The sequence below is a fragment of the Amborella trichopoda genome, chromosome 4 (assembly GCF_054954075.1).
Source record: "Amborella trichopoda isolate Santa Cruz 75 chromosome 4, AtrichopodaSantaCruz75HAP2 v2.0, whole genome shotgun sequence".
NCBI lineage: Eukaryota > Viridiplantae > Streptophyta > Magnoliopsida > Amborellales > Amborellaceae > Amborella > Amborella trichopoda.
In genome coordinates, this window is record NC_142339.1 from 56,455,192 (window position 1) to 56,595,165 (window position 139,974).

General features: G+C 35.6%; 10 protein-coding genes across 12 annotated transcripts; 6 read left to right on the forward strand and 4 right to left on the reverse strand.

The window, feature by feature from the left end:
- Window positions 1–379: 379 nt before the first annotated feature.
- Window positions 380–19,653, reverse strand: LOC18422368 (uncharacterized). The gene is made up of 7 exons (XM_006827039.4): window positions 19,255–19,653; window positions 16,386–18,014; window positions 12,054–12,238; window positions 11,791–11,961; window positions 1,846–2,046; window positions 1,463–1,714; window positions 380–1,352 (listed from the first exon to the last, which is right to left on the reverse strand). Exons 2-7 carry the CDS (start codon window positions 17,908–17,910, stop codon window positions 897–899), a joined length of 2,790 nt encoding a protein of 929 aa, XP_006827102.1. The 5' UTR covers window positions 17,911–18,014; window positions 19,255–19,653; the 3' UTR covers window positions 380–896.
- Window positions 19,654–30,160: 10,507 nt separating this feature from the next.
- LOC18422369 (polyol transporter 5) lies at window positions 30,161–35,232 on the forward strand. Its single transcript, XM_006827040.4, has 4 exons — window positions 30,161–30,467; window positions 30,937–31,238; window positions 31,599–31,838; window positions 33,986–35,232. The coding sequence occupies exons 1-4, from the start codon at window positions 30,338–30,340 to the stop codon at window positions 34,871–34,873; spliced, it is 1,560 nt and encodes a 519-aa protein (XP_006827103.3). The 5' UTR covers window positions 30,161–30,337; the 3' UTR covers window positions 34,874–35,232.
- An 8,518-nt stretch (window positions 35,233–43,750) lies between these two features.
- Window positions 43,751–50,454, forward strand: LOC18422370 (polyol transporter 5). Its single transcript, XM_020663562.2, has 4 exons — window positions 43,751–43,900; window positions 47,778–48,079; window positions 48,430–48,669; window positions 49,193–50,454. The coding sequence occupies exons 1-4, from the start codon at window positions 43,762–43,764 to the stop codon at window positions 50,075–50,077; spliced, it is 1,566 nt and encodes a 521-aa protein (XP_020519221.1). The 5' UTR covers window positions 43,751–43,761; the 3' UTR covers window positions 50,078–50,454.
- Window positions 50,455–54,601: 4,147 nt separating this feature from the next.
- LOC18422363 (diphthamide synthesis DPH2 family protein) lies at window positions 54,602–78,685 on the reverse strand. 2 transcript variants are annotated; one of them, XM_006827042.4, is made up of 3 exons: window positions 78,366–78,685; window positions 56,520–56,771; window positions 54,602–56,236 (listed from the first exon to the last, which is right to left on the reverse strand). In XM_006827042.4, the coding sequence occupies exon 3, from the start codon at window positions 56,200–56,202 to the stop codon at window positions 54,808–54,810; it is 1,395 nt and encodes a 464-aa protein (XP_006827105.1). In that variant the 5' UTR covers window positions 56,203–56,236; window positions 56,520–56,771; window positions 78,366–78,685; the 3' UTR covers window positions 54,602–54,807. The 2 variants fall into 2 exon arrangements, with proteins under 2 accessions (XP_006827105.1, XP_088722019.1); XM_088865893.1 differs by lacking the exon at window positions 56,520–56,771 and having other exon boundaries at window positions 78,366–78,584.
- Window positions 61,054–64,507, forward strand: LOC148782620 (uncharacterized). Its single transcript, XM_088864669.1, has 4 exons — window positions 61,054–61,630; window positions 61,723–61,850; window positions 61,937–62,012; window positions 64,440–64,507. The coding sequence occupies exons 1-4, from the start codon at window positions 61,054–61,056 to the stop codon at window positions 64,505–64,507; spliced, it is 849 nt and encodes a 282-aa protein (XP_088720795.1).
- On the reverse strand, window positions 65,278–70,086 carry LOC148782621 (uncharacterized). The gene is made up of 4 exons (XM_088865892.1): window positions 66,594–70,086; window positions 66,374–66,501; window positions 66,212–66,287; window positions 65,278–66,122 (listed from the first exon to the last, which is right to left on the reverse strand). Exons 1-4 carry the CDS (start codon window positions 68,323–68,325, stop codon window positions 65,836–65,838), a joined length of 2,223 nt encoding a protein of 740 aa, XP_088722018.1. The 5' UTR covers window positions 68,326–70,086; the 3' UTR covers window positions 65,278–65,835.
- Window positions 78,686–88,328: 9,643 nt separating the features above from the next.
- On the reverse strand, window positions 88,329–89,210 carry LOC18422371 (NAD(P)-linked oxidoreductase superfamily protein). The gene has a single exon (XM_006827043.4). It carries the CDS (start codon window positions 89,150–89,152, stop codon window positions 88,547–88,549), a length of 606 nt encoding a protein of 201 aa, XP_006827106.1. The 5' UTR covers window positions 89,153–89,210; the 3' UTR covers window positions 88,329–88,546.
- Window positions 89,211–90,415: 1,205 nt separating this feature from the next.
- On the forward strand, window positions 90,416–98,179 carry LOC18422372 (Transducin/WD40 repeat-like superfamily protein). Of its 2 annotated transcripts, none has more exons than XM_006827044.4 (3): window positions 90,416–90,455; window positions 90,586–90,740; window positions 96,294–98,179. In XM_006827044.4, exon 3 carries the CDS (start codon window positions 96,324–96,326, stop codon window positions 98,007–98,009), a length of 1,686 nt encoding a protein of 561 aa, XP_006827107.1. In that variant the 5' UTR covers window positions 90,416–90,455; window positions 90,586–90,740; window positions 96,294–96,323; the 3' UTR covers window positions 98,010–98,179. The 2 variants fall into 2 exon arrangements, with proteins under 2 accessions (XP_006827107.1, XP_088722020.1); XM_088865894.1 differs by having other exon boundaries at window positions 90,421–90,455; window positions 90,594–90,740.
- Window positions 98,180–117,126: 18,947 nt separating this feature from the next.
- Window positions 117,127–118,227, forward strand: SKIP6 (SKP1 interacting partner 6). The gene has a single exon (XM_006827045.1). The coding sequence runs from the start codon at window positions 117,127–117,129 to the stop codon at window positions 118,225–118,227; it is 1,101 nt and encodes a 366-aa protein (XP_006827108.1).
- Window positions 118,228–130,864: 12,637 nt separating this feature from the next.
- LOC18422375 (small ribosomal subunit protein uS2y) lies at window positions 130,865–137,581 on the forward strand. Its single transcript, XM_006827046.4, has 5 exons — window positions 130,865–131,059; window positions 133,099–133,361; window positions 134,018–134,215; window positions 136,312–136,528; window positions 137,240–137,581. The coding sequence occupies exons 1-5, from the start codon at window positions 130,939–130,941 to the stop codon at window positions 137,335–137,337; spliced, it is 897 nt and encodes a 298-aa protein (XP_006827109.1). The 5' UTR covers window positions 130,865–130,938; the 3' UTR covers window positions 137,338–137,581.
- The last annotated feature ends 2,393 nt before the right edge of the window (window positions 137,582–139,974 follow it).

The following is a 139,974-nucleotide window of genomic DNA, read 5'->3' on the forward strand; positions in this document are numbered from 1 at the left end:
TTAGAAGCCCCGAGCAAGCACGGGTTTCATCAGAAAATAATAAGTGGTTGATGGGTGAGGATCCAACCAGATTTAACATTGGCTTAAACCTAAAGATGAGCGATTCCGGGGTAAATTTTCAAAGCATAAATGCATGTGGACCAACTATTGAGTCATGAGTGCAGTCATGCTAACAGCAAGTACGGAAATGCCCAAGGTATCAAGTATTCTTAATTTATTACTTTTGATGAGGGCATCATCGCCTTTCCATCCAAAGCATGGTTTTTACAAACAAATGTCAAAACTCACCCGTCATTTAGTCAAAAAGAAATGGAATGCGAAAAGCAGCTGACCATTACTCAATGTGCTGAATGATATCCTATAAAAATGATGCCAAGAATAACAAAAAGTATGATCCACATTAATACTCCCGTAAGTTATTTTTCACATGTTACAATAATAGAACATAAGAAAAAGAATGCATAGTGCATCAGAAAATTTTTGTTTGTTTTTTTATAATATGTATCAAAAGAGATATTACCCTATCTGTACATAACTGACCTCTCAGCTTTGGGGAAGTATCTCACCGATCCTGAAATATGGCATTCCAAGTTAGTTTTCATTTCCCTGGTTTACAGCATCACTACAGACTATTGTCTTCTTTGTCTCTTTATTCTCTCAAGAGCACCCAAAGGCCCACTACCCTCACTATCTTTGGATTCAGAATCTCTCCCTTTTTCCATCTTTTTTGCAAGGTCACCAAAATTTTTGCTTGTTTTTTTATAATATGTATCAAAAGAGATATTACTCAATCTGTACATAACTGACCTCTCAGCTTTGGGGAAGCATCTCACCGATCCTAAAATATGGCATTCCAAGTTAGTTTTCATGTCCCTGGTTTACAGCATCACTACAGACTATTGTCTTCTTTGTCTCTTTATTCTCTCAAGAGCACCCAAAGGCCCATTACCCTCACTATCTTTGGATTCAGAATCTCTCCCTTTTTCCATCTTTTTCGCAAGCTCACCAAAAACAGCAGCAGGGACATCTTTTTGGGCCACTTCAACTTTGTCATTGTCTTCCTCTGTATCGCTCTCATCTTGTAACTCGATATCCTCAGGATTCGCAGTTACCTTTCTTCCACCATCAGCAGTTTGGGTAACCCCTGGTTGTGATTCCACTCCAGCACTAACAAAACCCACTGCTCTCATTCCATCCTTTGTAGTCGTTCCACTGGCTGGTGGGGCTAATTGTCTCTCTAAGACAGCCATTTCATCCTCAGGAACACCTGCTCGCTTTAGTGTGTCTACTGTTTCCTCGAGAACGAGCTTCTGATCCTTTTGCATCAAATACTCGGGGAGGATAAAATGCGTCTGAAAGTTCACAAATTAGGATCATAAGAACAAATGCCTTCAAAGGTAAAAAATAAAGGAACCCAGATAAATCAGGGTAGAGAATAATTTGACAGGGAAGTAAAACAAACCTGGCTGTAGCTTGCTGAGACACTGCGTTTGATACGAAGCATTTCTCTGAAGGTGTCTTCATTGCCATGTTGCACCTCAAACTCATGCCATTTATTCCAGAAGGCGACATCAGAGCGAGGATCAGCAAATTGTGATGCGAATATGTAAATGCCTCGAGCACGATCGATCTCTCCCAAATTTTTCTCGAGATCAGCATACTTCATGCACATGGTTTTCACATCTTTGTCTGGAAGACCACTCTCAATAGCTTGCTGTAGACATGAAACAAAGAATATTTCAGAAATGCATACATGAATCCTAATAATGCTTCAAAATAACACAGGATGCCATATTTGTCGGTCCAAAATGATGGCACATTATAAAGAAAAGAAATTCAGCTAACCTCATATATCTCTCTCGTTCTTGGAACACCAAAAATTTCAACAGCACGTGCTATGTAAATCTCATATATGTTCATTTTTTCGTTGTCTGGGACAGCCTTAGCAGCTTGATCATAAACTTTCATTGCACGCTTTGCAAGCCCATGGTCCTCTTCCAGTTTTGCATATTGTAGATATATGGGCTTCACGTGCTCTACAGGTGCCTGATGATTAATATAAAAAACCAACAAAAATGATGAGTTTAAATCCACATATTTTTAATGGAGAAAAGTAAAAGGTAAACAAAAACAACCATGGAAAGGCTCCTGATTAGCAATGATAATTATGCTTTCTAAACAGGTACTGAAAACCCACGTTTTAATCAGCAAATATGAAATTAACAGTCTGAGAACATTCCACAAGCAGATTACGTTATTTTAAATAAATTCTTAAAGGCTGAGTCACCTGGTTTGAATAGACTCAGCCGATTCTCTACACAATTTAAGCAAGGAATTCTACAATAAGGTAAGACTTGGGGCGAATCTGTAGGTTTTGCATCTGGGCATGCCAGAATCCTGATCCAAGCCAACTCAGGCGATTACTGATCGGCTCTGCAGTTTTTTAAACATTGTTTATTGTTAACATGCAAAAGTTAAAAAAGTCAAGAACTCAAGAAGCCATAGCGGCTTCCTAAGATGTTCAAGGGGATTTATTTTACACCAAAGGGTAAAAAGATGGTCTTACATCTAGACTAGGTTGATATTGTTCCTAAGGGCATAAAATTGGATTTATTGCATATTCTTAAGGATTGTTCCCCGATGAATAAGGGGATGAAACTCAGAGTGGTCATTCATCATGACTGACCCTACACACACCAAAAGCATTCACCAATTAAGGAATGCCATTAGAAGACTGCCCAGATGCCATTCCTGTCTGAACATCCTCATATCCACTACAGTCATTCTATGGATATATTGTCTTTTGTCCGCCCAACATTTCACCACATAGAGCAAAGTTGAACTTGCCCTTCAACCTCATTAGTATGCGGCAATCCTATAAAGTTCCAGTTGCACATCTCCACTTTCCCCACCTAGCTATAATTCTGTGTACAACACCTTCCTCGATCTCTCCATTCTCCTGAATTATCGACCCAAGATATAGAAAGTGCAGTCTTTTTTGTATTTCCTAACTGTCAATCTTGACCACTTCCTCGTCTCTACTCCTATTATTACTAAACCTGCACTTCATATACTCTGTCTTAGTTCAACTAATTTTAAAACCTTTAGATTCTAGAACACCCCTCCAAAGTTCTTTGTGTTGACGTCATTTCAGGTCTCATCAATCAAACTATATCATTTGCGAAAAACATGTACCACTATATCTCATCCTATAGGTGTCTAGTTAAGTCGTCCACAATCAAGACAAAGAGGTACGGGCTCAATGCTAACCCTTGATGACCTATTATCACTGAAAACTCACTCGTCGCTCCACTAGTTGTTAGTACACTAGTTAGCGCTCCATCGTATATATCTCTCATCAAGTCGATGCAATGTCTAAAGACACTTTTCTTTTCTAACACCCACCAAATCAAATCTCAAAGTACTCTATCATAAGCTTTCTCTAGATCAATAAAGACCATGTGGTCTTTCCCTTCGCCCTAAACTTCTCAATCAATTGTCTAAGTAGGAAAATTGCCTCAATTGTTGACCTTCTTGGCATAAAACCAAATTAGTTTTCAAATACAATTGTTTCATGCTTTAGTCGTTGCTTAATGACTCGCTCCCAAAGCTTCATAGTATGGCTCATAAACTTGATCCCTCGATAGTTTGTACAATTTTGTATGTCTCATTAATTCTTGTAAATAGGTACCACAATACTTTTCCTCCATTCGTCTGCCATTTTCTTTGTTCTCAACACCTTGTTGAACAACTTCGTCAGTTAGTCAATACCAATTTCCCCATGCACTTTCAAACCTCTATCGGGATATCATCTAGTCCTAAAGTCTTGCCCATCTTCATCCTTTTCAAAGCTTCTTTCATTTCCGACATCTTAATCCTACGAATGTATCTATGACCTCCGTCATCACCTGTACCAACAATCCCTGCTACCACTATATTACCATTGTATTCATCATTTAATAATTTTTGAAAATAGACTCTCCATCTTTTGTTGACCTCGTCATCCTTCACCAAGACCCTTTGATCCTCACTCCAAGGTATCAAAAAACGGTAGGCGGCCAGCCTGGCGCCCAGCACCTAGGCGAGCGCCCAGCCTGGCGCCCAACACCTAGATCCTCGGGCGCCCTGCAGTGGAAAATCATCCATTTTTAGCCTTGTAGTGGAAAATCATAGCATTTTTAAAAATATTTGCTATCCTAATGTATATATATGTATATATTTGTGTCAAATTTTGTAATTTATTCCATTTTGCAACATATGTTTTACTTTGGGGGTTAAAAAATAAACCCCATAACTTTTTTATAGAAACTTGGGGTCAAAATGACCCATTCTGCCCTTTTGGGCGAATTTAAAAAGCAATTTACTCTTGACTTCACTGGGCACCCGCCCAGGTAAAAACGCCCGTTTCAGGCGCCTTTTCATGAGGCGTGCGGTTTTTTGTTAAAAAACGCCTAGGCGGATCGTTTTTTTAAACAATGCCTCACTCTTAATGTATTTAATATGGTTTAAATCTCTACACTTTTCTTCTTGTTTTTGCTAATTTGAATATGTCTTTTTCACCTTCACTTGTTCCCAGTTAATTGTATAGATTATCATATGCCTTAAGCTTAGCTTTATTTACTATTTGTTTAGCAGTTTTCTTAGCATTTTTATATTCTTCTAAGTTTTTATCGTTTCTATTACATTGCCAAGTTTTATAACATGATCATTTTTCGCTAATGGCATTCTAAACCTCCTCATTCCACCATCACATTTCCTAATCAAAGTTTCTTTTCCCTTTAGATTCTCCTAAAACGTCTTTTGCCCACGTTCTTGATACATTCAGCCATCTCATTCCAATTGATGGAATGATACTTTTTATAATTAGAAGCATATGTACACTATTCTCAATGACTATGGGTGACAGGTAAAAAGAAAGCCAATGACAATCAATCAAAAAGCTGAAAGATAGTTGAATCCAAATATAATCTTTTAAGGGCATGTTTGGATGTACTCATTATCACTGATAGTTCACTGTTTCAATAAAATTAATCCTAATAATAAATTATTTGTTGTTTGGCAATGTCTATCATGAAATTATCTGAGATAAATTTATACGCAGTTTTACATATAAGTTTATCTATTTCAGAAAATTGTTTTTACTTTATTCCAAGTAATTTGCTAAAAATCACATGTTGTTTGCTCGAAAGGGCTAAAAATAGTCGAACATTGCAAAACAAGAAACTTAATAAAATAATATTACAAATAGTACAAGATACATACCAAACAAGTAATAAAATAATATTATTTAGAGTTAATTAATTTTAGGTAAGTCTATTGCTGATAAAATTAATTGTCATCCAAATAGGTCATAAAGATATTAAAAAAAGCCCCTTACAAAGAAATAAATATTCACAAAGCCTCATGAATTAGGTCCAGAAATCTATTCTCCGTTTCATGAACTAATAAGCATGAAATTAAAGTGAACAAGGCACATGGCAAGAGCAATTATGTAGCGACCCTGAATTAGTCCTAAGCACTTTATTAATTCTGAATCCAGTGTCAAGTTTGCCTCTTCTACACAAATCTCATGCATATCATGCATTTAGGTAAGATAAGTCTACTGCTGATAACATTAATTTTCATCCAAATAGGCCATAAAGATTTAAAAAAAGCCCCTTAGCAGAGAAATAAAATATTCACAAAGCCTCATGAATTAGATCCAGTAATCCATTCTCAGTTTCATGAACTAATAAGCATGCAGTTGAAGTGAAAAAGGCACATGGCAAGAGCAATTAGCTAACAAACCTGAATTAGTCCTAAGCACTTAGTTAATTCTGAATCCAGTTTCAAGTTTGCCTCTTCTACACATATCTTATTCATGTTCCAACCTCGAGAGATTTCATCTCTAAATATGGGACAATAATGTAGGTCATGATTGTAGAAAATAAGAATACCTGTAGAGGGTGCATACATTTTTTGGTGTATACTTATATAGTTTGAAGGAAACTTGCGATTTTCTCTTTCTTTAGTATTGTTAGTTTTCATTCTTTTGGACCGACTAGTCCTTTTGTAATTTTTGTATGACAAAGTTGTCATTTGTAACTTATTATATGCATAAATATATAAACTACGGGTGGCAATCTGGTCCACTTGACCCAATCCAAGTCCAGATCCGGTCCAAATTTTGGATTGGGTGGGCTGGTACGGGTCCAAAACCCTAGACCTAAGTCGGATCCAGCTTGGGTTTGGGTCCAAGTCGGGTGGGTCCAGGTCGACCCGACCTAAACATATGTTGCATACATACAAATTTAACCATATATGTATCATGTATGTATGTGTGTGTGTGCATCTGTGTGAGTGAAATATATTTATTTGAATATTTTCCAAAAACGTTTTTGTTAGGTTCTAAACCCGGACCTGAAGCGGGTTGGGTCTGGGTCCAAAACCCTAGGCCCGAGTTGGGTCCAGGTCGGCTCAGACGACTTGACCCATTGCTACCCCTAACATAACACCAATCCTAGGCCATCTTTTGGCCCCGAACATGGTCTTCTTTCCCTCTCTCTCTCTCTCACGCACACAAACACATGCCTTCTCTCCCTTTTTCGCTCTCGTGCTTTTCCTCCTCTCACTTGCAATCATTGTTTCCCTTCACTCCTAGAGAATAGGCCCACAAAATTTCCATGGTACCAGAGCGGTGACCAACACCTGCAAGAATCTTTTTAGATCTCAAGTTTTAAGTTTGAATGGATACCTAGCTTTTTTTTTCTTTTTTTTTTGGCAGTAATCAAATACCTGCACCTTTTTGCCCGAAGTAATCAGGACTAATTCCAAGTATACAATGCTGCAAATTTATCTTTGGGTAAGCTTCCATTTATAATATTCTCTTCTAAGAACTTGCTTTCATCCACTAAATTGCAAATCAACGAGATCTACCCTCAGGAGATGCAATGGCCATCCAAATTATTTACTGTCAAGTTAAATGGCAACAACTATTTTGCATGTGCCAAGTCCTTCGCAACGATACTTACGAGAAAATACAAGGTTAGACACATAGATGGCACATCCAAGTGCCCGAATCCTTCTGACTCTAAGTATGAACAGTGGAAGGTATCGGATTCACTTATGATGGCATGAATCCTCAAATTCTAAAAATAAAACTATTAGAAGAGGATTTTGACCCTTGATTTGGCCAAAGAAATCTACGACACCTTAAAAAAAGCAATTTTTACAAAAAGATAATATTGCCCAAGTGTACTAGCTATACAGAGAAAGCAACGTTCAAAATGGAGTAGGCGCCCGCCTAAGAGTTTTGGGGGCCTAGCCACCTAGGCGGACGGTGCCCACCTAGGATAGGTGGACTATTTATTAAGATGAAAGTTATACTATAATTATCATTTATTAATTAATATCTATAAGATTTGGTTTAGGATATCAAATATCCACAAAATATCAATGTTATCCAAAGTTTAAGACTATTCACAAAAGCCCAATTTCATCGTCCAAATGAGGAAAATTTCAATAAATCACAAAAAAAAAATCAATCTTTCAACTACAAACATGTAAATATATCGTCAAAGAAAAAAAAGTAAAAGAAAAAACAAATGATTCACAATGTGTTAAAGTTGGACTATTAATTAAGATGAAAGTTATATTATAATTATTATTTATTAATTAATATCCATAAGATTTGATTTTGGATATCAAATATTCACAAAATATCAATTTCATCCAAAGTTTAGAATTATTCACAAAAGCTCAATTTCATCGTCCAAATGAGGAAAACTTCAAAAAATCCCAAAAAAAAAATTCAATCTTTCAACTACAAACATATAAATATATCATAACAAAAGAAAAAAAAAAGTACAAAAAAAAACAACTGATTCACAACATAACGCGTTAAAGCAAAATCAAATTAAAACCCTTATTCAAATATGATAACACTTTAAAAATATCAAAATCAAATCGATGTAGGTGCAAACCTCGTCTATTGGTCGCCAAAAGTCCTCAAAAGCGACTACTAGAAGCTCCAAAAACACCCACGAACTATTGCCTTTATTTTGGGAAGAAATCGAAAAAACTGAAAATTTATCGATCTTTCGATAAATCACAAAAGAGAGGTATTTGGGTAGTTTTTCTCTCAAGAAAGCATGGTTTTGTGTTTGGGGGTTTAGAATATCCCCCAAAACCCTTTTCCCCACATTTTAGGGGGGGGGAAATAACAAATTTTGACCCTCGCGGAAGGTTTTTCCGCCATTTGACAAACTGTCACTAGGCGGCTGCCTAGACTGTATCACCTAGACGGCACCTTGACCGCTTAGGTGGGCACCTAGACGCAAGATGCCTAATAGTCTCGCCTAAGTAGGGCCTAGGCGTTTTTGAAATTTTTTTGTCTAGGTGAGCACCTATAAGCAGGACGCCGAATAATCTTGCCAAAGTAGAGCCTAGGCATTTTTGAAATTTTTCCGCCTGGGCATATGCCTAGACGCAAGATTCCTAATTGTCCGGCCTAAGTAGCGCCCAGGCGTTTTTGAAATTTTTCCACCTAGGCGAGAGAATTTTTTTAACATTGATAGAGAGATAGCCTTATGCCCTCAAGGAGAGCAATATCGGTTAGAATATAACAGAGCACTCAGAATAGGCTCAAAAATATTTTACTATTATGAAAACAAGTGGGGTTACAAGGGAACAATATGGTTTTAAAGACCACAAGTATATTTTGAACTCTGTTTTTCTTTTACTACTCTTACACAGGCTTGGGAGACTTTTTCTATTTTAAATAGAATGGATGGGGACAGCTTCTTGGGAAGCTCTCTCTTTCACACGAATAGATTGATACAACACACCTTCAAGACCCCTTTTTATCGGCTTGTTTATGACAGTGGAGAGAATACTAGATTGGCGGTGATAGAAAGATCTAAAGAGAGAAGGAATGACGGTGGAAAGATGGAGAGGAGTGTAGAGTTTTCTAGAGAGAGAGACAAATTATACAATTTAATATCCCCCCTTAATTTCTCACTCTCATTTTTTCTCAAAAACTCTACACTCCTCTCCATCTCTCCACCGTCATTCCTTCTGTCTCTAGATCTTTCTATCACCGCCAATCTAATATTCTCTCCACCGTCATAAACAAACCAATAAAAAGGGGGCTTGAAGGTGTGTTGTATCCATCTATTCGTGTGAAAGACAGAGTTTCCCAAGAAGTTGTCCCCATCCATTCGTGTAAAATAGAAAAAGTCTCCCAAGCCCCATACATGCGAGAGAGTAATAAAAGAAAAAGAAGGTTCAAAATATATTTGTGGTCTTTAAAAACCATTTTGCTCCCTTGTAACCCCACTTGTTTTCATAATAATAAAATATTTTTGAGCCCATTCTACTTCCATATTTCTAACATGACGGAGGAACTCAAACTTTATGAGCCCCCCCAATGTAAGTGCCCAATTGCCATCTTGGATGGCAAAGGAAGTTAAAAAGAGGCTATTCTCAAGCTCCTTGTTGGCCTTAATGATTGTTATGAGATGGTTCGCAAAACCGTATGCCGAGATATTACCATTCATAAATGTTGTTTATGCTCTTCTTCAAATAGGAGAAAAGCTCGAGGACGTAATGAGGGTGGAGTCAAAGGTCCTTAATCGAGCCTTTGTTGCTATTTTCAAATAGCAGATAATAAAGGACATGAATGTAGTTAGGTACATCCACTGGATCTAAATGAGAGCATTGCAAGATTGAGGCATATGAAGGAGAGGTGCTAGGCCTTACATGGGTGGCCAACAGCACCACCAACTAGCCAAACCAGGCTTGTAACTCACCAAGTGGCAGACTCCTTGAGCCACTCCTTTAGATTATAAGAGTAGTCAACTCATTGCGCTCCATCAGAGAAAGGAATCAACTAATCCCTCTACTAGAGCAGTTATATCTCAAAAGACACGTAATCATCAGTCCTTCCTTAGAGCATCTCCAAATTGGGTTACCTACTCCAAAGCTATAGAGCATATGATAGACAAGCTCCCTTAGCCTCAGTCAATAAAAACATGCTGATTCCAAGACATTTTCCTTTCTGAGGACTCTTTTGCATTCGTTGAGGGTGTAGGATTTGCTAATCTCACTACTACACTGAGCCTTTCACGAATCATCCATGCTCCTTTCCCATGTAACTCACTATCTGTGGGCAGCATTACTGAAAATCTTAATAGTAGTCTTTTCTCCATCTCCTCGTGTTTTTCACATTTTGAGGCTCAGAAAACGATTGTGAGGGGTATGAGGAGAATGCCTATTTGGCACGGCAACAATGGCTTTAGTATCAAACAATAAAGAGGAAGAACTTTGGCATGCTTGTTTGAGGCATCCTTCAAGCTAAGTCCTTAGGATTCTCTTGCCTTTGGTTTCTTTTTTAGATCATGTTATTTCCTTATTTGAACCCCGTCAATTTTCAAAATATTGTCATTTACCCTTCATTGGTAATAAAGTGCCTTGTTAAGACTTGTTCTCCCTTATTCACACTGAAGCGTGGGGTCATGCACCTGCGAAATCCATCACTAGTGCACAATATTTTGTTTCCTTCATTGATGATTGTTCTTGTACTACTTGGGTCCATTGCAGGAAAACCAAAGCAGAAGTGTTTGAAATTTTTAAGGTTTTTCATAAAATGATCATTACTTAGTTTGGTGTCAAAGTCAAAATCTCTAGAAGCGGAAATGAAATAGAGTATGAAGACAGAAACATGACCCAATGTTTGCAAGAAAATGGCATCCGAACTAAGCTGCAAGACCCCAATATTCATCTTCGTAATTGTATGTTGGCAATACTCTATGTACTCTAGACGGATGGCTGCTATAGACAAAATTCTCAGTGGACAACAACCAAAATTGTGGACATGTGTTTAATATGCAAAGGTGTTGAATGGTAGGCTATGTCAATATCACGGTTTCCATCGGCTACACATGTTTTATAAGCAAAGTTGATGACGAGACTATCATGAATGGGAATTTGGAACTCAATATATGCCACTTACTTTATAACCCTATTATTTTTTAACAAAGCTAATCAGCAAAAAAGCTAACAGATGCTAGGGACTCGTCAAAGTTTCCAGGAAAGCCCAAAGTTCATTGGAAAAACTACTATAGATTGTAGACTCTCAAATCCTCGCATTGTAACACAAACTTTTAATTTGAAGAGTCAAGTTTATGGATTCCATGAAATTGACATGATGAAAGAGGATACAGGATGACACCATCATCTGACAATCAAAAGAATTGAGAGTAAACATAATCCTTACCTACACATAATCCAAGTTCTTATACAGCGAGGAAAAAGTAATGCAAAAGATTGCATCCATAGCACATGAAGAAGGTGAAAGAAGCAGCATCGGACTACCTATAGGTACATCCCTTACGATTCTGTGCTTAATTAAGCAAGCACAAGACATCCAAACCAATAATGGATCTCTAAGATTTTAGAATCACTTTCGCAGAAAACAGAAGAAAGGTAGTTCCCTTTTCTCAAATAAAAGTTACGAATCATTGGGAAAAAGAAAATTCTCCATAAGAAAGGTCAAGAAAATATGCGGAAAGTAGCAGATGTTGTCCCCAAAGGCATATTCTGTATTTAGTGTTGCAGTTGTTGCCCATGGCTAATCATATCCTATATTCCTATGTATAGACAAACTCTATATTCCAATTCAAAAGAACACATTAGGCTACAAAATAACTAATAATCACAGACATCGCGAGGTATTCCATAATAGTAACAAATTTAAGAAATATACTAACTATATTCAATAAGTAAATTAAAAGACAAAATGTTGTCACTAACCTGCTCAACTGCTTGCTCAAATAACTCTCTTGCACGTTCTAATTTTGCCTTCCCATATCTTTTCACGAACTTCGAAAGATATGTGACCCAGATATCCTTGACATGTGGATATTTAAAAATCTTAACTCCTCTTTCATAAACCTTAAATGCATCTTCAAAGTATTTATTCTCCTGCCATCAAAAGAGACGTAGATGAGCATAGCACCAATGGGAATTAGGTGATAAGGTCTTTAAAGTAATCTTAACAATAATTGCATCCCTACCTCTAGAAGCAATGCATAGTTCATTATAATTTGGGGAGTAGCTATTTTCAGATCAAGTATACGCTCGTACACGGCTCTAGTTGATTCCAAATTTCCGAGGCTCTCTTCCAAATCAACATAAAAGGCCCAGAGCTTCAATGATTTGTGAAGCTTCATCTGCACTGGCTCATTTCCATCAGCAGCAACTGCACAAAAAGAGTGAGTCATGTTAATAATCTTGTTGTAGGCATGTAAGCGTCATCCCAGCAGCCATATGGCAGCAGATTAAGTACGTGCGTAACATACACGCAACAAAACCCACCGTTAACAAAGTTAAAATCGAAGTCACTTAATTGAAGGAAATCATCTTCTTCTTTGACATTAATATAAATATGCTTATAATATTTACAAAAACTCATAAGGATTAACTAAAGGCGCCTCCATGTCGGGTGCTCATACATAAACTGAAAAGAAAAAAGATTGAGAACAGCAAAAAAGCAAACATAGAGAGAGAAGAGTGGTCAAGAGCTGCAAAAAATATTAGCTCAGAGAAGAAAAAAGAAAAAAGGAAGGGGGGGGGATTGGTAAGACTGAGAATTAGGTGAGAAGGTAAGAGATTAAAGAAGATCATGAAATAAAAAAAATAGAAAAGCACAGGATCGTAGAGAGAGACTTAAAAAAAGAAAAAAAGAAGGAAAGAGACAAAACAAAACATAGAGAAAAAAAGATATTCATCTTAGGCCATCAAGTATATTGTTGAAGGTTAAGCCGTGGTTGGAGTGCTCTAGGCTCTCCATTTGGCCAGTTGGTCAACTTCTTGATTTCTCTCCCGCCAGCTATGCAGGAAGACAATTTGAAGGGCCTTGCAAAGGAAAGGAACATAAATCAAATATATGAAGAATACGGCAAGGGGTTCAAAGGATTTGGATGTCCAAGCAATGACATTACGAGAATCGGCCTCGACGATTAAACTACTGCCCTAGCTGGGATGGAACCTCTTCAGAGCTTCGAGCAAGGCAGTAGCCTCCGCCCACTTTGAGACTCATGGGCCAATGTAGATGGAGAAGGAATGAAGGCGATTACCATTATAGTCTCTGAAAATACCTCCAATTCCGCATGGACCTGGCTTACCCAAAGATCAACCATCGATATTGGCCTTATTGGTGCCTTGCGGTGGGGGGATCCAAGTGCATGAGCAAGAGGGATTTCGAATTCTTGACTTCGAGATTTGGAGCCAGTTATTTTAGAAGTCACAGCTAGTAAAACCCTTGGGTTTTGCAATTAGAAGCCCAGAAGATGGTGAGCGTGTTTGCCCTTTCGGCTCTTGTTGTTGCCATGCTCTTAGTTTCACAAAAGATATGAGTTTCACAAAAGATACAAGAATTGTGCTCCTTCAAAATAGACCATAAGTTTGCTTGGATGGAAGCCCTCCACAGGAAAGTCCCTGCCCTGGTAAAAGGGGGGAGAAGCAGCGAAAAGGCCTTTAATATCAGGGAAGTTACCCACCTGTAACTGAAATCCCTTAAGTGCTTGCTCCAAACCAATCATGCAAAGTGGCAGTGGATGAAAAGGTGGGAGCAAGACCACTCGCACATATAGCACCTTTGGCCAAGTTAAAACCTTGCTTTGGAGTTTATGTATGGTTAGCTTTCTGTGAGAAATAGAAAACCAAGAAAAAGCTTGAATTCTGGGTGAGATAATAGTTAGCCAAGCTTTGTGATGGATTGTGTGGAGAAAAGGGTGTTCAGGGTCCAAAGATTTATAGTAGGGGGCCACAAACATATTTTCAAAGTGGTGTTTGGTCCAAATGGGTCTGCCCGCCCTAACTCCTTTGATGAAGATGGTGGACAAGTGGCTGAGGAGGCTAAGGAAGAAGTCAAATTCATGGTCCTAGAAGGCCCGTCTAAATGTAGGAGCCCAGATTTGGAGGATGTTGTTAGGTCGAAAGTAGGTCGCAATTGTGGCATCATGGTCAGTTGCTAGCGAAAAAAGGTTAGGTCATAGGGTTCTGAAAGGTAGCGTCCCCAATCCACAGATGTTGCCAAAATAGGACTTTAGTTCCTGGGTTCACTTTCGTCTCAAAGGCATGGCATGGAGCAGTCCTTGCAAGAGCATATACATTTAAAGAACGTAGAGGAGGGAGCGAATTTGGAATTGTCAGCTAGACAGAGCCACATTTTTGGCTGACACACCGTCAAAGGGAATTATGGTTGGTGCCAAATCACCACCACTTACGCAATACAGCCTTGTTGGTGAGTCTGAGATCCCGAATCACAAGCCTACCAGAGTTTTTAGGTTGGCAAAGCATGTCCCAAGCAATGAGGGGAATCTTTTTCTTAGAGATGTTAGAGGATCAAAGAAAGTTCCCCATGACGGTGGAAGCAGGCATGACGAAAAGAGACATAGCATAGATGGGTATGCCAGAGAGAACAGGCTTGATAATGGTGAATTGGTGATCCTACCTCCTAGGGTGAGGAATCTACCTTTCCAAGAGGTTAGTTTCATTTGGAAATTCTCCACTATGGGGTCCCACAAAGCTTTCCAAGGATTCCCTTCATAAAGCAGGAGACCGAAGTATTTGATCGGAAGCGTATCAATATCACATCCAAGCCTACTAACAAGAAGTTGAAGGTCATCTACCTGAACAATGATGCGTAGCAGTTTAAATTTGGACATGTTAATTTCAAACCCGTGGCCAAGTCAAAACCCTTGAGGAAGGTCCAAAGGCTGTCAATCTAATCAAAGGTTGCATCCAGGAAGATGAGGGTGTCATTCACATATTCTAGATGTAAGCCATATTCCCATTGAGAAGAGGTTCTAGAACCTTCAAGGGTACCTGTGTGAAAAATTTAAGAAATGGACCTCTTGATGATCTCAGTCATAGTAGCAACAAAGAAAGGGGACCGTGGGTCTCCTTGACTCAGGCCACAGCTGGGTAAGAAGCATCCTTTAGGTGATCCATTAATAAGCACCAAGGAGGTCTAGGAGATACAAACTTGGATCCATTGTATCCATTTGTGATGGAAACCTATTTTGGAAAGGATTTGGAGAAGGATTGACCACTCTACGTGGTCATAAGACTTTTCCCAATCGAGCTTGAGAATGAAACCGGGTTTCCTAGATTGATGACAGTAATGGATTGCTTCGTGAGCTATGACCGCACTATCTAGAATCTGTCTATTGTGAAGAAAACCACTCTGATTCTACGAGACTCCTTGATCTAGGACCAGTTTGAGTCTGGAGGGTAACATCTTAGATGAAATCTTGTAAGAGGACTTAAGGAGGCCTAGAGGTCTGAAGTCTTTGAGGTCCTCAGCTCTCTCCAACTTGGGAATAATGGCAATGAACGTGATGTCCATGCCCTGGTTAATAATACTTCTATGATGGAATTCATGGACAAAGGCAGAGATGTCAAGGACAAAAGCTCAAGAAAGTGTTAAAAAGAAACCATAGAGAAACCATCCAAGAGGGGGCTTTATCTTTCCCGAGAGATGAAATGGCAGCCCTAATTTCATTTGACTGAAAAGGAAAATTAGGGAGGTTGAAGACTTGTTGCTAGGAGTCAAAAAATTAAGGTCTACCATACGAGGCGAGGGCCAAAAAAAGCCAAAAGAGGCTTCGGAAAAAGGAGATGGTGATAGACTAAATAGCTGAAGGCTCTAAGAAGATCTGGTTAATGGAATTTAAACAATGCCTGCAGCGGGCCTTGCGATCAAAGAAAGCAGTATTATTGTCCCTAGCTGCAAGCCATTTAAATGTAGACCTCTGATACCAAAAAATCTCTTCCTTCTTGAGAATGTGGAGATAATCATATTTAGCCTTACTATGATTAGCAGTTTTAGAGGAAGTAAATGGGTCATGTGGCTGCATGTATGAGGGTGCGTATGTAGGTAGATGTGCTAGATCATCTTGTGCCAAATAAAGCGGGGTGTGCATATATGGAGGTGTGCACATCTTAAGATACATGCTTCAGGGTCTGTGAAATATTACTGGATGCCTGCTTTGAGTTTTCAAATGGTCGATATCTATAGTTCACCTAATTAATCTTGGTAACCATTTCAGATTAACCATGACATATTTGTCCATTGCCTCCATTCATTAATGAATGAATATATTCAAAAGACAACTTTTTTGAGAGTTCAACACTAGTTCTACTAACAAATCTCCAACTTCAAGAACCTGGAGAATGCTAAATGACAATGCTTTTCTCACTAGAACACTATTGTGGGGAACAATACCAAGAAAGAAACATGTATATGCATTATGTATAACAAATGGACACTTTTTTTTTTTAAGCAACAATGGATGAACATAAATTCTTTTTAGGAAGAAAAAATGGACTTTTATATATACCTCTACGTTTGATCTCAACTGATGGCTTTGCTGTTGCCCGTCTCATGAGCTCCAATGCCCCTCTAAAATTCTTGTGCCTCAACTCCATCTCTGCCCACTCACACCAAACACTAGCCAAATCATCCAGAGCTTTGTAGCTGACCTGAACAGCCTTCTCAAATATCACCCGTGCATTCGCAAGGTCATTGTGTTTCTCATAAAGACGAGCAAAGGAAACCCACAAAGTGTGAGGTTTCCCCACTGCTTTCATAGGATCCACTGTCCTCACTGCCTCGGTGAATGTAAGTATTTGTCTAGTGGGGTTGTCTTTGAAGAGCTTTGCTCTGTTATGCCATTCAGGCACATTATGAGGATTTTGTCGCAGTAAAACACTGCTAACAAGCTCAGGCCTTCTATCCATGAGGTTCTCTAGCCTCGCCAATCGGAGGTCGATATCATTTTCATCATTAAGCCAGAAGCCATCAAAGTTCTTCCTACTAAGCCCATCAACCAATAATCTAGGGTCTTGGCCATTGTCATCTTCTTGTTTTGAGCCTACCCCACTTTTTTCACTACCTTCATTTTCATCTTTTTTCCGATCATTACCCCCCTCATTTTCATCATCATCCAAGTTCAAGCTTTCCATTCTGGCAGCCACCATGCTCTCTTCAAATTGGGTATAAGAATCGAAGATCATCCCAAAATCCCTCACAGTCACGACAGTGGTCATCCCCTCTTCATAAATGTCTCTTGCCTTCTCATACAATCCCCTCCTTATGTAATAATCAGCAAGCGAAGTCCAAAGCCGCCCAACTTCATCAGTGTATTTCCTGATCCCCCCTCTTATAATGGCATCAACCTTAAGACCTGAAACCTCTTCAGCATGCCTGGTGAGCAGGTCACATAGCTCGAGCCATAGCTTATGCCTTGATTTCCCTTTGATAGAATAGAATTTATCGTCGTTCAGCACCTCGGCTAATCTCTCGGCTGCTTCTTGCCAAAGCTCAGAATTCTGAAGGAATTCGATGAAATCCTCAATGTGGGTCGGGTCAAATTTCAAGTATCGCCTATAAACCCTAAGAGAGGTCTCTACAGGGACCCCCTTTTGGCTCACGAAAACCAAATAGGGCTCCCAAATTCTATCATGCTGGGTAACAGGCAATGCACAAAGAGCTCGATCGAAGGTTCTTCGAGTCCTTGTTAAGAACTTCTGATCAGTGAGGATCTGAAGATACAAAATCCATATCCTAGGCATCTTGTGCATAGTGACCAGAGCTCTCTCGAACGTGTTGTTCAGGGTTTCGTATTGCGAATGAACAACAGGGAGGCCCCTTACCAGTTCCAACCTCTCTCTAAGGTAAGCATGCCATAGTTTGTAACTTCCAGGTAGCGCTTTCAGTGCCCTTTCGTAAATCACAGCTCGTTTCTTGAATGGGGCATCTTTCAGAGCAATGAGATAGCGCCACCAATGCTTCAGGCTCAGAGGATTTCTAAGGATCTCTTCTTCATAGGGTAAATCATCCTTGCTAGGGTAGAGTAGATCCATGTTAGAAGTACTTTAATGGAGAAACCGAAAACAAAACCAAAACCTTAGAAATGCGGATTTCTAAGGGAAATCTTCTTCATAGGGTAAATCATCCTTGCTCCTTGCTAGGGTAGAGGACATACATGTTAGAAGTAATTTAATGGCAACTTGAAACCAAAACCTTAGAAATGCAGTGAAGAGAAGGAAAAAAGGTAGAGAATGATTCAACTCAATATAGAATTTGCTCAAAGAAGAAAAAAACAAAAACCCTAAAAATTGCATAGATTGAAAAAAACCCTAAAAATTGCATAGATTGAAGTTGAAGAGGATGACACAACCTTGTAAAATAAAATTTTCCCGAGATTCGTAACGTCCCCCAACCCCAAGCCATCGGATTCTACATTCAATAGTTAAAATAACTTCTTGTGTTGTAGTTATAAATATATAAAGGAATGTTGTATACTTATATTGTAGTTATAAATATATAAGGAATGTTGTATACTTATATTGTAGTTATAAATATATAAAGGAATGTTGTATACTTATATTGTAGTTATAAATATATAAAGGAATGTTCTATGCGTAAGTGGCCTTGTTCCTACATTTCCGTTCCCCCAGCATAAAACATCTTAACAAAAGATCTCTATGTTGCCACCATAGTTAGCAATCGCAGTTTAATCGCGAGTTTTTCAAAAAATTGCCGTTTTTATGAAAACAGTTTTAAACGGTGACCTTTTGAAAAGGTCGTGAAAAAATCACGTACTTTTCATAAAAACCTTTAAAACGCGATATTTTCATAATACGATTTAAATCAGGACAAAAGATCGTATCTTTTTTTACCTATATTTTTTTTTTCCCTGTTTTGTGTATTGCAGCCATTGCTACTTTCATGCTTTTGAAAAGAATTTATTATTTCGAAAAAAAAATACTAAAATATAAATTTTTATCCCCACTGTGCTCTTCAAAGCCACAGTTGCAGATTGAAAGTATGAATTGTTTTCCTTTTTTAAAAAATTTAAACAAAGTTATTATTATGGGAAATCATTGTGTAAATGAAATAATACTGTTTATAGCAAATCATTTCGTAAAGTAAATCATTGTGCAAAAAAAATCATATAGATGCAGATATCTGTTATCATTTGTGATAATTGTTTTTATGAAAATAATGTTTATGGCACAAATTCGAGTTCAAAATATATTCTTTTACTGATGAATGAGAAGCAGAGAGTGTGAGTACTGGACCAAGTAATCAATATTTTGTTTTTGATTATGAGATAACAAAGATAAACAATATAGTGTATACATATTTTGTTTTTGATTATGTGATAACAAAGATAAACAATATAATGTAAACTGTAAACTTACAGGAGCAAGCAATCCCCCAAACCTAATCCTTCAGCTCTGCTTCCTGTTTCCCCAAGGAAATGAAAAACCCTATTCCTTTTCTCTCTCTAAAAATCAGGGCCTCTTCACAAACCAAAAAATCCGTTAGGGCCTCTTCACAAAGCAGTATAATTAGGGTTTCTCTCAAACAACAACTCAAATGAGAGAGAAATATCCTCTTCAAACTAATCCCAAATCAGCATCCCATCTTCCTTTTCTCTCTCTAAAAATCAGTGAGGGCCCTTCCATTAGGGCATTAGGGTTTGTGAAGCCGATGAACTCTTCCTTCTTCTCTCCCTAAACCAAAGCCGATGAACTTTTCCTACTTCCCTATTGGCTATGAGCCCAGGGCCTATTTTCTTTTCTTCCTTCGTCCTCCTTATCTCTCTAAACCGTAAACGCAGAGATGCGAACCCAAATTTCTAGGAGCGAATTTTCAATTAAAGAAATTTATAAAACTTTAAATTATGTAGTGGCCATAGTCACCATAGTTAACTCATTGTAACGAGAAAATAAAAATCGTATATATATATATATATATATATATATATATATATATATATATATATATATATATATATTACATGCTAAGTAGGTGTGATGTTTTATGTAGGAGTGTGGTTTCTATAAGGTTGCAACCTTAAACAATCCAATTAAGATGCATCTCTAATTTTTATCATAACATATAATTTTGTTGCAAAACATTTCTAAGATGATCTTAAAACTTATGTTCATGTCTAATTAGAAAATTTTAAATTTCAAAAATGGTTAAAATCAACTAGATCTATAAACATATAAAAATCATGAAAATGGACGGTCTAGATAATGTGCTGTAAGATGCACTATTTTTGGGACTCAAAAACCTTTTTTTGTATCATACATCTCAATATCTAGATGATCAATTAGAGGGTTTTTTACCATTAAAACAACCTTGTAGATTTTTGAGGTGCATATGTGATTCTACATTTTAAGGTTGCAACCTTATATAAACTTTTTCCTTTAAGTATTTAATGAATTTATGTAGTATATTTGTCGCCATAACATTTATATTTAAGGGTGCAGTTGGCATACAGATGCCTCCGTAGGTGTAGAGGTCAAGTGCGCTTCAAATTTTATCATGGTATATAATTTTGATGCGAAATATTATTAGGATTATCTCAAAATCTATTTTTATATCTAATTATAAAATTTTAAATTTCAAAAAAGGTTAAAATCAAGTAGATCTATAAACATATGAAAATCTCGAAAATGGACGGTGTAGATTATATGTTGTAAAATGCACTATTTCTAATACTTAAAATCTTTTTATTTTTATAGTCATGCATCTTGAAGTCGAGATGATCAATCAAAGGGTTTTCAACATTAAAACTACCTTTTTCGATAGATTTTTTTGGAGCATTTGTAGTTCTGCATTATAAGGTAGCATCCTTATATAAACGTTTTCCTATATTTAATGAAAAAATTTATATAGCATATTTGTTTTTGGTATTAATAAGTAGGTGTGATGTTTCAAAGTATTTAATGGGTAGATTTATATGGCACTTCTTTTTTGGTATATACTAGTTAATTATGTATTTAATATTAGATGATTGGATGAGATTCACAAGGCATCTAAATTAATTAACTTAATTATATTAATCTAATAAATTTTTTATGGATGAATTAGTTATTGATAGCTTTAACATAATTTGTATTTTTTAAAATTTTAAAATTTCTAATATTATAAATTTATCCGATTTTGTGATTCTGATTTTTTTAGCCTAATCCGATATATTAGTGATATCTTTATATGAAGTATTTTTTCTGATCTGTATTTTTTACCCGATTTTTTCATCCACCTTTTTAAAATAAAAACGATTTGTGTCCAATTTTATGGTGAGCTTATTTATTGATAGTCCCTGACTTGCTAACTATGGTTGCCACTCTTACAAAAATCGTGTTAATTTATTCTCGCAAAAATCCTACTATGAAAAGTGAGGTACAAATAGAAAATTAGCCAAGAGAGAAAGTAGGCCATGACAAAGAAGGGTATAAATGTGAAATCTATCAAAATACCTATTAGCAGTGATTTAAAAATTGGTGACTCGATCCAGAATCAGGCAATTCGGTTCGGGAATAGCCATAACCAACCCAGATCAGGTAAAAAACCGATATTCGATCGATTCAAAATAGTAGAGTCACCGAATTTTTCGCGAAACCAACGATTTCGACGATTTTTCACTGAGTCCAACAGATTCTTCACAGATTCCGATCGATTCTTTACCGAGTCAAGCGAGAAAATGAGGGTGAACATTTTTTTTTTTGAATTATTTTTTTTAAAAAGTGGGACAAAAATTACATATTCTGCCGATTTTTCTAATCTGATCCACCGATTCTCGCAATCCGACATGGGTATAGGTGTGATCGATTCAAGTCACCAATCTGCTTTTTTTACAACTGGCCTATTAGAGTTGAACTATTTAATATTTTACCCAATGGCAGCTATTCTAACACATTATGTTTATTTTAACAAGTGTTTTGAATCATCTTCATTTTAGTTCTTTTCCAATTAATTGGAGTTGACTACATGAATCCAAATGATCTATTATTCTCTATTAAAGGTAATATTCTCAGTGTGGCTATAAATCCACATATCTTTTCAGACTACTTCCAACCATGTCCTTTCGGCCCTACCCATTGCCCTTTTCGGTCCTTCCACTTGAACTATATTATACTTCTTAACCGATGATGTACTTGGTCGGTGCCACATATGGCTAAGTCTATCCTCTTTTATTTTATCACCTATTGATGCCACGCCTAAATTCTATCGGATAGATTCATTTTGAATTCTATCCCTTATTTTTTTGCCACTCATCCACCCCAACAGCTTCATCTCTGTTACACTCATAATATGAGTATATTATTTTTTGTCCATCCAACATTCTGCTCCATAAAAGTAAAATTGGTCTCACCGTTGTCTCAAAGAACTTGTCATTCAGCTTTATTGGTATGCGGTGATCACATAAGATTCAAGTTGCACATCTCCACTTCGCCCACACAGCTCTAATTCTGTATACAATATCTTTCTCGATCTCTCTATTTTCCTAGATTATTGACCCAAGAAATAAAAAATGCGATCTTTTTTGTACTTCATGGATATCAATCTTGACTACTTCCTTGTCACCACTCCTATTATTACTAAACTTACACTCTATATATTATGTTTAAGTCTGACTAATTTTAAAACCTTTGGATTCTAGAGCATTCCTCCAAAGTTATAACTTTGTGTTGATGCCGTTTTGGGTTTCATAAATCCAAGTTATGTCATCTTGTCTAAGAAGGGTGATGACCTTAAACTTTACTTTAACCAATCCCATGCCCGGGTAAAAGGGCATGGTTGCGTTAGATACGCAGCAAACGTAAAATTTTGCCAAAATTTATTATGAATCCTAACTGGTGTTTTGAAATTAAATAAAAAGTTATATGTAGAAAGTTAAATAATTCATCACTTACATATATTTGAATAAATTGCTTGTACAAAAATAAGAGAGAGAGTGAGAGCTTTAGGAGTAGAATTATCAAATTTCCTTATATAAACCCGGAGTGAGAGAGTTTGAAGGGTAGAAATCTTAATTTCCCTCCTATAAAGGTAGAATTATTTTCCCTTATGGGAGTTGGATATCAATGTATAATACGTTGGCCACAATCAGTTGAAACCTCTAATTGTTTGTGGTTTATTACTATTTAGTAATAGAGATTGTATATAATGTGATCATTTATTTATTTTTGTACATGGAGGTCACAATTACTTACAAGTATCTGATGTGAAATCTGATAGCTTAGGTGTGTCGTAAAGTTCAAGAAAATTTCTTTTGAACTTTGAGCTTGATCAATAAAATAAATGTAGTCACCTGATTTGACATCTAATGGTCAAGATTAATTGCGACAACCTTATGCAAAAAGTAAATGGTCTCATTATATATTTTTTATTAGTAATAACTTTTTAATCTACTTACATGTTTGATCAAAGATATTTAGATTTGCATTCTATAAATAAAAAAAATAAAATAATAGGTTAGATATTTTTAAGACATTGAATATTTAAGATTGTTATTTCACTTTGGATATCATTGAAGTCATATTTGCTAGAGGTGCAATGTGATGAAGTACGTCATCACATAGCAATCTCTCTCTCTCTTAAGAGTCCAAGTCAACCAGTGCTATCTCTATATATTTCATCTACTTTTCTATTTCAATCTCGTATCAAATCTCTATAATCTTATTTCACTACCTTCTCTAAGTCACAAGTTTCCTGTGTCTTTGATTCTCTTATCATTTAGTCTTGGTTACATTCATAGTTCTAAAACTCGCCCAAGTATAATGCGTAAAATTACAGCCATCTGTGTTAGGATGCCCTCTGCAGTAGCATGGACAAATAAGTCTAACAAAGATTGGGATTCAAATCCCCCGTTGCTATTACTCTTTGAAATCCATACATTTTTATTGGACTTGGGCGAGTTACTCGGATTCGCATGAATAACTCGCCTCAGTCAGAGCCCAAATACTTTGGCCGAGTCAATTTGTTCAACACTGGTTACATTGAACTTCCACACAATTGGAAAGCCCAAGTTCTTAAATTTCTTAACTATATTAAGAAGGTCATATGATGACCATAGTTCCCACCAAATGAATTTATCTAATTGGTGTGGTTTGTATATAATTGCAATTTTATTTGTAGAAATAAAGTTGCGATACTCTCTTATTATATTAGGACTGAGAGAATTTTTGCACATCTTTCAAGACAATATCAATATATGCACGTCTCTTAATATAGTGTACGGTCTATATTGTATATAAAAAAGGCCAAACTTTCTAAGCTTCCTCTATAACATGAAACTTATATAATTCCCCTTATCGAACCGTCCATTCTGAATGGAGGGATCAGAGTGCTCCAATTACAATGTTATGTCTCTACACTATTTTATTTTTAATGGTTTTTCTGTAAACTATTTTGATACCAAATTTGTACATCTAATTTTCTATTAAACTCGCACTAGCAAAAAATATAAAAACTATATTTTCAATAAAATAAAATGATCGAAATACCCCCAAAAGTTTCAAGAGGTATTTTGGTTATTATATTTTATCAAAACTTTACTTTTTATAGGTGCGCCCCAATGAGAAGATGACACGTACCAAATTTCATATTCATAAAATTTGCATAAAAAAGACTAAAAATAAAATACTTTGAGACGTCGGATCTAAGATCAAACAGTGAGTGGCTCTCTTAATCAAAATTGGATGGCTGGATGGTAGGGGAAGCATAGATCGTCTATGCTCTAGAGGAAGTACAAAAAGCTTTCCCTAAAACAAATAGGAGGTATAGTTTACAACTTTTTTGGTTATGCTTCTTAATGAAATCGGGACCCTCCTGAGCTAATTTTGTGATAACCAAAGTGCAAAGCTAATAGTTGTCAATCCTATCTTTCATGTTTACACAAATTATTTCGAAATTAACTATCACATCATCAGAGAAAAACTAATACGAGAAAACCAAATACCTGGATATATCCATACAGTCTTTATTATTTTGGGTGTGGTTTCTATAAGGTTGCAACCTTAAACAATCCAATTAAGGTGAACCTCCAAATTTTATCAAAACACGTAATTTTGTTGTAAAAAATAATTAGTATATCTTAAAATCTATTTTCATATCTAATTAGAAAGTTTTAAACTCCAAAAACAGTTAAACAAATGAAAAATCTTTAAAATGGATGGTCTAGATAATATGTTGCAAGATGCACTATTTCTGAGACTCAAAAACTTTTTTTTTTTTTATATTCATACATCTTGATGTCGAGATGATCAAATGGAGGAATTTTTATCATTAAAACAACCTTTTTGATAGATTTTTGAGGTGCATATGTAATTCTACATTTTAAGGTTGCAACCTTATATATAAACTTTTCTCTATTCTTTTATCCCATCAAATTGTAGACATGTTATGTGAAACATTGACAAAATATAGACATCTTGAATTCAAGCTCTCAAAGTTGCTTGATAGGAGGAAAGGGAATTTAGTTTTTCTTTTTGTGTGTGTTACATGGAAACTGACATGGGCATCAATGTTTATTAGTGTCGTAAGTTTTTAGTACATTGGTCAAAAAGTCAACACGATTCGACACGTCTGTAATTTGTTATTCATTAATAAAAAATATTATGAGTAGGACCTCAAATAATCAATCTAGAGAAGAATAGGTTAAGCTTTCATGATTTTCTCATATATATATATATATATATATATATATATATATATATATATATAGGTAGTGATTTCATGCAACAGTTGTATCATAGTATAATGCAATAACATTCAAAAACCATGTTAGAACCATTTGTTTGATCCAAATTTTAGAATATGCACTCTTTTCATTCTAATGAACAACCACAAAGAAAAAAAAAATTAACAACACAACCTAGAAAGCATTTTTTTAGCCCAATTAACAATTAACATAGGTCGTTCATTTTGATAAGATACTTAAATCTAAGTCTTAGAAGGATTTTTTCTTTGCCAAATTTTTTAGATGGCTTTATTATCATTAGATAGACAATGTTAAAGAAGAAGAAAATGATTTTGAGTTCGTAAAGGCTAAGATCTAGAAATTCACCAAATGAATGGTCTGGATTTGTTGTTAGAGGGGGACTAATTTTGACCATATCTAGGGTTCAAATCAAAGTTTTTCTTTTTTGAGATTGATTATTGAGATGAAGAGAGTGTGTGTGCAAATTTTGGGTCATACAAATACCACAAATATGTTTTCTAGAAGTGTGGTTGCATTGTACTATGATACAACCGTTGCAACAGTCGTGTTATAGTATAATGAAACGACACTTCTAGAAAACCATGTTTGTACTATTTGTATGACCCCAAATTTTGCACACACACTCCTTTCATCTCAATAATCAATCCCCCCAAAAAAAATTTCAATTTGAACACTAGATTTAGTCAAAATGAGTCCCCCCCAAAAACGAATCTAGACCATTCATTTTGTGAATTTCAAGATCTTAGCCTTTATGAAATCAAAATCATTTTTTCCTTTTTAACATTGTTCATCTAATGATAATAAAGTCATTCAAAAAAATTGGAAATGCAAAAAATCATTCTAAGACCTAGATCTAATCATCTTACCAAAATGGACGGCTTATATTAATTGGGCTAAAAAAATACTTTCTAGGTTGTGTTTTAAATTTTTTATTTTTTTGTGATTGTTCATTAGAAAGAAAAGAGTACATATTTCAAATTTTGAATCAAAAAAATAGCCATAAGATAGTTTTTTAAGATTGTTGCATCATATTACTATACAACGGTTGCATAAAATCATTGCTATATATATATATATATATATCCTCACAATCCATCAATATGCTAGGTATATTATACGGGAAGGTGGCGATTGTATTCCAACTAACGGTAGTATTATTATTATTGGCTATTAGCCTCCTGTAACCTAATTAACTTATAAATTATGAACAGCTGACAATAGTATAACTATAAAGATGATACTTCTTAAGTAAAACAACTTTGTAATAGTGAACACTATGCTTAATAAGTTGTTTACATTCTTCTGTCAAAAGGCGCATTTGATATGAAAGATAAACAAATCATACGAATGATAAAAAAGCTTATAATTATACTAACTAAAGAGATGATGAGAGAAGAGTGATCCAAAGAGACTACAATATTATATTTGTGGGCATGAATAAGAAACTACTTCTATAACATCGTAAATTACTTAAAGCTGAGCTCAATTTTTATGGCTTACAACTCTCGAAAAAGGAAAATGTGTAAACCAAAGTTTAAAGCAATAAAAATAAAAAAGTCACAAATATGAGTTTGTACTTTTGTAATAGATAAAACAAAAAAAACTTTGTACTTTAAATTTCTAAATTATTCAAAAATACAAGAAAATAGAATTTGGTCTCCTTTTGTTTTTTGTTTTTGTAGAATGTATTTAGTTTCAAACATTTATGAATTTATAATAAAATTTAAAAGTTATTGTAATTTTAGAAAGCACAGCAACACAAAAAACTCATTTTTTTTAAAAATTAAAATTACTAAATTACAAAAATAAAGCTATTATTTAAAAGTGTTGATAAAACATTATTTCTTGTGAAAAAAAAAAATAATGTTGGTAACATAAAAAAGTCTTTAAAAGATTGGTCATGAATGACATTAATGAGCACATAAATTTATAATTTATTTTCAAAATAATTTTTATTTTTAGTGATTAGTCTTATACCAAAGACCATGTTATTTATATAAGGAAAATGCTGGGATTAGCCCACTAGTGCATATGAACATATGCGTTCATATGAGTCAAATGGCCCAAATTGAATCTGAGCCGATCTGACGGTCACGACGTTATTTTGTATTTTAATTTTAATTTTTTTTATATGATTCCGAATAATTTTAAATTTTAGATGTATATTCTTCTAAAATAAGAGAATCTAATAAAAATATCAAAAAAATAATTTGCAAGAAATAAATTGACCATAATACCCCTATAATGTTTTAAGGGTATTTTGGTCAATTTATTTTTTATGAATTATTTTTAAAAATATTTTTATTAGGTGCGCCTTGATGAGAAGAATGGGCGCTTAAAATTTCAACTTATTTAGATTTATATTAAAAATATTAAAATTTAAATACGAAATACGATCGTGACCGTCAGATCGACCCAGATTATATCTGAGCTGTTGGGCTCATATATTCATATGAGCTAGTGGGCTAATGTCGACATTTTTTTTTATGTAAAACTTTCAAAAATCTATGTTAAAAAGCTTAAAATGTATAATTAAACCCTAATATAGGATGCAAATAACAAATTATTATGATAATAATCCTACAATCACACTTTTAATTATTAATGATAATCAATATTATTAAAATCTCAATTTAGATAACATTAATTAAAATAGATGAACAACAACGTATGCTAAGCAGGAGTTGGAATATACCTTGTCTGAAGGGCTTAAAGGAAGGAAATACACCTTCATTCTAAAATTTGTAGATATTTTTACCTCCTAGAATATCTCTCATTCATTCTTTTCAAAGCCAATTTAATTCTCTAATGTATTAATCTCTCTCTCTTAAATATAGAAACCTATTTTTTCCCTTGATTTTCTCTCTATATTTTCTCTCCTTCTCATTCTCTCACGTAGTTAACTCTATCTCTCCCTTAAATATGGAAACTATTTTCCCCATTGATTTCTATCTTTTTTTACAATTTCTTATCCACGTATTCTCCCTTAAAGATAGGGATTATGCACCAAGGATATCTTTAATTTAGAAGTTAGATACCTTATATATACTTTAGAATTAGTGTCCCTTTTCATTTTTCACGACACATATCCACCTCTTGACTCTGGTTTAATAATATAGTATAGATAAATAAAGAGACCTAAAGACTAAGTGACCATCTTTACCCATTCCTAATTCCCTCATATTTCTCACATCTGTTAGGATTAAGACCCATTCCTAATTCCCTCATATTTCTCACATCTGTTAGGATTAAGATAGATAGAGGCCATAAAGATCTACATCCTATGAAATAGGATGTCCAAGATATTCCATAATCCATAAGGATAACCACGTGAGGCCCTATCCATTTTAGGATTTAGAAAGCTATCCATATCCTTATAGATTTAATTGAGATTCTCACAGCTAAGATATTTAACTGAATCTTTCCCATGGCCGTTCCTTAAGGATGTAGTTTCTAATTTAAAAGGATTCAAATAAAAAATCACGATAACTTCTTCTTTTTCTAAAAACACGGGCTTCACCCTTCTTTTTCTAAAAACACGGGCTTCACCCTTCTTTTTCTAAAAACATGGACTTCATCGTATATCATTAGATCTAAATAATTAAATTAAAGCCCACCTTAAAAATTCATTAGAAGAGCTTGTTTCAATACCCAAAAAAATCCTCAAATTGATCATCTTGAAGTCAAGATGTATGGACATGATAGAAATGGATTTCAATCTTGAATATAGTACATCTTGTAATGTATTTTCTACTCAGTTAATTTTCAAGAGATTTTCAACTGTTCATAGATCGGCTCGATCTACATTATTTTTTAATCTTTAAATCTTATAATTAGATATGAAAATAAATTCTCAAACCATCATAAATATTTTTAGCATTGAAACAATATCTTTCTACACCATTTACACTTCTTTCTACACCATTTAAAGGTTCATATTACTTTGATTGTTTACCCTTTATATTTTTGGCTTCCCCTAAAATATCCTCAATAAAGTTATCTGGTATAATTTTAAGCTAAATAATAAAACTATTAATCATCTTCACCTATGGATGTAATCACAGACCCACGACATAAATTTTGATGTTCTACTTTTTGTTTTCTTTTTTTCTTTCCTGCCAATTTGTCCTTGGCAGGTGCACCTCGTTTTATCTCCACCGTGTGGAACTTAGATTAAGCTATAAAACCTCAACAAAAATAAAACCCTATTTCCTCTTAATTTCTATTGATTTTCCTAAGGGTATAGTTTGCATAAGATTGCAATCTTCAACAATCCAATTAAGGCGCTCCTCTAAATTTTATTAGAAATATAAATTTGATATAATTTTTTTTAGGATAGCTTGAGAATCTATTTTCATATTTAATTATAAAATATTAAACTCTAAAAATGGTTCAAATTAAGTAGATCAATAAATACATAAATTATTTTAAAATAAACGGTCCAGATAATGTGTTGTAAGATACTCTGTTGCTTGGATTGAGAAATATTTTTTTTTTTTACGCATCAAGAATATGGTAAATTAGAGATTTTTCCAACATCCAAACTAATCATTTATAATTGATTTTTGAGACGCACCTTTAACTCTAGATATTAAGGTTGCAACCTCATCTAAACTTTTTTCTTTTCCTAATATTGATTTATTTTTGCCACTACAACAATTATTAATGTGCTGATTATGCCAAACCGGAGTTTAAGGGTTTGACCACATGTTTCTCTCGACTATATCAGCCTGTGCAAACGAGGAAGGAGGTATTGATCGAAAATGGGAAGCGAGGGGGAGAATGTGCGTCTGGATCATGAGCAACCAGAGAGGATTACAAAGCCGAAGAGGAATAAGTATGCCCTTGCCTGTGCTGGTCTTGCTTCCATGACCTCCATACTTCTCGGTTATGGTAAGTTTACGTCTCTCTCTCCCCCATATAGGCTATGGTAAGTTTACATCTCTCTCCCCTTATAATTTCACATCTAATTTTTTTTTTTTTTTTTCTTTTTTTTTTTGGAGAAACAGTAACAATTTTATTTCTCTGTACGATCAATTTTCTCTCTCTCTTTCTCCATCATTCTCCGACTTTCTAATTCCTTTGTTTTTCGTCCTCGTGCTTCTGTGAGAGAGAGGACGCGTTCTGTGAGAGAGAGGACGCGTTTGGAGTGGCTCGCGGCTTGTATGGAGAGAGAGAGAGAGAGAGAGAGAGGAGAGAGAGAGAGAGGGGGGCCACCCAAGAAAAAAAACAAAACCGAGTAAAAGAGTTAATAAGGAATAGTTAGAGATCTATGTGTGTTAGAGAGAGAGAGAGAGAGAGATTTTAGTGTGCGTGTTTGAAGGTTTGGGTGAATAAGCAGCATTCTCATCCCCTCTCACAGACATCGGTGTGATGAGCGGGGCAGTGATCTTCATCAAGGATAACCTCCACATCAATGACACCAAAATTGAGATACTCGCCGGCTCCATCAACGTATTCTCTCTCATCGGTTCTGCTTTCGCTGGCCGGACCTCTGATTGGATTGGCCGCCGCTACACTATCATCTTTGCCGCTGCCATCTTCTTCTTGGGTGCCATTATCATGGGTTTAGCTCCCAATTATGCTTTCCTAATGGCCGGCCGCGTTGTGGCCGGGATCGGTATCGGATATGCAATAATGATAGCACCTGTGTACACTACTGAGGTAATCCAGTCCTGATGCTTTAATACTTAATTAAAATCATTCGACAATACCAATAAAAATAATTTAGACTTTGAGAAGGAATTTTAATTATTAAAAAGAAAAAACACCTTGTGCTGAGAAGTAGAAAGTTCTCTTTCTTAACCCTAAAACAACCTTTAGAACATTAAGAAAACCCTTCAAATCGTTATAAAGCCCTGCTTTTTTCCTTTTTCTTTTTAAATTTTTTGTTTAATAGTGATTTTCAGTGTTCAAAAAAAAGGAAAAGGAAAATAAATGTAAGCCTACCAAATCCATTCACTTTATGATTTTTAATTTCCTCTTCAATATCATAATTTCTCATGATCCTTGTGATTTTATCAGCTGGCGCCTGCATCGTGCCGGGGTTTCCTGACTACTTTTCCTGAGATTTTCATAAATGTGGGCATTTTGTTGGGATATGTTTCGAATTACGCATTTGCGAGGCTGCCGGAGCACCTGAACTGGCGGCTGATGCTCGGAGTGGGGGTGGTTCCATCGATGCTTCTAGCAGTGGGGGTGCTTGCAATGCCGGAGTCGCCGAGGTGGCTCGTGATGCAGGGGAAGCTGGGAGCTGCGAAGAAGGTTCGTAATGGAGATTGTTTTACAAAAAATTTAATCCTCTCACTCTGACGAGTGACACAAATTCAGATACAAACATGGTCTCTCTATCTCCCTGATGAGTGACAAAAGCTCTCTTACACATAGAAAATCACATACAAACATGGCCTCTCACACACAACATACACACGCATGCTCTCTCTCTCTCATGGTCTCTCTCACAATAACAACCCACACACACATGCTCTTTCTATCTCTGTTTCTCGTTTGTGTAGGTGTGACCTAGCCGCCTTGAATTTCAACCTTCCTACGTCTGCTTTTGAACCTCCAATAATGCGGTGAAAACCTCCCAACTAATAAACTTGACCCTCTTTGATTTCAAAATGTATGGATATAAAGAAAAAAAAAAAAAAAATTTACGTGCGGACCATATTGGGGAATCTATTACCAAATGGTGTCCAATATACTTAATATTATGAGCACCCTTGGCGGCTTTTTTGTTTTTTTCCAAGTTGCCCCTTGAAACACTGGACAGGGGCGATTACAGACACATCGGACAGGGGCGATTACAGACACACCGGACAAGGGCTGATTACAGACACACCGAACAGGGGTTGATTATAGACACACCGTACAGGGGGTGATTACAGAAACAATAGCCAAAGTTATTGACATTAGTATTATTAGACAACTCATATCATTTTAAGCTCATTTCCTAGTTCTTTGTTATTCGGTATTCGAAATACCAAATAACTATCTTGTATCCCCAAAACCCAGCGACCCCTATCTTCTCGTCATTTCTCTTCTCTCGTTCTCTCTTTACTATTTATCTTTTGAGCCTTCTCTCTCCTCTCTATCTTTTCGAGCCCTCTCTCTCCCTCTCTCTCTCTGCTGATTGGGTGTTTTCATTGTCGTATTGGGGCAACTTAGGAAAAGAAAGAGGCCTGGGTGTTTTCATTGTCGTACTGGGGGCAACTTAGAAAAAGAAAAAGGCCACGAGGGTGCTGATAATATGGGGCATATTGCATAATATACCCTCTGTATTATTTTTTAAATTTAAAATTTCGTAATTAAGATTGAACATAGATTTTAGACCATCGTAAAGGGTATTATAAAGTTTTTAACTCTAGATATACAGGCACCTTAGACAAACCTCATCCTTTGAAGGGCAGAGTGTTTATTATCACACTATGTAAATCTCATATTAAATTGTAATTTTTTTTAAAAATACCTTACTTTTTTAATCTTTAAAATTTCTCAATTTTTTTACAAAAGGTGGTTTGTGAAAAAATGATGGTTTAAATAGAACCAAATAACCGATATAAATGCACAATGTAAATTTTTTCAAAATAAATTAAAAAAATTTTGTTCTCATTTTCACATCCCTCAAAATTTAAAATTTTTTAAACTCAAAATGTTTGAGTTTTGGATTTTATCTTGATATTATCATCAAAAGTTTTACATATATCTTCAGCATATTAAAGACAACAGAGTTAGAAACGCTTTCTCTACCGTTTTTACTTTATCTGCTTTTACTTTATCTCTCTCTACCGTTTTTATTTTATCTCTCTCTAAAAAGGTATAACTCAGGTGCCTCTAAGAATATATCACTCTGGTGTTTATAGTGGACTTCAAGCTTGAGTGCATAGAGCTTTAAAACATAAAAAAAAGAGACCTTTCTATTTTCCAATATCTCAAGGACGAATTACCCTTCTTACTCGTACTAATGAGTATCGAAGGGGCAAATGCCTTTTTGACCATGCAGTGTTCGTTAACTTATATCATGTTTGGTTAAAAAATAGGTTTCCTTTGGAGCATTCTATAAAGGATGATCCATCAGTCCTGGCAACATGTCCAATGGACATAAAATCGAATAGTGACATGTTTGTAAAAGAAATATGATCCTGGCAACAACACGGTCACGTGTCCAATGGACATAAAATGAAATAGTGACATGTTTGGTTGGTCCCACACTTTGCCCAATGTAAGGACCTTGAGGAGGTCACCCATTCTAGTACTACTCTCGGGAGTTCAATGTAAGGACCTTGAGGAGGTCACCCATTCTAGTACTACTCTCGGGAGTTCAATGTAAGGACCTTGAGGAGGTCACCCATTCTAGTACTACTCTCGCCAGTTCATTCTAGTATCATTGAATTATGCGTATGTGACAGGTTTTGCTAAAGATATCGGACTCGTCAAATGAAGCACAACTCCGTATCTCCGAAATCAAGCTCGCTGCCGAGATCCCCGATGACACCGATGACGAGATTGTACATGTGCCTAAACGTCACCATGGTGAGGGTGTTTGGAAGGAGCTCCTCCTACATCCCACCCCAGTCGTCCGCCGCATCCTAATTGTAGTTGTAGGCATACATTTCTTCCAGCAATGCTCTGGCATCGATGCAGTCGTTCTGTATAGCCCTCGGGTTTTTGAAAAGGCTGGGATAAAGGAGAAAAATCAGCTTCTAGGAGCCACAATTGCTGTCGGACTCATAAAGACCGCTGCTATTCTAGTAGCCACTTTCCTCTTGGATAGAGTGGGTCGGCGGCCACTGCTTCTTACTAGTGTGGGAGGAATGATAGTTACATTATGTGGTCTTGGCTTTGGCTTAACCATGATAGCACACACTGATGAGAAGTTGGTTTGGGCCATTGTTCTATGCATAGCCACAATTCTTCTGTTTGTTTCATTTTTCTCATTCGGTCTAGGACCAATACCTTGGGTTTACACTTCGGAGATATTACCTCTGAGGCTACGGGCTCAAGGGGCGAGCATCGCGGCGGTAGTGAACCGTCTGCTGAGCGGTGTGATAGGAATGACATTCTTATCTATGTACAAGGCGATTACCATACAAGGGGTTTTCTTCTTGTTTGCAGGGACTTGTAGTCTTGCATTCTTGTTCTTCTTCTTCTTCTTGCCTGAGACCATGGGCCAGACACTCGAGGACATGAGCGATTTGTTTGCAAAGAAAACAGCGATACCACTTCGGCCTCAGAACAAGGCAGCCAGTGAGACCAACCGATCAGTCGAACTTGCCAATGGTGATCCTTCTACTTGAAAAGAAGCAAGGATATGAGCTCAAATGCAACATGGTGAGAATCTCCTTGACTATATAAGGTAAAGGTTAGACTTGTTGTTTTGACACCAATAAGAATCACTGCAAATGGTTAAGAAGAACGAACTATGAAAAGTGTTCAGTTTATGTCAATGTCTGAATTCCAATTATCCAAAGAGAGAATAAACTTTCAAGGGAAGAAGAATCTAATGGAAAGAGGAACGAAGCACGAGGTGATGGATTGAGGAACGAAGCACGAGGTGAGATGGGAATTGGGAATAGAATAGTGGAGAAGAAAATGGCTTTGTAACTCTTGAGAACCAATGACTATTTTTAAATCAAATTTGCTTCATTTATGTTTCTATCATGTTTTTCTATTTCCTTTTCTTTTTATTTATCATCTTGAGTGATTTGTTCTTGAGAGAGAGAGAGTATTAGTTCTTGAAATTTGATTATGGGAAGGACTTGCCTTTGTTCAAAGGAAACATCAAGAGGAGTTTTTTGAGGCCACATTTTAGATTACATCATAAGCAACTATTTGTGGCCACATTTTAGATTTTTTGGATGATGATTCAAGGGATTATATATAACAAGACCTTTTTTTTTATAGTATTAGGAGATCACAATTATATAACCATCTAACGTGAAATATGATTGGATGTGACATGGTTCGAAAAAAAATTATTTTGACCAGTGGTTTAAAAAACGGATCGATGACCTGAATCAGACACCCCAAAAACCCATTCGGATCGGTTGATAAAAAAGAAAATACCTAAAAAACAGCTCCTCAACAAGAGGAATCAAACCCGCATCTCTCTCACAATGAGGATATGTAATAACCGGTATAGCACTTGCAACTTAGTGTTTATAAAACCGTTAACAAAATATATAATATATGAACATTTTAAGGTATTATCTATTCACATAGTCCCACATCGAAGAGAGAGAAGCAAATCTATATGAATAAATAATTCTTTGTACTCATCGTCTATAGCGCGTGTGAAGCGATAAGATTACACAAAGCGTGTGGATCGTGAGTACACGTGCGTGAAAGAACTTAGGGTCATGCGAAGCGTGCGGACCCATGGGCTCAGGGTCTTTGACAATTTTTGTCTCGAAATTCCCCAAATTTTTGTAATGCCCTTTGACTGTGGTTCCTGTTGGGCTCAGGGTCTGACAATTTTTGTCTTGAAATTCTCCGAATTTTTGTAATGCCCTTTGACTGTGGTTCCTGATGCCAGGCGATTTACCGTGCATAATCGCCGATAAAGCCGGTTCCTCTTCGTGAAAAACCGGGCGATTTACTGTGTAGAATCGTCGATACCGTGCATAATCGTCGATAAAGCCGGTTTCTCTTCGCGAAGAACCGGGCGATTTACTGTATAGAATCGCCGATAAAGCCGGTTCCTCTAGAGGAACCGGGTGATTCCCGGCTTTACAAAAGAACCGACACGGGATGAGAGGAATCGGGCGATTCCCGGCTTTACAAAAGAACCGACACAGGATGACCGATTCTCAATCGGTCGATTCCTTGCTGATTCGGCTATTTTAAAATCATTGATTTTGACCTTTGAGGAGGGTTTTGCCTTGAAATTCCCTGAATTTTACAAAAACTCCCTTTGACTGTGAGTCCTGACGTCATGATGAGAAGAACCAGTTTTGTCTCGAAATTCTCCAAATTTTACAAAAATGCCCTTTGACTGCAAGTCTGACATCATGACGTGAAGAACGGGGCGATTTACTGTGCAGAATCAACGGTTCCTCTAGAGAAGTACCAGACGATTTCCGGCTTTACAAAAGAAACTACACGGGATGACCGATTCTCGATTCGAATAGACCAATTCCGTGCCGATTCAACGATTTTTAAAACACTGATTTTGACCTTTGAGGTGGGGTAATGCAATAAATGCAGCCACCCAATTTCACATTCAACCAATTAATTGAGTTACATGAATACAAATCTCAATTGATAACTTCTCATTCTTGAGGCTACAATTCAATTTCACATCCAATCTATCAATTGAGTTAGATGAAGACAAATCTCTATTGATAACTTCTCCGTTCTTGAGGCCACAATTCACATTTGGTGATGTATTTCTACCAAAGTCACACATCAATCAAGGTCATCGTACCCTCTTAGCTAGAGGCCACCAGAGGGATGCCAGTGGGTCAGGCTTGGCCTAGGCAATGGCCCAAGCTTGACCTAAAATTTTATGGGTACCTTAGCCTTAGCCCGGATATAGCCGGCCGTGCCCAAGCAAGATAAAATAAAATAAAAAATAAAATAAAGAAAGAAAAATAAAGATAAAGAGGGGTTGGGCTGGCCCTGTTGTTGCCCTAGCCTGAGCCCAACCATATCCTGGCCCTTGGGCCACATTATGCTGTCGAGGCCCCCAGTTTTTCAAAGCCGGGCCACCTGGCCTATTGCCACCCTTAGTACAGCATTGCCAATGGGCTAGCTAGGCACACCCAGCCTTGAGGTATTTAAGCTAGAGTTTGGCCAGTGGGCATTATTGTGCTGCCTAAGCCCGGGCCAGGTGCAAATAATTTATGCTCAGTCCCAATCCAACAGCCTCAGGGGGCTGCTTGAGGCAGGGTTGGCCCAGACCGGCTGCTAGGCCCACTAGCCAGCCCGGCTTGATTGGCAGCCCCAAGGAAAATTTATTGATATCATTGCCCATGCCTAACTCATTTTCCCTTTTACTCTTTCATAAGAAATGGACCTACTTTCCTCTTTATATTTTCTACTTGTATCAGTCTCTTCTCTCTTTGAAATAAAATCTTTTACAAGGCCTCATATTTGTACATTCCACAACTTTGAGTAGCCCAAATGCTTGGTTCTATAATTGAGTTAGAGAGAGAGAGAGAGGCTTTTTTCAACCATAGTGGTAGGACAGCACCTTGAAATAGAAGAGTGAGGGACATATAATTTGTCATATAATTTCTACCCAGTTATTTCTCAATCAATCCCTTTCCGAAGGTCTTCTTGTCAAATAAGATTTCCACTTTTTCCCAAACAACCAACCTTTGCCCTTTTTTCTTGTTTCTATTTTTCTTCTTGAGTTCGATACTATGCTCCTACAGGGGCATTCTATACAATTATCCCCTCGGATAGAAGACTTACGTGGGGGATTTTTTTTTGTCCTCCAACTCACCCTCAGGTTCAGCAGCCTCATCCAACATGGAGGGCTCGACTCAGCAGATCAACATTGAGGGGTGGCGGGCAGTTCTCGTTAGAACGCATTCTCCCTGACCTTATCATGCAGAGTGAAAGGAGGGAGGCCAACGTCCCGCCAGATACAATTTCTCTAGGGAAATTGGAATAGTTTCCCCTTAGATAAGATATTTGGAACTATTTATTCTGATCTAAATTTTTGGATTTTACTTTGGAAAAGTATTCCTACTTTGGAAAAGAATCACTAGATCAGTATTTTCCAAACAAACAGGAATCAATTTTGAGTTTGTGGGCACCTATATCCTATACGCTTTTCCTTTCTTAGCCCAAAAAGAAATCTCTTTCTAATTACTATGAAAAAAACCAATTTCCCTTAAATTCAAAAGAAATATCTTTCTAATTACTATGGAAAGGCCAATTTCCCATTAATCCAAAAAAAGTGTAGAAGATGGGGGACCAATTATGCAAATAATTCCGGCCTCACTTTGAGTCAAATTTCAACAATTACGGCCCACTTTTCGGTCTATTTTGGCACCCATTTTTTGTTTTGAATTAGATTTGGTTCATGTAGCTAATAATTTCTATTACGTATAATAGATCATCTACTGTTACATGAAATCATTCCCTTTTGATTAAAGAAATCGAAGTTTTCCTTTGGAAGTAAATTCATAAAAAGGTGGGGTTTATATAAGGTGTCAACCATATACTATTGAAGTAAGGTGTAGCTCAAAACTATGCCAAAAATGCATTTTTGATGATGCAAAACCTTGCAATGATATGAAAGTCTATTTTTGCCCCAATTATGAAATTTAAAGTTCTAGAAATGGTGATGATCAAGTAGATGAAAATCTTGAAAATGGACGGTCTAGATAATGTATTTGAAGATGAATATTTTTTCTTTTTTTTTTTACTTACTCAAAAAAAACAAAGAAATCTCTTTTCTTTTTTCATATCTATGAATCTCGAGGTTAAGATGATCAATATGAGGGTTTTTCAGCATAGGAACAACCATTGATAGTGGGTTTTCGTCACCTGACGGTATAAGGTTGAGACCTTATATAAACTTTTTTCTTCATAAAAACCGATAAAAAAAAAAGAAAAAAGAAAACAAAAAGAGAAGGCAATCTCCCAATGAAAATCATTAAATTAGAAGGTGTCTTAAGATCATCTTTAAATTAGAAGGTTTCTTAAGATCACAAGTAGAGATTTTAGGAATTTATCGTGGATAGATATTGATGTTTAGATCTTTTTTAAATTTATCCATTACAAATAAGCCCTCTCTCCAAGCCCCATCATGCCCCAACCACACACTCATTATCCCATTTCTTCATGGCTGGTTGCTGCAAGGAGGTCTTTTTCCATCTAAAAGTGGTAAAAGAAACAAAGCAAGAAGGTACTCTCCCTTTTTTTCTTGGTTGTATATTTTTAATACAATATATTGAAAACCTTGAATGGGAGAAGATGCATTTGTCTATGCAAGTTATGATGTGATAAGTGGGTTAGGTTCACTCCATCTCTGCAGGGTTATTGGCTAGATTGGACAACACATGAATGCTAGAGAAAAGAGATAATTAATGCATTTTATCTATGATTTTAGAGCATATCTTTTTTCTTCTTTTTGAATAATTTATTTTTATTTTTTAGGATTTTTTAACAAGATATATTTTATGCAAATGTTCGTGTCTTAAATGTTGTTTATGGCTATGTTTAGGGTTTTGATATATTAAAATATTTTAATATATTTTCCTTCTCTCTTCTTCTTTATGTAACAAATAAGGTTAGGATCACTTCATCTCTGGCTTTTGAATGTGGAGGCGCCATACTACTCACCAAGATCAAGCTCCATGATTTCAACATCTTTATAATGCGATTAAATCTTTAATTTTGATGAAGTACGGTCATCGTCTCTCGGCAGCTTTTCACTTAATTGCTTCATTAACATTCAATTTGAGCATTAGAAGGCTTCTATGGTGATATTGATCCATAATTTATGGATCTTGACCAAGGTTTACACGGTGATATTAATCCATAAATTATGGATCTAACCCCATATAGTTGATTATTCATGGTTGGTGTGTCATTTGCTGTAAGAGCCCCAAATCCACGTCAGTAACCATTATTTAAACTTTGATTTTGATCGTGGTCCCATCCAAAAGCATTGGAAAATAGTTAGAACTAGATAGTGAGAGAAATTTATTTTAATTTGGCAGAAAAATTTGTTGATGATCACAAATTTGTGTTGCTATTTTTGTATATGCAAGATCGGCAATATAGTTGATTGAGTGGACCTCCATTTCTCGGTGTAATTTATTCATGTGATGAATAAATGTAAATTATTTTGTTTTTTATGGGAGCTGATTTGATCATGTAGTTGCAATCTCCTTCTGTCTCCAGCACTTAGATCATTCTTTAACATCAATTGCATTACAACCTAATTTCTAGAGTTTCTGATCAATACCTTGCTATCATTACATTTCATAAATTTGATGAATCACAACACCAAAATATTCGAGATATTTTCTCACACATACATAAGAATATGCCTGACTAATTGATTTGAAACCTATGGAAATATACCAAATTGTTTTGTATCATGATGCTAGATTTGCAAGTAAGGTAGCTCATGACTCGATATTATTCTTGATTAGTGAGAATACCCTTTTGAAATGGTTCTTGCCGTTAGTTTTCTGATCTCCCACCAGTTAGCACGGTTTGTGTGGTGTTTAGTATGGATATCTATTTGTATATTGATTATTTGATTATAATAAGATTAGGTGGTATATATCGATACTGGAAGATATTATACATATGATTGATGGGCTGGTCGGTCCCACTCGAGCCTCCATCTCTACATTTCTTCGCTCGAGCCTCCATCTTTGTACCTCCTCAACTGTCAACAGTGTGTCTATTGGCAATGTCAATAACCATCCGCCCATATCTGTCAACAATCATCCGCCAGATCTGAAACCCGCCTCGAATTCGCCTCTGAAAAATAGGTCCCAATCTGCAGTGAACCTTCGATCGATCTGAGACTCTCTATCGAGTCGTGTTTCGACTCTCGGCCTTCCACCCAATTTTGAGATTCTCCGAGGCACCAAGTGTGTTTGATCAAATAAGCGTAATTCTTATTTTAATTGAAACCCACAAGTTGGCACCAAGAGTGTTTGATAAAATAAGTGTAGTTCTTATTTTAATAAGAGCGTTTGATCAAATAAGTGTAGTTCTTATTTTAATGAAGTATTTCAGCTGGTTAATTGAAACTTTAATTCTTTTTTTATTTTTGGGATGATATTTGATGATCTCATGTGGATGTGCACTACGCATTTTATGTTCATAGATACCAAATTGTCTTGTATCATGATGCTAAATTTGCCTGTAAGCTTGCTCATCACCTGATATGATATTATTATTCTAGATCGGTGAGAATACTCTTTTGAAAGGGTTCGCGCGCTTAGTTTTCTGATCTGCAGTGGTAGCCTAGAACTCCCACCAGTTGCCACCATGTGTTTGATAAAATAAGTTTAAGTGGAGTCGTAAGTGGCTTCCACATTAAGGCGCTATCATTATCATTGATAACCAGCCACTGGGTGTTGAAGACCTATTTGCTGTGTACCTAAGTCTTATTGTAAAACAATTGAAGGCTTCCACATCTCTTCATATTAAAGAGTTCCTCTTAGATCAAAGTGTTTTCATGGTAAGTCTCATGCTATTATCAATTGTGCTTGTAACAAAGATGAATTGATGAATGGTATTTTTTGCACAATTAAATTATGAGATCTTGTATTTGATTTAGAGCAATTGTTTCATGAGGGTTGGACATCATTTGTACAATATGCGGTTTAGAGGTATAAAGCATCCAGATGGATGCAAATAGTTTGCAAAATATAATTATTATTTTTAATTTGCAAAATTTATTTATTTATATTCATGATCTCCATGTTAAATATTATATATTATTTAAAAATTAGGATCAAATTATATTTAAAAAATATATTTATTGCCAAGCCTACATTTCTACATGTACGGGCCATGCTCAACTGTATTTTGAGATTGAATATCTTCTATTGACTCAGCACAACTCGAAATCCCACATGAGAGGCGTCACGCTCTACCTCCAATGCCTTATTGAAATCGGCCAAAGCAGGGACGTGTGTATATGCCATTCTCTCCTTAATATCCTTAAAAAGCTTTTGTAGATGTGGGAGTCCATCTATAACCTTCACCTTTTAGTTAATATGTGATGGAAAACCATTTCATGCGGGCTGAACTGCATGACTACATATGCGGTCCAAAAAGTGTAAAGCATCCATCTTAAAGATGGGCAAGTAGGTCCAAAAACAATGGAAACAAACGGTTTAAATGTTTTCTTACTAGAATTATTGTTTCTAGTTTTTAAAATTTATTTATTTATTCATATTCATGATCTCCATGTTAGAGATTACATGCTCTTAAAAATTAAGTCAAAAAATCCATCTAAAAAATAGATTTATTAGTAGATCTGCATTTCTACATATACGGGCTTGGTCTTCATGTTAAAGATTACTTGTCTTTAAAAATTAACTCCAAAAATCCATCTCAAAAATAGATTTATTAATAGGCTTGCTACATACATGGGCTTGGCCGCATAATCGGGTCCATATGTGGTTGGTGCCACAAATGGTGCTAAAATTCTTTTATAAAGAATTATTCTATCAAAAGCTTAAGGGCTTCAGGCACCATGGAGCAGCGCCCCAAGTCCTTTTCAACCATCATGAAAACCTTCTCCATCTCCTCTTAATTGGTACATGTTAAGGGAGCCATGTTACCAAGTACTAATACAGGTACAATGTTAATTCGTCTTAATTGGTACATGTCAAGGGAACCATGTAACTAGTACTAATGAATGTACATCAATGAGACGCATATCGTGTTATTGAACTATGTTTCTAATATTGGGCTGACTGAAAAGGGTAAGCCAACCAATTTTTGGAATGTCGGTCTGCTCAACAAAACTGTCAGTTCGATGTTCTTGACATTAAACTAACCTGTAAATATCAAAAAATCAAAGAAATATGCGGTAAACATCATATCAAGGGTAAACTTAAAAAAAATAAAATGCCCAAGGACTCAGCATAAATATCACTTCTTTCGTGGTTGTTCGTTTTCTAATGGAATGGTAGTGCATCTCATTTTGTCTCAATCATTTATAGCTTAGATAAGGCTGTGAAACCTCGAGAAAAAAAAAAAAAAAAAAAAAAAAAAAAAAAGACTATCTATGTGAGTATTTACTAAATGGTTTTTAACACTAATTACCCTTGTTCTATAATATCAAAAATTTTGAGTGGGGGTATTCTTTTGTTATTAAACAGATGTCACATATATTTTTTTAAGAATTTAGTGGCATTTAATGCTTTTTGTGTCATGTCGTGTTCGAGATGACGTCATTCTCTAGTATAATTAATGAATATCTTTTTTTTCTATATGAATTTCTACTTTGCCCTGAATAAAGGTATTAAATGATCAAAACTGTTGAGGACATTAGTAAATTCTCACACATATATGTACCCTAACACAATCCAAAAAGAAAAACAGCCCAATTCCTTTTTATTTTTATTGATTTTCTCAATATTGCTTTGATGAGTTAATAGGGTTATACGAAACTAGCGTCGGGGGTTTGACAAGATGTTGCTCTGGTCTATATAAGCTATGCAAACAAGGAAGAAGGTAGCGATGGAAAATGGGAGCCAAGGGGATCTCGAGGGAGAATGTGGATCTGGACCATGAGCAACCAGACAGGATCAAGAAGCCCAAGAGGAATAAGTATGCTCTTGCCTGTGCTTTTCTTGCTTCCATGGCCTCCGTACTACTCGGCTATGGTAAGTTCACAACTCTCTCTCTCTCTCTTCCCTAAAGGCTTTCGGCTGGTAATTTCACAACTCTTTCTCTCTCTCCTAAAGGCTTTCGGCTATGGTAATTTCACAACTCTCTATCTCTCATCCTTAAACGCTTGTTTTACAACTCTCTCTCTTCCCTTATAGGCTTTGGTAATTCTCTCTCCTCTCTCTTCCCTAATAAGCTTTGGTAGCTCTCTCTCCCCAGCTAATAGGCTTCCGTAACTCTCTCTCTCTCTCTCTCTCCTAATAGACTATGCTAAGTTTCTCATCTCTCTCTTCCCTAATAAGCTCTAGTAAGTTTTTGCCCTCTCTGATGCAGATCATGAAATGGTTAATTCAAAATATATATATATATATATATATATATATATATATTTTTTTTTTTTCAGATTTATTTGTTATTTTATTAAAGATTTTTTTAAAGAAATGGGCGGTTCCATTTGCTTATAAAGGGTAGGCTTATCTATAGAAAATATGAAGAGTAAATAGTTATTTTTTTTTAGGAAACTCATCTTAATCAAAGGTGTGAGATGTCCTTAAGATTAAATATAGAGATAAGGCTAGTTTTTTTAAAAAAGGAGAAGACTTTTAAAGAGGTCTATCTTTAGAGAATACATTTTTTAAGAAGGGGATGAAGGGGACTTGGGAAAGGTTGGTTTTCGTTCTACTAGATAATGCAGCTCTATTTGCCAGTTGTCGATAAATTTTTCAGCCGCACCACTCTCTCCCTCTACCATTGTTCAAAAGATCGAAAATATGGGCCGATTAAATCAGGATCGGTCACTGCTGATCCCAATTTGTCCTGACTCCTTGAATTTTTTTTTTTAATGCACTAATTGGCCAATAAATTTTTCAGCCGCACCATTCTCTCTCTACCATTGTTCAAAAGATCGAAAATATGGGCCGATTAAATCAGGATCGGTCACTGCTGATCCCAATATGTACCGATTCCCTGAATTTTTTATTTTTATGCACGAATTGGCCGATAAATTTTTCAGCCACACAACTCTCTCTCTCTCTACTTGTTCAAACCATCAAAAATATGGGCCGATTAAATCAGGATCGGTCACTGCTAATCCCAATTTATCCCGATTCCTACACTGTCTTCTCTACTGAATTAACCAAAAAAGAAATCAAACCCCAAAGTAGGAGAGGCTGTGAAAATCAACGTTTTGAAAGACTGATTGGTGACCTCCATAGTGACCATAAAGCCGGCCGGATTACCCATAACCGACCGCTTTTTGCTGGTGGTTACGTTAAGAATTTAAAAGAAAAATTAAAATTTTATTTTAAAATTTTAAAATAAAAATATTTATTTGTAATATTTGTTATATATGTTTTATTCTTTTGAAAAAAGATTGGAAAGTATTTTGGCCATAAATATTTATTTTTATATTCCTATTTTGGATTATTTCTAAAATACCTTTGGGCACGATTGATTTTTCAAAATGCATTTTTTCACTAGTTTTTAAAATCTCATTTTGATATATTTTTAATTATACTTTAAACATACTTTTCATATATCTTTGGATTTTGAGTTTTTTTTAGTGTTAACCCTTTTTAGACGTATTAGGACCTGCCTATCTAGATCACACATTCGGTGGATCGGCTGGCTGGATCTGACCTTAAAAAAGGTTTAAAAATAATAAAAAGTTATTAAAAATCTAGCTTCTTAGGTTTCCAAAAGAAAGTGATACTGATTATTTTGACAAAAATATGCAAATGTTAAAAACATGTCTCATGTCCAAGTGTTTGTTGTCCATTACAATTATTTTCCAGTCAAAATGAAGTTTGAAATGCAACTAATTGCTATAAAATAGATCTTCCAAACTTAAATTTTTTATTTCTATTTTTATAATCTCCAATTTGACTTGCATGAAATGGTTTCATTTTATATTTTATATGTTTTTATGTAAATAAAAAAAGCGAAAATGAAAAAGCAAATCCATTTGTTGCATCATGCCATCTCATAAAATTTTTTTTCTCTCTTTTACGATGGGTCGCCGAGGATGAAAATCGATTCAGCAAGATTCGTTATACGAACCGTCTAGAAACCGGTTCCATATGTTTAAATGAAGTTTGGATTATTTTATTAAAGAAATGTGGCGGATACTTATACATTTCTTTACTCTTTGTACGAAAATGTTTATATAAAGCTGCTACCCCCTTCAAAAATCCATTAGACAAAGCAGTTTTAATGTTGAAAAACTTTTTATCATCTCAGATGTATAACTCTGAAAAATAAAAAAAATTCAACTATGAAAAATAGTGCATTTTACAATATATTATCTATACCATCTATTTTCAAGATTTTCATATGTTTATAGATTTATTTGATTATAACAATTTTTAAAATTTAAAATTTTATAATTAAATGTAAAAATAGATGTTGAGATAATCCTTAAAACATTTTACAACACCCTTCTTTATATATTCTTTATTTTGAAACTTTAAAGGACTTATTTAATAGGACAGCCCACACCTTCTTTAATATTTATGAGCCCGATCTGTGGGTCGCTGAAGCCCAGAATTCCCATTTCCTTAACAGAGTGCGATACCATTATTTTTCAAAGGGGTAAAGCTTATATAGAGCCGTGCCACCTCAAAAATTTAACTAGAAGAGGATGTTTTGGCACCCAAATATCCTCAAATTTATTATCTCGACATCAAGATGCATAGACATGATAAAAAAATAGATTTCAATTTTGGAAATAGTTTATTTTGTAACACATTTCTGGACTATCAATGTTCAAGATTTTCAAGTTTGTATAGATATGTCGATCTGTACTGTTTTTTAAGCTTTAAACTTTATAAATAAAGATGAAAATGTATTTTAAGGTTATCACAAATATTTCCGGTATTGAAACCACATTTTTGGACACTATTTGAAGGTAGTCTCTAATTTGATTGTTTAGAGCATAGGCAACTATATACAAACCACAACTTTTTTCAAAAGCTAAAAAAATTAGATTTTTTGAAATTTTAGTGCTTTTTTAAAAATATTTTTTAGGTTGAAATTAGCCAATTCTCTTATCTAAATTGCCGATCCATCAATTCGACCCAATTTTTTTTAAAAGTGGCTGGGTCACTTGTCCATTTTTTAAAACATTGGTTTGTATAAAAGAGTAGACAAGTTTTAAAGATTGGTCGATATAAAGAGGACAAATTTAAAACATTGGTCTATATAAAGGAGTAGACAAAAAAAAAAAATGAAACATGCATAAATGGAAGAATGTCATTTGCCATGTTAAAGGGGGAATAAAAGAACATAGCACAAGGGACGTTTCTGCCTTCTTTTTTTCCGTTCACAGACAACCTTATAAAAAAGAGTAAAGGCCAAAGTTTAGAAAAGAAAAATAGGAAGTAAGAAAATTTGTTTAAAGGAAGTGGGACCATTTCTATATAGTAAACTACAAAGTGAACAAAAAAATAAAAAAAAACTAAAAGAAAAAAGCTAACATAGGAAGTAGGTAATCTCGGCCATTTCCATGAAGGTTCCGTCAAGAAGTGTGCGGCTCTTATAGTGAACCAGCTGGTTCTTGATCATCATCATCATATTAGCTTTTTTTCTGATTAATTGAGGTCAACTAAATGAATCTTGGTTCTCCATTATGCTATCCAGTCTCCATATCTTTTTAGATTACTTCCAACTATGTCTTTTTGGGCTTACCCCTTGCCTTTTTCAGTTCTTCTACTTGAACAACACAGTTGGTTCTCGATATTTGATGGAAATCGGATTAGAATGTGTTAAGAGGGAGAAGATTGTGTTGTGGAGCGTATTGATGTATGTGTATACGAGAGAGAGAGCGAGATATGTGTGGTATAGGTGAATAACAACCATTCTCTTCTGGTCTCACAGACACTGGTGTGATGAGCGGAGCGGCGATGTTCATCAAGGATGACCTCAACATCAATGACATCCAAGTTGAGATACTCGTCGGTTCCATCAACATATATGCCCTCATCGGTTCTGCTTTTGCCGGTTGGACCTCTGACTGGATTGGCCGCCGCAAAACCATTGCCTTTGCTGGAGCCATCTTCTTTGTCGGCTCCGTTATAATGGGTTTTGCTCCCAATTATGCTTTACTAACGGCTGGTCGTGTCGTGGCCGGGATCGGTGTCGGTTATGCACTAATGATAGCACCTGTGTACACTACTGAGGTAATGTAGTCTTGACAGTTTGGAATAAAACTTTGCACGAAGTAGAAGACTCTCTTTCTCAACTCGAAAACAACTTTTTAAACGTCACAAAATCCTTCCAATAAAATGAAGGCTCTGATAGGGCAAGAGAGGAAGGCCCCAAAGAACGGATGAAAATAGTGAGGAAATATAAGATGACTTATGGTCAGGCTGAGGTATGGCTCTTGATAGAGCATAATTGCATAACAGGACTTGTATATTGGCTCCAAATAGTTGGGATAAAGCTTGGATGATAATGATAACAATGAATAATAACTTTTCAATTTCTTCCCGATTTCACATTTTTCTTAGCATCCTTGTAATTCTATCAGGTAGCACCTACATCGATCCGTGGTTTTCTGACTTCTTTTCCTGAGATTTTCATAAATGGGGGCGTTTTGTTGGGATATGTTTCAAATTTTGCGTTTGCGGATCTGTCGTTGCAACTGAGCTGGCGGATGATGCTTGGGGTGGGGGTGGTACCATCGGTGTTTCTAATAGTGGGGGGGCTGGTGATGCCGGAGTCGCCGAGGTGGCTCATTATGCAGGGGAAGCTCGGAGCTGCGATGAAGGTTGGTAATGGAAATTGTTTCACGAAAATTTGATTATTTACTTCTTTCTCTCTCTGATTAGTGGCAGAGGAATGCAGCTCTTTGTTAACTGATATCATGTTCTGTTAAGAAATTTGTTGGCCTGTGACATATTCCTGATAAAGTAAAGTATGATCCTGTGATCATGGCAACATCATGGTCACGAGGGCTAATGGACATACAATCAATAGTGACATGTTTGGTTGGTCCCACTCTCTGCCCAACATGTTGGTAGTAGGAAGGTGATGACCCTTGTGATCATATTGTTACCATAAACCTATGGATCATACTATAAGCCCCTCTCCTTAGAAACACTAGAGTAAGATAAATGCAGAGTGTATGGTAGAAGGTTCTCTTTGTATGCCGATGTAAATATTTCCCAGGAGGTCGTCCATTCTAGTACTACTTTTGCCTATGCAAACTTTAGGATTCGGATGCGATCCAATTTACATTAATGTTAGTGTAATAGAACTGATGTCCTCATTAAATTATATGCATGTGACAGGTTTTGCTCAAGACCTCGGATTCACCAGATGAAGCGCAACTCCGCCTCTCCGAAATTAAGCTCTCGGCTGGGATCCCTAATGACACTGATGGGGAGATTGTATCTGTGCCAAAACGTCACGATGGTGAGGGTGTTTGGAAGGAGCTCATCCTACATCCCACCCCAGCCATCCGCCGCATCCTAATTGTAGCTATAGGCATGCATTTCTTCCAGCAAGCCTCCGGCATTGATGCAGTTGTTCTGTATAGCCCTCGGGTTTTCCGACAGGCCGGAATAAAGAAAAAAAATCATCTCCTTGGAGCCACAATTGCTGTTGGAGCCTCAAAGACCTTCAGTGTTCTAATAGCCACTTTCCTCTTGGATAGAATGGGTCGGAGGCCACTGCTTTTTATTAGTTTAGGAGGAATGATAATTTCTGTATGTGGTCTTGGCTTTGGCTTAACCATGATAGCACACACTGATGAGAAGTTAGAATGGGCCATTACTCTATGCATAGTGACAATTCTTCTATATGTTGCATTTTTCGAAGTCGGTCTAGGACCAATAGCTTGGGTTTACACTTCGGAGATATTTCCTCTAAGGCTTCGGGCTACAGGGGTTAGCATCGGGGTCGCAGTGAACCGCTTGATGAGCGGTGTGAATGGAATGACCTTCATATCTCTTTATAAGGCGATCACCGTAGGAGGGGCATTCTTCTTGTTTGCAGGGATTTGTTTTCTTGCATTCTTGTTCATCTTTTTCTTCTTGCCTGAGACCAACGGCCGAACACTCGAGGAAGTGAGTGATTTGTTTGCAAAGAAAACGACAACACTACTGCTGTCTCAGCATGCGGCAGCCGGGGAGGCCAACCGACCGGTCGAACCTGCAAATGGTAATAGTAGATAAATACTAGATGATATCAAATGCACCGTGGTGAGAATCTAACCTCCAACCTGGGCTAGAAGAAGGTGAAGGTGAGAATACTAGCTCTTAGGTGGTTTTGACACTAATAAGGGTTACTATATATGAACAGGAACTATGAACCCTGTTGAGTTTATGTCAAAGTCTGATTCCCAATTCTCCAAAGATAAGAGTAAACTTCAGAAGATAGGAGGATCCATGGAAAATGGAACACAACAGAAGCATGAGGTGATATGGGAATAGAAAGGTTTAATGTTGTAGTAAAAGACTAAATGGTTATGTAATTGCTGAGAAGCAATGACCATTTTGAGCATTTTGTGTGAAACAAGTTTGCATCACTTATATATCTATCATTCTTTCTATTTTCTTTTCTTTCTACTTTTATTATGAGTGATCTGAGACTGAGACAGAGAGAGCACTATTGTTTGTTGATGTATTTGCACATTCCTTGTATCAAAGGCACACATCAGTAGAAGTTATCCAACACTTGTAGGCCAGATGCCACGATAGGACTGCCAATGGGACAGGCTCGGCTTAGTCCATTGCCCAAGCCCAACCAGAAATTTTATGAAGACCTTGGCCAGGCCGGACTGAATCGTTTGAGCTAGGGCTAGGGGCGTGGCTGATTAGTAGATCTATATGTAAAGAGGGCTGCCAATAGGCCAGCTAGGCACTCCCTGCCCAGAGGCATTTATAGCTAGGTTCCAGCTTGTGGGCATCATTGAGCCGCCTGAGCCTGGCCCAGGTCCAATTCATCTAAGCTTGGTCCCAACCCAAGAGCCTCATAGAGCTTCTTGAGCCAGGCCCAGCCCCAAGGTCCACCAGCCAGCCTATCTGCAGTCCTAGCCCTAAGGAAAATTTGTTGGCATCATTGCCCGTGCCCAACTCATTTTCCCTCCTATATTCTTTTGTATATTTTGAAAAACTTAATCAAAATACCCATGAGAGGATACTATTATTTATCAATCACACATATTGTTTGATGTAATTTCAAAATACCTGTGAAAACACACATGATGAGGCGTTCAAATATCCTGCAAATGTGTATAATGATAAATAGAGTAACTCTCATTGGTATTTTGATCATTTCCATACTAGAAAAAGTACACAAAGAGACCATCTACTTTTAGTATAGGGAGGTCACAATCATTGATGTCCGTCATATTTCAAAATGAGTGGTTTTGAATATATCATTGACTAGACTCAAAGTTCGAAAGAAAATTTCACTTATTTTATAACACACTAGAAGCCATCCAAATTGACATCTAATGGTCTCATAGTATATAATCCTTTCTACTTATATCATTCTTTGTGAGATAAAATCATTTGCAAAGTCTCATGTTTGATACATTCCACAACTTAAACAACTTAACAGCCCAAATTATTGGTTTATAATTGAGTTAGCCCAAATTGTTGGTTTATAATTGAGTTTGGTAGCATGTTTTGCCTCAAAAACAAGCCTATCCCAAAGGGAGCTGTTTACTCAGGTTACATAAAGTTCTCCCCAACAAGTGGCCAATGGTTCCAAAACAATCGTATTAGGAGTGAGTGTGAAAGGCTTTTCAACCATAGCATTGGAAAGCACCTTGAAATAGAAGAGAGGAACACATTGAATGTCATAGAGTTTCTACCCAATTATTCTCAATCAATCCCTTTTGGAAGGTCTTCTGGTCAAAATCATTTATAAGAGAATGCTCCTAAGTTGGTAAAATCTCCAATTTGACATCTCAAACTTAAGATGTATGTATATGAAAAAAAAAAAAAAAAAATTTCAAGTTTTAAAAATAGTCATTTTATTACAAATTATCTAGATTTTCTATTTCAAAAATTTTCAAGTATTTACATATCTGCTTGATCTGTACCAATTTTAGATTTTTCAATTTTATAGTTAGGGATGAAAAAATATTTTCAACGTATCATAACGCTTTCGACACCGGATCTACTTTTTTGGCCAAAATTTAGAAGACGCCTTATTTCCACAGTACAAGGAGGCCACCTTATACAAACCTCACCTCATATTAAAGCGGTAGCATGGGCACATTCCATCTGCATTTAGAGATGCTTTCTTTGGGCCTAGAAACCTGTATGGCCTTATTCTGATCATTTCTTTTCTAAAAGATGCTTCAAGGTTTCTATGAAATTAGGCAAGAAATATAATTCTTAGCTAATTTTCGTGTAAATTTCATATTGAATAAATGATTGGAAAATAAATTTCGCTTTTATCACAACACTCGTATATTAAGCAGCTCCTGATTAAATGCTTTTCATTCTTGGCTAACAAAAAAGTTCCTTCAAGGAAACGCTTGTTCTGTACTACTATTGGTATCAGAATTTACCAGAACCAATTCATCGAACCCATTAGACTGCCGCCTAGTCTCCGAACTGACTCAATCAGCTAAAAAACCAGATCACCAAAAGACCTGTGATTTTATAATTTTTTGTTAAATATTTTAGAAGTTTCGACCAATTGGAACCAACAGTCTGAATCGGTTTGTAGCCGGCTAAACTAATTGAACTGGACCAAACACTTTTTCGATTTCGCTATCGTTCTGATAACATTGGTTTATATGCCTTGAGGGTTTTAATTGGAGTCCCCCTGTGAGAGGAGTAAACGTCTTGGAATTTGGACAAGCTTTTGTGCTATTTAGGGCTTCGAACCTACCATCTAAAGAGCATGTGACTGTAGAACATGAGAAGATGTAGATTTCGTACTTCGGGGAAAATTGTAATAGCTTCTCTCTCTTACTTTCTTTTTCTTTTTCTTTTTCTCTTTTATTTATTTATTTATTTATTTATTAACGTATCTGATCTTATCATTTTACTGAGCACGTTTGGTTCGCATGAAAATGTTTTTTAGAAAACATTTTTACATGAAAAAATTCTCTAATATAATAGTGTGAGAATACTTTCATACCAATTGGTCTTAGTACATCTTTTTACATTAATTGACAATTAATTGATGTAAAAATATTCTCATCTTTGACCGCGTGAAAAAAAATTTTCATGTAAAAATATTTTCATACAAACCAAACGTGGATATCTATCTCTCTGGCATGCAAAGTTACACACATGTGAAGGAATAACATGCATGTGAATGGGGATGATCGCCCCTCTGTACGAGGCCCCGGAGTTCGCTAAGCCTGGGGTGGTTTCTCTCTAGCATGTGTACAAGCGGATGGATCTCTCACGCACACAAATGCGTGTGTACTCAGGAGCAGGCACGAGCTAAATTTTATGTTTAAGTTTTACAAAAGCAAAACCTCTTCAAGAAAAATTCTAGAAAAGTAGCACTGTCTAATTTTAGAATTTTCAAATAAATTGTTTAAAATTTTGGAATTTCTCCTATACAATTGGGCAAGTCTCTTTAACAAACATCAATCTTCATTTACATATGCATATTTGTCTTTGTTTACTTTATCATAAGATGCATTCTGGTGTCGAAAATTTCATAGGATGATGCAATAATCTAGTTTTATCTCTAATCAAAAAAATTTAAACTCCAAAAATCATTAAACTCAAGTAGATCTACAATGAATTAAAATTTAAAAAAAGATGGCCTAGATAATGTGTTGCAAGATGTATTGTTTTTAAGACTTGAAATCTCCTTTTTTCTCCACATCCATGCATCTCAATGGCGAGATGAACAATTAGATCTTTTTCTAACATCAAAACAACAAAGAACAAATTTGTACCTTAATTCTACATTTTAAGGTGTCAACCTCATATACTTTTGCCTATAAGTTAAATAATAGTAACCAATATTGTAAAATATATAAAATAATTTTTTTATTTTTTTCATTGCTAACCAAGTTCGAGTTATAATTTTTTTTATGTTTTTATGTTTTCATTTTTTATAAGTTAGACCTAGCCGAGTCGGGTAACATGTTGGGTTCAACCCGGACCGCCCACAACCTGTTGCTGCACCTCCTAAGAGATGTACCCAAAACAAATGTGAAATATTAACTACCTTCAACAAGACAAAATCTAAGATGGTGTTGCCAAAATTACAGTCCCCTAATAAATATAAAGAAAAGGAAAGAAGGAAAAGCGCAAGTTCACAATCATATTTTAAGAGATGGTAAAACTAAGACCATTTATTTTTGGCAAAGGAGGTTAGAATCGGTTTTACCCATCAAATTGATAACCTGAGATATTTCACAAAATTCATGAAGCTTTCTTTTCTTTTGAGCTCTTAAGCCCAATCAATGGAATACTCCGAGTCTTGTGGTTGCTCGAATACTCTTAGTCTTGTGGTCGCTCGATTTTGAATATGATGATTAAAGATGATTGTAACCTCCTTGTAACAAAACAAACGGTATCTTTGTATACATTTTCATTAGCTAGCTACGAAGAAGCAGCAAACCAGAATGAGACATTTTAAAATTGATCATAGAACTAGCCTAATGCACACATTTTTTTTTCTAAGCCATGCAAAAGATTGTTGATGCGTATCAAAACCCCAACCCATCTAAAAAGGGACTGGCTTTACAAGTAATGTTTTTGGATCGATTCACGAGCAAAGTCTTATACTATAATACAAGATTTCTTGTCCGAAGTACACGACCTGATTTCTTACATATTTTGTATGCTGCTTTTTTCAGAGAGGAAACAAATGTACTTCAAAAGTAAATGAGCTAAGAATGAATAAACAAACATCAACATATCGCATCAAAAGCGCCGCTACAGAAAAGATAAAGAAAAATTAGTATGAAAAATCAACCAGTACTCAAAGGATTAGTCCTCACTCTTCTTTCACGAGGAGCCCTCTTAGCATAAGAGCAATTCCACTCCCCACCATCTTGGGCGTAATAGTCCATTGGATAATCCATTTCTTCCATTTCCGATGCGCATAAACCATTGTCTTTGAGATCCTTGCCATTTTCCATACCATTCTTCCCTTTCTCAGCATTTTGACAGCATGGGGTTGACCCCTGACAACATGTTGCATCCATGGAGCCCCCCCTACTTAATTGTGGCTTCTCCCACCAAGGTTGAACAAAACCAAGTGCAACCTCAGCCTCGAAAGGCGTGAGCAAAGGCTTATCGAAAGCTTCGCCCCAATCTATTGAGAGGCGGGGACAAGCGATTTGCACCCATGCATCTATCGATTCCCCAAAGAGAGCAAGCTTAGAAGGCGACAGCTCAGACATCAAAATTACCATACATTCAAGTCCCTTCTCAGCCAACCTTTTCTCAAAGTGCATTAAAATTCGGGGATTCCCTTGCCGCCCTAGAGTACCAAGGAGCAAACCCCACATCTTTGCTCCCCTCGCTTGTAATATGGCATTCTTTCGGGCTTCTCTCATGCTTTTATGATCATATTTCTCCAATATCATAACCTTGAGATAAGGATCATACCTGAAGGCCTTGACACCAGGATTTGCAATCATAAAAGCCTCAAGATGGAACCTCCCATCAGCAACAAACACAACTACATCAGCCGCTCCTTTGGGAAGCTTCGGTGATGTGCACCCAAGCACTTCTCCAGCCGAAAGGGGCTTTGCTTGGGGCACAGCTACAGAAGGAAAATCAGTGATAAGGGCAGCTTGAGCAGCATTTATTGCAGTCGAGAATTGAATGGTGCCAGCTAAAGCTATTTTCACTGAGGGGTCGAAATTATGCTTAATTGTTTCAACAAGATGATTGGAGTCAATGGTTATGTCCACAAAAATGTATAGACATGGGATATCAGAGATGTCAATGGGGACCAAACAACTGTGGCCATAATGTATAAGAAGCTCAGCCCCTAGGGCTGTAGCAGTGAAATCATCAACACAACAAGCGCCATAGGTGACATCACCGAGGATGAAGCACTCCTCGACCTCGGCAAATGTTTCAAGGATATCAGAGATGATGAGGGCATACATGAGGAGTCCATCAGGAAACTGGAGGGCGACGCACTTGGCACCAGCCTGTCGAATCCTCCATATGGACTTGGGGATTTCGAGATTGTAGTTGGTGGGAAGGAGGGCCATTGCAGTCTTTAAAGAAGGGTCATTCAGAATGGAGTCTGGGATTTGTTGCCTGGTAAATCGTTTTGGGGCTCTTCGCTGAGGCTCTACGACAATAGATGATGATGGTAGGGTTTCTCCACAAAGAGCACCCGCCATTTTATTTTCACTTGCACCACAAAGCTTCCTCGTTCTGAATATGAGAGGGAAAAAGAAATAAGAATTATATGCATTTTGGGCTTTTTCAAATATAAGACGAAAATCAAATTACAAGATTCTTCTTCTACAACAAGAAGGAAATGAAGGACAAAGTAAGGTAGTCCTAGAAAATAATCAATCTCACAAAGTAGATCAAATGCATAAAATACTTTCAAATATCTCATCAGAAAATGTTGAAGTTAGTGTACAATAATAAGAACAACACAGAAAAGATATCTCAAGAAGTGATTAATAGCCAGCCTCAGTCTTGGACTCACCAGGATCCCAAGCCCGAGTTAGCCACTGACTCGGCCTCGTTGGTGATCCAACTTGGGTAAGTGTCTGTGAAAAAAAACCGGGTCTGTAACTTGGTGAGATTCACCAGAGTCTGAGTGTTTTTAGCACCTGCCCATGAGTGACTTGCGCAAGTCCATGATCGAGTCACCAATTTTTTTTATCACTGATCTTGAGAAAAGGGACCAAAGATGACCAAGTCCCTCACTTATTCTTCTTCTAATTGTACCTTAAACCTAAAAAAGGCAAAAGCAAGAACTGGATAAATAAAGCATACAAAATAACAAGAAAGCTAACAATTTCATCTTAGTATTGATCTTCATATTTGTCTTCAGCCAATAGTCAAAAACCAATTGCGTGGAATTGAATGCGTCAAAAACCTACTTCAATGATTCAAATAATGATTCTACAAAGCTCTCTGAGTTTCCTAAACAACTTTTTGATAACTTGTACAAAGAAGAAGGATTACCATTTTCCAAATTTTCAATTCAAATATACTGGTCTCAATACTAAAGTTGGCTTGTTTATCCATCAACAAAAAAAGAATGCCCAGAATAGTAATCATTGGTTTTCAAAGACAAAACTCCACAGATCTCAAGAGAATATTGCAAACCTAGTGCAACAATCTTCAGAAAATGCAACTTTCAGAGACCAATAATGTTAATCTGAGGAACTAAAATTAAAGACCCCATGAGTGACATGGTGGGGCACTCGGGCACCAAGAGGGCACAGGTGAGGAAGGGTAATCCTGCCTCTTTCAAAAATCAATAGTTCTGACCAGCGTTTTAAAAAACGCCGAGTCGAACCGGACTCGCCCGGTTCGACTCGAAAATCGCGAAAAGGGACCGGATCGGTGAAAAAATCGGAAATCGTCCGGTTCTAGAGAGAACCGGACGATTCCGCACAGTGACTCGCCGATTCACAGTGCGGAATCGGCGAGTCCGTGAAGAACACGGGTTGCACAGTATTCTTCACGGATTCTTTGAAATTTGTCATTTTTTGATCATTTTTCTTGTTTTTTTTGGCATGTGATCTAATTTGTAGGCCGTAAACAGTTTTATTCAGCTTTTTCAAGGATTAAATGGTGGAAAAATTTGTTGTTTTTGGATCACGAAAAATTCGGTGTTTAGGGTTTCCGCCTTTTCTGAAATTTCATGCCAAATAGGGCATGAATCTTTCAAAATTTGTAGGCATTTTGATCTTAAAGCTGTGAATCAAAACCTTTTGTTACTAATTTGTGATAATCGTTGAGAAAAACAGAGTTTTTTTGGAGATTGAAGGCTTCGGTTCACAAAATCAGGTAAGAACTTTGGGTTTTTTTTTTTTTCCGCCATTTGATTTATTTCACGGCATATTTTGAACATAATGAGTTCAATAATTAGTTAAAATTTTCAATTTTACATAATCTAGTCAATTACAGCAAGAAATTTGATATGAACACTGAGATGTCTGCGGAACCAAATTCCGCTGTTTTTTTTTTTTTTTTCCGCCTTTTGATTTTGTTTTCATGATATATTAGAAATAATGTGTTAAAAATTTAGGGTTTTTATATTGTTGTTTATCAGAAAATATACTCAATTGGATGTAATTTATTCACTTAGAGGTGAATTTTTGAGTTAAAATCGCTTATGTGAAACGACTCGGTGAAGAACAGAATTTTTTTTCTTTTTTTTTTTTTTTTTTTTTTTTTTTTTTTGTAGCTCATGATAGAATTTTTTGTAATCCATGATCGAATTTTTTGTAATCCATGATCGAAATGTTTGTTTTTTTTTCTTGTAATCCATGATCGAATTTTATTTTTGTAACCTATGATAGAATTTTTTGTAATCCATGATCGAATGTTTTGTAATCCATGATCGAAATGTTTGTTTTTTTTTGTAATCCATGATCGAATTTTTTGTTTTTTGTTTTTTATGTAACCCATGATAGAGTTTTTTGTAATCCATGATTGAATTTTTTGTTATCCATGATGTAATTGTTTTTTTCTTTTTTTGTAATCCACGATCGAATTTTTTGTTTTTTTTTTTTGTAATCCATGATAGAATTTTATGTAATCCATGATCGAATTTTTTGTAATCCATGATAGAATTTTCTGTAATCCATGATCGACTTTTTGTAATCCATGATCGAAATGTTTGTTTTTTTTACTTGTAATCCATGATCGAATTTTTTGTTTTTTTTTTTTTTTGTAACCCATGATTGAATTTTTTGTAATCCATGATCGAATTGTTTTTTTCGGTTCTTGTAATCCACGATCGAATTTTTCGTTTTTTTATGTTTTTTTTTTTTTTTGTAATCCATGATCGAATTTTATGTAATCCATGATCGAATTTTATGTAATCCATGATCGAATTTTTTGTAATCCATGATCGAATTTTTTGTTTTTTTTTTTTTTTTTGTAACCCATGATTGAGTTTTTTGTAATCCATGATCGAATTGTTTTTTTCTGTTCTTGTAATCCACGATCGAATTTTTTGGTTTTTTATGTTTTTTTTTTTTTTGTAATCCATGATCGAATTTTATGTAATCCATGATCGAATTTTTTGTAATCCATGATCGAATTTTTAGAAAATTTGTGATTTTTTTTTTTAATCCATGATCGAACTTTTTGAAAATTTGTTATTTTTTTTTTTAATCTATGATCGAATTTTTTGAAAAATTGCTGTACTTTTTTTTTTTTATTTCTTTTTATCCATGATCGAATTTTTTGAAAAATGATGATTTTTTGAAAAGATGTGAAAATCGTGATAAAGTTTTGATTATCATGATGTATTAAACCCAATTTTTAATTTTTATTGTTTGAGTTAGCTGTAATTTTTTTTCTTTTTTTTCCATGATCGAATTTTTTGAAAAATGATGATTTTTCGAAAAGATGTGAAAATCGTGACAAGGTTTTAATTATCATGAGGTATTAAACCATATTTTAAATTTTTATTGTTAAAGTTTTTGTTGAAAAAATTGTATGTTGATGGATTATTTATGCAAAAAAATGCATGTTATTATATTTTTAATACAAAACTGTATTTTTTTTATCTGTTGTTCATGGATTTTTTAGTTGGAATGACTGATGTTAGCCGGCTCTTTGAAGAATTGTTTTTATTATTAATTTTTTAATGCAAAAAATGTATGTTCTTGATAATTGAGTTGTAGCCATGTTTGGAGCTTGCATTTTGTATTATTCTAAATGTTTGTAATTGATATGTACGAAAATATTATTGTCAAAAAAGGTATTTTGCAATAACAAATAACAACGAATATGACTACATGAACTACCGCAACATATTATCACTACATATGGTAATTATTTTTCTTTTTGAACTGTCAGGTTACTTTAAACTTTTTACGTCTTAAAACAGTTGAATCATGTCAAGATCTACAGAAGACCCTGCATGGCAACATGGGGTCAGACTTGATCCCAACAAGAAAGACAAAATTATTTGTAATTATTGTCAAAGAGTGATAAGTAGTGGGGTACATAGGTTCAAGCAACACTTGGCAGGGGTTAAGGGAGAAGTTTCTGCATGCACTAGTGTCCCTAGTAATGTAAAAAAACAGATGGTGGCAATTCTTAATGCTAGCAAAGGTAAAAAAATTGCCAAATATAGAATGAATGAGGAGATAGCTAGATTATATACACCATCAAGCAGGAATGATACAGAAGAGCAATATAATTATAACCTAGAAGAGTAATATAATAATAAGCTGGACATGGCCACAAGATTGAGTTTACATGAACAATATCAGAGGGAATGTGGGTTTAGAATGCCTGGTGGGTCTAGCTCAGACATGCATGGTGGGCCTAGCTCCGATATGCATTGTGGGCCTAGTTCAGATATGCATGGCGGGTCCAGCTCGAGCATGTATGGCGGGCTCAGCTCAAATATGTATGGAGGGGTTGGTGGCAATATGTATCAAGGAGAATCAGTTGTTGAAGAAATTGTTTCTAAGTTACCTAGGAGTGCCAGTATTGCAGGTCATGGTCGTAAAGACCCATTTATCTCAAAGCCTAAGTCACAACAGATGACCCTAAAAGGCATGGTTAAAGGTACAAGAAACATGTTAGGGAGATATGTTGGTAAATGGTTCTACGATAAAGGGATTCCCTTTGATGCAGCCAATAGCCCATATTTTCCACCTATGATTAGTGCAATCCAGAGAGTCGGGCCCCGGGTAAAACCCCCGACGGCATATGAGTTCAGTGGGTCAATATTAGATGAAGAGATAGAGGAAGTTAAAAAGTGGATTGAAGAATATAAACAGAGTTGGCCAAGGACAGGAATTACTCTCATGAGTGATGGTTGGTTGAATAAAGTTAGCAAAAAGGAGTTTTTAAACTTCTTGGCCTATTCCCCAAAAGGTACAGCTTTTTTGTCTAGCAAAGACGTATCAGGGACCAAGAAAGATGCAAACTTCTACGTACGACTATATGATCAGATAGTGGAGGAGGTGGGAGATAAGCATGTAGTCCAGTTTATTACGGACAATGCGCGTGCATGTGTTTTTGCGGACAGCAAGTTGATGGATAAGAGGAAGCATCTAGTATGGACCCCGTGTGCTGCACACAGCATCGATCTTATGTTAGAGGAAATCGGTGAGATCAAAATTGTGAAGGAGACTCTAGATGAAGCAAGGTTGGTGTCGAGATTTATATACAACCACTCTAAAATATTATTTCTGTTTAGAGAACACTTTAAGAAAAAAGAGATAATCAGGCCTGCCATAACCCGCTTTGCGATCGATTACTTAGCTGTGGACTCCATTCGACAATCTGAAGGTGCATTAAAGAGATTGTTTACTTGTGAAGAGTGGTTAAATGACCGCCTCTCGAAGTCCAGTACCGGTATAAAAGTGGACAACATAATCTCAAATAGGCTGTTCTGGTTTCGATGTTCCAGTGTTGTAGAGGCCACTGCCCCTTTGGTCACGGTGTTAAGAATAGTGGATGCTGACAAGAAAGCTACCATGGGTATCCTTTATGAAGGTATTGAGAGGGCGAAATCAACTATTGGGGAGAAGTGTAATTTTGCTAGCAAAGTGATCGAGATTATAGAAAAGAGGTGGAACACCAAATTTGGACGTCCAATTTATTATGCTGGTAAATATATATTTATATCATTACAATGTTTCAGTTTAAATCATTTTTTCATGAAATTGTAAATGACATTTTTCTACCTATATATTTTTTAGGTTACTACTTCAACCCAAAATTTTTCTATTTGACACCTGAACAACCCCACAAGATTATAGAAGGGGTCAGATACATTATTGCAAGGTTGGAGAGAAGCCATCGAAACCAAGTAGCAGCAATACAAGAGGTATTATTTAATGTTTGGGTAAGAACTTCATTGAGTTGTTATATTTGTGAGGAATAATGCACTAAAACGTAATATATTTGTTTTAGCTTGCTATGTATAGGGATGCTATAGGATCCTTCGGAACTAGACTTGCCAGAAATTCTCGAACTATGATGGATCCAGGTTATCCCCTCGCTAATATTTTGTTTATTCATATATTTAATCTTATGAATTGTTCTTGCCCTTACAATGCTTTTTACATTTTAATCCAGCTGAATGGTGGAAGATATATGGTACTGATGCACCTCACCTAAAGAGGATAGCAATCAAGGTGCTCTCCCAGACATGTTCTGCTACTGGCTGTGAGCGCAATTGGAGTACGTTCCAATGGTTGCACACTACTAGGAGGAATCGACTCGCTTCTGAGAAGCTTCATAAACTAGTCTACGTTCATTATAATTTAAACATCAGAGAGCGACAAATAAGAAGGAAGCTTGAAGATTATGGGCCGATAGACTTAGACACAATATTTGTCACAGACACAGCAGACAATGGGTAGTAGAAGAGGAGGAGCCAGTGTTGCACAAGAGAGCGTTCCTTGAGGCTATCGGTGATGAAGATATTGAAGAAAGTGATGAGCAGCATGAAAGAAGAAGCAGCCAGTCAATGTATCCACAATATGTCGGTGATATTGCACCTAATGAGGGAGAGTGGGAAGGGGGTCAAAGAGAAAATGAGAGAGATGATGATTCTGAGGCCACCCTATCCCAGCCATATTATTCACATATCGAGTCCCAACAGCAACAGTGTAAGGATGAGCACGACAGTGCAGGTGAGCATGAAGGATGGACAAGCTTCGGGGATTTTGGATTGGGAACACAACAAAACACTAACACTCAGGGATTTGGGAATAGTCAGACGCCCGCTAATATCGATGATTCGTTTTTAGATCGAATCAATGAATTGTCAAACGAATTCAATCAATGGCACCAGCGTGACCGAGAAGAACAACAACGTCGTCTATCATTTTATTTTTAGATCGTATGTTACTAATTTTATGCTTTATTGTAGTCCATGTATATTGATATACTTATTCCATGATAATTCTATGTTTATCCTTTTGTGTGATGTAAATTAAATGCTGAATGGCGGTTCATGCAGGGAAAGAACATATCAATATTCGCATATTCATTCAAAAACATGAAAATTCTTAATGGAGTACCCTCATTTCTTATTGAATTCCTAAAAAACAATATTTATAATGAATTTTAATAATTTTTTTGGATTTTTTTGAAGCTTTATTCTGACCGATTCACCCGATTCCCGATCCGGATCGCCAATTCGCCGATCCGGATCGGTTTTTTGGGAACCCGATCCGGGTCACCGATCCGTTTTTTAAACCATTGGTTCTGACTAAGAAAAGGAGAATATGAGTAAATATCAAATAAGTATGGAACTCTAAAAATCACTATTACAAATGCCCCAAATATATATATATATATATATATTTTTTTTTTATTTTTTTTTTTTTTGATGATGTAAATGCCCCAAATAGTTACACTTGTAAATATTTCAACTTGTGGTTCAAAAGAAAGTCACAAATCCTTACTGGTTAAAAACCCCAAACTATGGTATTCAAACATTGTTTGATGGTTTTAAGCAGCATTTAATGACTTGGCTTAGTGAACTCGAACTAGGCACCCTGCTGAGCTGAGTTCCTACAAATTCAGAAATCTAAAAAATAATCATAGTTTTATTAAAATCAATGGACAAAGTTTATATTACAAAAATGTTTATGTATTGTTTTGGTGGCTTTTATGCTAGTTTGTGAGTTTTTCGTATTATATACTCCTTTTTTTACTTTCCCCATTTTTTAGGATTTTTTTTAACCCGTTTCCAGCTGTAAATCAATTTTTTCCAAATTCCATCATTGATATAGTTTTTTTCCATCTTTTATAGACTTTTAATGCTTTCCATAATTCCTTTCGATTTTTTGCTATTTTTATTTTTAGCATTTAAAAAAATTATTTGCTTTTATTAGCCTTTTTGGGGTCATACACCACTCAGGCAAGTCCAAGTGGACTCACCCAAGTTACTTAACTCAGGCTGGATCCAAGTCCTAAGGCCGAGCTGAGTTTTTAATCATTGGTTTTAATAAAGGAAAAAGTTTATAGAAGGTTGCAACCTTAAAAGTAAAATGTAAAGAATTCCAGTTTTACTTCAATAGAAACCATACTTGTGATCTCCATAACCCAAATAAGAAACTGAGTAATGAATTAAGTTATTACTCTGGAAACATAATTAGTAACTAAAGTAACATGTGAGTGCTAAAAGAGTATAACAAAACTACTAACAAAGTTCTGATTCTTGATGAAACCTAGGACAAAAGCTCTAGTTCCAAAGAGACATCTCCACTCAATATGAACTCAAAAATAAAGAAAGATAAAAAAATTCATACTAGGTCTTAAAACTGGTATTGAACTTATTAAACTTCAAGATAAGAAAAATTAGCATCCAAATACTACAATCAGAGGTATAAAAATCACCTCCAAAGAGAGGGCTCAAGGAAAATAGCTTTTACCCATTCATAAAACCATTGGAATTTTAAAGGGTGGGGCCTTAGAGTTCCCCAGCCCACTGTGCCATCTGATTCAAATGAACAGCAAAAGATGCACTGACATAGTGTAAGAGAATCTTGCACCGTCCATTTTTATTGGACAGCTCAAAATATCATAGCCGCATGCAACTGCAGCCCAGCAAAATGCTTTCCCAGTTTTAAAACGGTGAACATATTTCATGCAGTGGTAATCTCTTCCTCGATCCAATAGAAAAGAACGGCACAAGATCTGCACACACCATGTCCGTATCAATGAATCCTACGACACAAGGAGCTGCGGCAGCATGCAACTGCAGTCACGCCAAAACCCTACCCGTTATCATATCTGCTTGGCTTTCATTTTGGCAACAAAAGAGAAGCAATCCAGCTCTTCAACGGGTTTGAGGAAGCATTCGGGTTTATTTTTTAAAATAAAAAATAAAAAACCAATGAAAGTATATTGAAGTAGTGGCTTGATGCCATATTTCATGTAATTCAAGGGCTCTTGCCTAACATCCATCATTCATACTACAAGGACAAGTGGAATTGATTAATTGTTCCCACCAATGGTTTAAAAAACGGATCGGTGACCCGGATCGGGCTCCCAAAAAACCGATCCGGATTGGCGAATCGGCGATTCGGATCGGGAATCGGGTGAATCGGTCAGAATAAAGCTTCAAAAAAATCCAAAAAAATTATTAAAATTCATTATAAATATTGTTTTTTAGGAATTCAATAAGAAATGAGGGTACTCCATTAAGAATTTTCATGTTTTTGAATGAATATGCGAATATTGATATGTTCTTTCCCTGCATGAACCGCCATTCAGCATTTAATTTACATCACACAAAAGGATAAACATAGAATTATCATGGAATAAGTATATCAATATACATGGACTACAATAAAGCATAAAATTAGTAACATACGATCTAAAAATAAAATGATAGACGACGTTGTTGTTCTTCTCGGTCACGCTGGTGCCATTGATTGAATTCGTTTGACAATTCATTGATTCGATCTAAAAACGAATCATCGATATTAGCGGGCGTCTGACTATTCCCAAATCCCTGAGTGTTAGTGTTTTGTTGTGTTCCCAATCCAAAATCCCCGAAGCTTGTCCATCCTTCATGCTCACCTGCACTGTCGTGCTCATCCTTACACTGTTGCTGTTGGGACTCGATATGTGAATAATATGGCTGGGATAGGGTGGCCTCAGAATCATCATCTCTCTCATTTTCTCTTTGACCCCCTTCCCACTCTCCCTCATTAGTGCAATATCACCGACATATTGTGGATACATTGACTGGTTGCTTCTTCTTTCATGCTGCTCATCACTTTCTTCAATATCTTCATCACCGATAGCCTCAAGGAACGCTCTCTTGTGCAACACTGGCTCCTCCTCTTCTACTACCCATTGTCTGCTGTGTCTGTGACAAATATTGTGTCTAAGTCTATCGGCCCATAATCTTCAAGCTTCCTTCTTATTTGTCGCTCTCTGATGTTTAAATTATAATGAACGTAGACTAGTTTATGAAGCTTCTCAGAAGCGAGTCGATTCCTCCTAGTAGTGTGCAACCATTGGAACGTACTCCAATTGCGATCACAGCCAGTAGCAGAACATGTCTGGGAGAGCACCTTGATTGCTATCCTCTTTAGGTGAGGTGCATCAGTACCATATATCTCCCACCATTCAGCTGGATTAAAATGTAAAAAGCATTGTAAGGGCAAGAACAATTCATAAGATTAAATATATGAATAAACAAAATATTAGCGAGGGGATAACCTGGATCCATCATAGTTCGAGAATTTCTGGCAAGTCTAGTTCCGAAGGATCCTATAGCATCCCTATACATAGCAAGCTAAAACAAATATATTACGTTTTAGTGCATTATTCCTCACAAATATAACAACTCAATGAAGTTCTTACCCAAACATTAAATAATACCTCTTGTATTGCTGCTACTTGGTTTCGATGGCTTCTCTCCAACCTTGCAATAATGTATCTGACCCCTTCTATAATCTTGTGGGGTTGTTCAGGTGTCAAATAGAAAAATTTTGGGTTGAAGTAGTAACCTAAAAAATATATCGGTAGAAAAATGTCATTTACAATTTCATAAAAAAATGATTTAAACTGAAACATTGAAATGATATAAATATATATTTACCAGCATAATAAATTGGACGTCCAAATTTGGTGTTCCACCTCTTTTCTATAATCTCGATCACTTTGCTAGCAAAATTACACTTCTCCCCAATAGCTGATTTCGCCCTCTCAATACCTTTATAAAGGATACCCATGGTAGCTTTCTTGTCAGCATCCACCATTCTTAACACCGTGACCAAAGGGGCAGTGGCCTCTACAACACTGGAACATCGAAACCAGAACAGCCTATTTGAGATTATGTTGTCCACTTTTATACCGGTACTGGACTTCGAGAGACGGTCATTTAACCACTCTTCACAAGTAAACAATCTCTTTAATGCACCTTCAGATTGTCGAATGGAGTCCACAGCTAAGTAATCGATCGCAAAGCGGGTTATGGCAGGCCTGATTATCTCTTTTTTCTTAGAGTGTTCTCTAAACAGAAATAATATTTTAGAGTGGTTGTATATAAATCTCGACACCAACCTTGCTTCATCTAGAGTCTCCTTCACAATTTTGATCTCACCGATTTCCTCTAACATGAGATCGATGCTGTGTGTAGCACATGGGGTCCATACTAGATGCTTCCTCTTATCCATCAACTTGCTGTCCGCAGAAACACATGCACGCGCATTGTCCGTAATAAACTGGACTACATGCTTATCTCCCACCTCCTCCACTATCTGATCATATAGTCGTACGTAGAAGTTTGCATCTTTCTTCGTCCCTGATACGTCTTTGCTAGACAAAAAAGCTGTACCTTTTGGGGAATAGGCCAAGAAGTTTACAAACTCCTTTTTGCTAACTTTATTCAACCAACCATCACTCATGAGAGTAATTCCTGTCCTTGGCCAACTCTGTTTATATTCTTCAATCCACTTTTTAACTTCCTCTACCTCTTCATTTAATATTGACCCACTGAACTCATATGCCGTCGGGGGTTTTACCCGGGGCCCGACTCTCTGGATTGCACTAATCATAGGTGGAAAATATGGGCTATTGGCTGCATCAAAGGGAATCCCTTTATCGTAGAACCATTTACCAACATATCTCCCTAACATGTTTCTTGTACCTTTAACCATGCCTTTTAGGGTCATCTGTTGTGACTTAGGCTTTGAGATAAATGGGTCTTTACGACCATGACCTGCAATACTGGCACTCCTAGGTAACTTAGAAACAATTTCTTCAACAACTGATTCTCCTTGATACATATTGCCACCAACCCCTCCATACATATTTGAGCTGAGCCCGCCATACATGCTCGAGCTGGGCCCGCCATGCATATCTGAACTAGGCCCACCATGCATATCGGAGCTAGGCCCACCATGCATGTATGAGCTAGACCCACCGGGCATTCTAAACCCACGTTCCCTCTGATATTGTTCATGTAAACTCAATCTTGTGGCCATGTCCAGCTTATTATTATATTGCCCTTCTAAGTCATAATTATATTGCTCTTCTGTATCATTCCTGCTTGATGGTGTATATAAACTAGCTATCTCCTCATTCATCCTATGTTTGACAATTTTTTTACCTTTGCTAGCATTAAGAATTGCCACCATCTGTTTTTTTACATTACTAGGGACACTAGTGCATACAGAAACTTCTCCCTTAACCCCTGCCAAGTGTTGCTTGAACCTATGTACCCCACTACTTATCACTCTTTGACAGTAATTACAAATACTTTTGTCTTTCTTGTTGGGATCAAGTCTGACCCCATGTTGCCATGCAGGGTCTTCTGTAGATCTTGACATGATTCAACTGTTTTAAGATGTAAAAAGTTTAAATTAACTTGAGAGTTCAAAAAGAAAAATAATCACCATGTGTAGTGATAATATGTTGCGGTAGTTCATGTAGTTATATTCGTTGTTATTTGTTATTGCAAAATACCTTTTTTGACAATAATATTTTCGTACATATCAATTACAAACATTTAGAATAATACAAAATGCAAGCTCCAAACATGGCTACAACTCAATTATCAAGAACATACATTTTTTGCATTAAAAAATTAATAATAAAAACAATTCTTCAAAGAGCCGGCTAACATCAGTTATTCCAACTAAAAAATCCATGAACAACAGATAAAAAAAATACAGTTTTGTATTAAAAATATAATAACATGCATTTTTTTGCATAAATAATCCATCAACATCCAATTTTTTCAACAAAAACTTTAACAATAAAAATTTAAAATATGGTTTAATACCTCATGATAATTAAAACCTTGTCACGATTTTCACATCTTTTCGAAAAATCATCATTTTTCAAAAAATTCGATCATGGAAAAAAAAGAAAATAAATTACAGCAAACTCAAACAATAAAAATTAAAAATTGGGGTTAATACATCATGATAATCAAAACTTTATCACGATTTTCACATCTTTTCGGAAAATCATCATTTTTCAAAAAATTCGATCATGGATAAAAAGAAATAAAAAAAAACAGTACAGCAAATTTTCAAAAAATTCGATCATGGATTAAAAAAAAAAATGAACAAATTTTCAAAAAGTTCGATCATGGATTAAAAAAAAAAATCACAAATTTTCTAAAAATTCGATCATGGATTACAAAAAAAAATTCGATCATGGATTAAAAAAAAAAATCACAAATTTTCAAAAAATTCAATCATGGATTACAAAAAATTTGATCATGGATTACAAAAAATTCGATCATGGATTACAAAAAATTCGATCATGGATTACAAAAAATTCGATCATGGATTACAAAAAATTCGATCATGGATTACATAAAATTCGATCATGGATTACATAAAATTCGATCATGGATTACAAAAAAAAAAAAAACATAAAAAAACAAAAAATTCGATCGTGGATTACAAGAACAGAAAAAAACAATTCGATCATGGATTACAAAAAATTCAATCATGGGTTACAAAAAAAAAAAAAAAACAAAAAATTCGATCATGGATTAAAAGTAAAAAAAACAAACATTTCGATCATGGATTACAAAAAAGTCGATCATGGATTACAGAAAATTCTATCATGGATTACAAAAAATTCGATCATGGATTACATAAAATTCGATCATGGATTACATAAAATTCTATCATGGATTACAAAAAAAAAAAACAAAAAATTCGATCGTGGATTACAAAAAAAGAAAAAAACAATTACATCATGGATAACAAAAAATTCAATCATGGATTACAAAAAACTCTATCATGGGTTACATAAAAAACAAAAAACAAAAAATTCGATCATGGATTACAAAAAAAAACAAACATTTCGATCATGGATTACAAAACATTCGATCATGGATTACAAAAAATTCTATCATGGGTTACAAAAATAAAATTCGATCATGGATTACAAGAAAAAAAAACAAACATTTCGATCATGGATTACAAAAAATTCGATCATGGATTACAAAAAATTCTATCATGGGTTACAAAAAAAAAAAAAAAAAAAAAAAAAAAAAAAAAAAAAAAAAAAAAAATTCTGATCTTTACGGAGTCGTTTTACATAAGCGATTTTAACTCAAAAATTCACCTCTAAGTAAATAAATTACATCCAATTGAGTATATTTTCTGATAAACAACAATATAAGGAATCAAAACCCTAAATTTTTAACACATTATTTCTAATATATCATGAAAACAAAATCAAAAGGCGGAAAAAAAAAAAAAAAAAACAGCGGAATTTTGGTTCCGCAGACATCTCAGTGTTCATCTCAAATTTCTTGCTGTAATTGACCAGATTACGTAAAATTGAAAATTTTAAATCATACTAGACACAATAAAGATTAAAAACCCTAATTATTGAACTCATTATGTTCAAAATATGCCGTGAAATAAATCAAATGGCGGAAAAAAAAAAAACCCAAACTTCTTACCTGATTTTGTGAACCGAAGCCTTCAATCTCCAAAAAACTCAGTTTTTCTCAACGATTATCACAAATTAGTAACAAAAGGTTTTGATTCACAGCTTTAAGATCAAAATGCCTACAAATTTTGAAAGATTCATGCCCTATTTGGCATGAAACTTTCAGAAAAGGCGGAAACCCTAAACACCAAATTTTTCGTGATCCAAAAACAACAAAATTTTCCACCATTTAATCCTTGAAAAAGCTGAATAAAGCTGTTTACAGCCTGCTAATCAGATCACATGCCCAAAAAAACAAGAAAATTGATCAAAAAATGACAAATTTCAAAGAATCCCGTGAAGAACACTGTGCAACCCGTGTTCTTCACGAACTCGCCGATTCCGCACAGTGAATCGGTGAGTCACTGTGTGGAATCGTCCGGTTCTCTCTAGAACCGAACGATTTCCGATTTTTTAACCGATCAGGTCCCTTTTCGCGATTTTCGAGTTGAACCGGCCTAGTCCGGTTCGACTCGGCGTTTTTTAAAACGCTGGTTCCCACCAAAAAGATAGGCGCATCAAAGGGACCATCAGCTCACGACTCATTGTCCAAGGACAAACATGGACAATGTTGGGTTGGAGTACCCTATTCCATAATCACAACCAGTGTTTGAAAAGGCGGCTGCTCTGGTGCCTAGCTGGCCAAGGCCCAAGGATCATCACCTAGAGGTAGGCATCTGCCTGGGTGGTTCTACAGGCAGCCGCTTAGGCAGCCTCTTCTTTCTACTAATTTGGGCAATTACCAAATGGTCTGAAATTTCCCCAATTTTATGGCCAGATCCTTTTTTTGTGGTTTTCTCATTCCAGGTTTTACCCTGTTCAACATTGCAAATATCGAATCACTTCTTTGTGAATTCTAGGGCAATATGATGCCCTAGATATTGGAATTTCTGACGCATCCGATATTAGAAACATCAAACCGCCCCATATATAGAATTATTTTAAAAATGAACCTTTCCAATTTAGAAAAGATCAAGCCATATTCAAAATCCAAAAAAAAAAGAGAAATTTGGAGCAGTACAATGTCTCCAACGTCAGACCACCCCATCTTGACCAAGTGACTATCCCATCTCCAACTTCAGTGAGAGATTATGATATAAGGTGTTGACCCAGCATATCATCATCATGGGATATGTTGTGTAGATTAACATGGGTTACTGCCCCACCTTGAAGAGTTAATAATTAGCGACAACAATTAGCTCCCCCAAAGAAATAATTACCATGAGAGAAAGAAAAGCATGTAGGAACTAAACTTAGCTGGAAGATATCAGCAACTTGGGTCAACCCTTTATATCATTCTCTTAGGTAATTTGAGGGCGATCACTTGGGTCAAGATGGGGAGGTCTAATGTTGGAGATAATGAATTGTACCAGATTTCTTTTTTTTTTTATTTTAAATATAATCTAGTCTTTCTAACATCAGATCGATCCATACACAAAAAACTAATAACTATTCTAAGAGTGGGGTGGTCCAATGTTTCCAATATCATCAAATCACCAAGAAATGGTGCAACCCAATATATGGGGCATCAGACTACCCTCGAATTAGCGAAAAACAAAAAGGTGATTTGATGTTTGCAACATCAATCCGGAGGCAAAAAATAAAACACAAAAACCATGAGAAAGAAGGACTTCGGCATAAAATTGGAAAAAATTAGACCATGTGGTAATTCTGCAAATTATTTCTAATCCATGCATAGTTTTTCCACAAATTATACTTATACTTACCTCTCCATGTGGCATCCTATTGTTCTAGTTCTCCTATTATGAACAGTCTAAATCACACTTGCAACCCCCGCCCACAATAGGCGCTCCAGAACTGAGCACATACCCATCCTCTCCTACCCCTACCCCTGAAGTAATCCCTATTTCTCACGTTTAACCCAAGTATTTATACCAATCCTCTCCTACCCCTACCCCTGAAGTAATCCCTATTTCTCAAGTTTAACCCAGGTATTCACACCAACTCATACAGCCACATCCCTAGCCTCCCTAGTCACAAGGCTCGGCCAACAAAACTTCAACACAAAAGCAAAGGAGACCAATGTTCGCAAGATCGAACCAGAATGGTTAACCGGACATGGGGCTGAGAGCAGTTAGAACCGAAACCAGGCTAACCGGACCGATTTGGTCTGGTAGAATTTTTTAAAAAAAAATGGGTCAAAACCTCCCCAAAAAAAAAAACATAGATTAAGTGTATACTATCTTATTGCCTACATTTATCTTAAAATAAAATGTTGTTTCAAAGTTTTATATGAATTAATATATCAATATGATGGAGATATGCAAGACAATTTAGAATTTGACATATTCAATATAGGGAGTTACAAAGTCCAACCAACAATGGCTAGTAGTAATGAGAGTGGCGAGGGGGGTCAGAGTACTGCTGTGTCTCGCACTCTCGCTATCAGGGTATATGTCCCCTTGCCAGTCATGAACATTTCCCATGGTACCCCCTCCCCAGTTAGTAGGGTCTTGGTCTTTTAAGACAAGTAAATCATAAATGACCCATAACAACTATCCAATGAGAGATCATATTATCTATCATAAAGAACCTCTTAATCCAAATAAGAAATTTGAACTCAATGCATTCCATTCAAGGTTTCATCAATATAGAATACATGATATTGTTTCCAAAGACATTAGGATCCTAGACGTTATGCAATAAACATGATGACTAATGAGATATGTCTCCACTATATCAATATACATGATATTGTTTCCAAAGACATTAGGATCCTAGACATTATGCAATTAACATAATGACTAGTGAGATATGTCTCCACTACTACAAGAATTAAAAACTGGAAATCCAAGTTTATCGATAAAAACCATAGAGAGTCCCAGTGTAATGTGCACTTAAAAAAACATACTTAAAATACTTAAAAAAAATAGAGCACAACAAATCGAGCAATATTATCATGCACTTATATTTTTAAAAAAATATATAACAATAAAAAAAGAAGAATCGATTTTTTGTCATATTCATCAAAAAATATAATTTTATAAAAAACATAATTTTATTAAGAATATAAAAACATTTCCCATATTCATCAAAAAGCACATTTTATTAAACAAAATAAATTTTTTTTTAGAAAAATCAATTTCTCAAAAACCCCTAAAATCGAGCAAGAAACATCCTTCAAGCAAGAAACATCCTTCAATGTTTGGTATTTTTGTGACATCAAGCAAGAAAAAATGGCGGAAATTTCAAATCTATGAAATTTTCATGACATCAAGCAAGAAGAAATGGCAGAAATTTCAAATCTATGAAATTTTCATGACATCAAGCAAGAAAAAAAATCATATAAAAAAATTTACTCAATCATAAATAAATTTACCTATTTTATTTGGGAGATGAAGCCTTGATAATCAAAATTCACAAGTCATTTTGATAAAAAAGGAGCAATAAACTGATCAAAAATCTGCTTTTTTGGATCGAAGTCATGTCTTTTGAGCAGCAGCGTTTCAGGCCAAAGTCGACCCATAATCTTTTGTAGATTGAACAAATTTAAACACAGATCTGGTAAATGCTTCAATTATCTATCAAACGTCCCTAATTTCATCAAGAATAATTCGATATTGAAGAGGTAAATGCAAAAATGGCAGAAATTTCAAAACCTGTGAAAATCCGCCATTTTAATCCACTGAAACTCTTTCTTTTTGGATGTTTTATTCCAAATTTGTTGATTTTATAGACAAAATCAAATGATTTACATCAATAATGCACCGAAAAATGCCAAAATATGGCAGAAAAAGGAATAAAAAAAGCAAAACAAAGTGGATCAGGGGTTTCTGCTACATATAACGACCAACAATGAGAAATAATGCCAGTTTTTTGGAAATGCCCATTTTAAAAAAAAAAACACCCTATATATTACCCAACTGGTCCGGTTAGCAGAAAACCAGCCAGTTAGTTAGAATTCCAGCCAATTTGTGTACTAACCAGCCGGTTTTGGTCCGGACAATTTAAGGGCATGTCTACCCTATAACTATACCCCCAAAACTAGGGTTAACCGGAGTAGAGACCCTACTGATTATGATCTAACCGGCCGGTTTTTCCTAAACTGAAGGAGACCCCCCCTAAGCTAAATGATTGGATGGCCATGATTCAAACAAAGTCTGGTCCTATCACCCAAGGCCAAATGGTTTTGTGTAGAGTACTTAGGCATGTCTTGTAGCGACACACACAACCGAGTATTGTAGAACCCAGGTGATTTTCCCAAGTTCTGCAGTACATCGGTGAGTTCATACAATACTCAGCCCCACAGCAAATTTTATACAAATACTCAGCTTGGCACCCTGCCGACGGCGTGTCTGAGTAACTCGGACGATTTTGCGAAACACTCGTCTAGAAAGGGCCTTGCAGCTGACCACCAAAAACACATGGTTGGGCCCCACATGGTTAGGGGGAAGTTTTGATATGAAAATTTGCAGAGGAACATTGATTTGCCTTGTGAGCAATTCACGAAGAAAAAATGAAATTGCTTTTGAGAACCTAAAACCCCAAACTTAATTGTCTTTCATGAGGCATGCTGGCCTCCGAGAGTTGGAGCATTTTTTGAGCTTCAAATCATTTTTTTATAAATTGGTCTTGCGAGTAACTTCGGATCATCTGAAGAATTTCATGTAAAAAAATCCCTCCAATGTTTAGAAACTCAAACTCGGTGTACAATTCAAGTACTGTCAACATCAAGTCTACCCACTGAGTTGAAAACTAAACTTGGAAAAATTGGCCTGGTATTTTAAATTTCATAAAAAGCAAAAATTATCCAGTTTTTTTTTTAATTTGTAAAGTTAAGCAACATATTGCTATTTGTCCTGATGGGATTCGAACTTAAACAATCAGCAAAAACCCGCACTACTACCACTTGCCAATACATTCTTTAATATCGTCCCATTAAAACGAGAAAATAAACCATTAAAATCATTCAATTGAAATCAATTATCTACTATTTTTCAATCCAAAAAAAAAAAAAAGCAGCATGCATAAACATTGAAACTATGATGAGATCTCTAAGTCAAATCAGCATACATGAAGCTTAATGTTCTGCAAACATCTTCAATATTCAAAATTAAGTGAAATTTTATCTACTTTCTATATCATAAACTGAAATTTGGAAGAGAACAGAATTTACAACTAATGAATTTGAAGTTTAATTCTATTCACTCTCGTTTTTTGTTACCAGTAGCAAGGAACCATCAAGCTTCCATGATTATTAGGGTTCCTTGAGCGCAAAAAGCCCAATAGAAGGGGCAAAAAAACGAATCATTGCAAACTGAAAATGCTATAAACATTGGAGCTACAAACATTAGGCATTTATATTAAATAAACAAACTCCATTAAAATCAGCACACATAAACATTCTTTAAGATAATCCCATTAAAATGAGTCAGTCCCACAATAAAAATTATTCCCTTGGATGCAATTACCTAATATTCTTCAAAAAAAAGCTTCAGCATACATAAAAATTGGAGCTATAAAAGCCCTAAATCGAAAATTTTCACATACCACCATTAAGAGAAAATCATTCTTTAGTGTCATCCAGTTAAAATGAGAAATCCCACATTCCATTAGATTGAACTGACTAATATTCTTTAAAGAAAAAAGAATCACCATGCATAAAAACTCGACGTAAAAACCCTAATGTGAAATTTTCACATAACTGAATTCCTCAGGCCTATTTTGATAGGCTTGGAATTAGATTGATTCGAGCCCCTTTTCTGGTTTGGAAGGTGAAGCTCTCTCACAAAAAACCCTAAATCTTTTTTCAAGAAATCGTAAATCCTCAACAAAAAAACTTAAATCTTCAAATTTTTGGATGGTGAAGAACTCCCAAGGTAGGGCTTTAATGGTCTCCGAGAGAGAGAAGGGGAAAGCTCTTTGGTATGTGAGAGAGAGGGAGATGCATTTCTTTCACTACATCTCTATTAAAGAGAGAGTGAAAGAAATGCATCTCTCTCACAAGAGAGTGAGAGAGAGGTGCATCTCATAGAAAAAGAGTGCGTCTTTCACGGGGGAAGAGAGAGAAGGGAGGAAAAAACCTAGAGAGAGGATGTGCAGAGGGGGCTTCGAAGAGCAAGAGGGGAGCTTTTTTTCAATAAGAGAAAGTAAAGTTTGAGAGAGGTGTATATAAGGTGCTTATTGTAAGAAGTAAGTGCAACTCAAAACTTTACCAAAGGTGCATTTGATAACTTTCTTTGCAATTTCCCTGCGATTCTCCTTGCTGTTGACTTTCCTGGAATCTGGGAAGAAAGTGAAAATTGGTAGCCTGAAAGCTGGGAACCCTGTTTGATAAATTGTGGTGCTCCTATTTTCACCTATTTGGTAGTGGGACTGTGGGAAAGCCGGAAACAACTTGTTTTAATCGTTCATTATGTATTTTATTGATTTGATGCGCAAAATGTATATTTCAAATAAGATTTTCTTGCTACAACCCATCTAAAGCATTTCTTACAATGCATGGTTAAGATTGAAATTTAATCTTCTATCTATGTAACTTAAGGAAGAAAAACCCTCAATAAAATATCATATTTCAACGACACGAGTACAAAAAAATAATACCATACCAAAAGTTCAACACATAAGTTTTATGAAACTCGAGGCATGACAATATTCTGAAAACATGACAATATTCCGAAACAACTCAAGGCAAAAATATGAACATATAAGGAGAACAGTATAACTTGGTACAATTCCATATAATCAACTATGGATCCTTGCATGAAAACATCCATTCAAATCAATTATGGATCCTTCTAGTACTTTTAGGCCAAAACTTTCAGAAGTGCTATAAAATGTAATGGTTGAGATTGAAGTTTGTTCTTATATCGTGCAATGCTCATTGAACATTTAGATCCCAAAAAACAGGCAGAGCATATTGACAACTAGAAGTGAAACACCGATTCTAATCCAAATTATGAACTTAACACGATAATTTCTCCCAGAAAACCAAACGAAATGAGAACAGATTTCAATCCAACCACTCATTTGAACCACAAAGTCCCATAGCACTTCTACATAACAATATTAATAATTTGCAACAAAAATTATGGAAAACAATAATTGACTGATCAACTCATCAATGGCGGAAATTTCAAAAAAAAGTGCAAAAGAAAAAATGAGCACTAATAATAAACAAATCATAGATAAACTGAATAAAATATTCATGGAAGAATCCTAAGATGTGAAAAATTATAGACATAGCAAAGCAATCAAACAATAAACAGATGAATAGCAGATCAAAGAGGTCGCCAACTATTACCAAATCATGAAAAACCAGAATCAGATCACACCAAAATATGATCAATTCCACATCAAAAACACATCAAGAAAAGAATGGCACCTCAAAAGAGGAAAATGAACAGCACCTCAAAAGAGGCAAAAATGAATCACACCTCACAACACAGCGAAAAAAAGAAATTATCAATATGAACATCCCATTCATTGTAAAAAGACCAAAAATGAAAAAAAATTGAAGAAAAAAATAAAAAATAAGAAACTGGAGAAAAAACCTGTGAATGATTCTTCAGTTAAATGAGTAGAATAAACCAACTTGACCCTGTTAAAGTTGGGTATTGATATTCCGTATAATTTCTTTAACAGAAAAACCATATATATTAATTTTGGATATTATCTAATGCAAAACCATAGTTAACAGAAAAACCCTAATAAACTTCTACAGAGAGATCAATGAAACCTCCGACCACAATGTCGAGAGAAAAACCAAAAGCATCTCAAAGTTCTAGAGAGAGACTCAAACCCATCTGAAGATTCAATAATATCTAGAGACAACATACAATGAGCAAAGCCAGTCTCAGAAAAGCAAAGCCAGTCTCAGAAATTGTAGAGAGATAAACAAAGAGACCAAGAACACGAGAGAGAGAGACGGAGAGATGGATGAGCGTACCTGTTATCCTCCGTCCAGAGCGAGAGAGTAGGGTTACTGTATGGCTAGAGCGACAAGGAAAGAGTGAACTTTGGGCGCGGAGGAGAGAAGTTGCAGCGCTGTGTCTCTGTGGCAACAATGGTAGCTTGAGATTTGGGTTAAAGTTTGAACCTCAGCGGGGGCAACAGCTAGGTTTTACATTCCAATTTTCTCATACAGTAGACGCGCAGGGTCTTTGTGGTCCGCCAAACAGTAAAATGGGGAAAACGTAAGTTCCGATTTTTATCTGTTTTACTGTTATTAAACGGGTAAAACAATGAAACGGTTAAAGTCCACTACAATATAACACACAATCTAGGCCATCTATATTCAATTTTTTCAAATATCTATAGATGTGCACTATCCACACTAGCTTTTGAGTTTTAAATTTCAAAATTAAAGGTGAAAATTTTTCAGGCTATTGTAAATATTTATGGGAATTCTTCTATAAGTTCTGATTTTATGTTCATAAATCAACAAAAACAATTCCTTTTCATTTTCAAAATCTAAAATAGTCATATATATTTTATATTATACACTTAAGTCTAAGGTATATTTGTATTTTACTTTTGATCCTTTTCCACTCCATCAGCTCAAATTTTGAATATCCTTACTTCTCGCGATAACATACACATCAAAAAAATTTAAAAATATTATTAATCTATTTAAAATGTCCACAATACCTCTATAAATTTCAAATTTGGGTTATTCTATAATTTGACACACAACTCATTGGTGACGTCTAGAATTGGGTGGGAGCATCAACAATGGATAGTTGAATTTATTAATTTTCCTTTTTTCTCGGACTCCATTTATTCTTGGAAACTCTTCATTTTCCCTAATCTGGACTCCCTTTATTTTTGAAAATTTTTATTTTCCCTAATCTTTCTTTCTACAATGTTTTTTTTCTTGCTCAATCATTGTAGAAATGGGTGATAGCAAGTCCAATGAAGCATAAGAAAATGTAAAAGCTATGATTCTATTTTATATGATTTTTGTTTTATTTTTTTGGTTGCTTTGGGTTGCTGATTTGGGTTAATTTGATTGTGAAGCCAAAATCAGGTACACCAACAGAAAGTATTAGGAATTTAGATATAAATTTCAATGGATTTCATTTAACTATGGGAAAAGTTTATATTGAGCCGAGGCTCTAAGCAATCAAATTAAAGCCTACCTAAAAATTGTTATTAGAATTGGTTGTTTTGATGCCCAAATATTCTCAAATTGATCATCTCAACATCAAGAAGCACATAAACATGAGAAAAAAAATGAATTTCCAGTTTTGGAAATAGTGTATTTTGCAACGTATTTTTGGACCGTCAATTTTCAAGATTTTAAAGTTTTCAAAGATCTCTCGATCTACTCTATTTTTAAATCTTTAAACTTTATAAATACAGATGAAAATATATTTTAAGGCTATAAAAAATATTTCCAGTATTGAAACCACATTTTTCGATACTATTTGTATGCAGGCTCTAATTTGATTGTTTAGAGCTTAGGCTCTATACAAACTGCACCCAACAACTATTTCTTACTCTTGGTCATCCACTATGATTTTTTATCCAAATTGAGCAAATAAATTGTTCAGAATTTCATCCTGCCCAAAGACCTTTCTTTTCAATGGGGCATGTCTTACATGCCTTCATTGTGGTGAGCCAAAACTCATCACAAAGGCAGAAGAATACAGGCAGAAGAATAACGGAAAGGCAAGTGATGACAGTATGGAAAACAACGAAAAACCCAAACAGGATTAACTCATGATTTCCAAATCATCCCTACTCTGACAATTTTCAAAAAAATGAAAACCCAATTTTGATTTCTGTATAGGGATTAACTCATGATTTTCCATTTTGAGTAGCAGGGAATAGCAAGGAGGCTTGTTTGTCATGGAGATTTTCTAGGGGCCCATTTTGTATGTTGACCCTACATTTAATTTTAAATTATACGAATTAACTTCTCACATTCATTCCAAACTTCAATATTGTTTGTAATATTGATTTATTTTCTTTTTCCTTTCCATTGTATCATTATGTATAGTCTTATTACATTCCAAATATTCTATTAACATCAATGTATTAAAAATGTACCAAACTACATTTTTTATTTTGAAACTAATAATTAATATATCTTGTAGTGCAAACAATGTAGGACTTATCTCCAAGTCCTACACTTCATGTGCCTGGGGGACCAAAAGCTCTTGTTCCCCATTTTTACATTTTTCACAAATAGAAAGCAACAAATGATAATAATATAAAAAATGAAAGGCAATTAGTATGCCCCTCCAAGAACTACAAAAAAGAGAGTGGAATGAGTTGTTCTTTTATTATATTTGGCTCTTTTTTCTTTTATCCGCTTTCCATGGAGGTGCATGGCTTGTATGTTACTCTCGTCCATTGGACATGGTAGCCTTAGACAAGCTGGTTTCTTTCTTGGTTCTCTCGTTTTCTTTGGATAAGCAATGGATGGGAAATATCAAAAGTATCCTCTCTCTCTCTCTCTCTCCAAATCCGTTTGTTTTGAAGGGCTCTCTCGCCCCCTCACCAATGGATACATTTGATCCCATATTCACATAGGTATACTGTCATAGTATACTTATCCCCAATTATGTACTGAAATTTGTAACCCAAGAGGAACCTCTCTCTCTCTCTCTAGCACACAAATTCTCTCTCAAAGCACACACACCAAGGGAAATTCAAGATGCACACACCATTATTCTCTCTCTCATATTGCAGAGCACAAAACAAGTAATCTGAAGTCCACCATGCGTTTATTTTCTATCCATATTAAGAACCCATATTCTAAGTTATTTCAAAACAAGTAATCTGAAAGTTCATGCGTTTATTTTCTATCCATATTAAGAACCCATATTCTAAGTTATTCCCAAATTACATCGTAACCACAACATAACTATGTCATTTTAGATATGAGCAGTTCAATATTAAATCGATGTGAGCATGTCTATGGTGAGTACAGGCCCGTACTCTAGATCTGAGTATGTCTATGGCGAAAACAGGTCCGCACTCTTCACTCATAATATAAAACTATTTCTCTCCAGTCCTTTGACAGTTTTGTAGCACCCGCTTCCACCCGGGTTTCAAACATGGTTTTGTCATGTTCGGGAGCCCATTTGATACGCCTCATCTCTTCACCACTTGGTACAATAATTTGGACGACAGCCATACTGGATTTTAGTAGGATTTCTCTCAAACATATGTATGCATTCATAAATGACATGTGCAAAACCGAATGCCTAAAAAATAAATAGAACGCAAGTCTACATTCTCAATTCACACAGCCCCATTGATCAATAATCTGTAACAATCAACATAATAAATGCAAGAAATATTCGATACCCCAATTGATCAATAACCTGTAACAATCGACACAATAACGTACAGTTTCATTCACCAGCCATTCATAAGTTTCACTCAAAAACTAAACATCAAACAAGGGAGCAACCACATTCAAACATATGTCGACATTCATAAATAAACTGTGAAAATTTGAATGCCCAAGATTACTGTCTTGGAAAGAATTACAAGTTTATAGCAATACAAGGGAGACACTAATTATCACCAGCAATAGCTGCCAATGAATGGCACAATGAATGTTCCAATTATACCAAAAGGAACAACAACAACAACAACAAAAATTTCAAACCTCAAACAGAACTCAATACAATGCTCCCTACAAAACCTTAATCTTCTTAACATTTTCTGAACACTGATCACAATTTATAGTAGATGTGTCAGCACCCATGATCCTATCCCTCATACCAAAGATGAACCTCGTCAACCAAGATCTCATCCCTTGTATCAAAGATGAAGCATTTCTTGCCAGTAAATAAACATCACATTGTGAATGCCTAAAATGTTATTTTTGCAGTTCCAAAGCTTCGTCCCTATATATTGATTAAAAATAAAAAATTGTCCATTTATGACACAGGTCGCCATCCAAACTCACTCTTGATGGCTTCTCTAACTTGAAAAGGCCCCAATGCCATCAAAGGCAAAATCCAAGGCATCTACCTCTACAAATTGTTCATAACATGCGACTTTAGAAGCGAGAGGACTGTATGGGTGCACCTTCATTAGGTTCTCAACCCTATTTACATGATCAAACTCTACAGTCTGATACCATGGTAGAGTCAGAGAAACTGTGCATGTATTTCCATATATTAGAAAGAGTGGTTAATGCATATATATAATTAATTTAGGTGCATAAAAGTCACAAATACCTCATACAAGTAAGATGACACAAAATGCATTTATATAATTAATTTTCCCAGAATCTCTTCATCCATATGAGAATCATGCTAATAGCCATCTAGAGCCTGCAATTCATGCCTGCTGCTTTCCACCATCCCCCAAACACATTTTTACTTTTTAAGTATTTCTTACCATTGAATTATGAACAAAATTATGCACAACAACCTCCCATTACAAGTATATATATAATAACACAAAGTTCATGTGAAAAAATTATATAGTTGCGTGCTTGTTATGTCTCGGTGCAAAGCTCCTAAACCACATTCGGCATGTAGTCAGTGAATTCAGATTAGATTTATAGTACCAGATTTCAAATGCATTCAATTACACAACCTTAACTACCAATTAAAAAACTCAAAGCCAGATTGCGCGAAAATAGAACATCTTAAACAATTATATAGGATAAGTGTAATAAAGCAAACAGATCTTCTTACCCATAAAGCAAACAGAATTCCCTTCTGAAATCACAACAAATTCATAACTTAGAGGAGAGAGAAAGGGCAAGAAGAAGCAGAAAAAGGAGAGAGCGAGGGAGAGCTGAACGTCGTCTTCCTGTGTCAAGGTGATGACCCCTTTAACCTTACCATTACCCTTGAGAACAGCGAGTGCTTTCTTGGTGGCTGTAACAATGGTGAGAGGTCTGCGAATCGTGGTGGAGGAGAGACTGAAGGACTGGTTCGACACCTTAAGAGATGCACCTCTAAAAGACGAGTGCTGAGTGATCGGAGAGGACAGAGAAACAAGGGCAGGAGAAGCGAAGGACTGGTTCAACACCTTAAGAGATGCACCTCTAAGGATTCGAGGAAGTGCTTGTTTAAAATTGATGCTGCAATTGCAGCGTATGAAAGAGAATGAATTCAATAAATTTTTTGTTGTGATTTGCTTTAGCATTGATAAACTAGTTTGATTGTAAAGTTGGGGGTATTTACTTAGATGGGTTTTGTTATTTTCCCTATTTTTGTGTTTTTGATGTGATGATTAATGCAAGAACGAGATTGCTGGTTCCTTTGATATGTGGATCATTTTGTGAAGGGAAAAGTTTATATAGAGCCGAGGCTCTAAACAATTAAATTATAGCCTACATCAAAAATCTCAATGGAAGAGGTTGTTTTGATGCCCAAATATCCTCAAATTGATCATCTCAATGTCAAGATGCATGGACATGAGAAAAAATGGATTTCAAGTTTTGAAATTAGTGTATTTTGTTACACATTTTTGGACAGTCAATTTTCAAGATTTTTAAGTTTTCATAGATCTGTTGATCTACACTAGTTTGAAGCTTTAAACTTTATTAATACAGATGAAAATATATTTTAAGACTATCACAAAGATTTTCATTATTGAAACCACATTTCTCGACACTATTTGAAGGTAGGCTCTAATTTGATTCTTGAGATCCTAAGATCTATACAAACCACACCCTTTTGTGAAATATCCTCATCAATTTTTGAAGTAAACACCATATTATACAATCACGCATTGGACCCTTAAACCATAACTGCTTCAATTCTCTTCAACCATAGGGATATTCTGTTTTTTCCTTTAGCAATATCGCTTCTGTGGTGTTTGCTTATGTCCTGTGTCATAGTGGAGCCACCAACATTTGCAGTGCCCTTAATGTATGCGCTATATGGCTTCTATTGTTCACAAGAGTAAACTGTTAGAAGTTAGAAACAACCAGTAAACGCTACAAAAAAAAAAATCATTAGCAGAACTGGAAGGAATAAAATATTGCTTTTATTTTCCTATGCACCACAAAAAAAAAGCATTATTTTCTAGAATAATGTAACTGAAAGAGGATTTTCGAATTCGAAAATACCATAAGGGTTCAGCAGTGATTCAACTAAAATATCAAATATCACTCTATAGGCTTGAAAAAAATAATGTCTTCAGATTGAATAACAACCGATTAATTTACAAAGAGTGAGATCCAAGAGTTGACACACTCAAAATCCAATTGTAATTTATTTGCGAATGATCATCAAGTGATTCTTAAGTGGATTCTGAAATCTCAAAACAAGATAATCATCCCAAGTAAGTCTTTTGCTCGAGGGAGTAAAAAGTGGACAGTATGCTCCCGAGGGAGCACAACTTAGGTGCTCATTAGTTTTGAATAATCTAGATTTGGGGGTTTTGGTGTGTCTACCGCACCTAATCAAGTGGGATCTCCTTCCAAAAATTGTCTTTGAACGAATTTTGAATCTAAAATTTCACAATTTGATAATATAAATTACCAAGGAATTCACTGAGTATGTTCATCCAAAAACAAGGCAGAGTGAACTATCGCGAACAACTAAACCACTTGGTTTAGTAATAGTTTTTTTTTTGAGCAAATAAGGAACACCTAAACCATTTGGTTTAGTACTAGTTATAGATAACCTTACTCAATATGAGCCCACCATCTGTATTAAATGCCAAAGATTAGATGCTCGCAAGACCATATCATCCAATTTTTGGATGGTCAGCACAAAGTGTTTAGGAACTCAAGATTCATATCTAGTAACACAAAATTGGATCCACCCCACCCCCAAATATGCCCTTTGCCCAAGGGAGTAAGTGAATAGTGAACTCCCGCTGGAGTACTCTATACAAGGGTATATGTGTTTCTACAGCGTCATAAATATTCATGTCTAAAGTAAAATGCCGATGTATGGTAGGATTGCTTCATTTCTGGGATTGGCTTTACCTTGATATATCGGAACTGACCTCCTCCTTATTTTGTTGAGGTATGACTTCTGAGAGGATCAAAATTCCTCTACTAAGACAGATGGTAGCCATTCAGTTGATCCAATTTGAAGAGGCCAACAAGTGAATTTGTCTGGCATCCAGATAAAAGAGGCTAGGTCCATTTCCCCACATTCTATTCTCAAAGTATATTAACTACTGACATCTGGATATCGTTAGTCTTGGAAAGCTTCTTTTCAAATGGAAAGTAGACGTTTGTAAATTATGTTCATGGTTAATGTCCTTAATAAATCCAATGAGTGACTTATAATCCTTTTATATGCAAACAAACAGCTATCCCACATTTTTATGACAAATCAAATAGTCCAGCAATTTCGCCGGCAAAGGTCATCAAGTGAGTTGTAATGACAATTGAAATTATTGGAAAAGAGATGTTAGTATATATTCTCAACGGCGAATACAATTGAAAAAGAAAAAGGGCAGCAAGTATCATCAGAAAGTCAACTAGTGCTCCATCAGTGTATTACTATGGAGCTCAAACATGGGAGTACACATGTAATGGCTTGCGCCAGTCCATTGATTATTGACCTACAAGACTCAAAATCCGGATTTCAAGACTCAACCATGATAAAAGGATGTGAACAAATGATATAGTGAGGGCAATAGCCAGAAAGCATTGACAGCAAAGACCAGGGGCCTAAGAAAGGTAGTGCATCATAGGGCCGAGATGAACCCCCAGAGAGAGGAAAGGCATTAATTCTATTTCCTAGCTATGTTGTCATTCTTCATGATCATCAATTAGGGATACGTTTTTTGTTTTCCTCGATCTGTAATCTTAGGCACTTTAGAAAAATCAAGACCATAGGTTAGCCGATTAGCGAAATCTCTACACCATGGTTTCACATTAATCTGAACAATCCATGGTTTTGTTCTCACCAAGAAGCCATCAATGGTATTATATTTTTTTCTCATAGAGAAATGAACATTTTGACTTTATTCACAACCATAATTTGTAATATACTTCCTTCATCCACTAAGTCCCTCTCCTACCTGCTTTTGGGGCTGCGGCATATTTATCTTGTGTAATGAGCTGCGATGAACCTCAGTTGTGTATCACGCTATCTTAATGTCACTATGTAGGTTTCAAGTTTTAATCCATGCTTGTCAATTGAACAAAAAAAATGAATCTCACGAAAATAGAGAAAGCCTGCCTGAGAATTGCTAGAAAAAGAAAAATCAGAAAAGGGACATTAACAACACAAAATAATAAAGTTATAGAAAATTTTTTAGCACTACCTATACTTGGACATTCCGGCTTCGTATCCATGATTTGATATTGAAAGCAGTACCATCTGATTCATTATTCGGGGTGCAACTGATTTGGAGAGGCTAAGGTTTTTAAAACTTCCAGATATTCAATAAAGATAATTTCCAAATCCAAACCCAAGTGTGACCAAACTACAAGAACAAGCCAAAAGTTTCTACACAGAACAATCATTGTAGTGGAAGTATAGAAAGACATGACATGGACTTAGTTCTACACTAGATATTTTCTAGATTCTTCACGAGATTAATTGCACAACTCGTCTCTACAATTTTTCCATCTCATCCTTGTTTTTCCTTTATCCTACAAGTCCCACAAACCCAAAGTTCCAACGATTTCTCTATTATGCAAAAACTAAGGCTCCAAGAAACAGTTTTTATTCTTTACTCCAACTTTTAAAAAAAAAAAATTAATTAATTTTTTAAACCTTTCTCGAATAAGGAGTTCTCCATAGACATGTTAAAGACGAGAAGAAACCGAAAAATGAATACTAGTCAAAACAAGAAAAGGGGTTAATCAATTAAAAAACCAAAAATCAGTTCACAAGAAACACCTGCCTGATATTTCTCAAAAAATATCACTCAAATGGCAAATTCCATTAAGATTAAAAAATGTCACATGCTATCGAAATATATGGAAGATATGATTGAGTGAAACATAATGAATATTTCAGCTTCTAGAAAAAGATAAAAGATCATAACGGCATTTTCAAAACTAATAGATATAGTGGTAGCTTTGCATACAGTTAAATTAAAAAATCCTCCAAGCTATCAGCCTCCGAAAAGTAGTCTACCTACCAAAAAGCAGCCATTTATCAACTGCAACTACTCTGCATCTACAAGTGAAATTACCATGCTTGACATCTCACAGTACCAAAATAAGAACAAGAAAAACAACACACATAGTGATAATCTAAAACTCAATAAGAAAATACTCGAATTTTACCATTTCTATCAACTAGTAACAACAACTTCAATCTAACATAATACCATATTCCATTCATAAGAATACTTTCATTAACCAATTTCACCTTAAAGTTATTTTGGCATGATCCAACCGAGAAACATGGAAAACCCACTATGAATATCAAACCAAATCAGAAAACAATTCTGTATGCCATTCGATTTCATATACTAGTAGTAGTAGTAGAAACCAAATCAGAAAACAATTCTGCATTATGCCATCCAATTTTAAATACTGGGAGTAGTAGCAGTATAGAAGTAGGAGTAGTAGAGCAGAAGTAGTAGTAGCGGCAGCAACAGTAGTAGGAGTAGCACTACCAGTAGCAGGCCTAGCAGTAGTCGTAGTAATGCCATTCAAGTTTAAATACGAGTAGTAGCAGTGGTACAGGTAACAGTAGTAGTAATAGCAGTAGCAGTAGGAGTAGCAAGTCACAGCGGTAGTAATAGCAGCAGCAGTAGTAGTAGCAGTACCAGTAGTACCGGTAGTAGCAGCGGTAGCAGTATCAGCAGTAGCAGCGGTAGCAGTATCAGCAGTAGCAGTAGTAGAAAGAAAATTTTTACAAAATCATAAGCTCGTATGAGGGGAAAAAAAAATCTCTGGTCACCTTCAGTCTTCTCTCTCATTACTAAAATAAAAACCTAAGCTAAAAAACCCTAAAATATCTGGAGCGCATATCTAATTATTCATTAAATAGAGACAACAAACTATTCCAAATTCCAATCAAATCAATTTCATTTCTGCAATTTAGCTCTCACAGTTATAATTCTACACAGCCACAAATGTCTAAAGAATATTAACACAGCTCAGAATTCAATAAAAAATTTTAATTGATAGAAAACAAAAATTTACAGTCCCAGTCACACATTTTCATCAAAACCCACCAAATTTCACCTTTCTCAGATCACAATTCACCTCAGTGAATCCTAAAAACCTTTCGGGACACGCGCCTTTTCTGGCAAATTTTGCGCCTTATCAGCCATGAACAAACAGTAATCAGCAACTTCTCTAAACTTGGGCACACTCCTCAGATCAACTTTAGTCCCATCATTCAAAGTTATGACAATATCACCCCATTCCCCTACAAAACGAGGCACCACCTGAACATCCTTAACCACTTTATAAGAGAAATCACTTCTATCGTTACCAGTAAGCCCTGATATCACAGTGACCCGCAAATTGGTGAACCTGTATCTCAAGAAAAATGCCCTGAAAACGGCCGCTATGGTTAGAGGCATCCACAGAAGAGTAAAACCCAACAAGAGATTTGACAAAAGGTCGCCATAATGGGCTCCCCCATCAAAGAAAACGCGCTCTTCAGTGGGTTTTTCAGGGGTAATCCTAGCCGTTGGATTGTTTGTTGGGGAAGAGACATGGAGGCGAGTTAGAAGTCTATTCTGGTTGTTGGGGTGAAATTTAGAGGAAAATTTAGAGAAATCAATGGAGAATTGATAAATTTGGGTTGGGCTTTTTGGATTTGCAGAGATGGTGGAGAAGAAGGCAAAAGAAAACGGGTAAGACGATGCAGCCATGCTTATCCAGTTGTTCTGCGCATCCTGTGGCCGGTTCTGTTTTGAATTTGTTGGAAAAGAACAGCGTACCATACACCACTCGTGTATGGTATAACATTTTGTAACATGTACCATCGATTTCTGCGATGCACGGGAAGAACTTATCCCTTTTGCTTAATCTCCGCCATCCGTTGTGGAAAGCGTAGTGCTGATGTGCCATGGAGCACTTTGTTGCCTTGTATTACCACAAATGTGAGCATTTGTGGTTCTACCTTGTGGACCGTGGAAATGCACCCGGCATGGTTAATCATCACCCTCCAAAGGTTTAGTATAGTGAGCTTTCAACAAATGAGAAACAATTTCTAACTTAAAAAAGATATAGCGAAATTGGAAATGTATGCAATGAGACCAAGGTAATCAGTAATATTGACTGTTAAATTTGAAATTGGGGGGTCGATGATGTGTCATTGTTCGAGCACAAAGCTCAAAATAAATTTTTTTGCATATGGTAACATATTTTCATTTATTGGATTTTACATCCAATAGCTATAAGTGATTGTGATCTCTTTATACCAAAAATAAATATTTTTAGAGCATACAAACCCTAACAAACTTGGCATATGCTTTGAAATTTAATTGAGCTTTGGTATGAAAACCTACTACCAACTAATAACTTCTAAATTCATAAAATTTGTGAAATGAGATACGAGCATGTGAAATGAGATAAGGGCAAATTTGAAACCAAATCTAGTTTACATGAAACATAGTTTCTTGAGTCAAAATGATCAACTTAATGAATTGCCAAGTATCATAGTTGTACATGACATTTCTTCATGCGATCACATGTTCAAGAAGATTGCATGCTCTAGGTAGATATCATGTATTTATGATTTATCCTGTGCGTACAATCTTTTATATGTAAAGAATGACTTAGGTTTGTGGGCACTTGTCATTCACTCATTACTTATCAAGTTTGGAATGTGGTTGGAAAGAAAACTAACTAAATAACATGTATGTATTTATGCAAAGAAAAGCACGTAAATATTTTGTTTTTTTATTTCAGATTAAGTGGTTGTAAATGTTCATTAACCGGACTCAAAGTTTGGAAAAAAAAAAAGAAAAAAGTTTTTCAAACTTCCTCATAAATCCTAAGCCATCCAAGTTATCTAATTTTAGGAGTAATTATGACCACTTTGTAATTCCTTTACAAAAAATCTATGCTCAAAATAGTACATATTATAATTCATGATATAAGTATTTCAAAATTACAATCTCACCTTTTTCGTTTTGCAAATACTGTTTCCACTCTTCCGGTGCCAAACAGGTCAGTCTAATATTCCAATTATTTTTAACCGTTATGCCCCTCATTTTTAATTAGAAATTTTTTATTTAAAATTTATGTTTTTAAAATTATTTAGGGGCATTTTTGCCATTTTTAATTAAGAGAAGAGTAGGGTTTCAGGAAACGAAAATTTTTGAGACAGAGCAAACTAGGGTTTTACGGGCATTTTTCCGTTCGTTCTCTCTCACCCTCTGCGAGCAAGAGCTAGAGGAACCTGTGCGAGCAAGAGCAACCCCAGAGCGAGCAAGAGCAGCAACCTCTCAATCAGTGAGTTATACTCAGATTAGCCTCCTTCGTTTTCTTTTCTTTTCTTTTCTTCTTCTTCTTCTTTTTTTTTTTTTTTTTTTTTTTTTTTTTTTTTCTATTTTAGGTTTTCGGATCCTCTCAGGGGTTTTCTTTAGGGAACCTTGTAGAAGAATTTAGGCTTTTCCTTATTTTACTCTGTTGTAAATTTTCTGTAAAAATACTTGGGGCTTTCCCACTAATATTTGTTTGTTGTAAATCTCCTGGATTTTATTCTGTTTTCTGGTTTCTTGTTCCATTTCTTTTCATACACAAGTGAACAAGATAATCTGAATTATTTCATTGATTCATAATATTTGATGCCCCAAATGCATGTAAAAAATCAGCAACCTTGATATATATATTCATGTATTGATGATTCTAGAGAGCTACATTAGTTCTATATTTTGTGGCTTGAAATGGGAGCCACGAAATTTCAGTTTACAGTGTGGAACTTTCATATCTTGCTATTGTCCCTCCATAAATATTTTCTTCTTCTTATTATTATGGGTTGGATTTCCTCTGTTTATTTGGTGGTTTTTGGTGATGTTCTGTACCCAACAAAGCTGAGAATGTTCTTGTATAATCTGATTTATTTCCTGGATTAATGGATGAAAATTTTATTCAAAATGGAATGGATGAAAATTTTATTCCCTTTCTCTCTCCTCTGTCCTTTTTCTTCCATCCTCTCTCTGTCTCTAGAGTCTCTACCCTCACCTACTCCAACATCTTTCCTATCTCCAATTCTCTCTCAAAATTTCTCTTCATTTGCAGCGAGAGATAAAGAGAGAAAAGGCTAAGCAAAGGCAAAGTTTGCAAGAAGATCAATTATAGAGAAAAAAAAAAAGCCTGTTATTTGAACTTCTAATAGAGAGAAATCATTGGGATCAATTTTGATTTTATGGGATTTTTAGATTGATTGAAGAGTTGGTTACAGTGATAAAGACCTTGTTTGTCAATAGATCCTGGTGAGGCAGTAATATGTTTTTTCTCTCTAGGACTTAGTTGATTGTGGATTGATATGTGATTTTGTTGCAATAGAGAGAGAAATTCAAGAAGTTGTTTACTTTTACAATTGAAGAGAACCGTTGTTGTAGGGGAGGGTTAGACAGAAATTCAGGATCTTTTAAATAGATGAATGAAGAGAAGAGTGTTGGAGTTTAGAAAGACTATGGTTGATTTGCTAATATGAAGTTGAAAGCTTAGAGATTGTTTTTTTCTTTGAAAGATTGTAAAAAAAAGAAAAAAAAGAGAGAAATGTTAAGAGGTAAAGAAGGTATTCTGACGGTCTCTCTTCTTGCTCACTAATGAAGGATCTCTCTCTCACTTTGAACAACCTCCCTCTCCAAAAAAGTATTGGAGGATCTCTCTCTCTCTCATTTTGAACAACCTTCCTCACCAAAAAAGTTTAGAGAATGTTCCTGTATGGCATGTTTGTATGTTTATCACTACTTGGATGCATCCATACTGTCCTTTGATATCTTTTATGATATCTGGATCATTATTTTGTTTGAAGTTGGGTTTGAATGGCTGAAATTGCTAGAAAGCTTGCTTCAAATTAACTCAAAGGCATATTTTTGCCTGTAGTTGACGCAGCATATGGTTGTGGCTTAACTTATGTTCATTTGATCCGTAAGAGCTTAGAAGCTTCGAGTGTATCTGACAGTATGGCTAGACTTATTCAAATTATGTCATTTGGCCATGCTATAAATCAGTGGTATTTTACAACAATACTATGGGTTGACATTCTTCTGTTGCATTCAGTTTATGAAGAATGAGTTTGTTAGTATTCTTTCTTTGTTCATGGGTAAGGGAGCCAACGTAGTATTTAGGAATGAAAATGGTGTGGGCTTCAAATGCCATATTCATATCATTTTATTTTATTTCGTAATCTCATGTCTCTTTTAATATCCTATAAATTTGTGTTGAAGAAGCCATTTTCACAAGTAGATGTGCTTATATTTTTTGATAGTTAATTACAAGTAATCATATGAAATTAAACAATATATTGTTAATAATATACTAAACTTGTGATTAATTAAGTTCGCTTTGTAAAATCATGCAAACCCTTTTAAAACAGTGGTTGCTTACATGGAAATAAGAACCTATTTATGAAATCTCCAAGCACAAAAGTATTCCTAGAATGTATTTACATGTTTGGTATTATATTGGATGAATGGAAGGAACCTTATTTAGTTACAAAATGTTATTACAAAGAACTGCATTTCTCACATCATATCTATGAAATACATAATTAACAATATTACAGGCAGTTTCCAGCTTTCCCATTGCCAAACAAATGAAATTACCAGCACCACACTTTATCAAACTGGGTTTCCAGCTTTCAAGCTGCCAATTTTCACCTGCATTCTAGAATCAATGGCAGTGCTGCAGTGAAAGTTATCAAACGGCACCTTACTGTCTCTATCTAGACGACGATCATTATGGTCTTGGTTATTGGTTGAGTTCAGTTCCTTTCTAAAATACTTGTTAAGAAGAGCGACAACTTCTCTAGAATGTGTTTTAATTGTTTATCTGATCAAGCATTTGGGTTGTACCTACTTTTGTTGGTATAGGGTATAGTTCAACAATCATCTCGGTTATCAGGTGACAAACCTGCGATCTTGGGACATGTTTGGGTCATGCTGCTGAATTTCTGTAAAAATATAGTGTGTATATACATTTCCTGATTTATGTATGTTTTTTCCTATCTCGACAATGATATGCATGTATCTCTTTTTTCATGTATCAATTTGTGAATGATATGCATGTATCTCTTTTTTCATGTATCAATTTGTGTGTGTGTGTGTGCGCGTGTGCGCGTGTGTGTGCGCGTGTGCGCGTGTGTGCGTGTGCGTGTGTGTGTGTGTGTGTGTTTTTCTATATTGATTTGAAAAAATACTGTTTGTTCCTTAGTATCCATCTGTAATGCATTGGGATATAAAATATTCATGACTTTATAACAAATCCTATGGACCAAAGCAATATTCTGAGACCCTGGATCCATATCAAATCCTTGGGTTTTTATATTTAGATTAAGAACTTTCAGCAGATTGGATCAGTTAAAGCTACTAAAAAATTGGTAAAACAATTGAAATATATTGATCCATTACACAGGCAAGATTCAATTATTCCCAAAAGAGAATCTGAGAATTTATTATGTCATTCGTCTCTTAAACAGAGTAGAACATAATTATTTAGACCAATCCTAGTGAGTGGTTTTATTGCTATTTGAACAAGTCCTATATGCAGATATTTACATCCTTTGTTTCTATGATCTTGTATCATCCTATTAGAAAGTAGCTGAAAACTGTTTTGTTCATCAGTAACAGAAATACTTTCTTGAACAGTTTTTATAGAAAATCCTGTTTTAAACTCAAATGTCCCTTTCTTGTAAACATCAGAAGCTGGGACTTTAGGGATATTCCAATTTTGAATTTGTTTTTCTATATTATTTATGATTACTTCTTCTCTATTTCTTATACGTCGTGTACTAAAGAGGCTCACCTACTAGATAGTGTTCTAAGGAAGTTTTCCATTTTAGAGAATAAGTTGATTACTGAGTCAATCGGAAACAGTCCCTGTACCTTTCATGGCTCTTCCTGGCCTATTTGGTAGTTCGGGTCACGACGACTTTAGTATCAATCAGTTCTCTGTAATAAAAAACTTTCTTAGTCTTACTAGTCCTTAAGACAGTCTTAGCCTACAGGTCACCACTGTAATTTACTTGGCTTTGATACCATTCAGCGCAGGAGCAATTATACGTAAAGGTACATCAAAATATAGAAATAATCAGAGATATTTTAACAATATTGCAAACCCAAATAGTATTAAAAAATAGACACGTAAAGGAGTAGATACATTAACTATAAACCAATTCACATAAACAACATGCCAGAATTTTATACATACAACTATCTTAAACTGCATAAGGGAAAGAAGACAAACAACTTACATATGACACTTGCAGAAACTAGAAAACAACTTCCACTCGTCTGGGCAATAACTGGGTAGTCAGTCCCAGTTACAATCACACATATAGTATACTCAGCTTACAGACACTTTTCAAAGTGATCTGGTTGGCATGACACACCACCAGATATGCAGTTAGAGAATAGAGTTACAGAGAGAGAGTACAGTTGCGGAGAGATTAGAGAGATATAGAAGAGAGAGAAAGAGAGAGAGAGAGAGACAGAGAGAGTTGTAGAGGTGTAGAGAGATTACTGAGGGAGAAAAACTCTCGGATGCTCTCATGAGCTGGGGGCTTCGTCCTTTTTATAGCCCTCCCATCTTGAAGCGGATTCAAGTTCTTTCTAGTCCGCCCAATCGTAAGATTCTTTAATTTGGTGGCTATAGTGAAAAGGTGTCGGCAGAAAGGACATGCTGGTGGCTACAGTGAAAAGGTGTCGGCAGAAAAGACAGGCTGGTGGCTACAGTGAAAAGGTGTCGGCAGGCTGGTGGCTTCAGTGAAAACGGTGCTATTCTGTCTTATTTTGGGGATTCGTGTGCTGTGTGGACTGCAGTCGTTCCGCCCCTATTTGGCTTATTGTGATAATCCGTAATCCATGTCTTCATTCTCTTGCTCATGGTTTTCTTCATTCTGGGTCGATGTTGACATGGCTTCCTCTTCTTCTTCAAATCTTTGTAGTAGTTTTTTCTTGAGCTCCTCCTTAGTAGCTTTTGGATATTTTTGACGTAAATGTATATATATATATATATATATATATATATATATATTTTTTATGTGTTTCTTTTTGTACATATACTCGAATATTGATAAATTAATAGAAATGGCTGCGGAAAGGAGATTTATGCCTCAATTCTTGATTATATTTCTTTATTTTTTTTAGAGATATTTGAGTGTGAGGGAGATGGGGTTGTCCACAGTGTCAGGCTGGGCTTCGAACCCCCGACCCTGATACATGTGAACAACACGCCACCATGACAGCACATCAAGCCGACGATTATATTTATCTATTTGCAAGTGTTACTATAATATATACTTGAGTATATGAACGCATAAGAAATTGCTGAGAAAGGAGTATGGACTACTTATGAGTTTTAGAACCTTGTTTTACGGATTATGTTCCTATTCCTGAGGAACTGATCTGTCAAGGACTTTCCAAGGAATTGGAAGAATTCTATATTGCGAAGACTGATTTTGTGGGGCAGCGTCTTATTTCGGATAATTGAAGAAAGTACCCTTACTTTCTGGAATTCTTGAAAGAAATTATTCTCCAACTTCAAAAGTGATCATCATGCCCCTTCTGGTGGAAGTCTATTAAACACTTAAGATTTCTAATATACTAAAGATAAATATTTCTCTTAAGTTTTGATATGAAATGTGAAAAGTAAATCAGATGGTGATCTTTCTGCTAGATATGTTTCGCTTCATTTGGAATGTGATATTGAATAAAAAGCAGTTTAGATTATTATAGTAAATGTTATTGCTCTCGAATGTTAAAATACTCTGGCTGTATTTTGTTATTTGTTGGTTTGTTTTTGAGTTTTTTGTTAATTATTTCGTGTACATTGCAGGCACTGCAGGAGCACTAGTCAGTGGTGAAAATGAGTTTTATTTCCCAGAATGTTTCCTCAAAAAATCGTCCTGATAAAAGAAATGCGGAGGAAAGTGGGTCAAATGTGGAGAAGGAAAATGGGTCTTTAACTGTGAGAGATGGTGAGGAAAAAGAAAATGTGTACGAAACTGATATGGGTAGCTTGAAAAATGCGAAGAGAAGAAAAACTGAGGAAAGAAGTCTTCGGGAGAAGAATGAAGCCAAGAGGCTCGAGGAGTTCCTCTTTGGATCCCTTTATGCTCCTCTGGAGTTTGGAAATGAAGAAAAAGAGGAAATTACAGATACAAAGGAAGAAGCAGGAGCTTTTCTAATTATGGACAAGTCTCGAGAGGCTTATGATCTGGTACCTAAGGATATCTTGGAAGCCCAACCAATAAAAGGAGAGAGAAAACCTGCCTGGACAGACGAATCCGAAGCAAATACAGAGATTGATTTAGCAAAAGTAAGTAGGCTGAGGAAATTGAGAAGAGAAGCCCATGAGATTGTGATTTCGGGGGCTGATTATGTTTCAAGGTTGAGGTCTCAGCACACAAAACTGAATCCTGGAACTGAGTGGGCTCAACTTGGTAGAATGAAACTGAGCCATGGTGAAGATTCTGATGATGAAGATGATGAGGGGTTTGAGGTGGCACAAGGTTACTCTGAGGAAGATAATGATATTTTAAGGACAAGTGAAGATCTTGTGGTGAAGGATGGAACAAAGCTATTGCCTGGAATTCTTGAGTTTTCAAGGCTTAGTAATGCAAATGCTGAGGACCCATCAAATGCCCCCATCCATTCGGTCGAGTTCCATAGAAATGCCCAACTGTTACTCACTGCTGGATTAGATAGAAGAGTGAGGTTCTTTCAAATTGATGGGAAAAGAAACCCTAAGATACAAAGCATATTTATAGAAGATTGTCCAATCCGAAAGGCAGGTTTCTTGCCTGATGGATCACAGGCAATAATATCTGGAAGAAGGAAGTTCTTTTACAGCTTGGACATCGTGAATGCAAAGCTAGATAAGATAGGTCCTTTGATAGGTAGAGAGGAAAGGAGCCTAGAAAACTTTGAAATCTCACCTGATTCAAGCACCATTGCGTTTTTGGGTCGTGAAGGCTACATTCTCTTGGTTTCATCGAAAACAAAGCAGTTGATAGGGACACTGAAAATGAATGGGACTTCTCATGCTTTGGCCTTTGCTGATGATGGGAGGCAGCTCTTGAGCACAGGTGGTGATGGGCATATTTACCATTGGGATCTCAGAATGAGGAGGTGTTTCCATAAGGGTGTTGATGAGGGATGTGTTAATGGAACTGCTATTAGTGCTTCTCCAAATAGTAAGTTGTTTGCTGCTGGTTCAGATAGCGGAATTGTGAATGTTTATGATAGAGAAGACTTTCTTGGAGGCAAGAGAAAGCCATTAAAGGCTATAACCAATTTAACAACAAGGGCGGATGTTTTGAAATTTAACTGTGATTCTAGGGTTTTGGCTATTTGTTCAAAGATGAAGAAGAATGGCTTGAAACTTGTTCATGTTCCATCTTTGAGTGTGTTTTCAAATTGGCCTGCTCCAAATAGTACTTTACACTTTCCGAGCTGCCTGGACTTCAGTCCGGGTGGGGGTTTTATGGCAGTCGGAAACAGTGGAGGGAAAGTTTTCCTGTACAAGCTCCACCATTATCAACATGCCTGAGTGGACCCTAATGGATTGGGGCATCTTTGTAATGTACTTTCTAACTTGCGGAATCAAATGTTTCACTTATCAAGTGAGCTATTTCGTTCTCTTCTTTTGATTCGATTTGCACCTAGCTGGAGTTGTGGCTTAATTATTTTGGAATATGATGAAAGTTTAAATTGCCCAAATTTATTTATTTATTTTCTAGAATGTTTAACTTTTGTATTATGGAAGTTAAGTTTTTTATTACTTGGGAGTCTGAATTTGTGCCATCCCAATTTGAATTGAATATTTCTCTGCAGTTCATGCACGAGTGCTCCTTTAAATACCTTCTCTGATTATATTTACAAATTGATCCTCATTAGTTTTGATCATATAAATGTCTATTACAGAACAGTTTAATCTCTTGTATTTTAAGCAATAGCAAACACCAACAGAAATGAGATGAGATGGGTGATGTTCAGGATTTTGCTATGGTGGTTAAAGCTACAGACCACACTGTGCTTGGTGTGCCTACCAAGCCTTTTAGGGCTCGTTTGGATCCTAGGGTAAACAAAATCTTGTTTTGGATCATAACATGGTTATGCAAACCCTGGTTATACCAAATTGGTTATTGAGAAATAATTGTTTGGATAGCTGGTAGATAATACTTAGGTTATACAAAATCCCTTGTTTGGGTCATCTATTTGGCGTAACTTGGGTTTACACCATTTAGGACACATTTGGTAGGTACGAAACATTTTCGTGCAAATTATTTTCATATAAAAACTGTCTGACCCATATTTGGTATGCAACAATACATATAAAAAAAATTTCCATTAAAAAAATTTGTATCAAACTTTTAGATGGAGAAACTATAACAAATTTTAGAGAGACTACCAAAATTTTTTAAGAGAAAAACTGTCTCAATAATTTTAGAGAGAAAACTGTCAAAACTTCTCAACAAATATATTGAGATAGTTTCTCTATCTAAAAATTGGAAATTTCAGATAGGTGAAAATTTCTTTCTAATTTTTTTGAGATAGAAACGAAAATTTGATATAGTTTCTCTCATTAAACTTTAAAATACTTTTCCTCACTAAAACTTAAAATTTGAAAAAATTTCTTTATAAATTTTGAGATAATTTATCTCTCTAATTTTTTTAAGTAATTTCTCTCTCACTAAAACTTGATACAGTTTCATTCTCTAAAGTTTTATGATGCCCTCTCTAAAACTTCAAATTTGATATAATTTCTCTCTCTAAAATTTTATTGATAGTTCTCTCTCTAAAAAGTTTTATGTTGTTTCTCTCTCTAAATTTTGATGTCGTTTCTCTCTCTAAAACTTAAAATTTGAGATAGTTACTCCCTAAATTTTTTAAGATAATTACTCTCTAAAAAAAATTTAAGTCGTTTCTCTCTCTAAAGTTTTTAAGATACTCTCTCTTAAATTTGAAATTTGAGATAAATTCCCTTTAAAAATTTTGAGATAGTTTTTCTCTCTAAAAATTTAGGTATTTTCTCTCTCTAAAATTTTAAGGTACTTTCTCTCTCTAAAATTTGAAATTTAAGATAATTTCTCTCTCTAAAATCTTTGAGATAGTTACCCTCCCTAAATAAATTTAGATACTCTCTCTCTCTCTAAAATTTGATATAGTTTACATCTCAAAAATTTTAAGATACTTTCCCCTTTTTAAACTTAAGATTTTGAGATAGTTTCTCTCATTAAAAATTTTCAAATATTTGTCTCTCTAAAAAAAAATGTAGGTAGTTTCTTCCTCTCAAATTTGGTATAGTTTCACTATCTAAAATTTTACAATACTTTCTCTAAAAAACTTGAAATTTGAGATAGTTTTCCTCTCTAAAAATTTCATGTAATTTCTCTCTAAAATTTGATATAGTTTTTGCTCTAAAATTTTAAGATTTATTTTCTCTCTAAAACTTGAAATTTGAGATAATATCTCTCTAAAAATTTTATGTAGTTTCTCTCTCTAAAAGTTGATATAGTTTATTTCTCTTAAGTTTTGAGATACTTTCTCTATCTAAAACTTAAAATTTTAGATACTTTCACTTTCTAAAAATTTTGAGATAGTTTCTCTCTATAAAAATTTACAAATAATTTCTCTCTCTAAAATTTGATTAGTTGCTCTCTAAAGTTTTAAAATACTTTCTCTTTCTAAAAATTAAAATTGATATAGTTACATCTCTAAAATTTTAAGATATTTTATTCATCTAAAATTTATAATTTGATATAATTTCTCTCTCTAAAATTTATGAGAAGGGTTCTCTCTCTAAATTTTTTAAGTACTTTCTCTCTCTAAAATGTGATATGGTTTCCCTCTCTAAAATTTTAAGATACTTTCTCTAAAACTTGAAATTTGATATAGTTTTTCTCCTTAAAAAATTGGAGATAGTTTCTCTCTTTAAAGTTTTTTAGTAGTTTCTCGCTAAATTTTGATATAGTTTTTCTTTTTAAAAGTTTAAGATACTTTCTCTCTCTAAAACTTAAAATTTGAGGTGGTTTTTTTCTTTAATTTGTGTGGATGTTTTGATATAATTAATTGTATTTAATAAAGTGAGCAGCCCAAGTGTATGAAAATAGTATTGTCGTGTTCCCTCTTTCATGCTTGCACAAAACAATGTTTTGGATAACTCAATTTTTTTTTGGTTTTATCGTTGTTTTTTTGGCCATCTTTTGCAAAAACATATATAAAAAAAGTGCCAAACGTGTTTTTTTTTGGGATAACATGGTTATACAAAACCACGTTTTGTTTATCTTAGGATCCAAACGAGGCCTTAATGTTCAAACACAAATCTTCATAATGAAGAGTTATGGTGTGGTGTTGGGAGTTTGTGCTTTTTGGGGCTGTGGGATGATGAAGCAGGAAGAGGAGTCTGCTTTGAGGAGAGAGCAGGGTCATAATTGGAATGAAGGTTTGTAAGTTCCTTATAGCCTTTAGGGGGTTTCAATGATGGGCTTTTTGTTTTTTTAGGTAGTTCAGTGGGGATATAGGCCCTTACTTTTTTTTAAATCATTATTGGTTTTTCAAAGTATTGTGAGAATAAAAGCTTAGATTTTAGTTGAAGCTCTTGCGGTTTTGAAGATGAGCTTACTTAAGGGGCATTTGTAGCATTTGTATCATATTGAGTGAATATGTAGTAGTCCTAGCTACTTTGTTACCTTTTTTTGATGCTTTTGTGTATAGATGATCCATATTTATGGCACTTAAGATTAGAACATATAAATAAAGATAAAATGAATCAAACGGTTAAAAGAGGTTTGCTTCTCTATTTAAGAGAAATTGTGTTCAAACCATGCGAGCCATGTATTTCTGGTATATTAACTAAAAAGCATTTCCTTAAAGGGAAAATGTCTAGTGAACTACTTAGTATTGTTCACTCTGATATATGTAGCCTATTAAAAGTGAAAACACTTAGAGGTATGAAATATTTCATAATATTTATAGACGATTATTTACGTTATGGATATGTATACCTAATTAGTAAAAAATCAGATGCATTAGAAACATTTAAAGAATATAAAGCTGATGTAGAAAATCAGTTAGGTAGACATATTAAAATTCTTTGAACAAATAAAGGAGGTGAATATTACTCCACCTTATTTTCTGAATTTTATAAGGAGCATGGTATAATTCACCAAACAACTATGCCATATACACCACAACAAAATGGTGTAGCTGAAAGCAGAAATAAAACTCTAATAGACATGGTTAGGTCCATGATGAGCTATTTAAATTTATCACCTCATTTTTTTGGTGAGGCTCTCAACACTGCAATATATATCATTAATCGTGTTCCAACTAAATCTATAGACTTGACCCCATATAAATTGTGGACAGGTAGGAAACTTGACCTTACTATCTTGAAAGTTTGGGGTTCTTGGGCACATGTGCTTATACCACCACAAAATAGAGATAAATTATAAAGTAAAATTATTAAATACTCTTTTATAGGCTATTCAGAAAATTCTAAAGGGTATAGATTTTATAACCATGATACTAGATCATTAGTAGAGAGTCGTGATGCTCATTTCTTAGAAAATATAGATGATAAAAATATTTTAAATAAGCCTATTGACTTACATGAAATTGATAAAGATAATAGTTTGGAAGACCCTGTTTCTCAGACTCCCTCTATATTTGGTGAGAATGATTCAATTAAATCAAGTATACTAGATAGGCCTAAAAGAACTAGAGCCTCACCTACGACTTTAGAAGAATTTTATGTATTTATTAATGAAGATAATTACTCTTCAATGAGTGATGATACAATAGATGAACCTCATAGCAACAGTGAAGCTATTAATTTACATGACTCAGCTGAGTGGACTTAAGCCATGGATGATGAACTTGATTATATTAAAAGAAATCAAGTCTGGGAGTTGGTTGACCTCCCTAAAGATAGAAAAGCCATCGGTTGCAAATGGGTCCTAAACAAAAAACTTAATGCAAATGGATCCAGTGATAAGTAGAAAGCTACGTTGGTAGCTAAAGGATTTACCCAAAAGGAGGGCATAGATTATGTAGAAACTTATTCTCCAATAGCAAAATTTTCATCTATTATGATCACCCTTGCATTAGTTACATATGATGATATAGAATTATTTCGGATGGATGAAGAATTAAACTAAGATATATACATGAAACAACCAGAAGGATATGCAATTAAAAGGCAAGAAGACAAAATATATAAACTTAAAAAATCTTTATATGGTCTAAAACAGCCTTCTAGGCAATGGTACTTTACTTTTCATAATGCAATCACTAAAATTGGTTATATAGCCAATAGGTTAGACCATTGTGTATATGCCTGGAATAATGGGAACAATTTTGTTATATTGTCATTATATGTGGATGACATATTGATAACCGGTAATGATATTGGCATGATTAACCATACAAAATCATGGCTAAGTTCCATTTTGAGATGAAAGATATGGGAGAAGCCTCATATGTATTGAGCATTAAGATAACAAGAGATATAAGTTCAGGACTTCTATGTTTATCTCAAGAAAATTATTTAGAAAGTATTTTAAAGATATTTAAGATGGAAAATTGCAAGCCCATAGATACATCTGTTTGTAAAGGCTTGAAATTATCAAAGAAAATGTGTCAATTAAATGATATTGACAAAGCAGAAATGGAAAGAATTCCATATGCTCAAGCTGTAGGATGCATAAATTATGCCATGTACTGTACAAGACCTGATTTGAGTCATGCATATGATCTTGTAAATAGATTTCAGAGTAATCCTGGGATGACTCATTGGCAAGCTGTAAAAAAGATACTCAGATATATTCAGAAAACTAAAAATTAAAAGTTGTGCTTCCAAGCTGACAACTTAGAGGTTACTGGGTACTCTGATGCAGATTTTGCAAGAAACCCAGATGATAGAAAACAAACCTTAGGAATTGTATTCCTCTTTGGAGGTGGATGTGTTTTTTGGTCTAGTAAGAAACAATGTTGGGTAGCTCGGTTTACTATGAAAGCCGAGTATATTGCTTGTAGCATTGCTACAACTTATGCTGTCTGGATTAAACGCTTCATAAATGATTTGAAGCTGGATATAGCCGACGGACCTGTTAAAATTTTTTGTGATAATCATACTGCTATTTCATCAATTAGAAATGGAGCTTATAGTTCCAAGGGTAAGCACATTAAAATTGATTATCATTATATTTATGATATTATTGGAAAGAATGAAATACCTGTAAGTTATTTGTCATATTCAGATATGATTGCAGACCCTTTAACAAAGGGGTTGCGTGTAGAAATATTATCAAAGCATGTGGCCTTGATGGGACATAGAAATATTTAAGTCAGAAACTCCCAAATGGGATATTTTTTGATGTCTTGGTCATGAGAGGAAAAATTGCATTAGCGTGAAAAACGATGACATGATTTTGGATATTTTTTGTTATGAGATGTATAACCGCACTTACGTGAAAGCCTCATGACAAAAATATGCACATAAATATTAACTTCATTAAGTGATAAAGACTTTACGATATTTCAATATATCTGACCCTCATGACCAAGTGGGAGATGTTAGTACGTCTGTGTGGCCATGATGCTTTTAAAGGTGCAATATTTTTCCCTCTTATAATTTAATGCTTATCATTAAAAAATAGAGGCTTCTTAGAGCGAGAAAGTGCCGTTACTTCCCAGGATTACAGGGCCATGTTTTCTCAGAGATTTCAAGAAGAAGCCTAATGTTAGAGAACGATCCATCCCTCTTTAAGAAGGGTTTAATGACTATGGAGAGGGATGGAGGATGTTGTTCTCCAAAGTTCGGCTTCTTATTACACGTAAAGGCCCTATGGCCATACCAAGTGTGGGTCAAAGATGTCATCGTTGTAAACGAAACCCATAGTCCGGTGCATAGCACCCATGCTAGGTTCAGTACTATCAATCTTTGCGAGTGCCTGGTCGCCATTGTGGTGGAGATTGTATGTTCGAATTGAAGTCGTCTTCTAATGGTTGCAGAACCAAGAGCAAAGGAGAGCCCAAAGAGGAAGGGATGGAGGGAAGAACGTCTCGAAAGGGATCATCAGCAGAAGGGTAGGGGCCAGTGGTAGGTGGTCCGTTTGGGATTGAGCGTTCATGGATGGTAGGGGGGGAGAGAAAATAATTCAGTGGAGGAATCTTATCTTCTGAAGAATAATGATAGGCGTTTAGGGCCAGACACATTTCCAACAGGAGGGGAACTAAACTATCGGCAGTAATCCGTACCACTAGGATCGGGGATTGGGGTTACAAAAGTGTTAAGAGGGTACAAGAAAGGAAGAAGAAGCCTTAAAGAACACATGGAGAGGGAGGGGCCTGGGCCAGAAGAGGGAGGAGAAGGGAAGATACGTAGGAGAAGGTGCCTAGACCTATTTGAGGTTGGGTCTAAGTCCGGGTTGACCAACCTAGACGCAACACATTACCAACTCTAGATCACATCGTCCAGGCCATAGGTATCAAGACCGGACTGAATTGGTGTTTCGACCGGTTCGACTATCGACTAGAGCCTTAGTAGGGCTAATCTATAGTAAAAAATCAGATTTAGTAAAAAACTAGTTAAAATAAGTGTTTAACCAGTTTTAGCCACTCCAACTAGCTAATTCTATGGCTTCAACCAACCAAACAAAGTGGGCAACTTTTTTAAAAATGTATAACATATTTTTAATTTATTATTTATAATTTTTAATGTTTTTAATATCTTGTTAATTCGGTTTAACCAGTGGTTGGCCTAGTTTTGACTGAACCCAACCCTTCACTGGTTTAATGGTTGGGCCAGTCCGGTCCTGATAACTTTGGTCTGAACGTATAATTAAGTAGTTGAAACTCAAAAACTATAAGGGGAGTTTTTTGTACTGTAAAATTTTTCCAAGACATATTTGATCTACCTTGTGAAAAAATTTGAAAAGAAAAAACAGAAAATGTTTTGAAGATCTGATTTGATCGTTGTTGATGCTCTAGAGTCATTATGGGAGTAAGAATACATTTAGAGCATCTTTTTTAGCTTCAAATTAATTATTTTTTTGTCCAGATTGATATTAGATTAGAGCAATAATAATTTGAGAGTCATGGAGTCTAAAAATTTGCATTGTAAATAATTGTAGAGCTTTGAAGTCGAGTAAACCACCTTGATGTACATTCAAATCTACGTAGCCGAGTCATAACATGACGTCAAGAGTTCTATCCCTACCATGTTGCCAAAAAAAAAAAAAACTTAGTCTTTTTTTCATAATTTAAATGTATAAGCTTCTTTGCATACTTTTGTGGAGGCACACCATGCACTTATTCCATTGGGTAGCATCTACTTGGAAGACGTTTTTGACCTAAAATCTTAGGATTCACTTTCCCATCATTTGATGAGCATCTTAAAGATATATGTTGAGTTTCTAGACACTTGCATCTGATGATCCAAAATATGTACTTACGAAGATTTTTAGAGCTTGAAATTTTAGGATCCATTTTTGGATTACCATATGAGCACTAAAAAACAAAATTAGATTTCGAGTTCCCAACTATTTAGACATGGCCATCCGAAAAATGTATGGTCACTATTCAGCCGTAGACTGGTATTTTTCTTTCTCACATGTGAATTTCCATATGAGCACTAAAAAACAAAATTAGATTTCCAGTTCCCAACTATTTAGACCTGGTCATCCAAAAAATGTATGGTCTCTATTCAGCCCTAGACCAGTATTTTTCCCTCTCACATGTGGGGATATAAGATTTTTTTAATTTTTTTTAGGTTAAGTACTAGGTTGAGTAGTTCACATCAATGTGGTCAAGGTTAGACCGACCACTAAATTAGTTAGAGCTTTGGTCCATTCAAATCCAGTCTAATCATTGGTCGAATCGATTGAATTGGATCTTAGAAAAAAAGAAAGAAAAGTAGATATAATAGTTTCACAATACAACATATATTAAAAAATAATTTATCCAACTTCATTTAGCTAGTCGAACGGTTAAAACTTGATGGTCTGACTGACTAAAACAGGTCAAATTTAGTTTTGACCAGTTTTCCAATATACCTAGTTTTTGCCTCAAATTGGGTTGGGCAAGGCATTGGTTAGCGGTCCAATTGATCAGACCACCAATTTGGTCCGGTCTTGACAACTATGATTTATATCATAGTTATCAAAATTGGGCTAGAGTGCATGTCTGACTGGTTGGACTGCTGATTAGTGTATTGACCAACATAATCCAAAGCAAAAAAAAATCAGATTTAGATAAAAACTAGTCAAAATCAATCTTTTGATCATTTTGATCTCAATTTTGAATTGTTAAACGGTTTAAACAATATTGGCTAATATTTTTCGCAATGTATTTCATACTTTTAAGTTATTATTTTTATTATCATTTACTAGCGGTTGGATCGGTTTTGACTAGACTAGTTACTGATTAAGGGCCGAATATTAATATTAATTTACATCTCCAAATTTGGGGTCGTAAAAATATTTTGGTTTCACCTTCTAAAGATAATAGATGATATGCCATTCGGTAATATAATCTTTTAGTTAAATATATAGCACAACTTGTATAACAAGCTTTTCCCTTATTTGGAATTTGACTCAAATAAGATAGTAGATACTGATATAGTGTATTGTATTTAATAGTTTTATTTTAGAAAAGGAAAATTATGAAATTCTAAAGTTAGCATTTCTATATAAACTTTTTATCTATTTCTTTATAAATTTATTGTGATGATTATATTGATATGTTTGGATAATCTCAATATAACGTTCCCAAAATTAATCTCTTATTTTAGCCTTGTAGAACTACGGTTAACTGTGTATTAGTATGCCTTGTGTTAGAACTGTGTATTAGAAATCTTGCTCTACTTACATATAAATTATTTAGATTTTAATCTTTCTTTTTCTTTCAATCATCCCAATGATTTATTCTCTTTTAATCACCTCCAATGACTTATTACCATGTATTTTTAATATTTATTTTTCTTTCAATCACTTCCAATAACTCATTCTCTTTCAATCACCTCTAATGACTCATTCTACTGTATTTATCCTACCATATTAATATAGTCATAGCAAAATAGTGCCGACATCTCAATACAACCTTTCCAAAATTAATCTCAACCTTCCCAACTCAATATCACCTTCCCAAATATAACCACAAAAAAATACACCTCATATCTCAATATAAGCTTCCCAAAATTAATCTCAACCTTCTCAAAATTCATCTCATTTTAACCGTGTATTAGAACTCTAGTCATACTTACATATAAATTAATCTTTATTTTTATTCCAGTGACCTCTCCAATGACTCATTCCCCAATAAAAATTGATCTATTTTTTTTTAGGGTTTTTTTGAAGAAAATCTATCGTATATAACCATCTATTGTATACGAGGGATGATACAATGATAATAAAATTTATGAGTTTTTTTTTATGGAAAATCTATCGTATATAACCATCTATTGTATATAAGGGATGATACAATCCGGGATGATAAAATTAATAAAAATAATCCATAAACAGGTGATCACGAGGGAAAGATGAAAAGAATTAGTAGTCATAAGAGAAAGATGAAAAGAATATGGAGTCATAAGAAAATTATGAAGCACATTTTCATACAAGAAACATTTTCATCCACATACGAAAATTAACCCGAATGAATGAACCCTTAGTCCACTAAAGTGAACCAAAAGATTCCGTGCTCTTGAGGGAGCACACTTTCTACTTAATCGTTCAGATAAAGCCTAGTCTAGGAGCACTACTGTTAGGAAAAAGTTTATATAAAGTTGCAACTTTAAAATGTAGAATAAAAGCCGCACCTCAAAATCCATCGGAAAAGGTTGTTCTATCGATGAAAAATCCTCTAATTGATCATCTCGACATCGAAATGTATGAATATGAAGAAAAAAAAAACAAATTTTGAGTCTCAAAAATACATTTTCAAGATTTTCATCAGCTTATAGATCTACTTGATTTTAGCTTTTTTTAGAGTTTAAAATTTTATAATTAGATGTGAAAATAGATTTTCGGATAATCTTAATAATTGTTTACATGAAAATTACATGTTATGATAAAATTTGGAGATGAGCCTTAATTAGATTGTTTAAGGTTGCAACCTTATAAAAACTACACCCTTTAGATAAATAACCTCTTCAACCATAGACAAACCTGAATAATAAAACTTCCCAAGTCGCAATTTCTATGTGATTAGAAAACCTAATGCCTCGAGATAGAATAGAGACCATCCACATCGTGAAAGGTGAGATCTAAGAGCTAGAGAACTATATATATATATATATATATATATATATATATATATATATATATATATATATATATATATATATTAATGAAAATATAAAAAATATTATTCACGAAAAACAAAATAACCAAAATACCTCCCGAACATTTCGGGGGTATTTTGGTTAATTTATTTCATGTAAAATATTGTTTTGATATGTTCAAAGATTCACCTTATTTTGATGAACACACACTTAAAATTTCAAGTGATTTGAATTTGTAAAAATAAAAATAAAATTCAAATTCAAATACTGTCGAATATCTATGATCGTCAGATCGGCCCAAATTCAATCTGGACCGTTGGGTTCATATGTTCATATGACCTAGTGGGCTAACCCCATATATTATATTATATTATATATATATATATATATATATATATATATATATATATATATATATATATATATATATATATATATATATATATATATATATATATATATATATATATATATTATTATTTTTGGAAAATTATCACTAATATATCCATATTTTCAAGAAATTTGAAAAAAAAAACCCAACTTTCCAGAACCTCACCCACACCCTTTTGCTCCATTTTCACAAAATTTCGTACGAAAATACCCTTTTACATTAGTCATTGTACCGTAAAAACAATTACGGTCCTTTTATGATCGTAATGTTCTTTAAGAATATTACGGTACTAAGAGTACCGTAATGCTCATTACGATACTCTTAATACCGTAATGTTTTTTTAGACCATTACGGTAGTAAAAGTACCATAATGGTTTTCTTTTTCTTAATTATCGATTCATCCTAATCTTGGGCTATTACGGTACTCTTAGTACCGTAATGTTATTTAAAACCATTGCGGTACTAAAAGTACCATAATTTTTTTTTTTCGTATCTTGGAGCATTACGGTACTAAAAGTACTGTAATTTTTTTTTTTTTTTTTTCGGTATCTTGGAGCATTACGGTACTCTTAGTACCGTAATATTATTTAAAACCATTATGGAACTAAAAGTACCGTAATGGTTTTTTTTTTTTTTTTAATTATATTGATTGACCACTCTTTGAGTACTATGGTACTCTTAGTACCGTAATATTATTTAAAACCATTACGGTACTAAAAGTGTTGTAATGGTTTTTTTTTATTATTATTATTTATATCGATTGACTAATCTTGGTCCATTACGGTACTCTTAATACCATAATGTTATCTAAAATCATTACGGTACTAAAAGTACCGTAATGGTTTTTTTTTTTTCTTATCTTGGAACATTAACCGTAATGTTATTTAAAACTATTACAGTACTAAAAGTACCGTAATTGTTTTTTTTTTCTTCTTAATTATATCGATTGACCAATCTAGATTACGGTATTAAAAGTACCGTAAATGTTTTACGGTACAACGACTACCGTAAAGGGCATTTTCATCTGAAATTTTACGAAAATGGGGCAAAAGGGTGTGGGTGACGTTTTGAGAAGTTTGAGGTTTTTCCCAATTTTTTGAAATATATGGGTATATTAGTGATAATTTCTCTTTTTTCTCTTAACATAATCATGTACTGATTATTAGGCGGCTCCTAAAAGTTGAGATTAAAAAAATCCTCTCAAATAGCTCTTTTACTTGATGGAGAAAAGTTATATTATACTTCCACATAAGCACAATATATGTGCTCATTAAATAAAGGGTGCGGTTTGTATAGAGCCTAGGCTCTAATCAATCAAATTAGGGCCTATCTTCAAATCATATCGAGAAATGTGGTTTCAATATTGGAAATCTTTATGATATCTTTAAATAGAGTTTCTATTTATTTATAAAGTTTAAAGCTTCAAAAATAGTGTAGATCGACATATTTATGAAAACTTGAAAATCTTGAAAATTGATGGTCAAACAATGCGCTACAAAATATACTATTTCCAAAACTTGCAATCTATTTTTTTCTCATGTCCATGCATCTTGATGTCGAGATGATCAAATTGAAGATATTTGGGCATCAAAACAACCTCTTCTAGGGAAATTTTTGAGATAGGCTCAAATTTGATTGTTTAGAGCCTCGGCTCTATGTAAACTTTCTCCTTAAATAAATGTCAAGGAGCCGGACTATCTTATGTCATACACCAATAGATTACAATAGAGGTCATAAAAAGAGATGGTTTATCTTTGGCACAAGGTGTAGGAATCAACCTCAGCTATCATAACTTTTCTTGATGGAGTAAACTTAAAGGCATTTTTATGTATATAAGTTTATATTTAAGGACTCTTTTTATTTTATTCAAAATAATTTGTGGAATCTCATTTTTTTTTAGTTAAAATTAACCATAAACATACACAAATCGCTAAAAATGTAAAATTAAATAATATTACATATGATAAAAAGTAGGTAGCAAATAACTAATAAAATAATAGAATACAGTTTATACAAGGTATAAACTTAAACGATCAAGGCATACCTCCAAATATTTGCAATGTTGAAAATCTATTTTTACAATTAATTATGTAATTACCAATAAAATAATAAGGTGCGGTTTGAAAAATGTGTGAACTTAAACTATTAAGGCGCACCTCCAAATATTTACGAAGGCTCGAAAACCTATTTTTAAATTACTAATAGATCATTACAATGGTTTGAAAATCTTTTTTTTTTTTTTTTCATATCCACAAATTGAATTCGAGATGATCAATTAAAGAGTTTTCTAAAGCAAGAACAACAATTTGCAGTTAGTTATGGAGGTACACCCTACATCTATAGTATGAAAATGACAAATTATTTAATTTGTTTTGAAATAATATTATGCAAAGTATATTAATTTGAGATAAGATAAAATTAAGTAAAATGTATCAAAATAATTATAGGCAAAATTAAGTATGGGGGAAGTTTGTATAGAGTCAAGGCTCTAAACAATCCAATTAGAGCCTACCTTAAAATATTGTCGAGAAATGTGGTTTCAATACTGAAAATCTTTGTAATAGCTTTAAAATATATTTTCATTTTTATTTATGAATTTTAAAGCTTAAAAAATAGAGTAAATCGACATATCTATGAAAACTTGGAAATATTGAAAATTGACGATCCAAAAATACGTTACAAAATATGCTATTTTCAAAACTTGAAATCCATTTTTTTCTCATGTCCATACATGTTGATGTCGAGATGGTCAATTTGAAGATATTTGAGCATCAAAACAACTTATTCGAGTGAAAAATTTGTAGTAGGCTCCAATTTGATTGTCTAGAGCCTCGGCTCTATATAAACTTTTCCAATTAAGTATTTAATATTTTACCCATTTGCAATGATTATAGCTCATGATCATATATGTGTCTTTTAAGAGTGGCAATGAGCCATGTGCCCTAGCGCGACCCTAAGAAACTAGGCCGTGGAGCACAAAATGTGGCCCAAGGGCTAGGCCAAGTTCAGACAACCACCAGTACTTGAGGACTAGGCCAGGCTAGGCCCATAACAGGGCTGGCTCGGTTCAACTTGGCCCAACTCGACCCTCTTTTTTTTTATTTTTCCTTTTGATTTATTTATTTTTTATCTAGCATGTTGGCCCTAATATGGTTAGAGCCGATCAAGGTCAAGCCTAGGCTAGGACAGACCCGACCCGCCTCCAACGGCTCATTGGAGCTTTGAGTCCAGTCAACCACCTGATTTAAATTCTGATAGACAAGAGTGATTGTGATCTCCTTATACTAAAAGTAAATGATTTTTTTACTAAAATAAGATATATAAATAAAAAAACGTAGTTTTTATGAGCTCCATTGATTGATATGTAGAAGATATGTGCACTTTCTATGATCCATATTTTAGATGGATTTTAGACCCATTTTTTGGGAAAATATAATTTCTATCATAGGGAGCATTAATATGTAAAAAATAAAACAAAATAATAAACAAATTAGATAATATTTTTATGAGTAATGATCGTATGAGACCCTCTCACACTCTTGTGTGTAGGATCCCAAATGATTACCATTAAATTTGACAAAGATCTCCAGAAAAATCAAATCCCACAACCATGTGATAATTTTTCTAGAGATTTGTGCCAAATTTAATGGTGATCATTTGAGGTCCTATACACATAGATGCGAGAGGATCTCATAGGATCATTACTTTATTTTTATATCTTTGTTTTTTATTGAAAAAATTATAGATACCTCAAAAACAACTTTCTATTCATCTTAACCTCTAAAACTTTGAGAGTTTCACCATAGATCCCAATACTATGTTATCTTATATTTAACCCCCTGACAAAAAAATAAAAAAATTTAAGACAAAACTGGCCCCGCAATTTCTGGTCATATTATTAGGCAGCTCCCTTTAGACCCCTCTATATATATATATATATATGAAACCCACTTTTTTTTTTTCTCTCTTTTTCTCTGTACCTGCCCTCTCTCTTTCTCTACCTGCCCCTTTCATTCTTTCTCTACCTGCCCCTCCCTCTCTTTCTGTCTTCGATGATGACCCACCAGACGATTGTGAAGTCCCCTCTCTTCCCCCATGGCAACCTCCTCGCAATTCCGCGCCATTGGCTCCATCTCTGTCAACTGCCACCTATACTCTATGTCCCTCAACCCAAAACCCAACTCTATCTATCCACTATCACGAGACCCAGAACGCAATCCCGCTCCCCCTCCCTGTTAGATTTTATGATGGTGTTCAAGCTTATTATTGTCTGCTCAGAAGATTTATTTTGCATGAATTTGTTGCATTCTTTTGAAGTATTCCCAAGGATGGGATTATTCAGATACCTGGTTGGTTACCCATTTCATACACGATTTTTAAAACCCTAATGTGTTCTCTCTCTCTCTTTCTTGAAAGATGCGAGCTTCATTAAGATAATAAAAGATTACACGGAGAACAAAAGCAGAAAAAAAAGAAACAAATAAATAAAGAGAAAGAGGAGAGGGAGAGAGATGAGAGAAGAAAAGAGAGAGAAAACTAAGTCAAAAGGTAGCCTCATTTGCCAAAAAAACCCGTTGTAGAGTTAAACCACGAACAACATGAGAAATTGTGGTCTCAAACAGAATCGGCGAGAGAAGAATTTCGTCCGTTAAGCCACTCAGCCTCCAAGGGTTAGAGTCCGGGCAAGTACACCACAAGATGACATTTGCAAAGTCTCCCTGGATGATCGCCCTTTGAAGCTAAGGGGTCCAAAAGAGCCACACCTTTTTACCAGGCCTAAAGTTCAGCTGCATTAACCTCATACCAGTGCAGCCTTCCTTAGTACGTCTATGTAATTGAGCCCAAATGATCTCAAATGAGGCCCCTATAGCCTGCAACAAGACCCTTCACATTGCTATTGAAGCAATGAGTGCCTTACCCATTCGACAGGAGGCGTTTTTCGGACAAAACGCTTGGTAGGACAATTAGGTCTAAATAGCATAAGCTGTGAGTAATGAGTGAAGAGTGTGTCCCTGGGAACAACTTTAAGGGGGAGGAAGGAATATGTCCAAGTAGCAATAGAGTGTTGAACAGCTTCGAGGAAAGAATGCTAGTCTCTGTTGCGACCTTTAAACGTTCTCAAATTCTGCTCCCTCTACATGTTTTATAAGACTACTGCAGCATAAATGCTCCAAATCTTAACTCCCAAGGCAGAGAAAGGAGGAGTCCACAATTGTTGCATCCAAGCATGTGTCTCTGTATGTATTGGGTCAATCCAATTGGCAGAGCCTAATAACCAATCCCACAAGGCTGAGATAAAGGGCAGTGAATGAAGAGATGGTCAATTGATTACTTGTTGTTTTTGCATAACACATAGACATTGGCAAGGATCAACCCCATCGTCCTCAGGCGATCAATGGTAAGGAGTCGCTTTAAATTTAGCAACCATAAAAAGGTTTTGACTCAGTGAGGAACTTTACAGCTCAAGAACTTACTTGTCGAAGGCCTATCCTCGATATAGCGGTACCTATTGATCGCATTGAACAAAGACAAGGCCGAGAACACACCACCCAGTTTTAGGGGCCAAATGATCCTATCTGGTTTCCTAGGATAGAAGCAGAAGGCATACAACGACGTCAAAAAGGTCTCGAACTGTTCAACAATAGAAGCATTAACCATCCGAGTATTGATCTTGACGTTCCAAACGGGTTGATCCCCAGAAAGGGATATCATATTAGAAAGCATCTCCTGTTTCTGCGTTGATCTATTATAAAGGTCAGGATAAAGGAGTTTAAATAGATAGTCACCCATCTATTTAGCATGCCAAAAGCTTGTTTGGACTCCATCACCCAGCCATATTTGCCGAGGATGACCCCTTGCTCAAAGTTGATCCCTATTTTTCGCAAACCTCCACCACCATTTGATAAACAGCGATTCATTGATAGCGTTTAATCTCCAGATGCCGAGTCACATATCGAAGCTCAAGCCATAATGTCAGCATGGACGACATCCCAAAATTCTTGAAAGAAGGCTAGAGAAAAGCCGTTAGGTTCAGACATCGTATCCCTCAAAAGATCAAAGACAACATTTTTAACCTCATCAATAGTAAAAGGTAGCTCAAGATTTGGCCACTGAAGAGGGGGATAGCGTCTTGAAAGGTACACAGTTCATATCAAAAGGTATTCACTTCGAGGCTAAAGCCAACTGAAAGTGGTCAACAATGGCCGCCTCCACTGCTTCTTGGTTGTCCATGTCAACACCAGTGATAGACAAACCACTGATATAGTTTGACCAATACCTAGAGTTAGCAATGACATGGAAATATTTGGTATTCATATCCCTTGTTTCATCTGGATCTTGATCTTTGAAACCAAAAAAACTCATCTATCTTGAGCAAATGATCCAGGTCATACATCTTTGCATTCCTCTCAGAGATTTGGACTGGCGATAGTGTCACTATCGATTGCTCCAAGGCATTCAACTGCAAGATCTCTCTTTCCAGTACTAGTATTTTACCTGCAAGATCACCAAAATTCCTCTTACCCCAATCTTTAAGCTTGAATTCAAGGCCCTTAAGTTTATTGGTAAAAACATACCCAAGTCATCTAGAGATACAGACATAATCCCATATATTTCTCACTCGAGAGGAGAGGGATTTGTCCTCCAACCACATAAGTTTGAAACGAAATGTCGGTGGGCACTAAGAGTCATAATCAAACAAACAATGAGAGTCCATTATAATAGGGACATAATCCGAAGCCAGCTGAGGAGCAGCCTTAACCACGGTCTTGGGATACCGGATATTGCAGCCCTCGGTCACTTAAAACCTGTCTAACTTAGAATTATTCGACCAAGTGAACTTAGTGCCCACCCGATTATAATCAAACAAACCATGAGAATTAATGAATTATCAAAAAGAAGCATATAGGGATTGAAAACACAAGGAATAACACTTCATGAGGGTCCCTACCAAGTTGAAATCACCGGCATTGTACCAAGGGAACCCACATGAAGTAATAGTACACGATAAGGAAGTTAAAAACTCCTCCTTTTCCCCAATAACATTTGGCCCATACACATTTGACAGGCACCAAACAAAACCATCAGGGTTAGTAAAAGTCACGAAAGGAGGAATGAAACAAAAGCCCCGAAACAGCAGAGGGGTCCCAAATAGTCAAAGGGCCTGCTGAGAGACCACAAGAAACAACAAATGATAGTCTATTCAAAGTTCTAAGAAACAAGAGATCGAAATTTGTAAGCTTTGGTTTCGTTTTTTTATTTTGTGGCATCAACCCTTTATATCCCAAAACAAGGAAAAAAACACAAACACACAAACAAAATACTTTTTTAAAAAATAAAATAAAATATTAAATCACTCATCTCTCGTAATTATTTACATAAATTTTCCTAAAATTAACTATTGTCCAACCAAACATTGCCCGAGAGAAGTGTCTCAAAAGAGGAAATCAATGTGAAGGCATAAACATGCAGGTAAGAAGCTTTAAAAGAATATAGGTCCGTCGAATTAAAGCAGAGGGTGGGAAGTAGGAGGGCCACAAACAATACTGAGCAATCACAAGTAGATAGAACGTAGGGCAGTGTGAGGGCTCCACACTCTTCATTCTATCTCTTATCTTGCACTCTCTCATTGTAATCACCCCCTCAAAGGCTGAAATCCCCATCCCTGTTGTGGAGCTCCATCCTCAATCCTCAAGTCACTCTCTCTCTCTCTCTAAACCCATCAACTTCTCACCACTCCTCAGAGACCTCCAACTCTCTCTCTCTCTCTCTCTCTCTCCCAATAACCCCTAATTCTTTCACCCAAACCCAACATCATTCCAATCCTTCCCCTCTCCCACTCTAAACGCCGGAAGCCATTGATTTTTCTCACTTTTCCTCAGCCAACACCTATACCCTCACCCCACTCTCTCCCTCCTTCTGTCCGCCCCAACCTTATCCATCTCTCACCAGAGTCAAATTCCCAATTCTACCACCTCATAAGCCTCCATCATGGAAGAAGAACAAGAAGACGACCCAAAAACCCTAATCACTGGCCTCCCTGATGACCTTGGCCTCCAATGCATAGCCCGGGTCCCTCGCGTCTACCACCAAACCCTAGCACAGGTCTGCAAGCCGTGGCGCTCTCTTGTTCGATCTGAGCTCTTCGTATCGGCTCGCTCTTCTCTCAAAACAGCACAACACTTCCTCTACTTTATGGTTAGGACCCATGATTCCTGTTTCAAATGGTTTGTTCTAAGCCATTACAACCACCTTAAACAAACTTGTCCTTTGCCCCCAGCTCCTGCGCCCACTATGGGTTCAGCGTGTGTTGTATTGGGCTCGAGCCTCTATATATTGGGTGGCTCCATTAATGATTTGCCATCACCTAACACTTGGGTTTATGATGCTTGTTTGAATTCATGGAGAAATGGACCCAGAATGAGAGTTGCCAGAGAATTTGCGGCAGCTGGTACAATAAACCAGAAGATTTATGTAGTGGGTGGGTGCCAAGCTGATACATGGGCTCGATCTGCTTCTTGGGCTGAGGTTTTCGATCAAAAGGTGGGTCACTGGGCTCCAATTCCAAGCCCAATCGAGATGAGAGAGAAATGGATGCATGGAAATGCGGTTTTGAAAGGGAAGCTCTTGGCCATGGCAGATCGAGGCGGTGTAGTTGACGACCCAAGAGGTGGAACCTCTGATGGTTCTTCGAATTCTGAGAAATTGGGTTCTTGGTCTTTTGTTTCAATGGAGTTGGACACAGGTTGGAGAGGCAGAGCAGCGGTAGTAAAGGGGATTCTCTTTTGTTATGACTTTTTGGGTAAGATAAGGGGGTACGATTCAGAGGAAGATAAATGGATGGAGTTGCAGGGTGTGAAGAAGAGTTTGCCGAAGTTTTTGTGCGGAGCAAGTTTAGCGAATGTTGGGGAGAAGCTTTATGTGGTTTGGGAGGGTTTGGGGAGAAATAAGGAGACTGAACTTTTGTGTGCAGAGGTGGACGTTGAGAATAAGGGGGTTGGTTTGTTATGGGGCACTGTTGTTTGGTATCAAGTTATTCTGTCTCTACCGAAGGGGGCTTCCACGATACATTGCCTCTCTCTTGGGCTATGATTTTCATGGAGAAGGAGGTTGGTTTGTTCAGATTCCCCTGTTTTAAGCACCATTTGTTCTTGTGCTTGTTTTCCTCAATTCGAAAAGTGTGGATCTTTAGTTTGGATATCTTTTTTACTCCAATTTGAAATGTATGATTTTAGTAATTATTGTCTTTTCTCTATTTAATTAGTTGCAACTGTCTTGTTTGCTTGATTTGATTTAAGAGTTTAGGGATGGATGACTTGTTTTCTTCCATCTGAAATGCATGAAAGATAGCAATGGTCTTGTTTTCTTCCACTTTCAAATGCATGAATTTTGCAATGGTGTAGGGTTTTATCCATTTTGGAAGGCATGGATTTAATTAGGTTTTCACTTTTCTGGTTGTTCCTGTGATTATGAATTTAGTGCTCATGTGTATCTTCATTACTTGGTGAATTGCATTGCTCTGCTTATTATCCAGTTGTGGCTTCAGTGCTTTGTACTCTGGTACTTTATTGATCATCGTGAATTTATTACTTTGAGTGATTGCACGCCTTCTTTATGTGTCATTCTGTCATCCTTTCAACCCACCCACCCTGCGTAAGAAATATAAGAGGAATATGTGTTATGAAAATAAATAATTTCTGAACTTGGACTGCTGAATATGAGAAAGATCACGTTATTAAACAAGAGTATGATATGTGGGATTAATCTATATATATGTCTGTGTCTATTAATCTCATGTGGTTAAAGAGAACACTGAGTTGAATATTTATGAAGCTGATGCAAATTACAAAAAAAAAGAGAGATTCAAATTTTATTTCGTTGTTTTTATTGGGTTATGTTTTTTATAGGAAGGACTATCTTTTAATTAGAGTTACGTTCCAGGTTTTACAAAGTTTGTTAAGGATAGGAAGTTTTACCTTTTAGATGAGCGGGTAGGAAGTTATTTAGATAAATGATAAGATGGGGGGAAGTTTCCTTGGTTCAAGGGATTTTAGGGTAGAGAGAGATTTACATGGAAAAAAACAAAAGAAGGGAGAGAGAGCGAATTTTATGTGTATCAAAAGACAATATGGAGAGATTGAGGACGATGTCACCCATAGAATTAAAGATGGGGCAAAGTGGAGATGTGCAACTGGAATTTTATGTGATCGAATACTAATGAAGCTGAAGGCAAGTTCAATATGACAGTTGTATGACCAACTTTGCTCTATGGGGCAGATAAAAAATACCCATATAATGAGTGTAGTAGATATGAGGATGTTGAGATGGATGAGTGGCAAGACAAGAAGGGATAGAATTCAAAATGAATTCATTTGAAAATTTTAGATGTGACACTAATAGGCGATAAGATGAGAGAGAGTAGACTTAGGTGGGCTGGTCATATGTGACGCAAACCTAATACAATACCTGTTAGGAGGTGCGAGCTAGTTCAAGTAGAAGGCTCGAAAAGGGCAAAGGGTAGGCCTAAAAGGACGTGGTTGGGAAAAAGTCTGAAAAGATATAGAGATTTATGACCTCACTAAGGGTATGACCCTTAATAGGGAATAATTGCGTACCAGAATTCGTGTAGCCAATCCTAATTAATTGGGAAAAGGCTTGATGATGATGATAATGATTTCTTTTATTTTGTATTTAATGGAAGGAAGTCCCTCATTGTGAATTTGGTGATTGGACAATAGAGAAAGTGCTTTGATCTTGTGAAAAGATCTTGGGGTGGACTCCCTTGCAAACCCTGAGAGAGGGTATAATCTTTCAACCCTTTTGATTCTATTTTAAGATGTTCGAAGCAAAGTTCAGTGGTTGCAACAGTTGGAGAACAACGTTTGTCGTGAAGAAGGTGCTCGCAACCACATGGATCTTGGGACTACAAATTTTAGGAAATCTAACCAAGGTCATGGAAGATGTTTGAAGCGAAGTTTGTGAAATGAATAAGTGGTTGCAACAGTTGGAGAACAACGTTTATCACGCAGAAGGTGCTCGCAACCACAGGGATCTTGCGCCAATAATCCCATGATCAACTCAGGGTACCGATCCTAACTGTAACGAGCAAATTTGCAGGCCAAATTCTTGTCCTATAAAGTGTCTACGAGATTTCGGTATTAAAGTCAATCTCCCTGAATTGCATGGTAAGCTCCACATGGAGGCTTTTATTGAAAGTTGTGTGCAGTCGAAAATTATTATGAATTGAGTGAGTTGCCAGAGGAGCGTAAGGTTAAACTTGTTGCGACCAAGTTATGCGGGTATGCTTTGGCATGGTGGGAGCAAGTTCAACAATCCCGATTTCATAGTGGAAAGGCAAAAATTACTAATTGGCAAAAGATGACAAAGAAATTGAAAGAAAATTTTAAAGAAATTGAAAGAAAATTTTCTTTTTGTGGATCATGAGCAAATTTTCTTTCAAGAACTCTAAAATCTCTAGCCAAATGAAAAGTAAGTGGATGTTATATTGGGGAATTTTATCGATTAGTAACTCGAAACAACCGGCAATCGATGGAAGGATAAAAGGTTGTACAATAGACCAAATACCAATGGAGCACCGTAAGCAACTTTACACTCAGAAGGAGTTTGCACGCCAACCAAAATTTAATGAAGAAAAAAGGATACTTAAAAAGTTATTTGTTATCGGTGCAATGAAACAGGATACCGTGCATATGAATGGCCAAAAAAGGAGATGGAAGTACACTTGTCTATGGAAGAGAATGAGGTTCAAGAAGAAGATCAAGTTCTAGAAATAATCTTGCATGGTGATGAAGGCTTTGTGAATCAAGTTTGAATTTTCAAGCTCGAAGGCAAGCTTCTCCCAACCTCAGGAGAATGATGCAAATTAAAAAAAAAAAAAAGAGATAAATTCAATTTTTATTTTTTTTTGTTTTTATTGGATTGTGTTTTTTATGAAGGAATATCTTTTAATTATAGCACATTATTTTGTTCCCATAAGTTTGTGGTTGAATGCAGTGGATCTGTTACTAATATTTATCGCCAATCCAGAACATTCTAACACAACTGGAAAAAACATCGGTGCTGCAACTTCTGTTGTAGCTCTTAAATCTTCTTGCATAGGATCGGCTCTCACGACTTATAACCATAATCTTCAACGTCAGAGATATGACCATTGCCTTTTTCTTGTCATGTAATCCTCTTAAGAGGTTAGATAATCCTTTCTGTGGCCAGTAGTCCCTCCACGAGAATATCTCGAGATGTTCTCCCATGGTTGATATGGATTTTTAAGGGTTGTGTTGAGTCCCGATATTTGTTGTTGTGTATGCATATGCTATAACACATATTTGTAATAATCTAGTGACATAAGTTTTTTTGTGCCTTCTGGATTTTTGTCGAAGTCTTAAGGATGTCAAAAAAGCCCAACTAGTAATGATGTATGTGCTTCTTGTATCATTTGTAATCCGCTCATTCAGAATTCAAAACTACCCTCATGATTTTCTTTTTTTATAATTATAAAAAGAGTAATGATCCTATAGGACCCTCTCCCACCCATGTGTGTAGGACCCCAAATGATCACCATTAAAGTTGGCATGGATCTCTAGAAATGTTATTACATGGGTGTGGGACTTGACTTTTCTATAGATCCGTGTCAAATTTAATTGTGATCCTTTGGGGTCCTACACACATGGGTAGGGCAGGGTCCTATAGGATCATTTCTCTTATAAAAAAATAAAAAATCGAAGTTACCCTCAAAAAATGGCCATTGTTTAGATCGAACCCCAATACCTCTCTTCTTTGTAATATGAGATCTTTGAACTCCTCGTTTTCAAATTACCACAAGCTGGGTTTGATTCTCATAAATGAGGGATGATTTTTGAAGAAACCTTTGCATGAAAAATTGAAAACCTCACTAAATTTCCCTGAGTTCTCTGTTGAACTCTGTGACTTAGACCTGTTTCCAGCCATGATCGGTCACCAATCTTTGAGTTTTTAAGCGCTACTTTCCTCATCAAAGATCTAGTAAAAAAAAAGAAAAAAAAAAGGAAGAAAGTACAACTTGATTGGTCTTCCCTTGCTCATACATAACAATTCAAAATATTGATGAATCCCATCTGCTGGAAATGCTCTTGCAACTTTCCCAGGTTTTGTATGCATTTAGAGGTTTGTGAGCTATGATGCAGATGCACTTGATTGTGCTTGATGTTCCAGTGTCATATTGTGTCACCACCAATACTGACAGCCGATGCTGCTAGAGTATTTGTAAATATAAAATAGCATAGCATAGTTAACAATATAATATGAATAAAATATAGTAAGATGATTATAATATGGTATATATACTTTATGGGGCGGAGGGATGTTGGCAGTCAAGACTAGCCATGCTTTATGGGATGGAATGTTGGACAGTTAAGAAACAACATCTCCATAAGATGAGCATATATGAGATGAGGATGTTGAGATGATGAGTAGCAAGACAAGAAAGGATAGAATTCAGAATGAATATATACGAGGGAACTTAGTTGTGCTTCAATAAGCTATAAGATCAGAGAAAGTCGATTTAGGTGGGCTGACCATGTGCAACGTAGACCCTAATACAACACTAGTTAGGAGGTACGATTTGGATTAAGTAATAAGTTCTAAAAAGGTAATGGGAGGGCCTAAAAGGTCATGGATAGAAGTAGTGAAAAAAGATATTGTGACTTTTGGTCTTACTGAGGGTATAGCCTTTGCTAGAGAAGAATGGAGGAGCGAAATTCATGTAGCCAACCCCAAATCATTGGGATAAGGCTTGGATGATAATGATTATGATATATGTATCAATGTGTCGGATGTATATATTTCTAATCATACAGAGTGCTTAAGAGGACCCTTTTATCTGTGACCATTTTCTAGATTTTTCGAAATGACCTGAATCATATCCCCAGTGTCATACTCGTATCCAGGCATCTTAGGTGATGATCGAGGTATACCAATAAGAAATAAAAAGAAAAAGAAAAAAAGGAAAATTGTATTGTCATTTCTCAACTGTCTGAACCGATGGACAGAATTTGTCTTAGATGGATAGGCAAGTACAACATCTTGAGCAACTTAGAATAATATCGAAGGGCTCGTAGCGAAGCACTCCTCCAATGAAATGTATTATGTACCTGTTTCCATTTTGTTTAGAAGGCAATCTTTATTTTCCTTTTGTTGCTTTCATACTTGATGAGGTGACCATATTTTAAATCTAATTTTTTCTAATATTCGTGGAATGCTTAAATTAAATCAAACAAATTATGCATACAAGGTGAATGATACCTCCTCCTTGGTGATTCCATTAAGATCCCTATAGTCAATTCACATCCACCCTTTTCCTTGGTAATCAACATGATACACACCAGTGGCGCTTCATTCCAAACTAAATTCCAGTATGTATAAACTTGTCAAAATAGTTCTTGGCATGCATCTTTGTTCATCTGAGTTGGGAATGGGCTGTTTGTCTTAACCTAAATTTGGTTTGGTTGTCCCCTGGTTGTAGATTGTGATGCTCAACAACCTTCCTTGGAAAGGAAGTTTAGATCTGTCAAAGCATCTTGAAATCCATACAAATACTTCATTATTAAAAAAAGAGAAAAAAGGTTCTTGAATAGTTTCTTCAAGACCCCAGTGCATCGCAAGTCACACCAAAGTCATAAATGTTTATTGTGCATCCCCAGATGCATGAGTCTACCATCGTTTTCCATGAATTTAGGTTATGGAACACATCCTAAATCACTGCAATGCATTTCCACCTTGGATCCACGCATTTGCAGCTCCCAAGATAGTGCAGATCATGATGCTCAACATCCTTCCATGGCAAAGGAAGTTTAGATCTTTCGAACCATCTTGAAATTCCTACAAATATTTCATTATTAAAAAAAGAGAAAAGAGGGTCTAGAATAGTTTCTTCAAGACCCCAGTGCATCACTAGTGACACCAAAGTTGTAAATGTTTATTCTGCGTCTCTGATGCATGAGTCTACCATCGTTTTCCATGGATTTAGGTTATGGAACGCATCCTAAATCACTGCAATGCATTTCCACCTTGAATCCACGCATTTGCAGCTCCCAAAATAGTGCAGATCATGATGCTCAACATCCTTCCATGGCAAAGGAAGTTTAGATCTTTCGAACCATCTTGAAATTCCTACAAATACTTCATTATTAAAAAAAGAGAAAAAAGGTTCTTGAATAGTTTCTTCAAGACCCCAGTGCATCACTAGTGACACCAAAGTTGTAAATGTTTATTCTGCGTCCCCTGATGCATGAGTCTTACCATCGTTTTCCATGGATTTAGGTTATGGAACGCATCCTAAATCACTGCAACGCATTTCCACCTTGGATCCACGCATTTGCAGCTCCCAAAATAGTGCTGATCATGATGCTCAACATCCTTCCATGGCAAAGGAAGTATAGATCTTTTAAACCATCTTGAAATTCCTACAAATACTTCATTATTAAAAAGAGAGAAAAAAGGTTCTTGAATAGTTTCTTCAAGACCCCAGTGCATCACTAGTGACACCAAAGTTGTAAATGTTTATCCTGCATCCCCTGATGCATGCGTCTACCATCATTTTCCATGGATTTAGGTTATGGAACACATCCTAAATCACTGCAATGCATTTCCACCTTGGATCCACGCATTTGCAGCTCCTAAAATAGTGCGGATCTTATGATCTACGAAGAATTAAAATGAACAATCCAAAAAAAAACGAGTTTGAACTAAACTATTTTTGACGTTCAAAATCTATTATTGTTGTTTTTTTTTTTGTTCAAATTTGTGATCCTGGTGGTCAAGATGATCGACCTGTGATCAAATCCAAAATCCATCTCTAAGATGGAATTTGGAAAGGAGATACACCAAAACCCTACCCATGTCTATATACGCATCGTAAAACCAGCAGCCACATTTACCAATCTGTGAATGCGTGGGTGCGCACGCATGAGAGAGAGAGAGAGAGAGAGAGAGAGAGAGATTCTCTCCCTGTGCTTTGTTTGTTGTGTGGTGACCAACTCCTTGTGTTTCTTCCCTCCTTCAGATGCCAGCACTTGGAAAGCTGCCCCATCCTCAAACCTGTCCCACCATTTACCAGTCACTGTAAATTTTAGCTTACATAAACTATGTGGTGTCCCTCTACCATGATAAAATATCTAGGAGAATTGTGTCCCTGAGAAATGAGTACCCATTTACAATTATTGGTTTTGTTTTCTTACCCAGCAGTGAGTTTTTGCAGTATGTGGCCCCACTTCACTTTCCAGAGTGTAAGGGGAGTGTGTGCATGGGGCCATGTACCCCCTCGTTCCTACATTTGTCCAGATGTACACTTAAAATAATTTCCTCAAAAAAATATGTTACTTGGAAAAGAAATGAGAAAACTATATTGCGGCCATGCACATGAGCTTATGCTTTATTGCTTTCATGGAGACCAAGTACCTTTCGTTATTTCAATAATATTTATTTATATTATCGTCTTAATTGGTCCTTTACTTGCTGTGTCCTTGCAGAATAAGCCACGATTTCAAGGCAAGAGACAAGGCCAGAGATAGACAGGAGTTTGGAAATTTTAGGTTATTGGAGATGTTGATTGAGGAGTGTGGAAATTTTAAGTTCTTGGAAATGTTGATTGAGTCGTATTGTTATGTGTATGAACTGTAAAAAGGGAAAAGTTTTAATAAGGTAGGTTGCAACCTCAAAATGTAGAATCACATGTGCACCTCAAAAATCTATTGGAAATATTGTTTTAATGTTGAAAAAACCCTCTAATCGATCATCTCGACACCGAGATGTATGAATATGAAAAAAATTTATTTTTGAGTCCCGGAAATAGTGCATCTTGCAACACATTATCTAGTGCATCCATTTTCAAGATTTTCATATATTTATAGATCTACTTGATTTTAACAATTTTGGGATTTTAAAATTTTCTAATTAAGTATGAAAATAGATTTTAAGATAATTCTAAGAATTTTTTACAACAAAATTACATGTTATGATAAAATTTTAAGGTGCGCCTTAATTGGATTGTTTAAGGTTGCAACCTCATAGAAACCACACCCTTGTAAAAATGGCGTGGTAGCCTCTAAGTGTGTGAGTAGTTTAGATTCTTCTGATCCACGACTTGGGTCATTCTTAATATTTCTATCTTCATGGTTGCGAGCCATCCAAGGTTTTTGAGTGCCGGAATGCTTTCCGATGGGGATTTGAGGTGCAGCCATACCAAAATTCATAAAGCCCTAGGCCCTATGAAAATTTAGTGATGATCTTGGAGGAACTCCTTTCTAGAAATGTATATGATATTATGTGTTTGTTGGGAAGTAGGATACTATTCGCTCCTCGGACCGCCTGATATCAATAACAGTTGGTTGAGGAGCTTTGTTTCTATGCTCAAAGTCTCAGAAAATTTGCAGACTTTGATTGTGTGGTGAGTCTCCTTCACAGGTGGTCGTCGACATTGGACGGTATGATGTTTTCAGGGGACGGACTTCGGTCTGATGACTGAAACTACTCAACCAGCCACTGTGGACATCAGATGGCCTCAGGAGCTCTTAGGATCCTGTGTCCAAACAAACAAGTACTAGATGTATGGATTAATGCTCTTATCTAACTTTATTTATCTATTAATTAGAGATTTTTTTTTCTTAGACTAGCATTTCTATTATATCTGTTTTATAGTTTTCCTTCTTCCCGAGTTCTGCTTTCTAGAAAAACATTTTTAAAAAATAAAAATAAAAGAGGGGTATAAGACCGTTTACTTTAGGAGGTGAGATTTCACAAAGGAAATCTAACAGTAAAGATGTATCATAGAAGTCAAAAGATTTTCCTTCGACTGAAGATGTTCTTTTGATTTTGAGTCTTGTTGAGAGGACAACCATGGCTGCCTAATTTTATATCCAATGGCAGATTGTGACGAAAGGTAAATGATTTTTACTGTTTTTTTTTTTTGAAAAGAAAATATCCGTAACTACATTTAGATGGTTCTTAATTTCTATTTAGGAAATTAATTTGCGAAGAAATAAAATGAAATACCAAGGCTCTTATTTGTAGTGCTTGTAATGGGCCTGACCTGCCCTTGCCTTGGCCACTATGCTGGCCGGGCCAAGAACAAATGAAGGAAAATAATAATAATAATAATAATAATAATAAAAAAGGGGCCTAGTCAGCCGGCCAGGCTCTTGGGCCTCATTTTATGGCCCATGCCCTAGTCTTTTAGTGGGCCGGGCTGGGCTGCCCGGCCCCTTGCCAGCCTACTCGTATACATTATGGTACTGCTTGGTGAGCCTACATCCATATGGTTTTTTTTTTTTTTGGAGCTGTGTTATAACTCATAGCACAATTAAGCCATGTTTGAGAAAAAAGGAAGATGGGGCTGCCATGGCTAGGGGTGGCAACGGGTCAGGTACGGCTCTGTTCTAGCTGGACCTAGACCCAAACCCGAATAGTATTCGGGTCTAAAATTTGGACCTGCACTTGGACCCGTCTGGTCCTAGGTCTGGTTGAATCCATTACCACCTTATGACTACGGGTACAGGTTGGGTCTGGCTGAATTCGGGTCCAAAAGTTGGACCTATACCCAAACCTGAGGTCGGGTATACCCGTTGGGTCCAAGTTCTAGTCGGGTCAATTGCCAACCCTAGCCATGGCATCCTCTTTTCATAAAGGGTGCCGTTTGTATGGAGCCTAGGCTCTAAACAATCAAGTTAGAGTCTACCTTCAAATAGTATGGGGAAATGTGGTTTCAATATTGAAAATATTTGTGATAGCTTTAAAATTTATTTTCATTTTTATTTATAAAGTTTAAAGCTTCAAAAATAGTGTAGATTGATAGATGTATGCAAACTTGAAAATCTTGAAAATTGACGGTCCAAAAATGCGTTATAAAATCCACTATTTCCAAAACTTGAAATTTATTTTTTTCTCATGTCCATGCATCTTGATGTCAAGATGATGGGATATTTGGACATCAAAACAACTTCTAGTTAAATTTTCGAGGTAGGCTTAAATTTGATTGATTAGAGCCTCGGCTCTATATAAACTTTTCCCTTTCATAAGAAATGGTAACCGCAGCATGAAAGCTGCTTATTCCAAAACAAAATGGGGTATTTTTAATACGGTGCAGTTTGCATACGGATGCATGCGTAGGTGTAGAGGTATGGTGCACCTTCAAATTTTATCATGGCATATAATTTTGATGTAAAATGTTCTTAGGATTATCTCAAAAACTAGTTTTATATCTAATTATAAAATTTTAAATTTAAAAAATGGTTAAAATCAAGTAGATTTATAACCATATGAAAATCTTGAAAATAAACGGTATACATAATATGTTGTAAAATGCACTATTTTTTAGACTTAAAATCTTTTTATTTTTCATAACCATACATTTTGATCTGATAGATTTTCACATTAAAACGACTTTTTTCTTATAGATTTTTGAAAGGCATCTGTAGTTTTACATTATTATATTAGATAGCACCCGTATATAAACTTTTTCCTTTTTAATAGGGGCGTTCTCTGCACGCTCCTCACAAGCGTGGAAGTTTGATTTGGTGGGACTCAGGTTTTTAATTCTAAAAAAGTTCCACCTATCAAACACGACTTTAAGTTTTCTGACCAAGGACTGGTATGGCTTGCTCTTTATACTTTTCTTTGGGGGTCATTCTCATGTTATTCCTTTGTCTCCATGTTTTCCTTAAGAATTTTTCTCCTCTCTTATTTTTAGGGTGCAAACCGGTCAGGTCAGGACCGGCTCAGGGGGTTGACTCATACCTTGTAGAGTCTTGATTCATCAAACCCTCACCTGATGTAAGGTCACACTATGGTAAAAAATATGAAAAATAAAATATATAATATAGAATATTTTTATATATATTTTATAATAAAAAATATATATAATAAGACCATTTATGTTTTATACAAAGAAATCACAATTATTATTGACCATTGGACTTGAAATCAAGTTGTTGGAGATGTGTCATTGACTAAGCACAATGATCAAAATAAAAATTCTCGAATGTTGTGACACATTTTAATCTGTCATATTTCATATTAAATGGCTAAGAACGATTGTGCCCTCCTTGTACCAAGAATAAATAATCATATAGTATACAATCTATTTATAATATAAAAAAATATCGGTGAATTTAACAAAGGAAAAATACCATTTTCTTTTAATACAAGGAGGTCATAATTATTCTTGTCCATCAGATTTCAAAATGAATGGTTGAGTATGCTATTGACTACATATAAAGTTCACCAAAATTTCTCGAACTTCATGATACACCCCAAACCATCCAATATGACATCTAATGGCTAGTAATAATTGTGACGTCCTTGTACTAAAAATATATAGTCCCACAATATATAATCCCCATAGAGAAATGGACCGTGAGATAAATTATTTAACATCTCACTTTTTTTTTTGTAATTCAATTTCACAAATTCTATTTAAGAATAAATGATCATGTGTTTTGATAATGATACCGGGTCAAGGTCCCGACTGCCCCTAGTTAGTGTGGATTAGACCCAAACCCAACTTGACTGGATCGCCAAGTCCATGCTTCTAAATGACTAGGAGCTAACTAGCAGGGTTTAAAAGTTGGACATAGGCTCGAATGGGTTTGAGTCGATTGAAAATACCATCAAAACATGCATTTCAATAACAATAACAAAAAAAAGCTATTAAAAAAAAAAAAAAAGGTAAAAGAAAGAGAGCGAGAGAGAGCCATATAACATAGCACGTTTGGAAACAACGAAGCCAAATAATATACATGCAGGTCCATGATTTGAGCGCTCGTTATTGAAAATCCATCTTTTTATTTTTTTCCTAGTACTAACAAATTTTAACCCAGAATCACATTTTGGATCTCTGGATCTGCGTTATGAATCAGTGTAGAAATTTGGTTCAAAAAATAATAAAATGGAAAATCGGGAAAGGCTGGATGTGTGGGTACTTTAGACTCAAAAAATCTAATCTGAACTAGCAATTCCTGTTGCTGGGTTTCAAAACCCAGCAGCCCCCCATTTCAGAGATTGGTCTTTGGAAAATAAATAAATAAATTCTATATTCATTCTAGGTAAATTAAGAAACATTTTACGGAGGAAAATCGATCACTTTTACAAGAAAGCCATAGGATACGCACTTGTGAGTAGTGTACATTGCAGGGATTTTTGCTCCTCAAGCGTGATAATGAGAAGTTTGATCTAGTTCTTATGATCAAGGTTTTAAAAAATGTCGATTTGCATTGGAATTGTTCGATCCAATTTGTGAACCATAGGGCCAATCTGATTCCCACCATATATTAAAAACTACTTGGTTCTATCAGAACAAGCCGATTCAGACCCGCTTTTTTTTAAATTAAATTTTTAAAAGTTTTTTTTATTTTTTAGATTTTGTTTGCCTAATTATTTAGGCAAGATTGCCGATGTGAATAGATGACGGTCACGACGGGTTTTGGAATTCAATTTGCTAGTGGTCCAGACTGGTTTGGAGATCCGGATCAAACTTTATTTTTTAATCATTTGTCTTCACTATATACCCGGACGTGAAGAGATCCTATCAGCACGATTCACTATACACCCTTTTAGATTCTAATCTCCTTCTGTAGTCCACGTATTAAATTCTCCTTCTTCTTTATAGTCCACAGATACAGGAGAGGACCCCAGAACCAAAGGCTCGATAGAGAAGAAAGTTGAGATAGAGAAAACATTTTATAACGCTCGCTGTCTCTGTGTCTTTCTCTCTAGGATTAGGGTTTTTAGGGTCTGCGGAGCTTAGAGTGATTAACCATGGCGGAGCTTTCTCAGAAAGAGGCGGACATACAGATGATGCTGGCCGCTGATGTCCATCTAGGTACCAAGAACTGTGACTTTCAGATGGAAAGATATGTCTTCAAGAGAAGAACTGATGGTAAGATTTTTCTCTTTCATATTAGTTTTTCTTTTATCATTTATAGATTGTTTTACTGAAGAGAATAACTGATGGTGAGCTTTTTTCTCTATCGCATTAGTTTTTCTTTTATCATTTAGAGATTGTTTTATTGTTCATATGTGGCATTTCTAGTGACAGTTTATACGGGAATTTAGATTGGAATTTCGAGCTTGCATTGATAGTGCGTGGATTTAGAGTTTTGGATTGGATTAGGGTTTTCGGCCTATGTGGTTTGTCAGTTAGAATTTGGGAGTTCTGATTCCATTTAGGTATTTTTGCTTCACATTCTGGGGTTACACTATTTAAAGGCTTTAGCAGTGTTCATTTATGGTTTTTTTTGTTATGGTAAATATTTTGTTCTAGTTAGATTGAAATTTCATGCTGATAGTAAATATATTTGCTCTAGGGTTTCAGTTTAGATTGAGGATTTTGGGTTTATATCATGTTTGTAGTGCAGCTAGTATTACCATTTAGGAAAAAAGAAAAGAAAAAAGCAACAGATTATATTGCAAAATGAAGTGTTAGTCTTATTGGGCCTTATGTTTATCTTCATGTTTTTCGTTTAACATACATATCAGGGACTTTCATATTGGATATTAGGATTTACTGCTTCATATTAGGTTGATCATGTTTTTGTTGAGATCCGTGATTCCTGTCTTGAGGTAGGCCAGTATTTCAAAAATCTGAGTTTTAAATCATGTGATGAACGGCTTGAGGCCTTCTATTAAGAACATTAGCAATGCGATTTTTGAAGTCTACAAAAGGCTCATTTCAATAATCAAGTTCCTAAGAGCTCATCATTTTGGTTTTAGTTTTTAGGAGATTGGTTCCCCAATTTTTTTTTGTGCCGGGGGGGTGGGGGGGATAATTTCACAGTTCATATTATGGTTATTTGGTTTCAGGTTAGGTTTATGTCTCTTATCAGATCTCTCTCTCTCACTCTTTAAAATGCTTGTGCCCGGAATTCCATCTGATTTCATTTATCAATTGGGATCAGGATTTGTCAGTCGAGATTAGACCTCTCTGGTTCAGAAATTACATGTTATGTTTGCATCATATGTACTGGGCATTGCGTTTGTTTTATAGGTTATTAACATACATGAGGGATTTGAATGTCAGAATAGGTCTATCATTCCATGTAACTAGTTAACTTCACAATTTTACAACTTTGTTTAAATTTTATAGAGGTTTTGTATGGGTGTTCGGCCATTGGTTTTGTATATTTAAGTTTTTGTTTGGGATTTCCATCGTCATTTTATTTAGTGCAATTATTGTTTGGGATTTTCATGGTGGATATCATATGTATATTGTATCATGAAGTAATTTGACTAGCAAATCTTATAAAATGTGTTGAGAGAAAGTTGCTTGTGTTGGAGGCAGGGGCTGGGAAAGTGGGAAGGTTAAAAATGCAGGGCTTATAAATTGAAATTTCAATAAAAAGATCAAAAAATCTGATCAATGTAGAGGGTGGATTATTGGGGCTGGGTGGCACAAGGATAATGTAGAGTTTTGAGGTATTTTTCTGAATGTGCTTGTCAGTTTATGCAGAAAAACGTGATATTTCATATCATAAAAAAGAAAAAAAAAAAAATTCATTAGACTTGGGAAATAATGTCTAGGAACCCTAGGTGGTCATATGGAATAAAACACAGTAAAAATGGTGTCCTTGGATGCCTAGAGGTTCAGGGCCCCTCAGTGGTCTTCCATGAAAGGAATAATATTGAAAAGCTGAAATCGTGATTCATAACATGGATTATAAATACTTTGAAAAGAAAATCCTTCTTCCAAAACTTTGTAGCTTCAATGATTTTCCTCTGACTATTATGTATCAAGAATTATATTATAAATCTTGGTAGGTCATGGGAGAAATTCCATATGGCTGCAAGACTCATAGTTGCTAATGAAAGCCCTCAGGCTATCATTGTTCAGAGCATGGGACCTTATGGAAAGAAAATCCTTTTACCCAAAAATTCTTGTAGCTTCAATGTTATGCATCTTACTACTTTGTTATTTATCAGGAATTTATATAATAAATCTTGGTAAGACATGGGAGAAACTCCAGATGGCCGCGAGAGTCATAGTTGCTATCGAAAATCCTCAGGATATCATTGTTCAGAGCGCGAGGCCCTATGGACAGAGAGCTGTGTTGAAGTTTGCCCATTATGTCGGAGCTCATCCTATTGCAGGGAGACATACCCCTGGAACATTCACAAATCAGCTTCAGACTTCATATAGTGAGCCTCGCCTCCTTATCTTGACAGATCCCAGGACTGATCACCAGGTAAATCCTGTCTGTTATGGCCTCTTTTTTGAGGGAGGGGGGAAGGGAGGGTTTGTTTTCTTTCTGATTAGTGGGGTTCCTATGTAGAGAGAGTATTGCTCTCTCTCTGGTTAGTGGGTTTCCCATATAGAGAGAGTATTGGTTTTATTTTCTGTATTATGGGGTTCCCATCTTGGTTGGGACATTACACGGCACTTGCATACTCCCTAAATCCCATATGTCACCCTCAAAAAGGCCATTCTTATGGGACTTGTGTGACCCCAAACTTTGGGCAAGGTCATAAAAACACCATATGAACAATTTTATGATTTTTTTGTAGATCTAAACCTGGATCTGACAGTGTACCAAAACGGATGGCTGTCCATTATCCTATTTTTTCTCTTCTTGGAAAACTACTATCTACTTTTTCTTCAAGATGTATGAGCAAAAATTTGGGTTAAAAAAATACCCCTAACATGTATTTTTTGGCTAGCAAACATAGGGAATATGGAGAGGGTGGCAAATGTAATTTTTTTTGCACACGCACACACACATATTTGGGTTTCATCCTTGAGAGAGGGGCTTTGGAGAGGGGGAGAGAGATGATGATTACAATGATGATGACTTTTCTGTGGATTATTTGTCTCCTCATTGTTTGGTGTGAAATTATCTGACAGCCTATCAAGGAGGCTGCACTGGGTAACATTCCAACAATAGCGTTTTGCGATACGGATTCGCCAATGCGTTATGTTGATATTGGCATTCCAGCAAACAACAAGGGAAAGCACAGCATCGGCTGCCTCTTTTGGTTGTTGGCAAGAATGGTTCTGCAGATGAGGGGTACCATTCTTCCAGGGCAAAAGTGGGAAGTCATGGTATGTTCAGGAAACACAGCCTTTTCTTTCTGGCATTTATTATTGTTAGATTCTGCATAACAATTGTATTTTAGTCTCCTTTGAAAAATGTCTACCAAGCAAGTTTGCTCATCTGGGCCAATCCATTTCTCAAACATTAGTGTGCACAGCACTTTGGATTAAGTTCTGAAGATATTTTGGAATGTTAAAAGAACAAGTCTTTCTCATGGAACTATTCTGTATCCTTGCAGCCTTCCAGATCTGGATTTGCATTGTCATGTTCAAATTATTTTTTTGATTATTTTCAGCTTTATTTGATGGATACAAACATAGTAGCGTGAACCTTAGGTGTGCATGCCAAAAACAATCACATAAAAAACAAGTTCCCTAAAAACTGTACTCAAATTTAGGTTCAAGGATAAATTGATTTTCTCAAAAATTAGCTTGGTAAAATAAAGGGGAAAACTCAGAGCACTAGGGAAAGTATGTTCTTTAAAAATACCAGGAATAATGATTATCACAGGATTTACAAAATAATGAGAATATTTGTAATATTCATCATAATCAAAGCCTTTATCAAACTATTTGAAGTCGGTTACATGAATCCTAGTCTACCATTCTGCTCTATCAAGGGCCATAGAGGTCACAAGTTCCCAAATCGTTTCTCACTAATTCCAACCATGTCCTTTTAGGCCAACTCCTTACTCTTTTTTAGCCTTCCACTTGAACCAATTCGCATCACCTAACAGGTGCCGCACTGGGTATACCCTTACCCTTTTTGAGCCTTCCTGATTCCTATCGATCCTCATCAACCTCCACATAGATCCTTGTATGTCAAACATTCTTCCATGTCACTAACACTACATCAGCTATTATGATTATGAATTAACAAATGGCATCATGAAAACCCAGATCAATAGAAAACTCTTTCTTTTTTATAAAGTTAACTGTATTGCTATAAATGTTTTACATGGATTGTTTGTATCGATAGAAAACTCTTACCCAAGGTTTTTTCCAATATGCTACCTCTTGTTTGAAGATCAAGAAAATTGATGCCAAGCTCATTTAATCCTAACAGGGCACAATGATGTACTGCCTCCAGTCAACCAACATTGCCACTCTGACAACTAACCAAGATTACAAAGGCCAATTCACACATCCATCGACTGCTTCAGAAATTGACCACTTATGTTACATTATAGCCAAGGTTGCCACTACCTTAGTTAGGAATTAATCAGCTGATAGGGAGGTAGAGATTAGAATTCTCATTATATGAGAAAAACTTCCACATGGTACTCGCGTTTCTGAACTTCCTTCGGCAATATGTGAAATCCTTCCCAAACACACTTGCTTTAGAAATCAAAGTCCAAACTGTAACTTCGTGTTACAGCCTTAGCAAATGAGCAAAACTTTAGAGTTAATCAGGGTTTGGCAACCTCTAAAATGCCAATCTTTAACCCCCACGTTCATCTTATCACCAAACCCTCTTTCCTGGACACAAACACCAGAGCAAACATCTCCATAAGGTGCAGTCAACCTTAACATTTCCCTATTTCATGACAGAAATGCTTGCTGATCCTCGTGTTAAGAGTCCTAGAACCCCATTCCTTCCATTCATTACTCACCTATTACAGTTGTTGCTTCTTATTTTATAGTAAAGTGTGACTTCTGAACCTTCCTTAACTATCTACATAATTCGCCACTCTTGCAAGTAAATGAAGCCAACTGGAGGACTATTGCAAAGGAAAGCAACTAAAGAAAAAACTATGCTAGCTAGCTTAATTGATAAACAAGCCAATAGATAAACAATAACATGCTATGCCGCCTGTATTGCAATATCATTTCTGTCTTAACACGTGTTTTTTGGTATTTCTGTCAATGTTATGAATGGGCTTAGCAATAACATGGGTGTAGACAGTAAGTAACATGGGTGCAAAAATTAATTAAATGAACTAATTTATAAAGAACATAGTAAATGAGACCCTATTTTGGAGGGAGGGCAATATTGTTTTGAGAACATAATTATAAGTGGTGCTTAGGTTTGAGACACTAGAGATGAGAACATGATGGGTTAGATGGGTTCTCATCTTTTATAATACTGCTTTGTGTACATACAGGTTGATCTCTTCTTTTATAGAGAACCTGAGGAAGCAAAAGAACATGAAGAAGAGGAGGTTGCCCCGGCCCTTGACTATGGGGCCCCTGCTTACACAGGAGAGTTAGCTGGGGAGCAATGGCCCACCGCCCAAATTGGCGATGCTCAGTGGGGTGGTGAAGTGGTCACTGGACCTCCTGTTCCTACTATTCCTGCCGGAGAGTGGAGCACTCCTACAGGTAACCCTGTCCCTTATGGTTACATACTTCTTTTGGTTGCCCATGAACTATTTTCATGCAAATTTACCATTTGTTCTGACGCTTTCAAATAACTTACCAAAGAAAAGCTGTATTCGATGGGGAAAAAAAAAGACCTATAAAAAATCTTGGGTATTTGTTTGTTTTAGCTATAAGAAGTTTGAGTTATATTTTCCCTTTCAAATCTTCTCTTTCTTACGACGGTCAGGAACCAGAATATCCATGAACTCGAGGATCCCACTTGTGGGAGCTGAATGGCCATCTTGTATTGGTGATTTTTTATTTTGTTTGGATTGTTGGGAAGTGTTGGTGTTTGCAAGAAAAGGCTCTAGCTATCAAGCAAGGAAAATAATTAATGATCAGAGAAAAGAAAAAGAAAGGGTTTAGCTGACCTCCTCTTCATCTCTGTGATTTGCATGACTTAATAAAACCATGCAAAGTAATGCTTATAGTTTTGCAACTTGCTGGGTTGTTGTCATGTAAGAATTAGGTTTGACTAACCTTAAGGTCCTTTATCTTTGCATGGAATAATGAAATCCTGGAAAATCAATACTTGAATCTGTTCAAAACTTTGGTTTTTGTTGGAGTTATTGCTTTTAAAGAATTAGCTCTAGCTCAACTTTGTGAGAACCATATGAGATATATGCAAGAACTACCGAGTTCCTTATTTTTTTTCCCGTCAAATTGTTGCAGGCGTTGTGGCTGATGGATGGGAAACTGATCCTGCACCCCCACCAATGCCTGTTGATCTTCCTCCACAACCTTCAGGTTGGGGGGACCCTGTCGCTTAGGAGTTTAGTTAAGTGAGTTTAAATTTATGATAGGAAGTATAGTCTTTTCCATCAATGAACACGTATTTTGTGCTGCCTGTTTGGAATGATTTTGTAGGGGAGATGTAAAATCTTTCTATAGATGATGAGCTCGGTTCCTTTTCCTCCACTTTTTTAGTTCTTTTTGAAGGATTTCTCTTGGATTGTTCTGTTGAGTTTGTGGAAACTCTCATATCTACTTGATAAATGGAAGATGTTTGATTAATTGTTGTGATCTCACTTGATGAAAATTAATATTGGTAGCCTTGTATTCATAGCATAACATGGTCCCTATCTAGGATTGGCAATGTGCACAAGCACATCATTTGTAATTAAGGTATATTAGTTCATGTATGCATCAGGTGCTATACCTTTTTTAACCTTTTCTTTTGACAAACTTGTAGTCAGGCCCTTTCACAATCACTGGTAGCAGTTGGATGTTGTGGGTGTGTTAAGGACTGCACTCAAGTTCAATTGATTTTTCCTGGAACTTTGCATCGCCCCTAGCTGCCTGATTTTGCATCTTTTAGGATTGATTGCGAGCTCCTTGTATTTGAGATAAATGGTCTTATGGCATACGGTTCCTTGTTGGGATCGTATACAATGCGACCATTTATTTTCATCAAATTTAACATCTAATGAGTTGGAGTGATTATGACCTCTTTACGCCCTCATCTACACTATTTTTGGAGCTTTAAATTTTATAATTAAAGATGAAAATGCATTTTAAGGCTATTAAAACCACATTTATCACTATTTGAAGGTGCGTAGAGTCTCGGCTCTATACAAACCGCAACGAAAAATGAATGGTCTCTTTTTATATTACAATTACTTCATTTGAGGAATCTGTGTATTCTAGGTGCGTTTAATGGGGAAACTGCACAGTGAAAATTGGTTATAATTATCCTCCACAAGTGGGCCAACTCTGGCTTGAATGGTTAGCAGCTGAAGTTTAGCAGTGTTATATCTGTTGAACTACCTTCAAAAAAGAAAAAAATAAAAGAAAAGAGGAAAACTTTCTAGTCATGTGTTAAATCTCATTTTCTTTCTTAGCGATGGTGAAGATGATTCAAAACTTTATAAATTGAGATACTACACATGATATGGATAAAAAATTCAAATTTTTTTTAGTGTGTTAAAAGTGGTATCATGTGGCGCCATTCCTTGAAAGGGAAAAGCTTCCATAAAGCCTGGGCTATAAATAAAAGGTAAAGAGCTGCAGTGTTATTATACATGAAAGCAAAGCAGCACTTCAATCAGGTCCTCTTTGGAAAATCTAATTTGGGTATTGGAAAATGATCAAATTGATCTTCTGAACCTGAGCCTTAAAAGTAGTGTATTTAGGAGGCTCTATGTTGAACCGTTTACAAGTTCTTTGGATTTACATTAGTTTCCAGGCATCTATGGAGTTCCTGCACTAAAAGGTGTGGCTCTAATTTATAACATGGTAGCTGCTTGTTATAGGGATGGGATTGTCTGCTATGAGATTATTTATTTATGCAATATGGTCACAAATTTTTTTAGTGATTAGATGTGAAATTCAATAAATTGAAGTCGATCGTAATATTTAAGAAAGTTTATTTTGGATTTTGTGTGCCATGAATGATATATTTTTAACCACCTGATTTCACATTTGATGGTTGATAATGATTTTGACCTCATTGAATCAAGGTATATGGTCTCATTGTATACATTTCACATTTTTTTTTTTCGTTGAGGCTTTCCGATTTCAATAAAAAATGGTGCCCAAAAAGTATACAAGGAGGCCATTCTAACCAAATTTTCTTGAACTTCGTAACACACCACGGCGATGAGTAATTGTGAAGTAAGAAAGCAATCTGTTTTTTTTTTTATAAGTAAACTATAGGAATTGAATCTAGGAATTGAATCTAGTACGTAGTGTTGCAAACATCCACTACTAACCAATTAAGTCCAAACCTGGTTCTAATTAACCAATTCGCCGAAACTTGAACGTTAATAAAACACATGTTTGCCAACTCGAAGTTTCGGCACTAGAAATATGAACTTCCAAGTTGTTTCGTAGTTTGGACAAGAAGGATACGCAAAAGTGCGCACTCTTCATAAATGAGAAGTGCGGACTTTCACGCTCCTTATGGAAGGGCAAGATTCTTAATGAATGAGAAGTGGGCACTTCTCATGATAGCTTTCCCTTCTAGCATTTTTTAATTTTAATATTTTTGAAATTATATCTTGATGAAAATTTGAGGTTGAGTTCACCTCATCTGGGAATCTAAAAAAGTCATAAAAAAGTCATTCGCCAAAAACGAAATGACCAAAATTCCACATTTCAAGCGTGTTTTGGTTATTTTTTTAAATTAGTTATATATATTGTTTACAAGTGTATTTGGATGTGAAGTATAGATATCTAATTTTAGCTCGATCAAATATACAGAAAAATAATAAAATTAAAATACTCCGAAATGCTTTTAACACTTACTCTTTCAAATGTGATAATTATATTTAAAATTGGAAAATAATCATATTCTTGTGAGATATTGCAACTGATACGTACCTTTTCCACCAAAGGATGTATGAGGCTATTTTCTCCATGTAGACATACAGCATAAGTTTATGTCTAACAAGCCATGCCCTCCTCGT

Coding starts and splice junctions, on each gene's coding strand:
- LOC18422370 (XM_020663562.2), top strand. CDS start 43,762: ATGGGAGCCAAGGGGATCTCGAGGGAGAATGTGGATCTGGACCATGAG. Junction 48,080..48,429: donor CACCTGTGTACACTACTGAG/GTAATGTAGTCT, acceptor TAATTCTATCAG/GTAGCACCTACATCGATCCG. Junction 48,670..49,192: donor AGCTCGGAGCTGCGATGAAG/GTTGGTAATGGA, acceptor TGCATGTGACAG/GTTTTGCTCAAGACCTCGGA.
- LOC18422372 (XM_006827044.4), top strand. CDS start 96,324: ATGAGTTTTATTTCCCAGAATGTTTCCTCAAAAAATCGTCCTGATAAA.
- LOC18422375 (XM_006827046.4), top strand. CDS start 130,939: ATGGCGGAGCTTTCTCAGAAAGAGGCGGACATACAGATGATGCTGGCC. Junction 131,060..133,098: donor CTTCAAGAGAAGAACTGATG/GTAAGATTTTTC, acceptor GTTATTTATCAG/GAATTTATATAATAAATCTT. Junction 133,362..134,017: donor ATCCCAGGACTGATCACCAG/GTAAATCCTGTC, acceptor ATTATCTGACAG/CCTATCAAGGAGGCTGCACT.
- LOC18422368 (XM_006827039.4), bottom strand. CDS start 17,910: ATGGATCTACTCTACCCTAGCAAGGATGATTTACCCTATGAAGAAGAG. Junction 11,962..12,053: donor ACTATGCATTGCTTCTAGAG/GTAGGGATGCAA, acceptor TTTTGATGGCAG/GAGAATAAATACTTTGAAGA. Junction 1,715..1,845: donor GAACGAGAGAGATATATGAG/GTTAGCTGAATT, acceptor TCATGTCTACAG/CAAGCTATTGAGAGTGGTCT.
- LOC18422369 (XM_006827040.4), top strand. CDS start 30,338: ATGGGAAGCGAGGGGGAGAATGTGCGTCTGGATCATGAGCAACCAGAG. Junction 31,239..31,598: donor CACCTGTGTACACTACTGAG/GTAATCCAGTCC, acceptor TGATTTTATCAG/CTGGCGCCTGCATCGTGCCG. Junction 31,839..33,985: donor AGCTGGGAGCTGCGAAGAAG/GTTCGTAATGGA, acceptor CGTATGTGACAG/GTTTTGCTAAAGATATCGGA.
- LOC148782620 (XM_088864669.1), top strand. CDS start 61,054: ATGGATAAGAGGAAGCATCTAGTATGGACCCCGTGTGCTGCACACAGC. Junction 61,631..61,722: donor ACGTCCAATTTATTATGCTG/GTAAATATATAT, acceptor TATATTTTTTAG/GTTACTACTTCAACCCAAAA. Junction 62,013..64,439: donor TCGAACTATGATGGATCCAG/GTTATCCCCTCG, acceptor GGAATTTTAAAG/GGTGGGGCCTTAGAGTTCCC.
- LOC18422371 (XM_006827043.4), bottom strand. CDS start 89,152: ATGGCTGCATCGTCTTACCCGTTTTCTTTTGCCTTCTTCTCCACCATC.
- LOC148782621 (XM_088865892.1), bottom strand. CDS start 68,325: ATGTCAAGATCTACAGAAGACCCTGCATGGCAACATGGGGTCAGACTT. Junction 66,502..66,593: donor ACGTCCAATTTATTATGCTG/GTAAATATATAT, acceptor TATATTTTTTAG/GTTACTACTTCAACCCAAAA. Junction 66,123..66,211: donor TCGAACTATGATGGATCCAG/GTTATCCCCTCG, acceptor ATTTTAATCCAG/CTGAATGGTGGGAGATATAT.
- SKIP6 (XM_006827045.1), top strand. CDS start 117,127: ATGGAAGAAGAACAAGAAGACGACCCAAAAACCCTAATCACTGGCCTC.
- LOC18422363 (XM_006827042.4), bottom strand. CDS start 56,202: ATGGCGGGTGCTCTTTGTGGAGAAACCCTACCATCATCATCTATTGTC.